At 33.9% G+C, this 144,179-nt stretch overlaps 6 protein-coding genes and 2 long non-coding RNA genes across 16 annotated transcripts; 5 read left to right on the top strand and 3 right to left on the bottom strand.

Annotated features, from left to right (window-relative positions):
- The first annotated feature begins 21,185 nt into the window (after window positions 1-21,185).
- LOC136276380 (300 kDa antigen AG231-like) lies at window positions 21,186-22,391 on the top strand. The gene is made up of 3 exons (XM_066088272.1): window positions 21,186-21,315; window positions 21,413-21,720; window positions 22,347-22,391. The coding sequence occupies exons 1-3, from the start codon at window positions 21,186-21,188 to the stop codon at window positions 22,389-22,391; spliced, it is 483 nt and encodes a 160-aa protein (XP_065944344.1).
- Window positions 22,392-24,304: 1,913 nt separating this feature from the next.
- Window positions 24,305-28,400, bottom strand: LOC117689184 (uncharacterized). Its single transcript, XR_004601486.2, has 5 exons — window positions 27,247-28,400; window positions 26,734-27,129; window positions 25,996-26,210; window positions 25,600-25,901; window positions 24,305-25,489 (listed from the first exon to the last, which is right to left on the bottom strand). It is a non-coding gene; the product is annotated as an uncharacterized lncRNA (long non-coding RNA).
- Window positions 28,401-30,382: 1,982 nt separating this feature from the next.
- LOC105341988 (uncharacterized) lies at window positions 30,383-31,656 on the top strand. Its single transcript, XR_010714868.1, has 3 exons — window positions 30,383-30,643; window positions 31,152-31,255; window positions 31,354-31,656. It is a non-coding gene; the product is annotated as an uncharacterized lncRNA (long non-coding RNA).
- Window positions 31,657-47,738: 16,082 nt separating this feature from the next.
- On the top strand, window positions 47,739-50,437 carry LOC105320842 (uncharacterized). Its single transcript, XM_011418955.4, has 4 exons — window positions 47,739-47,918; window positions 48,660-48,777; window positions 49,680-49,743; window positions 50,097-50,437. Exons 1-4 carry the CDS (start codon window positions 47,871-47,873, stop codon window positions 50,206-50,208), a joined length of 342 nt encoding a protein of 113 aa, XP_011417257.1. The 5' UTR covers window positions 47,739-47,870; the 3' UTR covers window positions 50,209-50,437.
- Window positions 50,438-51,387: 950 nt separating this feature from the next.
- Window positions 51,388-61,057, bottom strand: LOC105320843 (protein O-mannosyl-transferase 2). Its single transcript, XM_011418956.4, has 20 exons — window positions 60,682-61,057; window positions 60,101-60,185; window positions 59,843-59,947; window positions 59,292-59,400; window positions 59,080-59,188; window positions 58,808-58,873; window positions 58,516-58,609; window positions 58,264-58,370; window positions 57,831-57,913; window positions 57,291-57,400; window positions 56,799-56,926; window positions 56,153-56,231; window positions 55,676-55,827; window positions 55,297-55,385; window positions 55,064-55,140; window positions 54,501-54,572; window positions 54,196-54,352; window positions 53,546-53,686; window positions 53,091-53,202; window positions 51,388-52,697 (listed from the first exon to the last, which is right to left on the bottom strand). Exons 1-20 carry the CDS (start codon window positions 60,954-60,956, stop codon window positions 52,592-52,594), a joined length of 2,256 nt encoding a protein of 751 aa, XP_011417258.3. The 5' UTR covers window positions 60,957-61,057; the 3' UTR covers window positions 51,388-52,591.
- A 137-nt stretch (window positions 61,058-61,194) lies between these two features.
- LOC105320844 (maleylacetoacetate isomerase) lies at window positions 61,195-67,025 on the top strand. The gene is made up of 9 exons (XM_011418957.4): window positions 61,195-61,294; window positions 61,535-61,586; window positions 61,885-61,952; window positions 62,597-62,677; window positions 63,022-63,099; window positions 63,787-63,925; window positions 64,045-64,147; window positions 64,444-64,565; window positions 66,791-67,025. The coding sequence occupies exons 1-9, from the start codon at window positions 61,286-61,288 to the stop codon at window positions 66,793-66,795; spliced, it is 657 nt and encodes a 218-aa protein (XP_011417259.3). The 5' UTR covers window positions 61,195-61,285; the 3' UTR covers window positions 66,796-67,025.
- Window positions 67,026-67,553: 528 nt separating this feature from the next.
- Window positions 67,554-96,696, top strand: LOC105320845 (patatin-like phospholipase domain-containing protein 7). 7 transcript variants are annotated; one of them, XM_034469131.2, is made up of 36 exons: window positions 68,487-68,643; window positions 70,099-70,180; window positions 71,061-71,149; window positions 71,701-71,783; window positions 71,947-71,976; window positions 76,200-76,346; window positions 76,881-77,040; window positions 77,463-77,543; window positions 77,678-77,739; window positions 78,327-78,393; window positions 78,788-78,868; window positions 79,439-79,510; window positions 81,415-81,583; window positions 82,450-82,706; window positions 82,862-82,939; window positions 83,391-83,465; window positions 83,773-83,906; window positions 84,143-84,274; window positions 84,673-84,846; window positions 85,156-85,304; window positions 88,023-88,145; window positions 88,263-88,326; window positions 88,423-88,591; window positions 88,916-89,098; window positions 89,196-89,314; window positions 89,635-89,791; window positions 90,159-90,222; window positions 90,440-90,562; window positions 90,855-90,971; window positions 91,233-91,381; window positions 91,651-91,803; window positions 91,986-92,108; window positions 92,420-92,549; window positions 92,921-93,018; window positions 93,740-93,771; window positions 94,948-96,696. In XM_034469131.2, exons 1-35 carry the CDS (start codon window positions 68,545-68,547, stop codon window positions 93,740-93,742), a joined length of 3,996 nt encoding a protein of 1,331 aa, XP_034325022.2. In that variant the 5' UTR covers window positions 68,487-68,544; the 3' UTR covers window positions 93,743-93,771; window positions 94,948-96,696. The 7 variants fall into 7 exon arrangements, with proteins under 7 accessions (XP_065944234.1, XP_034325022.2, XP_034325020.2 ...); XM_034469129.2 differs by lacking the exon at window positions 93,740-93,771 and adding an exon at window positions 93,492-93,523; XM_066088162.1 differs by lacking the exons at window positions 68,487-68,643; window positions 93,740-93,771 and adding an exon at window positions 67,554-67,669.
- Window positions 96,697-97,365: 669 nt separating this feature from the next.
- On the bottom strand, window positions 97,366-134,745 carry LOC105320846 (vitamin D3 receptor A). 3 transcript variants are annotated; one of them, XM_020064308.3, is made up of 11 exons: window positions 134,482-134,745; window positions 130,511-130,650; window positions 121,596-122,156; window positions 119,047-119,191; window positions 112,003-112,118; window positions 109,445-109,592; window positions 107,580-108,025; window positions 106,189-106,312; window positions 103,282-103,557; window positions 103,104-103,184; window positions 97,366-102,252 (listed from the first exon to the last, which is right to left on the bottom strand). In XM_020064308.3, exons 2-11 carry the CDS (start codon window positions 130,511-130,513, stop codon window positions 102,083-102,085), a joined length of 2,070 nt encoding a protein of 689 aa, XP_019919867.3. In that variant the 5' UTR covers window positions 130,514-130,650; window positions 134,482-134,745; the 3' UTR covers window positions 97,366-102,082. The 3 variants fall into 3 exon arrangements, with proteins under 3 accessions (XP_019919867.3, XP_011417264.3, XP_019919868.3); XM_011418962.4 differs by having other exon boundaries at window positions 130,511-130,632; XM_020064309.3 differs by lacking the exon at window positions 130,511-130,650.
- Between the last annotated feature and the right edge of the window lie 9,434 nt (window positions 134,746-144,179).

Below are 144,179 nucleotides of genomic sequence, written 5' to 3'. Positions count from 1 at the left end.
TTTTAGAAAGTAATCAACATTTTTGTATTTAAACTCTTTAAATGAGTACGTGATTGTCATTTCAAATTTGCCAGTTTAAAGTATATGTAAATACTATAAAATATAAGCACAGTAACGCCTTTTTGGACATTATCATTTGGACAATACTGTCCACCGTTTAAATGCCCAGTTAACTCGTACGTTTATTACTTCTTAATAGAGGTCTGAAAAGGTCGTGGGCATTTGCAACGGCTTATTCCCCCAGATTCTTTATCTTTGTCCGATCGACCCGTTTATCATACAGTAGTGTATGATACATCATGGCTGCTTTAAACAAAGAACCTCGTTTTAGAAGAATGGAAGTAAACATGAAGTACTAAGTTTTTTTTTCTCAAATAAGTCTACAAACCCGTAAAATGCCGACCCGGGTTTACCTACAAATTTTACCATATTTCAATTTGAAATCAAAATCGTCAATAAATCCCAAAATACACATTGTTGTCTATCAATATTTACAGTGAATACAAATACACCAGTATGTAACATATCCTGATAATTTCAATGACATTGGTTAATTATTATCGACGTAAATTGAAAAATCTCGATCTGCCGGTTTTTATATTGTCCCGGTCCGTGTTTGCCTACCCATTTTACCAAGACTCGTATGGAATACAGAACCCGAAGTTATAAACTGATTGAAACACGCCTTTCCTTTACTATAATTTTCATAATAACTCAGATTTGAAACATGATAAGCCCATAATGTTTGCAATTTATATTTTCCTTTCCATAAGAATTATTTATGCTAAATTACGTTGAATTTGACTCGGTAGTTCTTGAGAAGATTTTAAAAATGCACCCCCTCTTTTTTTCTACAGTTTCGAGGTTTTCTCCGCTTTGAATAAAGATCGGTTTTTCATTTCTGCAATTTATATTAGCCTCATAAGGATACTTTGTACCAAATATGGTTGAAATTGGCCAAGCGGTTTTAGAGAAGAACTTCAAAATTTAAAAAGTTTACAGACGGACAGACAGACGGGCGACGGACAAAATGTGATCAGAATTGCTCACTTTAGCTTTCAGCTGAGGTGAGCTAAAAACGGAGGAAAACTGGTGAGCTTAGGAGCATTAGTGAATGCAACGATAGAGAAAAAAGAGGCATAATGCAAAAAGGAAACTTAAAAAGGAAAACGAATTACTTACACCCCCATCATCACCAGCAGAGGTTGACGGTCATGAAAGTGGTTCACGAAGGGGAAGGCTGAAGGTCAAGCGAGAGAGAGCAAAAGCATAAGAGAATTTGAAAACTGGAAAGATTGGATATGCAAAGAAGCAGACAAGATGACAGGATAAAGAAAAGAATTTCAAACCCTCCAAGATCAGAATCAGACAGAACATTGAAAGGCCACGATGTTCCTAACAGAGGCAATTACTGTTAAGTAACAGAGTCAAGAAAAAATGAAGAAACAGATAATTTCAAGAATCGTATGTGGGAAAATGATTAGACATACGCTAATGGGACTAAAAATATGCACATTTTTTACAAGCGACTTAGATCAAATGCGCATTACGGAAACAACTTAGTCTTTGCTCAGAAGGAGAGGAAAAATTCGATCTTAGCCAAACGAATTCGTGAAAGAATTCAAAAGGGATGTGAACACAAGACTTATACCAGGAAAAAGTGATACAATTGCAAAGAATAAAGTTAAAATGCCAAAGAGAATTTCAAATGATTGCACAAATCATTTTGAGCTGAATATCAAGGTGCACGCTGTTCATATGCATCATTTTGTAGGTGGAAACCATTTTGGATAATTGATCCAAAGTGTGACCAGAGGGATACCTGCAATTGCAAGCTTCACGCAATAATGTAATACATGATGGGCAAACAGTCAATGAGAGAACTATGTGAGAAGATTTTGTTGCAGTCATGTCACAAAAGAATGCATGTACAGAGAGTGTAAGAAATGTGAGAAAAAGCAGATAGAGTTTGAATGTGAGTATATCAAAGGAAAGCAGGTGTGGGTATACACAAGGAAAAATAGGCACGAGGAAAAAGAAACTGTGAAACCAAATGGAGAGAAAAAGATATTCAGTGTGCAAGTTACTGTGAAAGAAAAGGTGTTCTTTACCTTAGAGAATCTGTTGGATGAAATGAACAAGTTGTTGAGTTCCAAAGTTTGTAGGTATCTTTTTAATAAAAGACATCAGTACGAGCAAGAAAAATCGCTGAAAGATCATTTGTCAATTAAGTTAAACGAACGTCTTGTCCATGTAGACTTCTCAGAAAATTGTGCTTGCAAACTAGAGTCAGAAGTTCAAGGAATGCATTTCGGTGCCTCTAGAAATCAAGTTAGTTTACATCCAGGTATATTGTACAAAAAGAATTGTGGTGAATTCGGAACTTATGTGTCCGGTTTGGTTTGTTTTTTATTGAGTTCATCCAGTGTTTACATGTGCTCGAGGCACTTTTGCCCAACTCATTTTTGATGTACATTTACGCACTACGGAGTAAGTATTTTGTTTAGCATTGTACAAAACATTTAATTACACCCAGATTACCAATTTGCTTTACTGTAATTCTGCTGTCATCCCTTTAGATGTCAGTTCATCTTCGCTAGGTTTATCAAAACATGTGTAAGGCATAATGTAAAACATGGAAATTTAGGAACATTGTTAATTACATGCTATTTAGTCACACTAGCAGAATGTTACAGTTAATATCCTATATGTTCTTACAAGTTTTAACTGTTATTATCAATCTGAGTTATGTATAAGCCCTTAACCTTTCCATGATAAAATTTTCTTCATTTGGCACAGTGTGAAAAATAGATTGGACTTGACAGACATGGTACAATTTTCAATTTTCTGTAACTTGTATTTGTACTTTTGCAGTTTTCACCCTCACTGGAGGAGCAATAAACACTTTACTCAAGTAGAAGTTTTAGTTGTTTAACGGCACAAGAATACTAAACCTTTATCTTTTTGTATGATTTCCGGAAATGCTAGACACGATCCTGGAGCGATTTGTGCGCATTTGTCTCCAATTTTGAGCAAATTGAATGATACTAGCCCAGACATAGACACAGTCCACTTTTTGTCAGATGGCCCTACAACCCAGTACCGGTCAAGGAAGATTTTTTTTCCTTATAAAGGAAGTAATGCACAATACTTGTGACTTTGAAACATTTACCTGGAATTTTTCAGAGGCAGGCCAATGCAAGGGGGCACCTGACGGTTTTGGGGGCTTATAAAGCGCACGGCAGATAAGCTTGTTTCACACAGTAATGATATTGCTGATGCAAACGTGTTTTATCTTGTATTGGGAAAAGGCCGATATTGCTGTGGGTCTTTTAATGATCACAGATGATTCCACTGGGGAAAAAATGGAAAAAATGTCCTCTATTCCATTGAAAGCCATACCGATTTATCAAGTTATCAGTCACCGCTCAACAATGAACCCAAATGAAGTGTAAACCCGACATTTATCCTGTTTCTGCACAAAATCTATGGATTGTTCTTGTTTTAATGCAAGAGATGCTACTTTCATTTTGCCCCCTTTACAATCCATTGCACCAGAGCAAGATGTTTCTCAAGCATGTGTACCAGCAGAAGCTAAAAATCTTAACATACTTTTTGTTAAGGTTTGCCATGTTATGGGATTTATATTTGTACCAATCGAACAACAAATTCCTGTTAATTTACGACTTTGTTTATTTTAAGCTTAAATTTTCGCACAAAATATCGTCACAGATTTCTCTGCAACTATTTATCACAGATGTTTGAAATTTAAACACACTATTAATTACAGTATGCCATATTATTAGTTTCATCTTATAACAAATTCTATGTCAACTTCTTTTTTAATGTCGACGTTGCCAATTTTGTATATCCACATCAGGCGGGGGATCACTAATGGGCATTGGCTCACAGTTATCATACCTCCCGCAAACAAAGTTAAGGGGAGTATATAGGAATCACCTTGTCCATCTGTCCGTCCGTCTGTCTGTGCAATCGTGTCCGGTCCATATCTTTCTTATGGAGAAACATTGGAAGTTCTTACTTCACACAAAGATTGCTTATGACCTAAGGGTGTGTCATGACCTTGACCCAAGGTCATTCGGGCAAGGTCAAGGTCACTGGCAGAAAAAATACAAAATTCGTGTCCGGTCCATATCTTTCTTATGGAGAATTATTGGAAGTTCTAACTTCACACAAAGATTGCTTATGACCTAAGGGTGTGTCATGATCTTGACCCAAGGTCATTTGGGCAAGGTCAAGGTTACTGGCAGAAAAAATAAAAATTCGTGTCCGGTCCATATCTTTCTTATGGAGAGTTATTGGAAGTTTTTACTTCACACAAAGATTGCTTATGACCTACGTGTGTGTCATGACCTTGACCCAAGGTCATTTGGTCAAGGTCAAGGTCACTAGCAGAAAAACTGCAAAATTCGTGTCCGGTCATTATCTTTCTTATGGAGAAGCATTGAATCTTCTTATTTATAGAAAATGGACGGTGAAATTGATTCATCCAAAGAACTATATATGATAAGAGTTAAATTTGGCCCCCATAATTCACCATTTTTTAAAGTGTTTCGGGTACAATAAAATGTTATGTTATAATTTAGAAGAGTTGATATGAAATATATTTTTTACGTATTTGTTTGATTTATTTGCACTCACTTGCAGTATATGACGTCAGAAGTGACGCTATTTCTATAATTCAATCAAAATTAGTCGAAAATTGACATGTTTCTTATCTTTTTACGAATGGGAAATATAGAGCGCATGCTTGAACCAGGACAAATCTTTTGTCACTTATTAGACTTGGCTAGATACATCTCTGATTAAAATATTTTGTTGGTTCAAGCATGCGCTTGAAAACAAGCTTTTTTATGCTAAAATGCAAAAATGGCGGGAAAAGGTTGTCTTTACAATGCCGTATTTCTAAATTGTGGGCACTTGAATCAAAATGAACATTAAGTTTAAACATCACATATATATCTCTACAAAGAAAACAAAGAATTACAGTAAGATAATTATATTCCTTTTAGGGGCCATTTTAGGCCCATACCATATATAGTCCTTTTCTATAATTGGAGAAATACACGTATTATGATTTTTATTTTAGCGGGGGGTATCAATCGTGAGCTTGCTCACAGTACCTCTAGTTTTATAACCTTTGTGAAAATGCTTCATTAAAAACATGTTTAAAATATACGAGTGAATTGTTTCTTTAGAATTAATGTAATTTTGTTATTACTACAAGACTGAAAAATATCAGAACCAATTAATTGCAAATATCTTTTTCTTACTGTCATCCTCTAAAAAATGAGACACATTTTTGCTGTCACTTTAAACAACCAAAGACGACCCTCTTAAGTCATCTGAATGCGTGTTAATTATTCTATGAGCTGACTGTAATTCTCGCCAAGTAGAACTTTTAATGCATTCCTTCTGACTCTAATAACTACACAGTAAATCTGTCCGTCTGTAGGACTCTTTCCCCACCCTGCTATGAGGGGCTCTTGTCTGCACGCTAAACTATTGGGTTAATATAACCCCAATAACCTACAGCTGATGCGTCACTGAATAACTCGAAATTTCTCATTGTTGATAAATCAAGCACCGCTACAGTTCAATGACCTAATGCTTTCTGACCAAAACAAAACTTCCTGATAGCATTTTCTGACATCAATTCTTTGCTATTCCAACTAGCGTTCGTCTCTACACAAAAATATTAAGATTAAGTCATAATCCGGACTACATTTCCAAAAACAGCTTTCATACTTATGATCTGACCCGTCAGACATACAATAAGCCTACCGCTAAACATACTTGAAAGCTTTGATCTGATCAATATATCATTTACTTAAGAAATTGTCGTACTTTTCTGAAAATTCCATTTTAAACCCAACGTTTTAAGACTCATGACATTTCTCATGAGTTAGCAAAAATCAAAACTTTTGTACCTCATCCCTGACATAACAACTGACCAAAGGTCAGAACATTGAATACAAAGTACTTTGCCGATCCTTGATATTCCAGCTAGAGCCCAAATACTGCCCGTGTTCTGCAAATCTAGAATTATGATGGTATGCTGACTTAATTAAGATCAAATGTGAAAACAAAATCACCGATATCAAACATTTCTCTCGCTATATCAGCAGCATCCTCATATCTATGCCTATATTTGTGTACATTAAAAATCACAGGTCTACAGTCTGAGATAACCTTGGCTTTCCTGATCTGTTATAGGCAACGGTAAGCGGATTGGGTACGCTTGGTACTTGCCTCCGAAATGCAATTTTTTTGCCAACAAGTCTCGATTTCTAACAAAACAAATTCTAAATTTTCTAATGAATATCTGTTGTTGTTTAATTCGACAAATTATGGAATTTTTTTAAAAGGAATTTTATATCCATGAGAGGATAACTGTATTCGGAGCGTACGCGCGCTCGCGCAACATATTTTGTTTGTAAATTAGATTATCGATGATACGGTTTTATTTTCATCGGGCACGATGTTTCACTCTGCCAGAATGAGTAGTGAACAACGATGGTAATTGATGCACAAAGTAATGAATAATCCTGGTATCAATGAGTTGATTTAAATGAGGCACTTGGTGTCTTTTTCAATAGAAATCCATTAGAAACATTTAGTATATGAGATTGTAAAGATGATAAATGAATGAGAGAAAAATCTAAAACTGTTTGTTTGGTGTGTTCGTTCTAACACAATTTTACGTTTTTTGTCACCAAACTTCATGTTATTTTCATATATTAATGCTAAATACCAATAGAAATCAGCTTTATTTTTTCTCGAGAGCATTGGGTAGAGGGAAGCACAAGCAGCTGTATGATGTTAAAAATATTTCTTGCGATAATGAGATAATTCGCTGTACTATTATAATTATTATTGTAGTAAAGAAAATTATCATATTTCCAAAATAAATATTAGATGTCAGACATCTGTGCCATGGACCACCATCCACGTGGTGAAATCGTACCCTGGAAAAGTATTTATTGATGATGTAATAAGATGTAATAAGGTACGGGTTCAAGGCTGAGAGGGAAACATAATGTTATTTGGTTATCCTGTGCGCATATGCATAGTATAGTACCTTGTATTATTATTTAAATTGGCAAGAAGTTCTCATTTGATAAATAACAATATATCGGGAATGGGTGCGGGAGATAATTTGAAGTTATAGAAAATGTCCGTACAAGCTATGGGCCTTCTTGTCATTAACCTTACGATATTATTGCTCAGACGACAATTAGCCGTGTGTAAACATATATTTGATATCAACAAGTCCAATTTCTAGACGATTATATATTCTAAGTTGGTATTAATAAATACGGAGAGTATGTGTTTGTAAAACACCGATACCCTTTTTGGTGTCAGAGACATAAAACATTTGTGTTTATGTTATTTACATGTATGTCTCTGTTGGCATTTAATGCCAAGATTAGTCTTACAAAAGTAGACTGGGTTCCAGGATCAATGTCATATTAAAGATTTTAAAAAAATGTTAGGTGATGTCCAAAGAAAATCAAAGCAAAAGCTCTAACCGCTCAAAGTTATAGCAAAATAGACAATATCCATTGCCTACGCGCTGAATACAATTAACCCCATGAGAAATGATATCTTTACTGTAATTATTAACACCTGTTTCAATGAACCTTGATAAACAGCTGTCTAAATGCCCTATGGGCTTACCTTGTTGTAATGCACTCATCCGTGACCGACGTAGATGGTAGTGAATTCGAATAGTTTTGTTCTGAAACTGAATTATTCGAATTTCTTAATGTATTACTGTGGTTTCATTAATATTCAAGGGTATCAATTTTCGTGAATAAAGTGAAAATCACAGTTTCAAGGATACGTAAATTCGTGGCCAATGACCCTATCAATACAAACTGGTAGTAGAAAATGCACTTCAATGAACATTTAAATTCATGGTTAAACTTAAAAACGAAATCCACGAAAATTGGTATTCAACGAACATTGATGAAACCACAGTACATGTACATGTAGCAATACTTATCTATGCTGAATCATTGAGCTTTATTTTGCGCCTTGTTTATTCTTTTTTTTTATCGTCGGGATCGTCAGCGATGGGGTTAGCTTGGTATTCTGCCACTACCTTCCACCCTAAAGGTTTCTGCCTCTCATTCAATTTCAATACCTTCAGCAATTTTTGTCCGAGCGGTGGTTATGTTTTCAACTGTAAGGTTGGCGCTGTCCAACTTGGCGTCTGCTTTCCCTAGCCAAGTGATGACTTGCGCGTGTCCCCGGTACTGCATTCGATTCTTTGACGTTTAAACTTGTAACTTCCAAAAAAGATATCTTCTATTTTCGCTTACTCCGATGACAGAGTTCTTCTGTGCAGTTTCCATAGACGTTTGAAAATTCTTAAAATTGCTGTCTATCAGAATCTTTATGCTGCTTAAAATTTGATTTTGCGACGACTCCTCTGCTTTTATAACTTCAGAACTAATTATTTGCTGAACCTCGAAGCTTGGAACTTAAACCGGCATCTCCGTATTCGTCTATGATTGATGCGTCCTTGTCAGAAGACTAGAATTGATTTCTCGTGCTAATCGAACACCAATCATACACAAGTTCATTCACGGAACCTTAAATACCGCGTAATTCTCTGTTCTCGACCCTATAGCCAAACCCTATTTGTGTTTCGCTGCAAAGGTTTTGCCTTTACGGGCGTACAAGTTACATCGCCGAAGTACTGGGTCGCGTTAAACTATCATATTGTCACACTCATATTTTCACTGTGTACATGTTTTTACATATTTTCATTCAGTTTCATATAAAGCGTTTATTTCAATAATTCAAATGATCAGAAAGAGGATTTTATAACTCTAAATTTTCTAAAAAGATAACTATGTGAAATTGTATAATATAAGTTTTTGTTTTTCATTCTGTCTACATGTAAAATCAATGGTTTGAAAAGTGTGAAATTCCAAACTATTTTTTTTAATGGCCAAGACCCATGTACTAAGCTAATTCTTTTTATTGGAACATTTGGCATTGTTTATTTAGGATAAGTCATTTTGTGTCTTCTTGCACTCATTTTTCTTTGATGTCACTAATTTCTTTGATATCCAATATGTGTGAAGCAATTTACTGTCTAAACACCAGGTGTCATACATAGACTTTTATTTACTCAAGTTGAGACCCTTTAGCAAAAATGTAGTTCCTACTTAGTGTTAATTATCAATACGCGTTAATCGTCTTTTTACTTAAATTTCTCTAAACATACGCAATTTTAAATTCCATTGGTCAGTTTTTCAAGAACTAATTTTTTACGACAGGCGAGAGTTGAGCTATGCGCGTCAATTACTCGATTGCACTCTTCAAATAAATACCTATTTTCAACGCCCACTTTCTGCCTCTTTTTCAAGGTAAGTAAAATTATGTACGAGGGTTGTCCCAAAATAGCGTAGACAAGTGGCGTTGTTCAGTTAATCGAAGACAAAGGAAGATGAAATTTGTGCCACAAATGGTTCAAGATATTTTCATTCAAATAATGTTTTAAAATCAAATATTTTTTGAGATTAAATTAGTGAAATGAAAGCATGTTAAATTAGAAATTCGACATGCGGTGCAATGTCAAAAACAAAAAGTTAAAATCAACATAATGAAATGAAAATTGCGAGGAAAAGTACTTTTTGAATGAAAAAATTCAAATAAAACATACATTGATATTTGATAATAATTCTATTAGTTACTCAGAAAATGTTTTGGCTATAACAAAACTTTTAAATGTTATATAGCGCGTTTTGTGACAAGTTGAAAAGTTAACTAGTAATAAAATGACGATGTCAGCGTTTAAGGCGGCGCAGCAGTAACTGATACAATTTTGTAAAAAACCATAAAATAAATCCTAAGCGGCTATGAAAGTAAAAGAAATTAACAAAATCGATTAGAAATGCGTTTTGTGAATAAGAAGTTAAACAACATTGAATATATTTGTACGTTTTTATATTGTGTAAACTATTTTATTTTATTATCAGTATTTAAATCTAAGTGTTATTATCAGACAACGCAATAGTTTTAGGAATTAATACATTTTTATAAATTATAATATATTTTTTTTTTTCATTATATTATGTTCATTAATTTGTATGCGTTTATGGGTAGCGATACTGTTCTTAAGCTTTTTATGGTCGCACGCATTTGAAAATTCTTTCTTTTATTTCAAGATTTATTTGTATTACTTATCTTCGTAAAGGGAGTTACCTTAAGAGCAACTCGGCACATCTCGGCGCTCGATATACTTTACGGAATTAGCCGAGGTTTGCCGAGTGCGCTCAAAACAATTAAAACTCTTTAATGTAGGGAAATAGGTTTTTTGTTATTCGTTTGATAATCGTTCATGAAGCAAAGATGACGTGCAAAAATCCTTTTCTTAATACTGTGTTAGTGTTTTAATTTGTTTTAACATGAGTTAACTATTATTTCCTGTATGTTTTTGTATAAATATTGAGATCATACAATTTAAGATCGTGCGATCATAGATTTATTAAGACTGACTTAAAGTTACTATTGTAAACAATATACTTTCACTTCCATTTTCACCGACTTCTTACGTAATAATCTGATGTATTTTTCAAGTCTAAAACGTTTATGATCTAATTAGTTACAGTATCAATTTATTTGATAATAGTATTGTTCATTATATAGTTAACCACGGTCTCCTAATTTTATTGATCGGCTTTTTATTTCATATTGATAAACGAGACCGGGTTGTTTTCATTATACATGTTTTTAAGACTTACTCGATTGCGCTCTTTCAATAAACACCTTTACTTACTGCCCACTTTCTGTCTCTTTTTCAAGCTTCACGGATCCAACCTCTTTAGGATTGTCTGACGAAGTAGATATTTGTAGGATAGGGCAAAGATATATATATATATATATATATATATATATATATATATATATATATATATATATATATATATATATATATATATATACTCAAACCGTGCGAGACACAGTCTAGAACACAAAACGGTTGAGACAAATGGCGGAGATCCATTCGATCCCAACCTCTTACAGCCAAGCCAGTGCTCTACAGAGAAACTCCCCAAAGAAAATCTACAAGGAACTACACGGACTTCTTCATTTCCTTGTTGACATACCTTCGACTATCAAAGTAAAGTCATCATGCCTATAACAACAAACCTGCAGTCAAGAAACAGCTCCCTAATTTGCAGGTTAGGCTATAAACCCAACGTACCTCAAAATTATATTAACGATTCGACGCCCACCTCCAAGGAAAGAAGCCAAACGTTAGCAGCCACAGCCACAACTTCTACAGTCAGGGACAGGACATCTTCAAATCTACCACCACCTCAGTTTCCACCCCTCCATCACCCACTGAAATGGACACAGAGCAAGGTGAATCTGATGATATTGGCCGACAAACTGAAACCTTCAATGCAGATCCTTCCAGCACTGAACTCTACATCCCCCCATCACCAGCCCGCTCTACATTGTATGCGACAGCAACCCACACCATTTCTCCAGCTGGGGCTCTTACAACAACTATGCCCACATCTCTACAACCTGTGATGATTACTCTACCAACTCCGGGAAGTCTCCAGCCAACCATCCCTTCATCATCACAGCAGATACCACTTCAACACCACTCACTACAAGAACACCAGACAGCACTCACAGGGCAACATACCTACATCCCACCAGCACCTGCTACATACCAGCCACTTGTACCTGTTCAGGTACCTGTCCAAAGCCAGATTTCAACCCCAACACCACCACCACCACCACGTGCAAACATCAGCCTTGAAAAATATGATGGGAAAACCTCCGCCATCCAATTTTGGACCCAATTCATGACATTCATTTCCATTATGAATGTGCCCCTGGATGCTGCCCATACTTATTTCTCCTTTTAATTAAAAGACACAGCCAAGGACTGGTACTTCCAACTGGCACCTGCGGTATAAAATCCTTAAGTGAACTCAAATCTGCCATCCTAGCCCGCTTTAAACCCCAGGTACCATTAAGCCTGGGGTTGGTCGACATCACCCAACAGTATACAGAATCTGTCGACCAGTATATTTCCAGAATCCGGAAGTTGTCAACAGACTCCATAGTGCCAGATGACTGCCTGACAACCATGATCATGAAAGGGTTGGAGACTGCCATCCGAAACATTGTCATGCCACAGTTCCCTCAAACCATCGATGACCTCCGGACAAAATCGGCTATTGCTGAAATGACAGTTCTGATGAACAACCAAAGCCTCTCAACTGAAACATCAGACAATAGTGTTGTAAACGCCATGTCCGCTGTGTGTGACGTCACCAACCAGTTACAGCAAACCATAGCTGCCATGAGGACAAATCCTCCAAACAATGTGCCTTACCACGAGGATACAGCAGACCACCCCGCACCAGGTTATTCCCGCTATGACTTCAGACAGGCCAACCGATACCGAGGTCCCCCACCACAGCAGTCCCATCCTACATAGTGACAGCAGAGACCCAAACAGTCCTTCCCCCAACAACAACAGCTGCGCGGAGCCCAGACAGTTCCACAACAGTCACCAAGATTCTGCCGAAACTGTGGAAGTCTTGCTTCTCTACATTTAATTGTCCTGCCAGAGGTAATTTTTGTCGAAAATGTGGAAATTATAATCATTTCGAAAACGGTTGCATCAATTCATTTCTTAATAACAGTAATCATTCACATTAGGGATTCGCGCCTGTTCTTGGAGTAATATCTAAGGATAGGCACACGGTAAAATCAAACTCTTCACAATTCAAACATCCCCCTTCAATCAATTTGGCTACAACTCTTGGGCAAAACAAGGTTGAAATTACAGTGAAATCAAGGCGTACAAATGCACAGGTGCAAGTATTACTGTAGCTAGTGCTTCTTTCATTAACAAAACCAGTTTAGCTAGAACTTCTTATTGTACCTGCTACTCACCCTGTCATTAAAAGAGTTGCTGGTGCTAGATTAACTGTTCTTGGTGTACTAACAGTTCCCATTTCTATTGGTGGTTTAAAATTTTCTCACCCTGTACATATCATACAAGATCTACACTACCCTTTCATTCTTGGGCTCGATTTCTTAAACAAAAACAAACATAAAACGAGGATTGACTTTGACTCTCAAGTGCTACTACTTCCTGGCGAGAACAATGATGTCCACAACATTCACCTGCTATCTGCATCCGAGAGAAAAGCCCGAGCATCCTCGACAGTGCTTATTCCAAAACGAAGTGAAATGAACATTCCAATCAACATTTCTCATATAAAAAACTGCACCAATGTACTTCTGGAACCAAACCCATTTTTGATTAAAAATATGCAACTCATCGCAGCTCGACGTTTAGTTCAAGTGGACAAAGGCAAAGCAAACCTTCGTTTAATGAATCCTTCTTATTCAAATGTCCAGATTTACGCTCGTTCAATTCTTGCGTCTGTGATACGAATTGATGAACAAGATGTATTTTCCTTTGAGTCGTCCCAAATTACCTCCACTCATAGTACAAACACTAAGGAACCAGAACTGAACTTTGATTTGTCAACTTCAGATCTTACCCCTAAACAAAAATCAGTGCTTTTGGATTTCCTGCATAAACACAAAGACTCTTTCGCAACTACCCTCAGTGACATTTGCCGAACAGACCGCTACAAACATAGAATTGATACCGTGCCAGAATCTGACTGAGATTGACCGGCAAGTGCAGGAACTTTTACAAAACGACATCATAGATCCTTCAAATTTCGAGTTGCACTCCCCTGTCCTCCTTGTGAGAAAGCCAACTGGTGAATATCGTTTTGTTGTGGACTATCGGAAACCTAATAAGTCCACCATGCCTATGTCATTTCCCTTACCACAACTTGAGGATGTGTTTGACTCACTAGGAGCTGCTTCACCAAAATACTTTTCCTTCCTTGACCTGAAAAGTGGATTCTGGCAAGTCGAAATGGATTTATCTACAAAACACAAAGCTGCCTTCATCACTCAAAGTGGAGTCTATGAATGGAAGAGGATGCCCTTTGGTCTAATGAATGCCCCCATCTCCTTTCAAACCCTTATGACTAGCGTTCTTTGTGGCATCCATTGGAAATTTGTACTTTGCTACATAGATGACATCCTTATTTTCTCCCCAACATTTGAAGTTCACTTGAAACATCTACAAGAAGTTTTTGCCAGATTAAAACATGCCAATCTTAAACTTCAACCAAGCAAGTGCCATTTTGCTTTACAACAATTGAAATTTCTGGGCCACATCATTACACGCGAAGGAGTGGAAGTTGACCCTGCAAAGACTGATTCTATTAGATAGTATCCAACTCCTACAACTCAAAAACAGGTCAGAAGTTTTCTGTGTATGGCAAATTATTATAGAATATTTATTGAAGGTTTCTCCAAGATTGCAGCTCCACTGAATGCACTTTTTGCATCCTGTGATGCCTCTGACACTGCAGTTGGATATACGTTAGGACAAAAGACCAAAGACAACAAGGAAGTTGTTATTGCATATGGTGGCAAATCTCTGACAAAAGAAGAAAAGACATACACAACCACTGAAAAAGAGTTGCTTGCTGCTGTTCGAGGAATTCAAGCCTATCGTCAATACCTGGCCTGCAACAAGTTTACTATCTACACAGACCACAAAGCTCTAATCTGGTTGAAAACAGCAAAACATGCTGGCAGGCTTGAAGTTGGGCCCTGAAGCTTCAGGAGTACAACTTTGACATCATCCACAAGCCTGGAAAGAAAAATTGTGTCGCCGATGCCCTTAGCCGAATTCCCAGTTCATCTGCAGCAACAGGACCAACTGTCTCTACTGTGTCCCTCCAAAATCCATCAGTGCCCTTGCCACTTGAACCCATTCCAATCCTACAGGAAAATGACGTACAGGAAGGCGTCCAAGTTATGTTCTCCTATGATGAACCAGAAACCCTTAATATGGCTATAGAGGATGATGATATACATTAAATATTACAGGATAAGGATACTTTATTCCATTATATCAACATAGATAATAAATATGAAACAATTAAAGCACTAAATCTCACAACTTGAAAAATTCACGTCGGTCACGAGTTTATGGTGTGCAATACTTTGCAGGCACGTAGCATCGCTTATGAAAGGGGAGGGGGGGGCAAACTCATTAAAAACAACTTGACAAGCAAAATAAAAAAACCAGGTTATTTTTAAATATGCATTTTAGGGATTTTGAAAAATCCTGAAAATTCTAATCCGTGGTGGCGGGAATAGGGCATACCTTTACATGCGCGGATCTAGAGGGGGGGGTCGGGGGGGGGGGGTCCCGACCCCCCCTGGAAAATGAAAATTTATTAAATTTACATAGTAAAATTATCGCGAAAATATGCCTCGGACCCCCCCCTGGCAAACACAATTATCCTTCGGACCCCCCCTGGAAAAATTTTCTGGATCCGCGCATGCTTTAACTTCAATTCCACTGTTAATTTTCTTATTTTCAGTCCATTCTTTTACGACCCATAAAGTGGGGGCCAACTCCATGTTCATTCAATTTTTGGAATGTAGATTTAAGAAAAATCTTTGCTGCGCTGAAAAGTTGGAGGGGGCCAGGCCCCCTGCTGCTATGTGCCTGGTTTGTATCCAAATCGAAGGGTTTATATACCACAGTGTGTGTGCCTTTTCACGAGTCCACTACATTTAATTCCGTGTACGAATTAACAATTTTGATAAACGAGTAAATATATTACTTTGTTCTTAGAGCTGAACACCGCTCGTAAATAGGCACCGTCACACAGGTACCTGGTATATAAACCCTTCGATTTCGTTTCACCCGATTGCACACCTGAAACTCGTGGCCGACGTGTTGGATTCCTTTCGTGGTCTTTGGATTCTATGCATTTATTTTCCGTTTGTAAATGATGCAGGAATAGAGGAATCCATTAGTAATTGCTTTAATTTATGATATTTCCAACCCCGAATCTCAAGGAGAGGGCCTGATATTGTGCTGTATTTGGTGGCATTCCGATCTTTGTAAATCCAGTATTTGGCATCTAAGATGGAAATTTCTTTGCACAACCCAGAGGCTGATTTCGTATGCTCGATCTTTCTTTACTTTACAAGACTTGTACCTTGCTTTGAATGCCCGTATTGGTCTGGAGGTTGCGTTGGCTTAGATTGTTACCATTTTTATGTAAATATTTCTATGGTAAGAAGAATCAAAATTGTGAAATTCATAATTCTACCACGGACCACGGGCCGCCACAGGCGGGTCAAATATGCAAATAAGCCAAATTATATTAAAAACTCCTCCTCTCTGCCCCTACACATGTGGGGAAAATAGCTAAATGCATGGATATGGTGTCCTTGAAGGGCTGATTCTCCGAACGCCTACTGCCCAATTATTATTATTCAATTATACTGGGCAATTATGGGGCCTTCTAAAGGGGCACAGGTAGACTTTACCTGTGTTTCCTTGAATGAAAATAATATAACAGTTTGTCATTTTTGTTAAATTTAGAATGTCTTTATAATTAAAATTGTGGCATAAATAAAAAGAAAACATTGAATCAATTTTAATATATTTATTTAATTTATTATAACTACATATAATTTAAAACAATAAAATAATGTTTTAAAATTGCATAACATTTTATATACAATTTTCTTTTTATTTTGACACTTAGCACTGTTTTATAACAAACTCATAAATACATGGTTGTCTTAAACATAAATAACAATTCAAAATGACATAAAGTTTTAAAAAGTATAATTCATACCAGTATATATATACAATATTTACACAGATACTAATATGGACACGGAGTCTGTCTTAATGTACTTTTACTGTCACTATGTCAATGTCCTAAATGAAGAGGTTCCAATGCTGAATCTGCGTAGGTCATAAGGTCGATGATCAAGTCTTGGTATCGCTCCTTCTGGGTCTGCAGTCTCTTCTTGATGTTCGCGTACTTCTTTGTAGGTTGACGAATGGTTCCTCCTGCTTGTTTTTGGATCTGTAGAATTTCTTTGCCGTTCTGGATGTCCTTGAAGATCTTGATGACAGTGTAGATGTTTGGGTGCGCGTGTAGGGCCATCCTCTTCAGCTTCCCGTGCCGTGCTTTTAAGTTGTTACTGGTCCGTGCTCCATTGGTTACGAAGTGATTCCAAATAAGTCTGTCACCATTCACCCACTGTTCTGTCACATAGTCTGTAAAGGTCTCTGTCACTTCCGTCAAGTCGGCTTCATCGCGGTCTTCCAGGGCTTGGAACCACACGTCTTTGATGCTGTCTAGAGGAACTAGGGGTAGGACGGCTGCTCTTCTTATCAGTTTCTTCACATTGTCACCTTCTCTGTAGGGGGTCGGTTAACCTGTGATCTGTGCCTTGCGCCAAAAAGCCTGTGTGAAATGGAACAAACATCCTTTGGTGGTGATCCCGGGGAAAACGTCTCTGATGGAGTTACGAACTGCAGTTTCGAAGTCGGCAAGGGCACTGGTGGGAGAGAACTGCAGGCCGAGGTCGTTCATCTTGTCGGATAGGAGAGTGAAGAGTCAGTCATTATGTGGATGGTGAAGATCTGGTAGAACAGGCTAGGGCAGGTGTAGAAGGTTCCATCGCAAAAGCAGGTCTCGGAGGCAGCAAGGTCTTGAAGGTTGTCTGTTGTCGCAAACGCAAGTATCCTGTTGTTCTGGAAGATGTCATCTTCTAGTAGAAGGAATAATTGTCTCTGTCCATTTCCCCTCCAGTCTGCTGTAGTCTTTGAAAGTGGTGGTGTCTGTTTCCTGCGGGCTCTGTAGAGTGATGACCTGGCGGTGTTGAAAGTCGGCAGCCTTTCGATGAGCTCTCTGCTGGTGTCGTCCCATTCGTTGTCTCGGAGTTGAGTTCTTTGCTGAAAACGGAGGGGATGGGCCTAACTTCATCTGTACATCTTCTGGAGATGGCTGTCATAAATTGTATGGCGACAACTTCAGTGTGGTCCGCTGCATGGGTGTGTTGCTGTCGTCCAAAACTTGTGGGGATGTCTTTCTCTGTTGAGATACTGGCGGAATATCCAGATGTAGCCATCTACCGAATTTCTGAAATTCATGGCCCTTACATCAAGGGTTTAGGCCCTAGGGTGGGGCCAATTACCTATATATGGTAAAAATGTATTAAGTCTTAGAAAATCTTATTCTGTACTTCTGCTCTTAATACCTGTTTTGAATAGATTTATAACTGATCCTCAAAATGATGTCTTACAATTTTATATTAACAAAGGAAATAAACCTTTTCAAAATGAACCTCTTCTTTAAAAAAACCTGAATCGTTAACAATTTAGCAGGTAAACTATTATACGTAAAACATTTAGTAGTTTGCGACCTTTAGAAATTACAACAATTTTTGTTTTACTTGTATTCAGCGAGTTTCCATTGATTTGATTTGAACATATCTTAATTGTACATAAATACAATTGGAATTGAGCACAAGTTTCAGAACTTAGACCGCCCTCTCTCAATAAGGAGATATAATACAATAGAAATGATGTAAACACAACATAAATAAAGGTCAGTGGATCAAATCTACAGTTTACATATATGCAGTTGACATATAAATAATTAAGAATTGTTTACGAATATTTTTAAGATCGGTTAAATCTTTAATAAAATTAAAAACCTTATGTAAATAAATGTTTGTTTAATTGTCACCTATTGCACTATCACCCCAAAGAAAAACGAGTATTGACAATATTGCGGTTTACTGTATGAAAAATTTCATTCTTTATTACATGTGGAAGACTGTAAATTAAATTACATCGAAATAAATAATTGTTCAGTGCACAACTGTGGCGTAGTCTACTATGAATAATATTCAAATATCTATCACCATATGTTAAATTGAAATAGGTTTACCTCTACACGTAAGAACATTTTTATTTTTATCGGAAACCTGTATTTTTTTCTTTCAAACTAGATGATGCCCTTGCGCGGGAATTAACACTTTACACATGATAATATTATAACCATATTTTGTTTCATTTTTGTATATACTTTGTCCACATTTTTCTTAATCTTAATTCTTTAAAATTGAAATAAAAAACAAACTATAATGTTGGATATTTAGAGGAGCGGGCAGTAATGAAAAATCTAAACTGAATGGATAATATACACATGTACATGTACGTGGCCTTTGAAAGCAAATTCCAATTATTAACAATATTGGGAACAAATGCAGATTTACACCATTTTAAACTACATTTTGGTATAGAGTTAGTATGTGCATACTATCTGGTCGATACACGTTTGTCTGGAAAAATATCCACAAAATTAGTAATAGCACCTATAATATAACATTTTCTCTTGCCTCGCCGCGGACATTTTTGACACCTATTTCATTCATGTTTATAAAACAAACATTGTTAATACATGTTTAAACAATTCACTTGATTCCCATTCGTATCTGATCTACAAATTATGTATTATATATTAATTTGGTTTCTCTCGCCTAAAGCTTATAATTATTGTTTACATTTAAAACCCGACATTCGGAAGCCATGTTTAAAATCCCCGGGTGTAAATCATGTGATCGGCCAAAATTACCGCCTAATGCATGTCAACTGAACAGTTTCGGATCAAAATACGATGACTGCTGACCGCGTTAGACAGGTGACCACTCTTTAGAGGGCAATTATATATAGGATTTTTCATCGGGAGGAAATAAAATGACCGCATACGAAAGGTGGCTGCTTAATAGGGGTGGCCGCTTCGGCATTTTTGACTGTACATGTGTTTAAAAAGAAATCGTGAATTGTTGCAGAAGTTTGTTGGATTCCCGGATAATCTATGATTAAGTTGGATGTTGATTTCTCTGAATAGTGCACGACAAGACTTCATCACGAAACAACGTTATGCATACTATCAGAATGCTTATTGCAGAAAAGTTTTTCTCCATTGAAAAAAATGTCCTTTTGGATAGTGTAGGGATCATCACACATAGACTGAGAGCATTTGACTATTCAATGTGTCCTGGTGATGCTGGCAGAAATAGATCTAGGGAGGGTGGTGGTATGTATTATGCAGTAGATCAAAGCAGGTGGTGATATGTGTAGTCAAGTGGCACCATAAATGCCATTGCATTTTGTCATTGTCTTCTTTGTAAATTGAACAGTATGTAATTACATTAAAAATATATAATAGTCGTCACAGCAGTTTATGTTTTGTTTAAAAAATCATTAAGGTTTGAATTTTTAATCCGTGGTTTACATACAAAAATAGAAGACAATCCTTAAAAATGCCTTACTGAAGCATTGTAAAAATTAAAACTACATATACACAGTTCTTAAGGATGTTAGCCACAAAGAAATAATGAATTTATAAAATAGTAATAATAATTCAGTTTTTCTCTGTGTTTCCAGCTCTAGCTCTAGCATATAAAACAAAGCCATTGTCCTTTTTCTTAAATTTCATAAACCTGTGGAGACATTTCATTTGCCAGATCTTGACCTCACAGATATAAAGAAAAATAGATTTATTTGGTTGGTGGCATATTAAATTTTAAGTTAAAAAGCCGTTTCCAAACATTTTATCTTTCTTTCTAACTGTTTATTTAAAGTATTCCAAAATGAACATTTTAAATTGTTTTATTTTATTGCCAACTGAATTTGTAGAGCATATATTTTCATTGCATCTATATTCAATCGAATTCCGTCATCAAGCCATATGTTTTTTTGGGTTTCATTAGACCTCTTAATCTCCAGAATCTTATTTTATCAGGATCAGAATAAAATCTTTGGAGATTGGTGTTAATGTCACAATCCATTAAATTGTATTTTGATGGAAGCATATTCTCACAGATAATTTTTCTAAATAGGTTACCAATGACAATTTTTTTAACCGACTTGATACTTGATATTTTTTTAAATAATTTTTTAACAATTTCTCATATTCCTGACACAACCTCAGCTACTGCACTTGTCATGTTAATAATCATTATCTCCTACTTGTAAGAATACTTTTGTGGGACAGAATTTAGCGGCTTCTTCAAAACATGGACTTTGCATTAATGATTTTGTAGTTGCCCTTTTTTGACTAAAACATTTGAGGATAAAATTGCATGGTAGATTTAGCTTAATTAAGCCTAGTGATAGATTATTCTCAAATTCAGAAATATGATTACTTCCCAGTATTGCAACTCGTTCTGACTTTTCTTGAGATATGGGTGATTGTTTAGTTGTCAAATCATTGGATACAGACAGAGGAACAGTTACTGTTAAAGAAGTGCGTTCAGACAAAGAAACAGTGACTGTTGAGGAAGTAAGAGCAGAAGAAGGGGCAGTGACTGTACGTAGAAGAAGAGCATTCAGATGAAGGGAGAGTGACTGCTGAAGAAGTGCGTTTAGATGAAGACACAGTGACTGCTGAAGAAGTACGTTCTGATGAAGGGACAGTGTTTGCTGAAGAAGTGCGTTCATATGAAGAGACAGTGACTGCTGAAGAAGTGTGTTTAGATGAATGGACGGTGACTGCCGAAGAAGTGCGTTCAGATGAAGGGGTGGTGACAGTTGAAGAAGAGCGTTCAGATGAAGAGACAGTGACTGCTAAAGAAGTGCTTTCAGACGAAGGGATGGTGACTGCTGAAGAAGTGCTTTCAGATGAAGGGATGGTGACAGTTGAAGAAGAGCGTTCAGATGAAGAGACAGTGACTGTTGGAGAAGTGCGTTCAGATGAAGGGACGGTGACAGTTGAAGAAGTAAGAGCAGAGAATTGAATAGGTAAATTGAAGACGAAAGATTGAGTGGTGACAAGCTGGCTAGGGATCACTGTTGATGGTGTAGCAACTGGTGAATATGATGGCTGTGGTGTAGTCACGAAATCTGACCAGAAACCCATCTATGTTATCATTCTGATGCAAAATTCTTGTTAGCTCACTCTGAAAATTCTGAAATATGAAAAAAGTTGGGGTTAACATATTAACCTGAAAGAAAACAGGAGTATTGGCAATGAAGATGGTTGGCTCTTTTGGTAATTCATCAATAGCAAGGCGATGATCTAAATCTGGGACATTCCTGTGTAAAAAATTTAATTGATTAGTGTGTATGATATGCCCTTGAATCTTAACATGGTTGATATCATCTGTAGACCAAGAACAAATGTTAGTTGAAGAAGCATATAGGATAGAAGTGTAAGACATTGAACTACACTGTGATCCAGCAGCTAGATCATTAGTCAATGGATGTTCTCCTTGGTGCATGTCTCCTATGATGACATGATGGCCAGCGTCATTAGCAATTTCATTCAAGATGTGCTTGGCCGAACCCTGCAAACAAGATGAAACAGTTAATTGAGTTGATCTGCTGTAGTTTTCATGGATTTCAGGTGTTAGACCCTGTGAAAAAGAAGAAACATCAGGTGCTGTGTTAACTGTCTGTGCTTCGCAGTTTTCGTGGGTGTCAGGTGTTGGACCATGTGAAAAGGAAGGAACTGTTTGTGCTGTATGTAAGGGTGGACTGCTCTCATGGGTCTCAAATCCATCAGCTGAAATGTAAGGCTTGAGCTGTGAACCATGGCGTTTTATTTGTTTGCCTGTGGATGAGATCATTGTAAATATCTCCGATGCATTGATTTTGGTGATGGTGTATGGACCTAACCATTTCTCCTCCTCCTTGTGCCCTTTTTTTGTTTTCCGTTGCAGGTTCTGCAGAAGAATTTTGTCATGAATCTTGAAGGTGTGTCGAATTACGATATATTATGACTTTTGTCATAATTGGTCTTCTGCTTTTCTTGGGCTTGTTTGATGTTATCCTCTGCTTCCTTGAAAATTTTGTTTCGACATTCATTAGAATAGTGAATGCGATTTTCTGTTATTTCTGAAATGCTAATATCGGTGCAAGGTTCCAGCTGATTTTGAAGCCCCATTCTTGGTGTCCTTAATTCTTTTAAGAAGATTGGTGCATAGCCTGTACAACTTTGAGTGGTCATGTTGATTGCAGAAACTACATTGTCAATATATTTGGGCCATTCACCTTTTTAAGTACACAAGATTCAAGTACTTTTAATTTTTAAAAAGGGTATTACTTTACCCCGAAAATTTCCGTGTATGGATTCATCGTACACTAAAGTCTAAGCACAGTTAACTATGATAGACTTATTTACCTTCATTAATTGTTTTATTTCAGAAAAAGTATAAACAAAAAACCAAATTAAATCAAAAGAATAGTTATTTAATGATATTTTGAGAGCTCACACATTTCAATGTTTACATCCACTATATTTTCAGGGGTTTCACACCTGCCATTTCCTGTGTATAGGTACCGAATTTTAATTGTTGTAAAAACAAGGGGGTCATACGTTGAAGCCTTGAACTTAAACACAGGGGTTCTTCTAGATGGTTTCAAAGTGTCACCATTCTGAACTACACGTGCACCTTGTGTTCTAGGACAATTAAGACACAATCTGCAGATTATCTTATAGGTGTGAATCTCCGGCTGGTAATTGATAGTAAACAATTAAAAAAACTTTGATTTCATTTTTAGATACTATCTTAATATATCTCAGTTTGATACCTTTATTAAATTAATAAAATGACGTAAAATAAAATGCCATAATAAATCTTCGGAAACAAAACTATGCACCCATTGATCTCTTGGTGAATGTACATTATATATGCCGGTGTGATTTATTACATACACCTGGGAAGCGAATGTTCGTGGGATGCTGGATGTGAATAAAGAACATATAGAGGTGTTACACCTGTGGGCCTCTGATCTGGTACCTAAGTTATTGCTTAACAAGTCTACACCTACACAGTTGTTACGGTAAATTGTTATTTTCTAACATTACGGGTTTAGATTTTAAATTTCGTGTGTGTGTGTGTGTGTGTATATATATATATATATATATATATATATATATATATATATATATATATATTATGCCAAAAAAATTATAATACCGACATTTATCAGATTTTAACATAATTCAAAGAATCCATTTTGACAGTACACTTTGCCTACATGATGTTTTTGCTTGACAGGATTCAAATATTTTGGGTTTAAAATCAACTGGAGCCCGTCACATATTCACGCGACAATATTCCCTAGGCATGCGCATAAGCCAGGGAATACGGTCGCTCTTTTCACTATATGTTTTATTGTAGAGCGACCGATTTCACTGAGCGACAGTTTTACACTCTGAAATATGTTTACCGTTTCCTATGTTTATTTCCCAGGTTCTTTGTGATTTGAGATTCTGTTTGGTCTTACTTTTATGTTTATCAATATATTTTTCACCATTGAAACCTTTAAACACACTGTAATGAAAAACACCAGTTTCAACACTCAACAATATTTATTTACGGCTTTATAGAAAAGAGCACAAACAAAATATTGAAAACAATTGTAAATTCCTGCCGAGTATAGAAAAAATGTCACTATCAAAAATCCCTATCAAAAATCTCTATCAAAGCCACCGTACGGGAACGCGAGCCAACCTAGCCGGGGGAAAGGCCTAGGGTTAAATGCAAAATTCCTTTTAATAAAACCTAACCCCTATCTTTCAGTTTAAGGACTGAAAACATTTGACGACGACAAAATGATCAAACTATTTTCCAAACGGGTGCAACCTGTTTAATATCTAATATACCATGTTAGAGAAATGAGGAACTTGCAGCAAATTAATGCTTAACAAGTTTTCCACGAAACTACGAATTTCAAGGCTTTATATAGCTTTATATAGCAAAACATGACAAAAGAAAAATATAACGTTAAATCTAGTGAATAGACTCTAAGGGTTTTACCTTTGACTGTGTTATAATTGAGAAACTTACAGCAAATTAATGCTTAACAAGTCCCCCAAGAAACTACGAATTTTAATGTTCGATATAGCAAACGATGACAATAAAAAAATAAAACGTTAAATCTAGTGAATAGACTATAAGGGTTTGACCTTTGACTGTTTTTTCTGCAATGATCGCTACCTTCATAATCCGCATGAGTCATCAAAGAAAGCATTTTATTATTTATATTTACATCTTTCTTTTGACTAATTAATAAATTGATTAGCAAAAGTAAGTAAAATTCACTAAATTACTGTTATGTACGTTAGTACGTTAGCTAAAAGAAACAGCCAAATTGTTTCCTGAAGGACTTTGAGTCTGACATCATCATGATTATTTCGGCAGTCCGTGATTTTTCTTAGGTCGCAGTAGGTTTCGACCAATCGATAAACAGGGCGTGTCAATTTCACTCCTGCCAGTTTCTTGTCAGTTTCAGCTGCTGTAGATTACGACCAATCGATAAACGGGGCGTGTAGATTTCTGGCTGGCTGTTTCTATACAGCTATGAATTAACAATAGGTTTCCGTAAGAAAAAGAGGAAATAATACAAGGTAGATGTAAATATATCAAAATGACATCGACAAGGCTGGCTGGAATTCTAGATGAACAGATGAATCATCTTTATAAATATCTGTATCATATAACTGGAGAGGTCCGATGAAAAGTGAAGTTTACTAGTTCGTTCCTGAAAAAAATAATTTTTCAAAAATCAGATAAAATTTCTCGCATGATCTTTTTGAAGAATAATAATTATTATAAAAATATTTCAATACTTATGTGAATATGATAATATACCTTTAATTGCGGTGTGGTAGCCAGCCCACGTAGTTTGCTGAAAGCGGGTTCTCTGTGATTTTCTTGAAGAAAGGATTGTCCTAATTAAGATCATACAATTTAGGTAGTGGTCCCGTCGCCATGTCGGTATGCTGAAGACAATCCTTTTTCTGTTGCCTTCCGACAAATTGCCAATCTCAAGTGGAACGCACATCCATGGATTTCAAAGTCTGACAATGTCCTTCGTATCTTGCCAGAAACATGTACCAATCTCATAGTGAACAACTTCGCTGTCAGCTTTGGGTTGTCTTGGCATATGGTACCTGAAAAACAAACCAATATAAATTATTTTATGTCATTGCTAACAATCTAGTATTTTATAAATATACATAATATTAGAAGTTTAGGAAGCCTAACCATAATCCGTCTTCCGTTCTTTGGACGTGAGGATGAATGTCAGATGGACCCGTTTCATGGCGTCGGTGGATTTTATGAATGCATGGAATGTCAGCAGCTATTAGAAAGGGGCCCATACAATTTTAAATGTCCCATCCATATACCATCGTTTCTCTCTTGCCCGGGTTTCCAGTCCATGCAGTGAAACAAATATGAAATGCGGCTTTTGTTTCTTCCTGGTAGAAGTTAACGGGAAATAAACGCACGGTCCATCTAAACTTTCTGATATATTACATTTAATTTTTAGTATAATAACATTAAAGGGACTTTGACACGATTTGACTTTAAATTTTCAAATTTTATTTTTCCATTTTCAATGTTTTTATCAGTATTGCCATTTTTTACATATGTGTTGTATTGGTGTAAGTTGCAATCAAATGTATCTTTTTTAAGTTGATACTAGTATTTAATGAGATATTGAGTTAGTTTAAGTTGTTTTTTGCATGTCATTTTGTCTAAAAAATGGTTATACTCTACATTACATTTTTGTAAACAACTATAAAACTCGAGCTTTGTTTACATAACTTAAATTCTCACGTCTGTATCTCGCTTGTAACTTGATTTTAACATTCAATATTTTGGTCAATCATTTAAAACCATTTTATACATAAAAAATAAAAATAAAAATTTTGATCTCTAATCGTGTCCAAGTTCCTTCAAGTGTGAAATGTTTAATAAATATTTATAATAATTATAAACCTGGAAATCTTCAAGATTGACGGGATGTATTGGTGGTATTTTTTCTCGCGCTCTGTTTGCCCATCGGATGAGTATTTCCACGTCAGGTCTGCTGTGGTCTGGCTTCCTCTGATATCGACTCTGGCCTCTCCTTCCGATGTTGAGTTGATCTCATAAATTGGTAATAATTAATCCGTCTACCATTTTTCGGACTTCAGAATGAACGCCAGTGGGACCTGTTTCATGGCGTCGGTGGATTTTATGAATGCATGGATTGTCAGCAGCTATTAGAAAGGGGCCCGTACAATTCTTAAATGTCCCATCCATATAGCATCGGTTCGCTTTTGCCCGGGTTTCCAGTCCGTACAGTGTAGCAAATATATATGAAATGCAGCGGTCGTCGACTTTTGCTTCTCCCTGGTAAAAGTTATTGGAAATAAACGCATGGTGTATCTAAATTGGTGTTTCATTCCATTTTAGTACAATTAAAATTTTAATAGTGTAAAATATTTAATGATAATTCTATACCGGTACCTATTGGTATCGGTTGACGGGATGTTTTGATCTCATTTTTCTCGAACTCTGTTTGCTCATCGGATGAGTTTTTCCACGTCAGGATTGCTGTGGTCTGGCTTCCTCTGATATCGACTCTGGCCTGTAGCACGTTTTGTACAATGGTGGCGACAGATGTCAAAGCTTCATTTTACTTGCACATACGGCAGCTTCCACGTGTCTGGAAATCGAACTCCTACGATTCGATCTTCTTGAACACAGGTTATATCTTCCGGATCTTGCTCCGATGGATTTTGCAATTTTATCTTTCATCAAATCACAGCTAAAAGGAGTTAGATTTGAGGATTCTGATGAACTTAAATATGCTCCTCGAACCATTATATCTAAATTCGACAGAAAATGGTATTCAGATGTGTTCATGGCTAAGAAGGTGTGAGGAGTGTTTGCAGTGCAAAGGTGATTACGTTGAAAAGTAACAGAAACCAACGCGTTACGTACGACGTAATAAAAACGTCGTGAAACAGCGTCAGACTGGGCCGTGTACAATCAATGTTTTTGTAGTGATAACTACATTTTAAGAATATACATTGCTCTAATTTTTATACACATGCATTATCATAGTCTATATTGAAATATTTCAGTACTTTCCTACATATAGCGTCGTGATTTAGAATGAAATTACATGTGTCCACGAATTGGCCAACCTTCGTATATAGTAATATTTAGAACAGATTGCATTGACATGTTATATATCGCAAATGGTGTTGGATTGGATAACAGGGGAGGCAGTCCTGTGGGGCCCTCCACAGAGCAGCTTCAAAATCCACAACAAACGACTGTAGTTAGATCTGGTCTGGAAGCAAGTGGGCAACTGTCTTCAGAACCTAAAATTTACAATTACCTAAAACAAATCAGTCTGTCTCTTGCTTGAAATGATCGACACAGTACATGAGGGGTATTTGTTTCATATGGGTCCCACTTCTGATGAATGAATTATGGTGAAAAGTTGAAGTCAAAGACGGTTCACGACTCCAAATGTGGCATCCATGAACCAAGTCTTTGTGTTTGCTAGCAGCTCTAACTGATGATCTGAGTACACCAGAAGATGACGATGTCCAGAGGCATCCATATCAATGTGGTTGAAATCTGGTATGTTTTCTTGCATGAGGCTGTTGTCACGCTGAAGTAGAATATAAATAATTTTGTCAAAAAATATTCCACAATAACAAACAATGCTACATAGCAGCAAACAATGATATATACAATGTTAAATCGAATTCAGCTTACCATGGAATCGAAATCTTGGGGGGGTCTTGTGGTCTTAGTTTCTTTTCACACGATTTGTAATTCGTGTCATTTAACCGGCTTTGGTAGACTGACTGGCTAGTGGTGCCTGAATTTCGGTAGCTGCTAACATTGCCTCTACAATTCTTGGAGCTGATTGTGTAAAAATGTTTTGTACCGCATTCTTTTTCACCTGTATGTAGCATAATATTAATAACATGAGGCCAAAATTAAAAATATCTATGTTTCCCCTAACGCGACCGACCCAATGAAATCCCGCCGACTGAATTGTTTTTATTACCATATTGAATAGAGAATTATTTTTATAGAAACCTAATTTAACCCGATCATCAACATGGGCGAAATACCTTGATAACTTCGCCGGAATTTCCTCCGAAAGAGAAGTTGAAGTCACCCTGTATTCTGAGTTCACGATCGTGCAAATTAACCCCAAAGACATTAAAATGATAAACATTTCATTCAAAAGACGTTTCACAGCCCCAGTTAACCACTGTTATGATTAATAATTTGCAATTGTCTTATCTTCTAATGGGTTACAAAATATAACGGTGAAGCAACTTGCCTACTGTGATTTAAAAATAACAACCGATGTTTATTACTTTTAGTGTTCATATAACAATAAGTTGGTGACTTATAATTAGTTAATAGCTTTGCCAACTAAATGCTAAAATAATCACAAAACCATCTGTCTACAGTTATCTTAAAAATTAAAGTGAGGTTGTAATTGGGTAATAGGGTTGGACTAATACCTCCAAAATACACAAAAGTACGGAAGCTGCTTTTATTTGTCATTTAGCTAACACAATTACAAAACATTTTATTTTTAAATTGTATGAATACATCAAATAAATTAAATTTATCAGATTGGATAAGTTTTTAAACCTTTAAGAAGTTGTTTTATTTTTTATAAACTTGCTTTTAAAGATTCTAATCCAATTTTAATTCAGGTTGAATCTGTGTATATTATAATTCCTGTAGAATATGCTGTATCAAATAATCACTGAGAATGATTTCTCAAACTTCTTCCTCATAACTTGTCTGTAAGGGAGAAATAAGTCTATTATCTTATTATCTATATTTATTTTTTTCCCATGTATTATTTTTCACATTTGTGTTAACATTTCTTTGTCTGTACACCTATTTCCTTATCAAAGAAGAATATTCTTAGCTAGTGTATAAACTTTTGTGTAAACTCGATATTGTAGAATCATTAAATATGACTTCACAAACATTTACATGTATTTCATTACCTTAAGTTTATCAAATATTATTGAATGTTTAAACATTATTGTTTTAATATACTTTAAGACATTTTATAAACCAAATTTTGAAAAACTAATTGATACTTTGAAGCATGTACATTACATAAGGCTGTTTAAAATTAATTCTACGTTTAACGTAACCCGCGCGCGTAGGTTTCGGCGAAATCGTCGTTTTGAAAAAACAAACAAATCCGGATTTGAAAAAGTCGTTCCGGTTAGGGTTTTCATTTAGCGACTGAATTCTACATCCTGTATGAGAGAAAAAACATGCTCAAAGACAGCATTGAGGTATTCAGTTTTCACAATACGAAGAACATGAGAGTCTACGCCACTAGCAAAGTAAAAAAAACCAACAATAATGGATCAGACAAACACATGATCGAAGTTGGCAGTAAAAATCTTATTCGAGATTGTTTAATGTCGGTTGTCAAGTCACCATGGTCACAGAGCCTGAACCATGCTGAACCAACTTCCGCCCAAAAAGGCAAAAACGAGGTTTGTTGTATATATTTATTTATAAGTGATCCATCAACAGGTGAAATGACTACCCATCTTGAAAAAGTCGTTCCGGTTAGGGTTTTCATTTAGCGACTGAATTCTACATCCTGTATGAGAGAAAAAACATGCTCAAAGACAGCATTGAGGTATTCAGTTTTCACAATACGAAGAACATGAGAGTCTACGCCACTAGCAAAGTAAAAAAAACCAACAATAATGGATCAGACAAACACATGATCGAAGTTGGCAGTAAAAATCTTATTCGAGATTGTTTAATGTCGGTTGTCAAGTCACCATGGTCACAGAGCCTGAACCATGCTGAACCAACTTCCGCCCAAAAAGGCAAAAACGAGGTTTGTTGTATATATTTATTTATAAGTGATCCATCAACAGGTGAAATGACTACCCATCTTATTTAACAAAAACTCAGAAGGTGTACGGTTAAGTTATTTTTGCATTTTTTTAAGAAGGGGAAAGCTTAAGCAATTTCTTACCACCGCTTTACTGAAAAGATATAAAAAGAGTTTAAAAAATTACACCTTTCTCCATAGACTTCAATATTAGCTCCAAGATGTGATAAATTTTTTCCTTTTTAATTTTTGTTCAATTTCAAAGGTGAATGATCCAATAAAATCATACAAAGATTTCAGTGTTCGAACTACCAATATTTGGTTTTAAATATATAATAATTGTGGATGTATATACCTTGAAGTGAAGCAATGCATTAAGTCAGCATAATATACTGATTTAGATAAGAGTTTTGACACGATAATGACTGCAAATCCCTTCCATTTGAAATGTATCTACATTTTTAATCACATGTTCAGGAATAATAATTCATTCTTTCACAATTTATAATAGGAAGAAACAAACAGGAGGCCCAACTAAAGTGGCAGAACGGAGAGAAGTGGAATACACTTGTAGGGTGGCAGTTATTTCAAGAACCCTGTCTTGAGTTCTTAGAAGTAGGTACAGTGAATCTTACAACACAACTCTGATAAGTTCAATTTTAAAATGTGTCATTGTGAAAATGTATGAAATAATATCATTATTTTGATTGTAGATAATCTGTGAATCACATGTGTTGTGCAACATTTTCCCTGAAAAGAAAAAGTTTTCCTTTTGGTTACTATGTTGATGTAAATCCACTGGATGTACCACTTGGTGTGCTTGCAAGTCACTCCACTTCTCGTCCAGTATACATGATGTACCCACAGAAAGGATATAAACATAAATTACACAAAAGTATATGCTTTGAAAATGCAAAAATTAACATGGACTGAATCTTACCATATGTATTATATGACAGTGATGATGTATTGATAACTGAATGGGTGACTTTCAATAAATACACACCTGTTTGAAATTGTTGTTTGTTTATTTTTTTCCTCCCTCCCTCGTAGGTTTTAAATTTTCATGTTACGTTAAACGTAGAATTAATTTTAAACAGCCTAAAATATGATATTTAAATATAGGTTAACATGTACATCAACTTACAAATGATAATGAATCTACTCGTGCACAACTAATCATTGAATGAAACATGTATAAATTTTAGATAGACAATATCAAATTCTGAATTCGTTACTAATTTTTTTTTACATTCCATTAGTACAAGTATAACAATTTGTTTTACAACTGGTCATATTTTTTTTAGTTTTGTAATTAATTAAAGAATTGATTGATTTTTTTCATTTTTAATTTATAATGTATTTTTCAATTGACAGAAAAAAAATTATTTACCTACCTACCGACCCAACTTCAAAATTAAGGGTCGAGTTAGGGGAAACATAGATATTTTTAATGATGGCCTCATGTATTTACAAATTATACCTCACTGATATTTCAGGTATCACTGGCACTTATTGTTCGCACTCAGGGCACAGATGGAATGCTAATCCGCGAAATCTTTAGTTATTTTGACGCAAAAACCATGACACCAATTGCGAAATTCATCACACTGAATCATAAATGAACCCGTGTCTGGTCCGCAACAGATACAAAACTGAACGTTATCAGCTGATCTATACTAGTTTAGTGCTGTTGATTATGTGAAAAAGTCTGGTGCGATTCCGAAGAACACTAGTATACATCCGGACACCGTCACCTGCATGAGGAATTTTAGTGTATCTCAAAGATGGACGAACTACCAGAAGGATTTACTGTCACCTGTCAATTCCCCAGAAGCACTCCATTGGAGATGTCTGGTAGTGTTGTTGTCACCTATTTAACGCGAAAAATTTCGTGTGAAGGTAAAATGCAACACCAAAATGTTATTTTATGGATCGTTAGTGTATCATTTCTGAAGCAAGATTGCGTTGTTCAAAGAAAGTTATAAGCCCTTAATTTTTTATACGAATTTTTTTTGTATATTTTTACGAAAAAGTACAAAATCTATTTTGGTTGCAAGTAACCTAATGTAGAGTTTAAAATTTGATGTGAATAAATGCATAATATAATTATCTAATAAACCATAATAATACAATACATGTATAATTGTAATTTCAAATTATGTTACCATTGGCCTCAATATCCGGGAAGGTTGCTTCCTTTACTGCATTTTTCGGCTTCATCATCTACTATATCATAAAAAATTGGATATCAATGATTTGTACACGCTACGTTTTTAGTCAAAAACAGAGCTGCACATTAAGGAGACTTGATGGTGAACAAATTAACCATCAGATCTGCCTTAAACTCTCACTCGTGAAAATTATGACCCTAAACTAATACATGTATTGAGAAAAGTTTAAAAAAGTCAAATAATGCTATGCCATATATCATACTGAGAGCTCCTCTTTATAAGAAGGTATCTATAACCTAAAAATGGCCACTACTATCCAGCCCTCTTTACTAAGATGGAGAAACTTGTGTCTATTCTGAACAGAGTACCATACTAGATAACTGAACAATTAGGTTTTTTAAGTCATGAATCAAATAAAAATAACTTGGTTGTAACCAACCATTATAATTTTAAATCATGTTACCATTGGCCTCAATCTCCGGGAAGGTTGCTTCCATTACTCCAGTTTCTTCGGCTTCATCATCAGATTCTACAAAAACAAAAAAATGGATATCAATGATTTGTACACGCTATGCTTTTAGTCAAAAAATGTGCAATATCGATGAGTTGTATGAAAAATCTCAAAATTATAATCAACCAATTCCTCTGAAGGAGCTCATTATAAGAACAAATGCATGAAACTGCAATGTACACTACTTATAAGATCATCCTAAGGAAAACTAAAACTGCTTTATATTATGGTACGGTTTGTGTATCTCATTTAAATTACAAGCTGACCATGACGTAATATATCAATCTTTAAAGCAAACATTGAATCTCTGTTAGGAATTAATTGATATAGGACAAATAACTGAGTTTTTTGTTAGGACCCCCATGGGGATTTTTGCAACCTTCCGGACTTTTCCCATAATCCTCCCTGATTTGATTATTTCTGCCCCATGAGTGTTCTTTAAAATGGCAATTATATCAGACACAGCAATGTTGCTTTGTCCTCAGAAGAAAAAAAATAGGCACAGTTCGTTAAGAATTTATATTTCTATATTTGATTTCTATAGAAAAAAAGTCGATTTTCAACTCCAGCCCTCTCTAATATTTATAACATCTTTCATTTGTGTGTTCGTAACCCTGTTTCAAAACATAGCGGTATATAGACACAATAAAGAGTATGTTACCCTCGTAATCCTTTTTCAGAACATAGCTGTACATAGAAACAGAGTCTGTTACCCTCGTAACCCTTGAAACCTTGTTTCAGAACATAGCTGTATATAGAAACAAGAGTATCTTATCCTCGTAACCATTGTAACCCTGTTTCAGAACATAGCTTATATAAAAACAAGGGTCTGTTACCCTCGTAACCCTGTTTCAGAACATAGATGTGCATAGAAACAAGGGTCTGTCATGTCGTAAATTTTGAATTTACTAGGTGGGTGTAAATACAAAATTTACAACATGACAACTTAGTGATATTGTTATAGATTTTGACTGGCTAGACACAGAATCAGCGATGTTGTATGTTACAATGATCATTGCTTGTTGTGCAATTTTTGCTTGCATCTTTTTATTTTGCAAAATCAGAAAGTTAGCAACTGTTGTTTTACAAAGAGTGGTCTAAAGCCATTTGGAGAAGGGTGGAGTTGTCATGTTGTAAATTTGTATTTACACCCACCCAATAAATTCAAAACTTTTAAAGCTACTTGCATACAATTTTCACTGTTCATTTTTATATCAAGTCATGTATTTTAAACATTGTATTAGTATTAGTACTATATATCAATATTAAAATCATTTTTAACAAGTAGTATACCTTTTCTTTAATAGAATTTGAGCTCGGTATAAAATGATGTTCATTTATATTCTTTAGTACATTCTTACATGTAGGATATCTCTTGCATAATAAATGTGGTTAAATTAACTAGGTAATCTAATAGAAAAACACCTTGTTTGGCATGTCCCCTTTTTCGGTACTGTGTAAATTTAATTTTTTTATTTATCGGAATAGATTTTCTCACTTCTCCCGTTAACGAAACATGACACTAATTGAGTAATCCCACATGTCCATTTCATAACCTTTGATCTCCAAATTTTGCTTCGTATCTGTTTATTTGTGGGATCTTGTTAAACGTTATAGCCGAAGATCATTTAGGTTTCCTTTTCGAAACCCCAGATTATGCAATCAGATTATGCAATTTTTTTTACTTAATCTTTCGTACAAAGACATCGAATTAAGATAAGGTCACATGTTAACGATTCCTGAATTTGATTGGTCGTTTAATCATAAGATTAGAATTAGTTTTTGGTTAATTAGAATTAGCGCCTGGGACCGCATTTCATTCAATTGCGGGTTTCCCAAATATATGTATCAACAACTCTCATTCCGACTTGCGTTCTTCTATCATTCAGTGCACAAAGACACCCTGTCCCTTGCACATTAATCGCTAATTCCCCACTAAGCGAATTCAAAGCTAGAACAAAAGCTATTCCCCAAAGGACAGAAAAACTCGCATCACAACTAACTTCATTAACTTACTAGGTGTGATTATAGATTTGAAATTGTGGTACAATTGATTCAGTATGATACAGGGTACAGTATCTCCTAAAATTGACATCAATCTTGACTTATTGAAAAATTCCTGAAGTAGAGCTAAATTGGCTGGATATGAAATAAATACATTTTTGATATGCTTTTGACAATCTACCAGTTTTTGTGTAAAAACAAGGTTTTCTGACAGTAATGAACACTTACAATGTAAATCATAAATGCAAAATTTACAACCACTTGTGGTTTTTCTTGTAATCTTGGCAATCAATTTTAGACTTTTGACATTGTACACTTATAATTAGATGGAGGTGTATGTTAGTTTAACCATGTCAGACTTCAGAATACTAGGAACAAAGCGAAAGTTGCACAAGTCTTTAGTTTGGTGTTTGTAATTTGAGAAAAGTGCCATCATGCAGTTTGGGACTGTTACAGGTGTTAAAGGGATATTCGAGGAACAAATAATATAAGGTGGGTTTCTGGTGCAATCAGACAGTTGTGCAGTTGAAAACGTTGCATATTTATGATGATAACTAGTGACAGCCAAATAGTCTGGGGTGTCCAGAAGTTGAGATGCATGAGTTGAAGTGCTGTTAATAGGGACAGGCAAGGAAATGACTTTATAAAGTTTTAATGGGTACCTGTGTGAGGAAATTGGAAATTTAATGGTGATAAAAAGAGATGACCCTTGTCTAACATACAGAAAATCAGAAGATTTGTAATATTTCGCTGGATGTTTCTTAATTAAGAAGAACTGAGTATAAGATTTTGATAACTTTCTTTCAATTTGCTGAAGAGTTTTGAGCCAAAACTGTGTCCTGAATCAAAAATGGTGTAAATTTCCTTGAACTAAGCTTTCAATCGCATTTTGCGGAATTGTCAAAGAATTTATGATTGAACTACTTTTATGAACTTGATCTGCAATAACAGTATAAATGTTAGAAAAAGATTTCTGAAATTCAGAAAAAGTGGTATTAAAAAGGTTTGTTAGTCTTGTAATTTGTTGATAGTTGGTTTGAATACCTCTCATCAAATTAGTTGTACGCTGATCCATCACTTTCATACAGGAAGAAATATGGGCTGCATGCTGGTGAAGTGTATTAACCATGTTATTTGAGAATTTGGTGAGTGAGTTGATGTGACTGGCTAGAATATCAACATCATTCATAGTGAAAGTCATATAGTAGTTGAATAAATGACCAGAATCTAACAATAAGCAAGTTAGAGTTCTAAAAAATGTACTTCCTTTTTGTTCCCTTGAGAGTATATACTCTCTGTTAATGTCTCTTAACATATCATCAGAAAACACAAAATCTGGTTCCCAAGTTCTCTCCATTTTCCCATTCAATTCTGAACTCTCTTTGCCCATTTCTGAACCGACCTTTTCTAATACGGTTGAAAACATAAGTCTGATCGGAAACTGGTTTGCGTCTTTGTGTTTGGGGCATGGGTGATTTAGAGCCGAGGGCAAAGCAATTTGTTGAGATTGATCATTACCATGGGAGTCTAAGGGGGTAGCAGGTAGGTTTGGCCGATTGGTATAAATAAGGTCTGCTCGTTGACATCAGGATCATAGTACGGACGGATGTTAGCAGCATTGATTAGAGATTTTAGAGGACGCATATTAGAAACCCTGATGAGCTTGTAAGTGTAATTTGGTCCCTTTTCTGAAATGATGAATGGTCCGTCTGATTTGTCATAGAGTTTTCGAGAAACATCTTTTGGAACTTTATGAATTTTCATCAGAACTTTATCGCCAATTTGAAAATCTGGAATTTTGTTGTTTTTGATCATATCTTGCTTTGTTTCTTTGCTGAAAGTGTTTTTCGTTCTCACTAGACACTTCTTGACTGTCTTTGAGATTTTCTAAAATGTGTTTTAAATATTGTTTGGCATCAGGAGCTAATGATTCTTTTGGAATGACCGATGTGTCAAATGGTAACTGCATATCATCACCAAACATAAGGTAAAAGGGTGCAAATTCTGAAGACTGATTGCAAGGAAATTTTCTGAAAGCCATGATAACACTAGGCAAATATTTGGGCCATTTTTCAGGGTGAGATTCACAAAATGCTCTTAAAGACTGTGCAATGACACTGTTTTGTCTTTCACAAGCAGAGTTAGTTTGTGGATGATAACAAGATGTTTTGTGCCTGGTTATGTCAAATGATTTCACATAGAGCAGAAACTAATTTTGACAGAAAATTTTTACCTCTATCAGAAACAAGAATTCTAGGGCTACCATATATGCAAAAGATTTCTGCATACAAAATACCTGCAATTTCCCTTGAATCCATTGTCTTTAAAGGGAGAGCTTCTGTCCAACGGGTGTGATCATCAACACACAAAAGAATATACTGAAAACCTATATTTATACCCCCCCCCCCCCCCCGCAAACGAAGTTTGGGGGGTATATAGGAATCACCTTGTCTGTCTGTCTGTCTGTCTGTTCAATTCGTGTCCGGTCCATATCTTTCTTATGGAGAAACATTGGAAGTTCTTACTTCACACAAAGATTGCTTATGACCTAAGAGTGTGTCATGATTTTGAACCAAGGTCATTCGGGCAAGGTCAAGAAAAAAAAGAGCAAAATTCGTGTCTGGTCCGTATCTTTCTTATGGAGAAACATTGGAAGTTCTTACTTCACACAAAGATTGCTAATGAACTAAGGGTGTGTCATGACCTAGACTCAAGGTCATTTGGGCAAGGTCAAGGTCACGCAGAAAAATTTCGTGTCCGGTCCGTATCTTTTTAATGGAGAAACATTGGAAGTTCTTACTTCACACAGAGATTGCTTATGAGCTAATGGTGTGTCATGACCTTGACCCAAGGTCATTTGGGCAAGACCAAGGCCACTGGCAGAAAAGTGCAAAATCCATGTTCAGTCCATATCTTTCTAATGGACAAATATTGGAAGTTCCTAATTCACATCAAGATTGCTTATAACCTGAAGGTATGTCATGATCTTGACCCTAGGTCAATTGAGGAAGTTCAAGGTCATTGTTTTAAAAAGAAATCGGGCTCAGTATACCAATAATTCAAAATGTTTATATTAAATGGCTGCTTGACATATGGAATTTGTTAACATAAGGATGCATATGTCCTCGTGCAGTAACAGTTAACTTGAACTAAAATGGAATGTAAAGAATAGAAATTGGTTTGTGTACTCATATTAGCATTAACAGCTTTAAAAAATAGAGCAGTTGTTATTTATAGAAAATGGACGGTGAAATAGATTCAACCAATATTTTCAATAATAGAAAAAATGCATGAGTTATGATTTTTTTCTTAGCGGGGGGTATAAATTGTGAGCTTGCTCACAGTACCTCTAGTTTTTTTGTGATAGGGCCAAGAATATCAACATGCCATCGCTCAAACTTAGTAACAAGGGGCATGTTAGTCATTGGGGGTTTTGCAGAATGATTTGTTGCTCTTAAAAGCTTAAGTGTCCTCCGCCAGCAAGACTGTCATGATAAGACATAAGAGCATCTAATCTGAGTGGGGTAGGCAACGCTACCTTTTTTATAAATGACATTTCCTTTGGAACCTTTTTGCATCCACGTTGGTACCAATGGTAAAGTACTCCATCTACCAGACTAAAATGTTTAGATTCAGAAACAATGACATCATGAAGTTTCTTTTCTTCAGGAAGGGTTTGGTCGTTAAGGTACTTCATGATATCAGGAAAATCTGGACACTCACCTTGTAATTTTGAGAGAGTCTGTGAGTCATCTACTGTTGTTTGAAGCTGTTCAGCATTAAAGGCACTTACCTCATATACAGGTTCTTATTTGTAATACAATGTAACCATTGCCATTTCAGGATTTTCTTGCATGTCTTTATGAGAATCTAATTTGACTTCACATACCTGTGTAGTGTCATTTTCCTCATAATGTCTGCGACTTGGAGCTGATACAATGTTTGACTTACCTGGTCTGTGAATGATTTAAAAATTGTACTCCTGTAGGCAAAGTAACCATCTCTAAAGTCTAGCATTATGTTTTGCTGTCATTAGCCAAACAAGCGATCTGTGGTCGGTCACAACTGTAAATTTGGTATTTGCAAGATAAGTATGATAATGTTCTATACCTTTCAATACTGCGTAGCACTCCTTGTCTGTTGTGGACCATTTTCTTTCCTCATTCGTTAGTGACTTACCTCCATATGCAATCACATGTTCTTTATTGCAGTTATCTGTGATAGAGTATAACCAATTGCATAATCTGAAGCATCACAGGTCAGAATGAAAGGTTTCTCTGTATTGGGGTAAGCAAGGGCGGGAGTAGAAGTTAAAGCTTGCTTGATTGAACTTTGACAAAGTTCAGACCACTCAAATTTTGCATCCTTTTTAAGGAGTGAGGACAAAGGTGAAGCCAATTTTGAATAGTTTGGTATAAATTTCCTATATTAATTTGCCATCCCAAGAAAAAATCTAATGTCCTGTTTAGTTTTTGGAATTGGGTAGTCTTTAACAGCTTGTATTCTCTCTTTGTCAACCACTACACCATCAGCACTAAACATAAAGCCAATATACTTTATTTCATTATTACCAAGGTCACACTTGTCAGGATTGAGCTTGAGGTTTGCATCACGAAGTCTGCTGAAAACCTACTATGTTGTCTCTCCTAATTCTGAAAGATCTTTAGCAAAAATGTCCCTATTGCTTTTTAGAAAATTGGTCAATCGGGTTTTCTGTTTTGAAGTGAGTTTGGAATTTGTCATGTAAAATGAAATGTCATCCTTAGTATTCTCATTTTTAGACGTTTGAATATTTGAAACCAGCATTGAAATTGTTTATTGATTTTGAGTCAATTTCTGAAACAACAGCCAAAACTTTGTTTTGAGGAATTGAAATATCTTTGCCTGTGGGATTGAGAACTTTCAAATACCCCCTTAAGTTTTTGATATGAACTAGGGATTTTGCAGCACTTAATTGTAATGAGGAGAGATTTTTGGATGGTTCTAAAAGCATTATATGATTTGTTTTTCTCCTGCTAACTTCAAGCACACTTTCTGAATTTGATGGAACTTTGAAGAATTTTGAAGCCCTAGCATACGCAGCATTTGTTTCCATTCAGCAGACAATAGGTTTAGCATTGTCACTGTTAATAGACAAGGTTTTAGTAGTAGCAAAATCAACTACAACTTTGTTAGTTTCCATCAAGTGGGTATATCCCTCTAACTATTTTTAGAATCGGTAGGACAACAAAGTAGTGCCTTTAAGCAAAATAGTCCCTATACTTGCAGAGTGTATATACATTTATTGGGACATTTTAAATCAGAATGCTTGACACATGTCAGAAAAGAGGATTTGCAATTTTTAAAACAAGTGTCAAAATTGAATTATCATTTGAAGAAAAGAATTGAAATTGTTTGATGTACACCCTTTCCAAAACTGAGAAATTCCCTACTTTTACTTTCATTTTCAGAGTTTTTCAATACAGACACATTTTGCCGGAAAACGAATCTGACTTCAAACCACGAAATTTTAACAGGAAAGAGACAATTTGATGAGCTTTCATTCAAGAGGTCCCTCGTTGCTGAACGAAAATTAGGGCCGGAGCTATGAACCATAACGTTGACATTACCGCCTATGGAAAATGCATTAGTGGACTATACCCAAGTCCACACCAAGAACGAAGAATAATGAAGATCTTTAATAATATGCACAGGGAGTTCATAGACATGACCTGAGAATGATATTGGTAGAACTAATTTTCTAAGAAAAGAACTAAAGAAGGAAAGAACTAAAGACTTTAAGTTTTTGCCCTGTTAAACCTTTTATAAATAAAAAATCAGGTGATTCTAATTTGGAATTTGAAAAATCTGTTTTGTTAATAATTGACTGGCTGACACGTGAAATGCTTGCCCCCGTATCGATCAAAGCAAATGTTTTTGCTTTGTTAACTGAAATTTGAACAGTATTATTTTCAATTCTCTGTGTAAAATTTACAGAGGCACAATCGCTTTTATCTTGTTCTTTAGTATTTTTTTCTCTGAGATTTACTGGTAGCACTATAATTCTGAAAGTTTTTGCATCTACCAATGTGCCCATTCTTGGAAAAACCTCAAGCAGGCTCGAGTTCCTATTGCTCTAAACCTAAGGCTTTACGTAATAAGTAATTCTTACATACACATTGACGGTGACCCTCTTTGCCGCAAGAGTAACATTTTTTGTTTCTAGCTCTACCATGAGATTTTGAAATACAGGACTCACCACATCCAAGGCACACTCTCTTTTTTTCTCTCCTGCTATCATGTTGATTCACAGGCTGTTGCTGCTTTTGTTGGGGTGGGCGGTGGGGGACTCGGTTGGAGGGGTTCGGTTCCATTGTTGCAACAGGCGTCATCAGCTGTTGCATGGAGGCCATAGAACTACTGACAGATGCTTGGATGGTGGCCGTGACGTCCTCTCCCATCGGGTTGGACATGCTGATATCACGTTCCACCAGCCTTGCTTCCAGACGTAGGTCCGCCATTGTCTTTGGCTCTCGCATGTTGACATGGCCCCGAAGTGCTTGTCGTAGTCCCTTGACAGCCTTTTTAGTTAATTCCGCCTCAGTAATTGTCGGATGCTGTCTGCTGAAATCTAAAAATATGTAAATCTAGGTCTTCATCAATACCTTGTTTGATGTCATCAAGGTCAAGGTCTTCTTCCGTTTTTCCTATATCTAGCAAAGAAAGCTTGTTTAAAATTTGTTAGGGAAGCTCTTGTGGTCAACTGTAGCTGGTAAAACCAGTGCTTGACTGGTTCTGTAAAATAAAAAGGTAGAATATTAAGCGTCTGGTCATTTGTCATCTGGAACAGTTCAATGTATGTAATAAAGTTCATCCACCACTGCACTACTGAAGATACTCCATTGTATGGCGCCAAATGGACAGAGACTTTAAGCGGCATGGCGGTTACTGCTGCAGTTGCTTGTGGGGCAGGTGGGGCTGGTCTTTGTCCTGTGGACATATGCGCCCCTGTTGCTACTGGCTGAGGGCCCTGTTGAAGTTGTTGCCGTTAAAGAACTGGAACCTCCAGCCGTTTGTGAAGATGACATATCATTCTATTCCGACATGGCCCTTGTCTGAACTCCTGTATGGTTATCAGGTCTCATTGAGGTTGAGGTTCCGGTGTACTGGATCTTCCAGTCGTTTGTGAAGATAACATACCATTCTGTTCCGACATGGCCCTCATCTGAACTCCTGCATGGTTATCAGGTCTCATTGAGGTTGAGGTTCCGGTGTCTTGTAGACTCTCCACCAGTAAGTAAATGAAGTTAGTTGTGATGTGAGTTTTTGTTCTTTGGGGAATAGCTTTTGTTCGAGCTTTGAATTCGCTAAGTGGGGAATTAGCGATTGATGTGCAACGGATAGGGTGTCTTTGTGCACTGAATTATAGAAGAACGCAAGTCGGAATTAGAGTTGTCGATACATATGTTTGGGAACCCGCAATAGAATGAAAGATGCGGTCCCAAACGCTAATTCTAATTCCGACTGCTTTATTAAATGATCAATCAAATTCTGGAATCTTTAACATGTGACCTTATCTTAATTCGATGTCTTTGTCCGAAAGGTTAAGTAAAAATTGCATAATCAGAGGTTTCGAAAAGGAATACTACATGGCCCTTGGCAATAACGTTTAACAAGCTCTCACCTTGATATTCCCACAAATAACAGATGAAGATCGAAGGTTATGAAATGGACATATTCTGCCTTGGCTTGCAGATAGTTTAACCAAACACAATAAAGGTGCATCGTTTATTGTATCATAGTGGTAAAAAACTGAAACAAGATACAAAATATGAATTACTCATATATTCTACAAATCATTAACAATGTACATAAAGGCAACAAACACTTATTATGAAATTTGGTTATCAAAAAGTGTAAAGATAAAAAATTCAAATTAAATATGATATCCAAAATATAATGTTTTGACACAAATTGGGTTTCCATAAAAAATGTTACAAACGTAATTTTCTTTTAATATAATAATTATGACAGTAACGGTGTTCCTTACTTTTTAGAGAGAATGGCTCATTTTCTTCATATTGCAAATATAAATATTTCAAACAAAACAGGTACATATGCAATGAATATTCGCGCAAGAAATACATCAAAATGCAGGTTAACTTACAGTGTGTGGCAGCATAGATACTTGAAATGACAAACGTGAGAATGTCCATGTGTGGGTCACACAAGGAGTCAACAGGAAATGGATAAACAGGTAAAATAGCTCTAAATTACAAATGAAGGATAACTCTAGATAATGAAAGGAAGGACAATTATATGATTAAGAGAGATAACTTTTTGAAAACATTGAACTTTAGAAGAACAAGATATACAATAATTTTGACAAACATTACAGGACATGTGGGATTGCCCAATAAGTGTCATCTTTTATTAACGGGAGAAGTGAGAAACTCTATTCCGACAAATAAAAAAACTAAATTTACACAGTACCGAAAAAGGGGGCATGCCAAAGATTGAAGGTGTTCTTCTATTAGATTACCTAGTTAATTTAACCACATTTATTATGCAAGAGATCCTACATGTAAGAATGTACTAAAGAAAATAAATAAAAAACATTTTATACCGAGCTCAAATTCTATAAAAGAAAAGGTATATCACCTGCTATAAATGATTATAATATTGATATATCAGTGGCGTAGCTTAGGGTGGATGAATATGGAAGCACTGTGCCACAGCCACAGCAGGGCAGGGGGTTTGGGGGCCGCCCTGAGGCCCTCAATGGTCCAGGGTAGAAGCTGACGCATTTTCGCAATTAGTATCGATAGGTTTTTTAATTTCTCCTATATACATTTTTCTTTAATTTTAAATATATTTTTGATGCAAAATTCAAGCTTTTTATGCGATATTTTTCTTTAAAAATTATGCAGCGTATATGTAATTTAGTATTGTTAATTTCTTTAGATTTAAGCCAATAAATGTTTTTTTTTCATTTCACGAAACAAAGAAATAAAAAAAAAACATTTGTACATGACAAAATGTATTGTATAACTTTAATTATCTTTATCAAAGAGGAAGCCCAGTATTCGTCTTTTCTTTAATGCAAAAAAGTCAATGACTTTTATGTCTATAGACCACTGTTTGTACGCATACATGTAGTACCGAGAGACTTGAAAGTCTCGTAGAAAGCATGGTTGACCTGATACGAGTTTTCACTCGTCTCATTACACTAAAACTGCGTTTTGAAATTATTCAAATTTGTTACCAATTTTATTTATATTCATTTGTGTTCAATTTATAATATTTTCAGTACGTGCTTCAATGAAAGCTACGCCACTATATATAGAACTAATACTAATAAAATGTTTAAAATACATGACTTGATATAAAAATGTACAGTGAAAATTGTATGCAAGTAGCTTTAAAAGTTTTGAATTTACTGGGTGTGTGTAAATACAAAATTTACAACATGACAGGTCTGTTACCCTCGTAACAATTGTAACCCTGTTTCAGAATATATCTTAGTATAGAAACAAGGATCTGTTAACGTCGTAACCCTTGTAACCCTGTTTCAGACCAGAAATTAGTATAGAGACTGGGTTAGTAAGTATATACAGAATTCCAAGCATGGTTGAAGTTTGAATTAGGAATGGTAATTAAATATATTATGTTTGTCTGGTTTCGTTTGTAACTGGGTTACAGAATTGCTGCACTGGGAAACTTTAAATACTGTATTTTTGCCATATATGATAATCAATTATAGAGCAATAATAACACGAGAAAAATAGCTTAGAACATTAAGATGTTTTGCTTCGAGGAGGGTGCGAATCATCTCGGCGCGAAACAGAATAGGTGCGAACCATCCCGGATTCTGATAAAACAGTATCAAGTAGAAAATAAGAATTTAAATTTGAAATTGTATTTTACGACTAAACCCAGTGGGCATTTGTGCTATCTGCATTTATGCAAAAAATACCAGCTGTTAAACTCCATTTTAATTTCTAAATATTACATACAGAGTCGACAAATTGATTATGGGTACTGTTCACATTACAGAAAACCCGGTTTACTTTCACACTCTTGTTTTTTATTATTAGTAATTATTAGTAATCAGTGGCACAGGGGCTTGGTTGTTGGATAGTGAATTTCCTAATTATTTGTTCCCCAAGAAAAAAATGATTAAAATTGGTAATCTTATGTGTATTTCTGTGTATTGCAATAAATAAATTCACTGAAATCCCCCGTTTCAGTCATGTTAAAAAAGTGTATTCAATGTACATTAAAAAAAGTAAAGGCATCTTGGATTTATAGGGGGTCCTCGTTTCAAGCTATGTTTTAAACAAGTTCTTCCGTTTCTCCAGCGATTTCTGACGAGATCTAGGTTGGAAAATGTTAAAATGACTTATTCCTATCGTCTGACTACATCTGTACGCTGCATAATAAACACATCGTTCCGAAATGTACTAGATACTTGCCAAACTTATCGAAAGCAACGGAAGTTTACTTTTGAGTGACGTAAATTCTCCATATAATCACTGAGATGTTCCGAAAATGTATGATAAATCTAGAGAGAGCAAAAATTCCGCGAAAAGTTATCCTCTTGGTTTATCCAATGCTTTCGGATCTCCTCAGTGATTACATGGAGAGTTTGCATCAACTTCCGTTGCTTTCGATAAGTTTGGCGAGTATCTAGTACATTTTGGAACGATGTGTTTATTATGCAGCGTACAGATGTAGTCAGACGATAGGAATAAGTCATTTTAACATTTTCCAACCTAGATCTCGTCAGAAATCGCTGGAGAAACGGAAGAACTTGTTTAAAACATAGCTTGAAACGAGGACCCCCTATAAATCCAAGATGGCGAGTGTCGTCCCTTTACTTTTTTTAATGTACATTGAATACACTTTTTTAACATGACTGAAACGGGGGATTTCAGTGAATTTATTTATTGCAATACACAGAAATACACATAAGATTACCAATTTTAATCATTTTTTTCTTGGGGAACAAATAATTAGGAAATTCACTATCCAACAACCAAGCCCCTGTGATCAGTGGCGTCTCTGTTTCGCCAGGGACGTATATACAAGGTCTGAATGCCTAATTGTTTCATTATTGCTATGAACATATAGCATGAATATACCATGTACATACAAAAAAAGAAAAGAAGTTTAATAAAGATATTTATATATTATAGCTTAACCCAACCCCCTCCCCGATCCCTTTTTTCCAGCATTCTAATTTACCGGATACCTCTGGTTGACACGTGTTGGCTTTTCTTTTTACATAGGTATCGTATTTGGTATCAGGAGAAAACGTACCCAAGAGAAAACGTACCCAGGAGAAAACGTACCCAATCTCTAGGGTACGTTTTCTCTTGGAGAAAACGTACCCGGGTACGTTTTCTCCAAGAGAAAACGTACCCTATGAAAATCATAATTATACTACTTAATAGTTTTTAATACTTTTAAATACTATTTGCTTAATAAATATACAGAAATGTAAGAGTTTTATAGATATATGAATTTAATACTTTATAATTTTAAAGGGGATGGACATATTAAATAACTTTCAAATGCTACTTTTAATGCATTCTATGAATAATATCTTTATAATAATTGTAGCAACTTTTATTTTAGGACGAAATAATTACCTGTCATAAAGTGTTATCAGTCTACTTCTTCTAATTATCCATTTATCGGTAGCCTTACCAGTTTGAGTTTCTCTATGCGAGATCCCCTGATTTTAATTATAATGATAATTAATTAAATACATGAGTAGTTAATTTATTATTATGTAATATTATGTATTGCTTCCCCGCGCAGGAGGTAGAAATATTCACTTTCCACACATTATACATGTCAGTGGCGTCGGAAGCAAATTGACTGTTCAATGTTACATCTCGTAGTAGTTTCCATATATATGAATCAAACAAATATTTTTAAGCAACAATAAAAACCTATTATTTAACGGTTTCGTTTATGGTGTATTATTTGTCGACTAATTAAACTGCTCAGGCCACGTTCGTGTATGTGTATGTTACAAAATATTGTCTTAATAATTTAAGTACTTGATTAAAAAAATTAATTTTGGATTCTTTTTTTTTTATTGCCTACCCGCGCAGGAGGTAGAAATATTCACTTTCCACATATTATACATGTCAGTGGCGTCGGAAGCAAATTGACTGTTCAATGTTACATGCATTTAAGAACAACAACAACAAATGATACAAATGTTCATTGTATATTTTATTTTGTTTCATTTAAGAATATTTATGAAAACCATTATTTATTATTTTCATAGGGTACGTTTTCTCTTGGAGAAAACGTACCCGGGTACGTTTTCTCCTGGAGAAAACGTACCCTATAAATTGGGTACGTTTTCTCCTGGGTACGTTTTCTCCTGGGTACGTTTTCTCCAGCATTCTCGTATTTTCCTGTTTGTGTTTTCAATGTGAACTGTGACTTACTGTCTCTCTAGTTTCATACGACTTTTACCTTCAAATCGTCAAGCAGTCAAATGTAAACCACACTGATTAGTTGAAGTTTTTTGTTGTTGAAAATGTCGGAGGTTGCGTCCGTTGTCCATGAAGGAGAGAAAAACACAAAGGTTTGTTATTCCAGAGACATGTCTCTTACAACACTGCGGTTACGTAAATAGACATTTTATGAAATGTTTTCTGTATAGTGTAGTAATGTTATTTATGATAAAGCTTTTGGGACGAGCGCAGCATAAGCCAATAACATGATCACATATTCACTATCAGATTCGTTGTAAACAGGCAAAGGAGAGCCCTTCACGCTAACTGCAGTACTGCTCTTTTGCAGGGCAAAATTACACCAGTGACATAACTTCAATTATTTCATTTACGTCATTTAATTATTTACTTACTAAAACTTCAGACAGTATAAAAATTTGCCTTGCAAAAGAGCAGTACTCCAGTTATCATGAAAGAGTCAGTTGGATCAGCTTTTCTATTAATTCATTATGCTTTCGGTCACATGCTCAGGCTAGCCATTGTGGCATCATGTTAGTAGAGCAGATATCACCCAACAATTTTCTTCGAAGTAACAATGTTCCCAACAATAGTTGGTATGGATCTGTCAACAGAAAAGGGAGCAATAGTTTGAATTTTCTCTTCACCCATGTGTTGTCGTTAGAGTTTGCAGTGCTTGCCGGCATCTCTACCGGCAAGCTGCACTCAGTATATCATATGCATGTCTTGGTCAGTTGGTACTAAGAGGATGAACTCATATTGCTTGTATTAGTAATATTTGTTACTGCCAAGCAGCATTAAGTGAATATCATTAATCAAAATACTAATTGAGAAGTTTTGGTGATTTTTTTCAGAGAAAAAGAGTGGTCATCTTTGGAATTGATGCCAACACGATTCCCTATATGAGAGTTTCTTTACGAAATTCCTTAATAGCATTGTTTTCGTCATCAATGGGATATTTTCTTTATACAAGTAAGATAGATAAATAAGTCAAATTACAAATGTTTTTACTATTAACTATACATTTAAAATACCAGTAATAACAGTATGTCCTAAGGCTAACTTTTAAAAGTTGTTTGCTCTTTCACAACTATTAAATGAAAAAGTATACAAGTCCAAATTTTTGTTAACAATTTAAGGTAAGGTTTGCCGCTTGCATTTTTAAGAAGTTATACCAAAGTTACAAACCATTTTGTTCACTTTACTAAAGTCTTCTTTCTCGTGAAATTGAAATGATTTTGCCCGTCCCGTTTCATAACTACAAGAGGTCAAAGTTCATGATTTCCAATTTTCATGTTGATGAAATGTAAACAATTCCGTAAAATATGTATATTTTATATGTCACTATTATGGGGGTTATTTATACTTAAAATGTTCAAAAATAATGTCACTATTTATATCATGATTCACTTTTATTAATTTCTGATGAACTATCTAAAAACAGAATAAAATGCAACAAAAATCTTAAATTTGGACTACTATTATGTAAACGAAAACTTCTTATTTGAAACCTTTTCAAGTCCACCGATTTCAGGAAAAACGTATTGTAAAATTTGTTTAATCTGATGGTTCTAAAACACTATTCAAAACCATATGATGCGGACTTTGTTTTTGTAGAAATTGATATAACGCTTGTGTCCTGGGTTTTTTTTCATTGAAACTGCAAATCCCCGCAAAATAAAAAAAAACCTGAAATCAATTATGACATCATATAAATTTTGATGTCATAGCTAAAATAAAGGGTAGATGGTGTTACATCATGATGAAAATGTGTGAGTTATCTCCCTGTAACCACAAACCTAACCTTAAGTGGTTATTTGCTGTGTTTTTGAATTTTTGTGTTTGAACTTAGCAGAATTTTTTTTTCTTCTCAGGTAACTTGCGAAAAGGAGTATTAGTTGGAAGCATTTCATTTGTGGGCACTTACTTTGGAACGTCGTAAGTCTATCATTAGAATAGATGTTTGAATAAAATCATAACATAGTATCAAACCAACATAAGTACTTAATATGTATTGGAGCAGCCTTACAAAAAAGTTCCGTCTTTTGCATTTAGTTTTTTCCTAGTCACATTGTACATGTTGTAAAATGCTTATTTTTCACATAAAAGATATACCATATAAAGTGGTAATTATCAATGGTACTTCAGTGCCAAAATGAGAATTAATGTAATAGTATTTATTTTCACATAATTCTACAATTGCTTCTGCTAGAAAATGCATACAAAACATGCATCCACACTACTCACCATATTTTGTTCAAAGTTATCAGTTAATTTTTTTTCATTTGCAGATTATATTTGGGTTACAGAGATTATGATCGTTACAGGAAATATGTTCAAAAAATCAAAAATAATGAAGTGTTATATACAGAAGGATCAATTCAGCTGGATGATTCAGACTAACTTTGACATGTAATTCTATTTTAAAACCTTGTTTTTTAATGATGACTATGGATAAAGTGATTTGAAAGTTTGGATGCAGACAACTATAAGGTGTGATGGATTTATTATCATACCAAGTGCACTGGATTATGATTTATATACAGTGAATTAAGACGGTTTATGTATGCATGTATATTCATTGTACATTGTGTGTGAAGAAAAATAAACTTCTTGTATTAAGAAAACTTAAGCTATTTTTTTTCTCTTTTTTCCCCATTACACCTGAGTAAAGTTAATTTTAAATACCCTAATATATTTCTGAAATAGTTTCATCAATAAGATTATAATAATTTTCAGTAACATATGGTACCAAAGAAATTTATATATTTATTGGTAAGTCTTCTATAGCATACTGAAATGGTATGAACCAGTTTTATTCACTGGATATCTACCTGTAATCAAAAGCAATTTGTCTGAACTTCATATAAAATTTATTAAATGTAAAACATCTACACATACAGCTCAGCCATATTAAAATGCATTTTATTTGAATCGGTTATCGAAAAACTCAGCAAGAGGACAAATATATTGCATAATAAATACAAAATGAGTTGTTGACAAAAATAAATGTCTCCATCACATTAGATTATGGTGGTGTGCACTATTCAAAAAACTAATTACAATAACAAAGCTTAAGCCCTCTGTATCAGGCTAAGTAAAAAAAACTATTGTGCATAAGTTGAAGGATTCTGTCAAAATATTTCTCATTAAGATTTCCCAGAAAGTATACAAATAGATGCTTGATGGTGTGAACCATAAGAGAGACTTTGACTAGATATTGGTGGTCTGTCAAAATGTACCTGGTAAATAAGGTAACATAAATTGTTGGCACAAATTCATTGATGTTTTTTAACTCAATATTAAATGGAATGAAAAAAAGCCATCTAGTATATGGTAGTTGAGTATGTAACAATTCAAACCCTTTTTCTTTGGTATAATATTAAAAGATGTCATAGATATGTGCTTGAAATGGTTGAATTATTCATACATCAAAATTTTGCAAACCATCACCAAATATTTCAGTATGTATAAAATAAAGAAATTATTTTTCAAAAACAAGACAATAACTTTTCAACTACATGTACAACCCTGTGAACCAAATTTCATATGCATGGAAAAAAATCTACTGAAATTATTTTACTCGTTTGTAAAAATGTTATGTTACACATGATAGCTAGTTTTACATAGAGCACATTGCATATACAGTACATGTTGCAGGTATTTCATTCAAAATATATTCTTGTCGTCACAAACTATCCAAGGAGACCATGAGATTCTTCCTCATCAATAATGTTCAATAATATGTACAGACCAATATTAAGTACTTGTTAGGGTGAAAATGCACACAATTCTTTATCAAAATAATTTATTATGAGAATCAAAGTTTTAACTTCATTGAAAATAAATTAAATCCAATATGATTTCAAAATATTTCATTTTTCTGAACCTGCCAGAAATCTTTGTTAATTTTACAAAATGCTAACTTCTACAATAAAAATACATTGTTAGAAACTAGCTATACTAAGACTACTCTATAACACAAAATATAAATGTAAAAATATTGAAAAATTTAATCTATTTCATTGAAAATTGTATATGAATATAATTAAATGCAATATTAGTAATATTCAATGACTAAATTATTTCATATTATAGTTTTAAACAGACGAATAGTACAGTCTATGAACTGAGAGAATGTTTGTTACACATCTATTTACATCTAAGGTTTTGAGTAAAAAAGTTTTTGAATTATGATTAATAACTGATGATAGCTTTTACAGTTTAACATCCATTTTAATTTTTGTAAATTATGATTTTCATTGCAGACTGCATATACTTCGAGTAAAGTTAAAAACATCATGGCACAAAGATCAACACTTTTCTAAACCAATTCAATAGCTACCTATTAAGTAATTGTACACGTATATAAATTGCGTATGCATAAAATCCATGTTATATATTTGCAATCTAAAGTATTGCACAGTTTGGATATTGTATAACAAGCTTTTACAACCTTTTAAATTCATTTGCTCGACTGTTTCGATTCTGAACAATAATTTAGTCATATATATACATGTACATTTGTAAATATCACATATTTGAAATGCATTTTTCTGCAAATCAGCTAAAGCATTTGTATAATAAAAACATAAAAACTGAAATTTTCAGAAAAAATAATACATGTATTTTTATCATAGATCTCTAGAATCCACACACTATAAAAACATATTCATAAGATATTAGCACTTACCAATTGTTTTTTTATTATGAAAAAAAATATTTAAGACAATAAAACTTTTTGAAATTTTGCATGGAATGTTGGGAAATTTCAGTACGTCATGAACTATATATCCCAGGACCTCAGCCACTTAAGTCCTGCCCACTTGCTGTCTTCCTCATGTGACACAGGACCATCCATGCCATAGGTCAAAGGTGAAAACAGGTAAAAGCTGCAACAGAAAATACAACAAGACTGGACACAAACTTACATACAGTCATGTATTTGCATACTGTAAATCAGCTTCTAGATCTACAATCAACACTGTATTTTACAAACCATATCAAGAGGTTGTATCAACCATTTTTTTTTTCAATAAAGGCTTTATTCCATTTGGTACATACCACATACATTAGTATCGTTCATTAATGTTGTAATGTATTACATGGTAGTGTTCCCGATAAACCTCAGAAATATTTAATGAAAGATTGGATTGGTCCAATATTTTCTTATCTTTAAAGTTTTCAACAATTATGCAACAAAGTAATAAAATTTTACATTATTCACACTCCTTGAATGACCATCATAAAAGAGTACATGTAATTATGTGGTGTGTATATCCTACCTGAGTATAAGACCAGATGTTATGCTGCCCACTACAGTATGAAACACCATGCTGCCCATGCTGTCAGGGACTAGAGTGATCAGCAGGATCACAGTGTGGTCCAGAATCACACCTACAAATACAGAGACCAGGTCATTGTGTGTAGCACTCAATAAATATTAACCGACAATATTTTGTTTACATGGAATTACAAAACTCCCAAACAATAATTGTACAACATAATTTAATAGCACACTTTGTGGTATCAATTAAATAGTTTGGGGAGCAACATGTTTTTGTAGGGGTTTTTTTGTTTTGTTTTGATTTTTTCAAAACTTCAATGCATTTTAATAAAGGTATCAGATACATGTACTGGGTACATTCCATCAATCATATACTGTCAAGCATATTCTGATCCATTATACAGAATCTACAGCAATAATTTAAAAGTGTACATGTAGAACAAAATGTTTTACCTGTCAACATAGCACTGAACAGAAAGGCGGGGAAGTAATGATGAAAATACAGTACTCTTGTCATTGGCCAGAAGGGGAGATAATGCAGGGCCCAGCCCAGGAGCAGCCACCAACAGGCTGAAAAGATGGTCTCCTTGTGCTCTGTAAATAAAAATAACATAGTAGAATTATTCCATAGTTACTATTTTCAGAAAGCTACATTTTAACACTTGGAATCACATGTAATAATTGATGTTCGCAGACCTTTCCATTGTTTCTTCTTGTATTTTAACTTCTACTGTATACAGGGTTATTTATGCCCCTGTGTAATTTTCACCCTTTTTACACTTGCAAACAGTTCTGCCCCCTCTTGAATTCACCCAGACACAGCTATGTTTCAAGAGAGAAAATTTTAAACATTGGAAATCACCCAGTCTTAAATTCGCATGCTGACAAAGAGGGCAAAAGCGGTAAAATCAAAAGGGGCGAATATTGCTCTGAAAACAGTATATCTTTAATTATCAGACATTTAAAATAAAAATTTGTAGTCAAATTGGGTTTGAAATACCCCGGTAGTGGCCTTAATTGTATTGAACACACATCAAATGCACTCACATAGAGTTCACCTTTTTCATTATTTCCCAACTATTCTCAACATATTAAGCAGTTACCTGTCCAAGCTTTGTTTTCCTTGTGCCCTCTCTTGGCTTTGACTGTATGGGCCAAATAATACACAACAAACAAAACATGAGCCACCAGACAGCCCCAGAATATGATGGGATTCCCCAACAGGTAGATCCTATGGTTGTTCCCAGAGAATATCTGCCCCTGAAAAGATTTTATCAAACCTTAGTTTTGCTGAATTTAAAATACTACATACGCATTTTATTTGTGTGCATCAGTACATTTTACTTTGTAAAAATACAGGAGAGGTATTAATGTTGATGTAATACATTGTTCAGGTATATACACTTACTCTGAAGTCAATAGGCCATTGCCAAGGTCTCGATGTGATCTCCCCTTCTTTGGGCTTTAGGCCACTATTTCCCTGTAAACAAAAATTAAGTTTAATAATTTCATGAACAGCTTTGACACTTAGGAAACTTTACGTTACCTATTAGATACAAAGTAATTATCACAGATCTTGAGTGGATACAGAAAACTTTTCCTGGGGAAAGGGGGGGTTCCAAGTCCTATTTTCTGTAATTTTACTGTTAGAATTTATTTAGATCGGGAACCCCCCCCCCCCCCCAATCTAGATCTGCAAATGCAGATAACAGTTACAGTAACAGTTAAGTGAAAGAAGTGAAAATAAGAAGTGAAGAATAATGATGCCATGAGTCAAACATTTCAAATTGCTGAAGCAGATTTTAATTCTCTGAAAATTGTTGTTTCCTGGAAATATATGATACTATATGATATATAATACCCGGTACTCTTTTTGAAGACAACCAGTTTATATCACATACATGAACATGTATATGACATTATACATGTATATTTGGAAGTGTATATTAACATGTTTCATTGCATTATCACCTGAGTCATAACAGCATGGCTCTCCGTAAACCTCTCCGTAAATGATGGAGAATAAATTTCAAAGCTGGCATTGGGTACTGAAATGAAAGAGCACATTATTAACATGTACATGTAAATACTTGTATGCTTCTTTCATTTGAGGTAAAATTACACTTATTTTTTTTTTTAAATAATTAGACCAAATTTAATCTTTGTCACACAGTCTATGGAGCAAGTACAAGTATGATCCTTACATCTGTTGTCTGTTATTTCCTCCACACTCCACAAGGCCTTTGGTTCTCTCATGTTGGGATTACATGTGGCCTCCAACTGATCCCATCCCCTGAAATACACAAACATTAATATCAAGTATCCAAATGAAATGTTTTACAGAAAATTTTATTTTACAAATATCAAAAGCTTCGAATTATCCAAGAAAATGTTTCTATGGGATTCTTTTGAGGGGGTAATCTTGAACCTTAAAATTATAGGCGAATGTACAACTTAATTCAGTTAAAAATCAACAGAGCTTCACTGTAAGTAATCAACACCATTGCTATGTGAAGAATCGATACTTTTTATGTGTGTAAATTCCTTTTAAACTTTTGACAGATACTGTAAACCTCTTCCTACCATTTGGGAAGTTTCTTGTCGTGAGAGTGCAGAAGACATCTGACGTGGTAGTGAATAAAACGCAGTCGTGACTTAGCTGTCTGGATGACCGTCCCTGGGGGTGACCCCACCACCTCCACCACCCACACATCATTGGCATCTCCTGAACCATTCTGTAAGACAGACATACATGTACATGGACCAGTTCTTGTCAACTCAATAAGTACTCCAGTTAAAACCAGTTTCTAATGTACATATAAACCCAATCAGTATTTCAGTTCATTGATGGATACCCATAAGAAATGATATCATTGAAACTCACTATTTCGTTTGAAATTCATAACTTTAAGGTAAATGAGTTAATTACTACTGGTATACATAGATTGAAAAAAAAAATGGTTCACAATAACTGGGATCATATTTTTTTTTATCATTTTGCATGACATGTTGAGATTCCATCAGTAACTGCTGTTTGGATATAGAGGAATAAGCACTAACCACTCCATATCCAGACACCTGGAATTGTCTCCTGCTGAGTGGCGCAGGCTCATGGTGGCTGTGCAGGTTTCTCCGGGTTCTAACGAATCAATGGAAAATGTTAATAATCGAAATAATTTCTGAAATATTCTGTGAATCAATACATGTTGTACTCTTTAAAAGGCTTCAAAATAAGAGTATCTGTCTTTAGAAAATTTAAATTCAATCAGATATCAGTAACCTTTCAATATCTCTATCACAATATCATGCCGCTATTTCTAGTCATTCAGATATCACAATCTTTTTCTTTGTAGTAAGTCATTAATAAGGCAAGTAGATATTTCAATTTTAATCCTTCAGTGTTTGTACATGTACACATGTGCACATATATCAATCAGATATGACTCTTAATCTCTGTGCTCCATAGACTTCATCATTGATCAGTTTTCATTGCATACACCTATATGTTTCCATTTTGTATTAACATTTGCATGTACCTTAAATAAGATGAGTTTCTTACTCTGTGTGCTTCATTTGACTTGATCATTGATCAATTTTGACTGCATGCACATACAGGTCTAACAGGAGTGACCACTATAGATGTTTTTCTGTTTTAATCCTACACACAGTGTTACTACATGTAGTATGAAAAAGACAAGTCTCTTACTCTCTGTGCTCTAGTCGGACCAGATCTCCTGACACAACCAGTTGAACCGGATCATCCGGCTTTGGTTCCTGATCAGCCAGCTTGATTATCCATTCATTGTTGAAGTCTTTGTGTGCATATGTGGTAATCTGTAATAAATTTTGCCATTTTTTTGTGAAATACAAATTCATGGAGGTGATTAAACTTAAGCTTATTAGTTAAGTTTAAACTTAAAATACTGGTATAACAGTAGGTTTATAATGCTATTTTTAGGTAAGTAACTGAGACTGTATGAGATATCGACAATTGTTGTCTTTGGGAAGGTTGTAACAAGTAAGACTAACTGATTGTGTACATAAGTATACTTTTAGTTTCCAAGGGTTTTCATCTAAGTTTATCAGTAGCTTTGTCAGAAAATGTGCAACGTGCACACAAGTATATTACTGGGATCTAAGGTCAAAAGGGGGATTCAACTTTATACATTCATAGCCTTTGAGTAATATTTTCGTTTACCTGTTGCTGCCTGGGTGGGTGCTCCTCGGGGTACAGGTGCCAGTGAGAGTGGAGGTATCCCCCTCCTGTCCTTCTCTGCTTCAGTGTTATCACACTGCCAAAGGCTACGTCTAAACAGATATATTCACTTGTACAAGAAGAAATGTCCAGCTTAACATTTCATACTGGTAATTTTCTTTATTGTCTATGTGCATTAAAGCTCACTTGATTGTCTACTGACATTTGTTCGATTCAGACAGTGACGGACAAGTTTGTCAGATTACAAAGTGATCTTTTACTTTTACTTTTACTTTATCTACACAGTATGTGTACATGTTTTTTTTATTAATATTTCCATACTTATTATACATGTTCAGGTATAATGTACTGAATGGTTCCTGGAAAAGAAGGAAAATGAAAACAGTTCTGTGAAGTTTTTACATTTATCCCTTCTGGCACAATACATGAGTACAAATGTAGTGCACAAATCATATTATTATCTAGTAACACTGTTCTGCAAAATGGAAAGAGTCCATGTACTTGTATGCTTATAATACTTACTTTCTGGCATACTGACATTGTACAGGCGATTCCCAATCAGCTGTGACTGAAAGGCAGAGCTGTAGAACCCGTCACCATTGCCACTAGAAAGAGAGATTATAAGATTAAAGATTATTGATAAATATTTTTTTTTAATAATAGCATATGAAGTGATAGCTGTTTAAGTTTGTATCTAGAGGTATTTTGGGACATTTTTGAGATACATTTGTCATAGCTAGTAATTTAAAGAGAGAGAGAGTTTGAAGGAAGAACTTAGAGAGCTGATATTTTATACATAACATATACTCTGCACACATGTGTCCAAAATTAAGATTACACTGTACTTACCCTGGTATGATACCTGTTGTACATGTATATAATGGTTAGGTTATAGTACACTAATTGGGTTTTTAATTATGCGATTAATATGGGGACATCCATGTAAACTACTCACCTGTGATTCAGAATCCTGAGATGGACACCAAATATTGCAATATATACGAGTATTGGAAGAATTATAAGACACAGTGCTCGAGCCACAAAATGTTTCACTACCTCCACCTGCAACAAAAAATAGTATCAGTCGTAAGATGTGTATTTAAATTGGACCCAATAATTTATGTTAAAGGAACTTTAATGTAGTTTTAACATAAATTTGTAGACATATATGACTGTATATCTTTAAAAATACAAAGAAGACACTCACCAAGGAAATGGTTTGATTTCCCAATATTTTCCACAAGTCGTTGACAGTTAATATTCCCACGTACAAGATGATGAATAGACCCACAAATTTCACCCTGCAAATAAAGAAGGAGTATATAATTTATCTTTACACTCTGCTTTTGTACAAATTTATACTATTGTTTTTTGTTTTTTTTTAGTTTGTACAAAATTTCAGTAATGATGACTGTCCAGTTAAAGAAAGCATAACTGTACTACAACGAAGTACATGTACTTGTTTGATAAAACAACTGTATTATTATAGAAATACTTACCCAATGGATGATGCAAGAAATAACCCTGTTAATGCCAACCAAATCCACCACTGACTAGAAAATGGTCTGTAAAAATAAAAAAAAATATGAAGAAATGTATAAAATCACTAGTTATTCAACATCTTAGTGAAAATACTTGTCCAGTTTCCTTAAAATGTTGGAGAAAAATTTCAGGATACAATCATAGCTACACATACATGTAAATAATGTGTGCTATTATAGAGTATCGGTACTGAATGCATGATTGACAAAGATGATAGCTTAAAGCTGACCTGTCACGGTACGAGAGAAACTTCAGCTGAGAATAAGTAGACATCATAATGAAGAACATCATAATGGGGTCCAGCAAAATATGTCGAGAAAGGGTTAATGTTCCTACATCTGAAAAAAGCAAAATTCAAAAATTTGAATTGAGGCAATATGGTTTAATAACACTTCAATTGTAGAGTTCAAAAAGATTGTCAAGTAGAGTATAGGCCCATACCTAACAGAATTAAAAGTGCTGCAAAAAGTGATGACATCAGAGACTTGGTGAGCAGCCAGACTGACATGTAAGCCAAAGGAACGACAGCAGCTCCCATCATAGCACAACACTGTAAATAAAACAGAAAGTAAATGTAAGTATTGGCAACATTGGTAGCACACTATACTACACTAATTGTCCTGGTCCAATCAAGGGATTTACCCAAAGCGCATTGTTTGCATCTTTGCTAGCCAAGTGTTTTAGGTCCACTCTGCTCCACACAAGAGGAGAGATGCAGATCAGAAACACTTGACTTGGGAAGATGATTGTTCGAGGCCATATCTATATATGGAAGTTTGAAAACTGAATCATCTATGTACCAATTTAACAAATCAGTTGAAATCACTCACAATAGAGGTAAATTAAAGATTTGACAAACAATAACAATAATTCAAACAAGGCTGATCAGATAGGGACTTAAGAAAAAAAGAAAAACTTCATCAGGTTCAGTCATCATTTAAAGGATGATCTGGATGGAAACATCATTTGAATTACATGTATTAAAAACTTACCACTCTCATTCCAATATAACGAGTTTCACCATATTCATCTCCAGGTTTCGCAAAGGCAAAGCCTCCATCATAACCAGTCAGAATTCCAAATAGCCCAATTAGCATCTACAAGAGATTGAATCCAATACATTGCGTCAACTCTTCTCAATATTGACCTTCCCCATCCATCAATCCCTCCAAGAAAGAAACATTTCTTTATTTTCCTAATCTTTTCTTTTTCTTGTCTGATAGTAAAATGAAAATAAGCATACATATTACCTTGCCCAAAGGTGGATGGACATCAAAGAAAAATTCTCTTTTGATGTACCAACTGCCCATTTTTCCAAAATGTGTTTCATCCCAACTGAAAAGTAGCGAGTACATATGAATATTTTTAAATAACAGAAAAGCAACTTCAAAAGAGACTGAGGCCATTTCTTCAAAATGAAATAGGTTTTGGTACATGTAACTTAAATGCATTTATTTGAATATTGAGAGGATTCCTGTGATTTCCTGGCACATGGTTCACAAGGAAACTAGTTTTTTACAAATCAATCTTACCAGACAAAAGTATATAACCTAAAATGCCAAAGTGATCTATCACAACACAATCACTTTTAAAAAAAGGGGGAACTATCAGTTTGAAACCTTTATCATTTACTGTACAACATTTTGGTACTCTGACAGGTACTACGTATGTACTCATGCTGTTGTTTTTCTTCTTAATTATGTCTGTTTAAACTTAGAATGGTCTATGTGGAATATAGTCAATATACTAGTCCTAGTTTTTAACACCTCCAATTCAAAAGTACATCTCTAAATATTTCTACACTACAATACAGATGATTATAAATGCTTACCAAACATGAGCAGGTTTGTCGATGTTATAAAGCCTTGATATCAATGATAATAAAGTGACTGATATCAACATTGAGTAATAAGTTCTTGTGCTAGCAGTTGTGGATTGGTCAGCCACTAGTTCTTTCACAATTTCGTTACTTTTGGCATTGCTTTTCAGATCCAAATCATCTTTTTCTTCAACATTCGTTCGTTTCTCTCGGCTTTTAACATCTTCTTTCAATTCTTTATATGAATCGATTGTCCCTTTTCCGTGAGATTTCTTTTTGGTAGCCATTTATTCCCTTAAATTACGAAAATCACTAACATGATTTTTAAAGAAAAGTACGCCTGGAGGAAATTCGTGTTATTTATACCGGAAGTGTAAATGGTTTGCTAAGTTGTTCAGAAAACAGGTGTGACTGTAGGGTCTCATTGTTCTTAAAAGTCTATTCGTTTGTTATTCGCATATTTAATACTTTTTCACATTTAAATAATAAATGATACACTACTTTAATACTAGTATATTAACCATTTCTACCTTTTTAATGGTTTTTACTATTACGACAAGTTTCTGCGCGAGTTGTTTAATTTCTACCCGCCTAGTTTCACATTGTCAGAAAAATCATGTCAAAGGTAAGTTCCATCAAATTAATATTATAAATCGTTCTTATGATATAACAGTATTTAATTAAATTCTACAATCTTTTCAACACAGCATTTAGTGATTGTCACAATTGTGTTTCCTCTTGATTGAATGATTTTCAGAAAAAAAATAATGTTATAGGCCTAGATTGAAACAGGAACATAATATTACCGGTTTTTCTGGTTAGTAATACTGAAAGTAGTTTAATAAATCAGTTTTCTTTTTCTCAGCCAGTTTTGTATTCCTACTTTAGAAGCTCTTGCTCATGGAGAGTGAGAATTGGTGAGATATTCTTTAATGTCAATAAACATGAAAAAATTAACTGAATTTTAGTTTCATTTTGATGGAGGCTATGTAAAAACTGTAGATTCCGATAACTTTTTTTTTTATTAAAAACGTGAGCATTGACGTTTTGTTTAAATATCAAATAATGTTTAATTGGGAATCAGTAGATGAATTGAAAAATATTCAGAACAAGTAATTGCAATTTTTTTGTGCCAACATTTGTAATAAAGTCAAAGTAAATACATGTAAATAGTGGGGTTTTTATTTCTATTTCAACTTGCCAATTTTTTTTCAGCTCTCAATATCAAAGGTATTGAATATGAGTATAAGGCAGTTAATTTGATAAAAGACGGAGGGATGCAGGTAAGAAATGCAAAATAAAGGTACAGGTAAATAAATATGAGCAGTGAAAATTTTGTTTATTAATGAGTTCTTCACTATGAAATTTCATACCACATAAGATTGCTAGAAAAAATTCAATTTTACTGTCATTAAGTAATATATATACTTTAACTAATTATCTGCAATTTCTGAATTGAATACCGGTACATGGAATATGGTTTCAATCATTTCTGGTGTATTCTCAAATTTTATCCTCTATTTCCACTTGTACATGCACATATTTTTGACTGAGCACAGGAATCAGATCCCATATACATGTACCTGGTACATTATAAAAGTCATTTTTACAAGAATGTGCAATTCATAAATTCATGTTAATCCATGCTTGTACCAGTACTGTGCACATTTAACATTTACCAGTACAATGTATTAAGATTCTAAAGATGCAGAGGTATAATTGTATCTACCTGTTTTGGTTGTTTGCATGTAAATCCAACTGTATTGTAAATGTCAGTAGATGAGATGCACTGTAAATTTAATTGATATAATATGTACTATACAGAAGTTGTTGTGTATTACTTAGTTAATAATTGATAGGTTTCATAATTCACATAGAAAGCTAGTAGGTTTTATTTACAAGTCCATGAATTAATTTTTTATGCTAGAGAAAAGAGGAGTACACAGCAGTGAACCCAATGCAGATGGTACCTGCCTTTGTTGTTGATGGTGCCACTCTCACTCAGTCTGTAAGTTTGAGAGAGAGAGAGAGAGAGAGAGAGAGAGAGAGAGAGAGAGAGAGAGAGAGAGAATTAATTTTGAGAGAGAGAATAGTTGAAGTTGGAGATAGATTGATGTTATTTTGAAAAATTAAATGCTTTCTTTGTTGGTTTATAATATATGAGCTATAAAGAAAGCAGGCATTTAGCGTTGCAGAAAAATTTACACCTTGCTGATGAATTTAAGTTTTTTAATTTTTCTGCAATTCTAGCTTCCATCTCATCTTTAAGAATCACCCCTAAAAGCATTTTATTCTCTAAATATACACATATATGCTTTAAAAGCCAAAGTTTAATGACTTTCATATTTATAGATACCAATCATGGAATATCTGGAAGAAAGGTACCCATCTCCTGCAATATTGCCCAAGGATTCTCTCCAAAGAGCTAAGGTGAATACATGTGTCACGGGGTGGTTACTCCTTGTACAAAATAAATAAAAGGATGCAGGGTTCAGTTTTCCAATGTACTTTACTTTATTATGATGAATGACAATGATACCGATGAGAAGGTGACCTGAAATGAAAACATTCATACAATTGACACATACATTTTTATAATATTTAGAAATTTAACTTTAAAGATAGAAACAATTAAAGAAAGTTTTTCTCACCAAATTTGCCTTCAGTAGAACTTAAACGTATCAAGATGAAACTAATGACAGTCTCCATTTATTTAAACAGAAAAGTCATAAAACTGTCGCTGTCTGATAGCAAACGAAATAAGTGCTATTGCTCACACTCGCACACTGACCATACACACCCATAAAAACCTGTTTTACCAATTCCAAAGATAGACATATTGTAGCTATTACCATATATGGTGAATCACAACCCAAAATAACACAATCACATGACAGAACTTAAATACCAGTCAAAGATAAGTAAACCATGAATAAGTTAATAATTAAATGTATGGATGAATGAATGAGTAATAAATAGATTTACTAAATATTAATTATATTCAATGGTATACCTGTGACACATTTAAAAAAAACAAAACAAAAAACCCCAGAATACCAGTGGTATATGCTGTAATTGGAATATATTAATTATGTGTTTTTGGTTCTTTCTTCTAAGGTAAGGGAAATTTGTGAAATTATAGCATCTGGAATCCAGCCCATTCAGAACTTGGTTGTCCTCCAGAAGGTTCAAAAATTGTCCAATGAAGAGGAGAAAGCAGAATGGGCTAAGTTCTGGATAAACAAGGGGTTTATAGGTGAGAATTTCTTCTTCAGGAAAAGTCATTAATATCAAGACCATTTAACTTTCACAAAACTTATTTCTCATTTTTTATTAAGAGAGAATGTGTGGTAAATTTATATTCTTTTCTTACAGCTCTTGAAAAATTGCTTGAAAAATGTTCAGGTCAATATTGTGTGGGAGATACTGTTACCATGGCTGATATGTGTCTTGTGCCGCAAGTTGGGAATGCCAAAAGGTAAATGTTAATATATTGTATAGGAATTTAATCCCTCCTACTCAGCCTCTCTCTCTCTCTCTCTCTCTCAGTGTAAACTTGTATATTCTTGTATTCTGCTTATAAAAGTGTTTGTGCAATATCAGAGAAACATACTCGATGGTTCACAAATATAAATAGTGTATAAAATTTTAGATAAAACAAGCTTAATTTTCTTCTTTCCATGTTTAAATATTCTGCTTGTCTTGTACATGTTTATGCTACAGTACAGAATATCTTAGTAGCAGATTCAGTGGTTCCGTACATTCTATACACAGGTTCAAGGTCGATATGAGTCCATTCCCACTGATTTCTAAGATAAATGATGAGTTAGAAAAACTGGAAGAATTCCAGAAAGCAAGCCCATTTAAACAACCAGATTGTCCTGAAGACTTGAAAGGTATGTAACACACAGAAGAACTACTGAAGATAGAATTCAATCTGATTGCATTCTAGAATTGGGTTATTAATGCAATTCTAATCTACCAAAGAAAGAGTGTTAGACTCAAAAATATAAAAAAAATTCAAATACATTTATCTCAAACTCAAAGAGACCAATATCTTTTTTGGGAGTTGATTTTAAATCAACTCTCCTATGCAGTCACGCGGACAAACCGAAAGTGAAACGGTGTTTGGACCTCAGCACAAATCATTGCTCCTGACAAGACTTAGTTCTTGAAAATAATTGATGAATTCGATGTAATGTATGCTTAAGCATTGTTTTTCAAGGAAACTTATTTACAAATAGGCCAAAAAAAAAATTATTCCTGTTTCCTGTCACTTGACCAAAAAAATTAGGGTAGGTAGGTAGGAAACAAATTTTATTTTTAAAAAATATTTTATTTTTAAAAACTTGGAGCATGTGTGTAATAATGAGAGAGATGCATATTCCCAGTGTTCAGTATGTAAATAGATGATTTAAAAGTTTCAAAGGTCTTTGTATTGTTGATGCATGTAATGTATAGAAAACAACAGGCAAAGAAAAAAAAATAGATTAATTTTTTAATTAAAAATAAAAACTAATATTATTTGCAAAATTTAATCTACGTGTATGAATGAATTTATCCTTTTCTGGATAAATATTTTTGTATTGTATTAGCTTAATGTCAATATCAACATGATTAATTAAATCACTCTCTGTACTTCTGAGTATTTGGGGTATTAGTCCAACCCTTTGACCCACTTACTACCGTACGTTATGTAGAGGATCTGTTTAATTCTCAAGATAATATAGAAAGCAGTTTTATGATAATTTTAACATTTATTGCAGTTATTAACTAATAACAGGTTATTGACTAACTGTAAAATCAGGATTTTAAGTAATAAACATTGTTTTTGTAATTTCCAATATACAGTATGTTTGTTGCATCACCCGTATTTATAACCCCTGAAGGTAAGATAGTCGCAAGTTATTCACCACAAGGTATATTTATGCAGTAAAAATGTCTGTAGGTTAATTTTCTATCATTTTTTCGCAAGTGAGGTTAATTTACACGATTATGAACTCAGAAGACTTGGTCATCTTCACTTCTCTTTCTGAGGAAATTCTGGCGAAATTAACGTTACCGATCACCACCATGATCACAAAAAAACTTTTAGGGTCGGAGGGTAAAAGATAGGGTCGGTCGGGCGACAGGAAACAGGAATAATTTTTTTTTTTGGCCATACCTTAAAAATAGTCAGATTTTGAATGGGACGAACAATTTAAATATTTTTTGTAGTCGTATGTATTCCTACGCCAGAGTTCAATATAGTCTCGTTCAACTCGACGCTCGGCTATCTCCGTAAACCCTTGTCGGAGATTTACGGTGTCAGCCGAGCGTTTGCAATTGGTTGAACGAGACTAGAGTTCAATATTGCTTGGATCCATACAATTTTCGAGAAATATTTCTACCACTGATACATAGTTTGATTGAATTAATTTTATCTTTAAATATTATTTAACATGATTCATATGGAGGTTTCTCGACATTCTAGTCGAAAAAGTTCAAAAATTCATATTATAAAAATATGCGTAATTCAAATTAGAAATACGTAAACATGTACTTGTCATGCAAAATAACAGATTATTGATTTTAAAATAAATAAACATCGACAAAATCAACTCCCGCCAGTTCTTCAGTACTTTGATTTGAGATATTGCAATGATTGGATTGTGTAATTTGTGTTGGCTTTAAACTTGCTTAAACTTGATATTTGCCATATCAACTTTCAAGCTATTGAAGGTCAACTGTACATACTGGTGTCATATAATATTTTGAACCCCCTTTTCCTGTGGAAATAGAAAATAGGAGGGGAGTTCAATACATCACGGCCATAATATATTGAACCTGGGATGGGTTCAATAACATGAGAGGGGGGGGGGGGTTCAATTTATCGCAGCAATATTTTGAACCCATGCAGGTTCAATATATCGTGGGGTTCAAAATATTACATGTATATGACACTGGTATTAATTATTTGCTAGCTTTGAGAATGAAATTTTGATTGCAGCATGGATAAGAAATTATCATAATTTCTTAAGTTTCTTATTGATTTTAATTTTGGAATAGCATTATTTCTCTGTTTTATACAATAATTTATTTAATATAATGATATATAATGTATTTTCAATTTTCTTTGTAGCTTGAAGCTTTTCGTGGATGAACAAAACATGTTCGGTTGCATAAAAATGTGTTCAGCAGCTAGACTCTGTAAGGTCTGAAAGGAAGCAAATGACAAATCTGAGAGGACAAGAAAAAAGATCTTAGTATACCAATGCAGCTATTTACAAAATCTGTTTTATTATAAAGACTTCGAGATATGTTTTTTTTTATCTGTATTGTTATTTTGATTTGATAATACAGTTTTTAATACACTAGCAGTTTTTACTCTTCTTCTTTAATTCTTACATTAAAATACATTTTGAACATTGATCATTTATTTCAAATATCCATGCATTAGCTATTGAACATATATAGTGTCTATTTCTTCCAATAGATGAATTTTCAGTGACAAAAAAGTTATTTCCCTTGTTGGGTCAATTTGGGGTCAATTGGTATTATAAAAGGGCATGCAAATCTATGCAATCAAAAATAAATGGACGTGCCTTTATTGATTACCATTCTATTCTCTTGTGCAATGTATCAATATTTTATCATGCAGGGGAGTTGCATAAATCAGACAGTTTTAAAAAAAAGCCTTTAAATTGTTTTATTAAAAAGTGAAAATCATATGTATCCATATACAGTGAGAATTTTTTTTTGGGGGGGGGGGGGGGGTGGGGGCAAAAAATTATCTCGAATCACGGATTATTATCTTGTGCGCTCGACATGATACATTACCGATCAGACCCAACCTAACAGAAAGTAAACCCCAACTAAACCCTGGGTTTACTTTATGGGTTTACTTCGGGTTTACTAGAGTGGACACAGAGAGTAAAGCAGTCAGAAGTATACCCCTGAAAGCAGACGCTAACTGTGTATTCGGAATATACAAAGTGTAGGAATTACGGGCAGGAGGATGGTAAGATAAAATACTAGTCTGCTTCACGCTTCAGTGCATGCAGTTGACTTCAAAAGGAATTTCAAAGTAAACCCCGAGTGGACCCAAATTTTCAAAAAGTAAACCCCAAAAGTAAACCCGGGGTTTAGTTGGGGTTTACTTTGGTGTTAGGTTGGGTCTGATCGGTACTGTATATCTCATGCACTTGACTTATAATCTTGTGCGTGACATATAATTTATTGACTATACAAAAGTTTAATTACATTTAAGATTATCTGAAAAAAAATCTATATACAGTGTACCTAATAAATTGTATATACATGTACCTATATGTATGTCCTAAATGTACCACCGTATCAGTTAACTTTATTTTGAAAAAAATATGCTACACGAAAATCAATTCATGAGAAGGTCGAAAGTGCACCTAGCTGTCATTAATTTAAGTGCGTTAAATATTGTTTTTGTAAATACATGTAGTTTAACTGATACTCATCCCAGATCCTTTTGCATGCATGTGATGATTTTTTTTCGCATGGTTTAGATTATGTAATTTTAAGGATTTTGCTTTGAAATGAATTAAAATTGCATTAATCATTTTAGGAATTATATTCGATTTTGTTGTTTTGCTTTTTGAACTTTTTTTCAGTATAAATAACGTTACATACATGAATTAAAAAAAAAAAGAAGAAGATATAATTTACGGACTAAAGAACTTTAACAAAAATCTCCTTGATTTTTCTTTTTGACATGTCTTTATACATGATGAACTTTCTGTCATTTCCCTGATGCAATTCGGTTCATTCATTTTTCCGCCTTTCGTTTATACGACACATTTTACGTACAGGTTAAATATTGAATTCCAAGTGCGAGTTACTAAAAAATAGTTGAAAACGAAAATGGCGATGGACGAACTGAAGACGAAAATAAAGAATGCGAATCTTAACGATTTAAAGGATCTCTTGTCTGCCAAAATGTCTGAGTTTGAGCTGACAATGGTATTTAAAATTTATTTATATAATTTACTGTAAAGCACATAGAAAGATTTTCAGCTAAGCATACAGGGTTTGTTGACGTTTTCTGTCCTTCAAAACCAAAAACACGGTCGAAACTAATGGAACACCCAGCGCAATGCAGATTTGACATATAGAGTAAAGAATCAATGAATATTTCGCAATTTTTATGATATGAAGCTTGATTTATTGTCATTTTACTTGAGCATAAATATTTTGATTGGATTAGTAGGATTACCTCCCTTATCAACGCTGATAGGTGAAAAGATAAAAAAAAATTAGATTCCTTTACCTGATTATTAAGTTGAATATTATGTTGTGCATGTTTTATTTGTTATGATATAACGGTGAACCGATATAACAGAAAATGTGACTGGATGGCAACCAGTATACACAGGGTCAAATGTCAATTAGAATCAAAATTATACATGTACTCTACGTGTAAACAAGATTTGAGTACTGTTATTGTTTGTCAAGTTTTAAAGAAACTTTCATACGAAAGCTTTTGAAACATTGGCAATTGACAATTGGTTTGGTTTTCCTACATTTTTTTTACATTTCCTGTCAAGTCCTCATTCAAGTAGCTGTAGGTCTGTAGTTCCTGGTCGGAAAAAATTCAGATTGACAACCTGGGAGCTACAGTGACTCCCATTGTAAAAAAAAAACTCCAATTTAATACAGCACTCAAAAATTGTGCTAGATTTGGACTGATTAACCTTATTTATATGCAAAATATGTGAAAAAAAATGCTTCGATTTAATTCTTCATGCAATTTACTACAGATATCTTACTTTACTTGCCTCAGACTTTCTCTGAAACATGCTACTGACCTTGGAAAATCAAGTATGTTAAATTTTCATCAAGATCGAGAGTCGCCATTTATATATGTAAGCACACTGCACCACTCTCTTTACGGGGCTGGTGATGGTGTTTGATAGATTATTAGAGGCAAGTAAAGAGATGATATCAGAAGTAAATTGCATGAAGAATTTAATTAATGGTTCTAATAGTTTTCATAGAAATTTGCGTAAAAATAAGGTTAATCAGTCCAAAACTAGTGCATATTTTTGTGCACAATAAATATGCAATTTTTTGAATGGGTGCATGGCACTCTAGCTCCCAGGTCATTCATCTGAATTTTTTTCAGGAGCTACAGGCCTGCAGCTATCATTCAAGATTTTTTATCTAAGTTCTCCGATAATTGGATGTGTAATTTTTATTCATATACTGTAATACATGTATACAAGGACAAAGTGATGGAAAAGTTAGTATGATTATCCTGTATGTCTCATATTTCTGTAGTTATTAGTCATGTTAGTGTTACATAATGTATCATCTTGCATACATTAGTAGATCTATGTACATTTGAAAATAAACATTTTGAATATACATGTAATAACTAACAATTTTATGATGTGCATATTTATGACCCCTTAACAGAGCATCATGATTGGGATTGGTGTTGCCATAATCACATTTATCATCGTCATGTTCTTTGGAGTTTGGAAGCTTAGGTCAAAGGGTAAGTCAATTTACTTTGTGCATATTTAGAATACATTTAGCGGACAAGGATATTTAATGTACAAGGATGTTATATGTAAAGAAAACTGTATCAGTAGTACATACTGTTCCGTATTGTAACTTCCTATTGTTGTTTTTCCTCTGAATTAACAGTACATTTATTGTACTGTACAGTAGAATGTATGCACATTCCTGTTGAGTTGCCTGTTAAGTTATGTTTGAATCAGTGTGTTCCGGAGAAGAACCATTTCATTAAAACTCATTAAAGCTGAACCTTGACAATATATATATTTACATGTAACTAAGTTTGTTTTAGTTGCCTAATGAGTCCTAAAGGTTCTAAGACCGCGGAACATTAACTGGCAAGATTGGAAATATACAGCGTACGCCAATTTCACTTGTTGCAGTCAAAACATTTGAAATGAGCGGGAACAAATTGACACGGACATCTGAAATGCTGAGGTGGATTGAAAATACATTTCCTATAACTACAGTTTCAATCCAATGTTTTCTCAGACGTCCGTGTCAATTTGTTCCCGCCCATTTCAAATGTTTTGACTGTAACAAGTGAAACTGACGTAAGATGTATATTTCCAATCTTGCCAGTTAATGTTCCGCGGTCTTAAACAAGACCTTGTGGACATTTGATTTGAATTAGGTGGTTAAATCATTATATCATACATGTCTATTGTAGTTGAAAATTTCATGTGTCTTAAACAATTGATTGAAACATTAATTTAAGTACATGTACCAGCATTTGTTTACTTTGATATCAATATATAATTGCTAGTATTTCAAATTTGTTCAGATAGAAGGTGAAGTGATTGATTATGATTTAAAACTTTGTATACAAGCATTCCTTTTTTCTCTCTTGACAAAAGTGTTGCCAAGTCAGACTGGTGGCCCAAGAAAACCTCGATTTAGGAAGAGGGACAAAGTAATGTTTTATGGAAGGAAAATGTTGAGAAAGGTAATTTATCAAAAAAGCAGGATTAATAACAGATCACTGAAAATGGTACACCTGGTGCATACATTATGTAGGCTATGCTTGCATGTACTCAAATATTCTGTAAAAATGTTTTAAACTAAATGTTAGAACATTGGTATACAGTAAAACATGCTTATAACAATGTGCCAGGGATGGGCAAATTTGCTTTGTATAATTGTATTCATTATAGCCGTCAAGTCACAGGAAATGAAAATCACTTTGCCATAAGAGTCAATTCATTATAAGCATGTTTGCTCAAACCGTGTTTTACTGTAAATGGTACTATATGTGATATCATTCCACAACAGTAATTTTGTTTTTGTGCCTCCAAGATTGATTAATTTATGAAGACATGGTGGTTCAAGTTAACTTTTTATTTTATTTCGGGTTGACTTTTGACTGCCTGGAACATAACTTTGGCAATTAATATATCTTTTGAATTTTACAAGCCTAAAGGAAGAAACTTCAAATAAATATGACTCTAAACTGTTAAGACAGTATCCTAATAATTGTCAGTATCCTTATCATTTTAGGTGCAAAGTTTTACAAGAAAATTAGGGCCACCCAATAGAGGAAAGCTAAAGAAAAGGCAAATAGTAATGAAGTTAGCCAAAAAGTAAGTGTGCTTTTGTCTCCTTAGTTCTATACAGTGGTGGATCATGAAAGTCACTATAGATGTCATTGAAAAGGTAGTGATAATAGCCATGAATAAATTAAATGGCCACCATTTAATTGTTGAATGATCAGCATTGCAATTGTTCTGTGTGATATTCCCCTAGCTATTCCGAAATACGACAGAAAACCTTGCGGTATGTATGCCACGTTCTGTGTAGATGTATATAGAAGCTTGTATTTAGGCATATCCTTCTATTTATTTAGAAAAATAAATGAGTAAGTTGTTGTGTGTATTTGAGTGTGTGTGTGTGTGTGTGTGTGTGCGTGTGTGTGCCATATTGCCCACATTGAAAGCTTATTAATTGATTTATTCACTAATCTATAACAATTGACTTTGAAGTTCATTTAATTTACATAAGTGGTAAGTTTTTACTTTTATTAACACTCTCATTTGTTTCTGGTTTCAAGACCCATAGCAGGGTTAGAAAGGAAATACTGGTTGGTAAGAGATAAAATCACTGGGATCGAAATAGAATATACTTGAACATGTTCATATCTTGTTTCCCCAAAGTGACTTTTATCTATATACTTGCACATTGTGGATGAATAAAAAAGAGGGTTTCTTTATGTTATATTTAATGGGTGCATAATTTGAGGAAAAAAAACTAAATGAAAGAAAATTCCGTGTTAGATGTGAAGCAGGGCTACTTTTGGGCATTGTACCAAGAATAACGAAATACTGGTGATTCTGTATTGTGATTTATATATTAAAACGGAATCCTGAAATATACAACAAGAGTATATGTAATTATTAAACCATACAATTTACACATTTAGAGATACATGTATATTTTACATGTACATGTACCTTAATGTTATAGATATATTTACGAATATCATTTACAAAATGTTCTTATAAAAATATCCCATTCTCTTCAAAAGAAGCAGTTAGCATTTAATATGTCAGCCAGTATAAATTTTGCAGAAAAAATTTGATCCCACCAGCAAAGGAAAGGTGGACACAATACTTTAAGACGATCCTCAGGCCTGAAATTAGGATATTACAGTAACTTCTCAACAATATTAAACAACTTCCACTTTGTGAAATATAGCCAAACTTAAGTTAGATATTGTGTAACTCTGTATAGATTTGTTGTATCATTTACAAACTTCTATCTTACTCTGTATTTCATAATGCGTATATAAATACTTTTAAAAAGGGAAGGGTTTTGTGAGGGGTTTTTTGTAGGAGAGGGGGTGTTTATATAAAAATATTTTTAGGAAGGGGAAATTTGATTGGCTCAGTTGTAAAATAGTGGTTATGCACAGTAATGGTAAACAATGTTGTTAGAATTGATAGTTCACCAACAGTGTGCAGGTTCATACAATAATATAATGGTATACATGTATAACATCATCGTTATATGTATACAAAATATTGTATGATACCAATATCTGTGGCTCCACGTTACATTACGTCTTGTTGTATAGTTTCACTTTTTGTCACAAAATTTTTACAGATTTGTTTGCATTTTTCTCTATAGTTTTCCATTACCATATTTTTCGAAAATAAGACCGACCCTGTATATAGGGCGAAGGAGCCTGTTTTTAGCACATATTTAAAAAAAAAAGTTTATATAGGTCGACTTCGAAGAGTTGGTCGAAAAATTACTGCTAGTTTGAATGAATAAATGGTTTAAATCAATAACGTTACCGCAGTTTGCTAAGTTATAATGTGTTGAATTAAATTGTAAAACAACAGGATTGATTCCATACTAAACACCTTCAATACTTGTATAAAGTATAAAAACAGACAACACGAACTGTAAGAAAATAAATAATTGAATATTTGAAATTTAGTGGGCCGAGGGTTAGAAATGGGTCTGCTTATTTCCAAGCCTGATTTGATAAATTAAATTTTAACATATTGAACCAGAAACAAATTGATTTGGCTGTTTAAAAAACTAATGCTTAATATGATATCCATTTATCTAAAGGGCACTGTTTATTTATTTTGTTTTATTTTTTCTTTCCAAATTAAGCTTCCATGTATTGTTTTTCCTCTTGTTCATAGCTACATCTACATCATCTTATATTTAGAAAAAAGAAACCTGTCCAGTTAATTTGAATTCATAATGATTATGTTTGAATTCCTTGATTACCTCAATGTATATAAAATTAGACTTGTAAAACTGCTTTTCTACGATATTCTGTTCAAGATCCAAAAACATCCCATACGGAGTCATCTCGGGGCAATTATAATCCTTCAGTGATGAATAAAGTTAACATAAAAATGCTATCCAATCAGATTCAAGCTTGCTTGGACAAACAAGTCTTAATATAGTTTGAAAGCTTTATCTCTTACAACCATCTATTTTATGCCAAGTTAAGTTTTTCCTGTCAAAATTGCAGTGTAGAATATCCATCCAATCTGCAATTCCTTTCTGAATCATGCAAACAATAACACAAACTTTGAATAGACACATGTACTTCATCATGCCTTTGCTATAACACAAGGTACCTTGGGGATTAAAAATCATTGGTGATAAAGAAACATGTCAATACTATCGGCCAAGATTTTGACAGCAGTGATTTTTATTGGCTTTTTGAAAGGTCGCTCTGAGATGATCCCTTACATAGTGTTAGGTCTTGTATAGCGTATTTGTAGAGGAGGGGTTTTGCAAGTCTAATTATAATTAGAATATTAATTACCTTTGCATGTCAGCGCAAATTCATACACCTGTATGAACAAATGTCAGATGTAAGAATGACCATGTAAAGATGACTTTTGTCTGAGAATGCATATACTGTATTGTTTATGTGAAGTGTATGATTCTTGCACCTGATGATGGTTATCATCTACCTGGTTCTGTCACAGAAACTAGCCTGTATATTTATCGTTTTGTGTTATTTGGGTAACAGTTTTTAACTGTTCATAATTTTCCTGTTGTTTTTATCACATTGCATGCACGTATGATGTCATTACTGGGGACATCAGCCATTCTTTATCACATAGTCCTCTTTTTCTATGCTGTTCAAATCAAGAAATATTTAGCTTTGGATTTCTACATAATATCACTTCTTCTCAAGAATTCTAAATTTATACTTCAAATTGATTAGAAATTGTTCTTGCATTTCATAATCTTGGAGCACCTCTTTTTCACATGATTTACAGGTATTTTTCTCTTTACATTCTCTATTATTATATATACTTTTAAATTTATGATTTTGATTCTTGATTTGTATGATTCCATGGCTCGCCTTGATGAATGGTTTTAGAAAGAATGTCTTTCTAGTCATATACAGTAATAATGATGTACCATGAGTTTTGAAAAATACCTGAAAGTGGCTGAAACTAAGTAACACGATCCAGAATAACCATGGCTTCTATACTTTCAGAATAAGAACTGTTAATTATATATTAATGTAGCAAATGTGGCATTTTGAAAGACCAACTTTTAAAGATAATATGTGCCTGAGAATTCATTAATTTTATCACTGCTTTATAATTCATTTATCAGTGCAAAAGGATTATATAAGAACTAATATATGAATTTTTCATTATTAATAATGAAAAATAAGGAAGATCAGAGCATAATTAGGTTTAAATATATTTCTAATATACTGAAAATCAAGGAACTTACAATTATAAGTGGCACAATTATATTTTTGTATGCTTAGTCTTCTGTGAACTTGGTGAAGATTTTCTTTTTATAGTTATGTGGAATTTTTTTAGATTAACTTCAGCAGACATGATTATGCTTTTTCAGCATTAGGCTGTTTCCACATGTTTCAGCTTTTCATAGAAACAATGAAAATGAACCTGTTGTATGCATGAATATTTACATATTGTAAACATAAAAATATGGTTATCTACTTAATATATTAATGATTAATTCTGAATGATCTGCCTTTTTCAAACAAAAATTTAAGAAATAAACAGGATTTGATTGTGTGACCAGTGAACCAAGTTTATTTCATGGTGAACTTGTAACATGCTGTTTATTTCTTAAATAATGATTTATTCAAGACACAAAACTATGGATTCATTAACTTGCAAATTTTGAAGTAATCCTCACAAACTCCAAATTATCTTAGCATATTGCAGTTACTTCAGAACCAATATATTTTATAATTCTTTATGACCAATATTTAAACACTGTCATAGCCATTCACCAAGGTGGGTTTTGAAATCATCAATATTTTTAAACAAAATTAAATTTTTTTTTATAAAATAACAAATTTAAAATAAACAATGAATTTAAAGATAGTTAAAAACTTTTGGTAACTACGAATATTTCCTTTGCCAAAGAACTTCATCAATTCAGCATCAGAAATAAAGGATTATGAAATGATAGACGATAGGCGTGCAGGTATATGTATAGAGGTTAAGATATACACAGAGTGTGTGTTGTAGGTTGCTCCAATTGAGGCGCGAGTCCTCCCAGCCTCTGCTGAAGGTGAAGGAGCCGCCTCAGTCCTTCCTGGAGCTAGACACATGTGACATCGACGACAGCGAACAACGTCTTCCCTCAGAGGTGCTCTACATGCTCCGAAGCACTCGGTAAGAACTCACTAAATCAATGTTTATCACTTCAGAAAAATTGCCCTTAGAAGGGAATTCATGTGTATTACCGTTAATCAGTTAATTTTATTAAGTGTTGTTAAACTCCATCAAAAAGCTACATATTCTTTTATGAATCATCCATATATTGATTAGTGGGAATAAATTGATCTTAACTTCTGTATACAGGGTTATTTTTGCCCAGTGTAATTTTCGCTCTTCTACACTTGCAAACAGTTTTGCCCCGTATTGAATTTGCTGAGACAAAGTTGTATTTAAAGAGAGATAATATGAGACTTTAAAATTCGCCAAGTCTTAAGTTCGCCCACTTACAACGAAGACGAAAGGGGTGGAAATAAAACGGGGGCGAATATTTTCCTGTATACAGTATTTCTGCACTTCATTTATGTATTTAGTACCCGGTATATATACAACTGTTATTAATGAAAAAAAGTCTAACAGTCATAGATCTCAGATGTACATTGTACATAATCCAACGATGAACATAATCAGAAGTCTTATTTTTAATTTCAGAATTTTTGGACATTTTGAGAAACCACTTTTTTTGAGTCTGGTTAAACATATGGAGTCCAAGATTCTTAAATGTGGAGAATACTTGTTTAGAATAGGAGACCTAGATGACAGTATTTATGTGGTACAAGAGGGCCACATCAACGTCAAAATTTGTGAATCAGTAAGTATGTTATTTCAATGAAAGAATGCTAGCACTATAAAATCAAAATCAAATCAATTGACCAATTAGGGGTCCTCAAGGTCGAGGCAACAGGATGATTGTACATTCATGTAAATAAACAATATGTACATGCAATAAACATCTTAGAGTTGGAAAGAGTTGTACGATTAAAAGGAGACAGACATAAACATCTATACTAATTATTATATACATTTGTCTAACAATGGAGTTATAATGGCTGAAAATCATCCACATGTATACTTTGCATTTAGCATTTATTTACCTGTATGATTCTGATACATATATTAAGTAAGAACCTTTCATGAATTTATTCACTCAACTTTGAAAAGTTTGTCTAAGTCTTTCTTTTGAGACTGCATGTGAACTGTCAAAAATGTATAATGTGAGATTTCATCAATTAGGATGGCACTAATTACCTGGTGAAGGAGGTTTGTCCCGGAGACAGTATTCATAGCTTACTGAGTGTATTGGATGTTCTGACGGTAATTTCTTGCTTATGATTTTAAAATAACTTTTAAAATAGCAAAATGAAAAACAGCACAGGCAATATTAATATTTATGAAGCATATCAAGATACCCATGAATTGAGATTGTAAGCTTGAGAATTGTCTTGCAGGGGCATGCAGCACCATACAAAACAGTATCAGCACAGGCTGCCGAGGATTCCACAGTGCTTAAGTGAGCTCCTCACTCAGAATCTGTAGTGTTATACATTACATTGTTACAGTGAAATCATTGGGTGTGCCAAAATTTACATTATTGTACAGTTGAACTTTGATATCTTAAACACTCGTATCTCGAATATAATGGATATTTCGAAGTAATATATAAATCCTAACCATTTATTTTTTATGCATATACCCTTGATATCTCGAATACTCGGATATCTTAAAGTTTTTCAACAGTCCCATCTCGTTTGAGATAATGATGTTTGACTGTATTACCTTTGCTTAATGTTAGCAATAGCATGGCAAGGTTCTAGTTTACATGATTAAGAATCGGGGGCTCCGTGTCTTGCTTTTTATTCAACTCCTTGTTCAAATTTTGGTAAAGCACTACAGTATACCCAAGGCATATGCAATTCAGGCATTTTAGGAATTATAAATAAAATTAGAAATTAAATTGTGACCATGACCTTTTAAAGGTGAAAGTTAATGAATTGATAATTCCAAGGTCATTCATCAATATTAATTGGTTGCTTTCTAATTATTTTGCCTTAGTCTTGGGCATGGATTAAACATTTTCTCATTAATTTTTTTCTTCAGGTTACCAGCTATCGCTTTCCAGTCAATGTTTGATAGATTTCCAGAGTCGCTTGTTCGCATTGTACAGGTAATTAATATGTCAGCAAAAAAGTTGCCATGAGGTATTACCCTATACATGATGTTTTTAGATCCTTATCAAAATATGGGAGTTTGAAAGGTCCAAATTTGTTTTCTGTGTAGATAACTCCACAATATTTGTGATAGGAATGTGGTTGTATAGGATGCAATATTCATAAGACTTTCATGGTATTTATAACTGAGAGTTCCATGTAAGAAAAAACAAGATCTATAATATCCAATTATTGTATTAAACATGTAATAGTCACTATTTCAATATTTCATGTTTAATGTCGAAACTTTATAATAAATTATTACATATCTGGTACATGAACTTTCAATATTATAACTGTATCTCATATGTCTATCCACTTGGTATTCTATGTTGCTATGGCATATTCCAGATAATTATGATCCGGCTCCAGAGAGTGACCTTCACAGCCTTACACAACTACCTGGGTCTCTCCAGTGAACTCATCAGCTCAGTAAGTACAGTCACACAGGTCTGGCTCAATTAGATCAAGGACTGGACCTTATGTGTAGGTCCCTGGTTCTGCATTAATCTATATGTGTCACTTGATTAATTATAGTGAAGTCTTTGACCAGGCTTAGGATACAGGGGTCATAAAACATTTATACAAGCTCAGGTTTTATCTCTGTCTAATTTCTCCTGTATATTTTTGAAATGACATTGAGATAAAAAGGGGGCTCATCCAAGTTTTCTTGCCCCTGTGCTTGGTCAAAGGCATTGTTGAAATCAACAAGACTCAACATATTTTGTTTATTATAAAATAATCATAAAAAATTGATTTGTACTATGTACTTCTTGCTTATTATCTCTGAGTGTGCTCTCGTTAATGTTTTTGTTGCATTGCATAAAGAAGAAAGCTGTTGAAATTGATGTACAAGTAGATTAATAGTTCTTGTGCGGATATATGTATAAATGATTCAAAATCATATGCAAGTTTTTCTACTTGGATTGTTTCAAGCTATAGCTTAATGTGAGTGCTTTCTCTAAAGAAACAAGATGTAATGTTTGATGTCCCTTTTTCTAGCAACTTATCGAGGAACTTCATGCCATGAGAATGATCGGCCAAGCTAGCGCCAAACGACACAGCATCTGTGTTGTGTGTATCTGTGTTTAACTGATTTATTTCTCTTAGTATTAATTATTCCAATCCTTTGTGTATGCCAATTTCTATCAGTAATTTGTTACTTCAAAAAAGTTCATTTTTTCAAAAGAAGTACAGAAATATTCTTTTCCTAAGATGCCTTTTTTTTTTTTTACACTTTATCACCAAAACTGTTCAGATCTCTCGAGATGAAGAAAAATAGTCTTTTTCTTTTAGAACATTATTAGAAAAGATTTGCTAGTCAGGAATATATTATTATGCTGAATACAGTTGGCATACACAATTTCCTATTTAACCTCCATTAATCTTCACAAGGCTTTTGTGTGACTATTATGATCAGAATGCTGTGAACTGAAATGTAAGAAAAAGGAAAAGTTTACTATGCCTCTTATGAGTAATGAAAAAATAAAAGAGACACATCTGCTCTTGTGAAATTTAATAATAATCAGAAAACATTGGCGGCAGAGGTTGTCCTGGGTAGATCCCATTTACAATACTTTGTAGGCTAGACCCTGCTCCATCTACCTCTACCATGTAATATTTGGTGGTCAGGTGTTTAAATACATGTAGGTGTGGAAATGATTGTGTTTGGAGTTTGTTTACTGTATACAGTGAAATATTTGCTCTCGTTTTATTTTCGCCCCTTTTGCTCTCGTTGTTAGCGGGCAAATTTAAGACTGGGTGAGCTCCAAAGTCTCAAATTATCTCTCTTTTAACACAACTGTGTCTGGGCGAATTCAAGATGTTTGCAAGTGTAGATGGGTGAAAATTGCATGGGGCGAAAATAACCCTGTATACAGAATCTACATGTACATATATATGTCATATACTACTAGTTTAAAGTTTTGTACTTCTAATTTATATGACAGACTTTGACTCTTTAAAAGTGGTACTTTTAGAATTACTTTTCTGCATGCAAGGTTGCAGAGCATATTTTCCAATTCAGTGTTTAATTTTATTTAATATATTTAGAAAGTTATTTGTAGTGAAGTACATAATTATATCAATATACATGAATGATCCTTTAATAATATTCATTTAAATATATGTGTTTTAGTTGGGAAGGAAGCTTATTCAATCAAATTTTTTAAGTGTCACAAAGTTAACCTTCATAATTTTCTCAAGTTAATAAATCTTAGCATGCTATGACATGTATAAATTGAATATAATACATGCACATGTGATGTCAATATATTGTGTGACAATACTACATAAAAATCATATACAAAAATTATTTGATTATAAACTACGTAACAATCATTTGAATGTACATATTTATAAACACACATTACAAGTGCAGTCAAACATGGTAAATAATTTTGAACAATATCGGGAGTCAAGAGTGAAATGTCAAAGTAAGTTTGAAGTCTGAACCACTGTTTATGTATCTTGATATCTCCTATCTTTTTCATATGGAATTTGAGATAAAAAGGATTGACTCGACAGATTAAAATGAATAATTTCTCATCACAGGTTTAAAATTCTTCTTTTCACAAAATTCACTTAATTTGCAAATCATCTTATTTATGTAGACCAGAATATTAGTCTGTTAGATTCACACACTATGAAGTAGAACACGGCCAGAATAACACAATAACTTTTTATTTCTGAATGGATAACCTAAATATGAAAAAAAAATTCATTATTACACACAGTTTGAAGATTTTTTTTCTGCATATTTTTCACTTATAAGTTTGATCAATTAATTGAAGACTTGCTGTGATGTATGTTTTTTTAATCCTTTTTTTTAGAGTAGTTTATTTTTATATTTCAATAAAAATGTTTCATTTCTTTCAAACTGATGTTGACATGAATTTAAATCTGTTGCCTAATCTCAAAGATACTTATTTAGTACACTTTTGTTAATAATTTTCCTATTCGTGATGTTTCCTGTACAGGTGACCCAGAAGGAGATGCGGACACTGTCCGGGAGGTTCCAGTCCAGCCCCCACAAACAGCGCAGCAGTGTGAGGGACAGTAGCTGGCACCGTGACATCAGTGTAGACAGGGAGGAGCCCGGGCAGCGAGGAGCTCAGCTGGGGAGTGAGGGCAAGGATAAACTGGACGGTAAGATTGAGGGTGTCTTACCATTTTTCCAAAATTCTGAAATTTGTATAGGTGACTGATTTTTGCCGATTGTTGATTGCTGGTGAACATGGTGAAATGGAAATAAGGAGTTCAGAATTTTGGTTAAAGCAATATGAGCTGCAATTTTCTTGCTGAAAATTTTTTATACAAACAAGTTATTTTCTACTAAAATGACAAAAAATATCAGTGGTTTTTAATTTCTGTTAGCCTTATTTTTGTGGGAAAAGCCATTAAGAAGCCTTTATTGAAGCAAAATTGAATTAATGTCGTCCTGTACAAAAATTGAACTGCTATATACTCCTTAGAAAAGAAATCATTCTTCTGACAAAAATTAATGATTTGTTCAAATCTTATTTATCATAAAAGTTTAAGTTACATGCAGACTTAGCATACTAGCAGGTTTTTGCAGCAAAATAAAATTCTAAAAAATACAGCTCATATTGCTTTAAGTGGGCTGTGAAAACAACCATTGCACAAGACTCTGAGGTTCTTTGTTTTAAAAATTTTGCTTTCCATTTCTGGCAATGAAACAAGCTGATTATCAAAATTGAATACATTTATATTTTCTTAACAAAAATGAAGTCTGGTAGGGACTTTTTCCAAAGAAAATTGAGCTGGAAACGTTATGTCTGGTAAATTATTGAATTTTCATGGTCTTGTCATTAAAGAGAGGTTTTAGATTTTAGAAATTGTGCAATAACTTTAAGGCAAAATAACCCTATGATAACTCTCACAGAAAGAAATGATTATCATCCTTTCTGAGATATCGTCAAGTTAAAAAGAGATTTCTGTCAAATATTTTGACCACACGATGTATTTCAAATTGTCATTTGTTCTTTGTACAGGAGAGACGCATGATGACACAGATGGAGTGATGACTGATTTTGCGGCTGCTGCACAGAGAGCCAGAATAAACAGTCTGGACCTAGAGACCAGTAAAGCTTCAGATGATCCTGTGAAGGTCATAGGTCATGTGCCAAGGTCACGGATGAAGAAGATGTCTGACACAGGAATGTATGTGTCACAGACGAGTGTGGACACGAGTGAGGAAGAGGCTCTGGAGTGTGCCAGAAAAGATCTTATCAAGCTGTTGAACTTACAGGTCTGTGTTTACAGATACTGAGGATTTTCTCTATTGGAATTCTTAGGAGAACAGTGTTGTATATGCATCTAATGACAGAATTAACCAGTTTAAAGTAATTAGTATTATTTGTTGGTTTGATAAACATTGTAAATGGATAATTCCTTATTTTATAGGATGAATCCCTTCTGGATGGGAGGTTGTCTTTGAGAAAATACAAAGCAGGAACCACAATTCTAAACCAAGGGGACCAGGTCAGGCAATGTTATAGATGTCAGCAGATTTTTGATTTATATCAAAATCATAAGTTTTGATTTATAAAAAGAATTGTTAAGGGGTAAAATTTATGATAAACATGCATGGTTTGAGGCATTAGTTTTTCTTCATGGCTGTTATATTTTTTTTTAAGAAAGACATTGAAATTATTGTCACATTGATAAATTTTCTGGAAATGATAAAATGAGCAAATATTTCCATGTTACTGTACCAACAAGACTTGATTTCTATTTCTCTACATACATGTTGTTAAACCGAAGCTACATGTACCAATCAATGAAATGTGTATTTATTGACACATTTACTCTAACATTGTTTAATTGGTTTTATTTTGTCGCTGAATAGATATTTGTTGTCATTTATAAGATAATGTTTTTTTGGAACAGAGATAAGCCATCTGTTAAGTTCTGTTTTATGTCTCCCCTCCAGGATGCCAGTTTACTGTTTGTGGTGGCAGGAACTCTGAAGCTTCTTCAGCAAGTGGTGGGCAAAGAACAAAAGGAGGTAATTATACTGCACCAATTAAGACTTGACCCTCGACTGCTTCAGTATTCATTTTGTTTTATATGTCGTATCAATGTACTATTAAATGACTATACCAATAGAGCAAAATAGACTCGATATTTTTTATAATAGAAGCCAGCAGTTCTATTTTTCAGTCTCCAAAAAATAAATTATGCCTTTAATACATGTACAAAAAATAAGTAAACAACCAAAATAAGAAGACTTTACAATTGTTTTCAACATATCCTTAAAAAAAAAGAAACGCAGGAATCTTTATTGATATTAATGTGATTTGATTGGTTGACAGGCTCTGCTGTTTAATGCGTACCCTGGGGAATTGGTAGGGGCCTTAGCCGTGCTGACCGGGGAGCCTTCCTTCTTCACCATCAGATGTAAATACGAGTGTAGGCTAGTCTTGATCTCCAAGGAGGACTTCTACAGGTATTCCTTAGTCAGTAAGAAGCACAAACATAAGACATGATAAGTGTGTATTATTGTGTATCAATTCAACTTTTTATCCATTCAAAAAAATGAAATGAAAAACAGGTGAATAGAATTTGACCGCAATTTTAAAACTCAAAAGAAAAACAAAGTATATTTGATGATATTCTATCTTGTGACTGAGGTAGTAATATTTGAAGTGTTAGTGCTGTAAAAAAAGATGTTGACTTTTGCAGCATTATGCAAGCCCAGCCTTCCGTTGTTTTGTCTTGCGCTCACACCTCTGTCGTCAGAATGACCCCGTTTGTTCGACAGATTGACTTTGCTTTGGACTGGATTCTTACTGAAGCCGGGAAAGCTCTATTTAGGTAACTCTAAAAGTGGAAATTAAAGGATTCTACAATTTCTTCTGTGCATGATGCAAATTCATGCAAGGTCACAGTTTACAAATTTTTAAAAAGATGTAAAAGTTATATGTTCTTAGATTGTCTTTAAAATGTGGATTTAAATTAGATTAATTGGTCTGTTTGCTCAAAAAATTAATTTGTAGCTTATGCTTTCATTTTGCTAATAGCTTTGAACGATGAAAAACTTTATTGTGTTTACAACTTTCTAATCTAAAAGGAAATCTCAATTGAAATCAAAACAGTCAATTAAACAGACTAGTCTGTTTTTTTCTCCATCAGTAGAAAAGGGCCCCCTCAAAAATAAAAAATGAGTCTAGTAACGCATTAGTTCACAAAAACATTATTTTTGATTGGACCAGACAAGGAGACCAATCAGACCACATCTACATTGTCCTGACCGGTCGTCTTCGATCAGTCATCACCAAGGAGAATGGCAAGAAGGAGTTGGTGGGGGAGTATGGGCGGGGGGAGCTGGTGGGGATTGTGGAGGTGCTGACCGAGGCCAAGCGCACCACCACCGTCATGGCTGTCAGGTAAAAACAGCAACCTGTAACACCTCTAGTGCACTCTGTGTGCAGGGTAAATATTAATCTTCTTACAGTATTTATTGTTTTCAAAGCAAAATGTCTGGTGCAGGAGAAAAATTAATACATTTTTGGTATTTTTATCAAAAAGGGGTCGTTAGGTTATAGCTTATTTCACAGGACTATATTATTTTACCTACATGTACATGTATTAAATGATTATGATATAAAGTTATGCTGGGGGGGGGGGGGTTAATTTGACTAAAATGTACATCTGAGAGCAATAATTAATATCAAAATGGTTGATTCCTATTACAGAGACACAGAATGTGCCAAATTACCTGCAGAATTGTTGAACCTGATAAAGCGTAAATACCCACAGATTGTAACGCGACTGATCCACTTACTGGGAGAGAGACTCCTTGGACAACTACAGACTAAATCCACCACTTCATTCCCAATAGCAGGTCAGTTCTGGACATCTTTCTAAAAAATTTATCTCTCAGTTGTGCACTTTTTTCAGGTGAACACGTTTTTATGAATTCTTGTATAACCATCTGAAATCTATTGCATGTATATACAGTACAGGCAACGCGGATCCCATGTTTCCCGCGCCCCGTCACGGTATAAACACATCGAGGTGATCGGCCAGGTGAGACAGGTATACCGCGTTCCCATCACGGTAAACTCATCATCTACCTGTCCCGCCACGGTAAAATTATCGATGGAAAAGTATCGTATACAAGCGGGAGTTATCTCCCCGAGTGACAAATAAATTGCGTGTTTCTTTATATTAAATGACGATATTTAACTATATTTTGACAGAGATTATAATCGAAATACTTTGAGTCTTTTTTACTATTTTTTTTTAGTTCATAGCTATTAAATAAATTATTAAAGTATTTAATTTAATACTTGTGCAGCAATTGCAAATAAAATATTTTCGAATCCATTATCATATTTTAAGAAGGTCGTTAAATTAAAAATTATCATTGAAATGATTTAAATTGCCAATAAAATCATAAATGTGTACGCTGAATGATTGTGTTTTCTTAACAATTAATTGGTCCGCCTACATTTGTATTGTTTGTTGCTGAAGTCCATGCGTGTCAACTAATGATTAGCAAGTGATTAAAAATTAGGGCTTCCTATAAAATTACCAACCCGGTATCTTACAAGATCTTCTACGTGAAAAGAACATTTTTTGTGAATTCACGTTTTAGTGAATTTGTGTTGCGTTACTTTAAGTATGGCTACAAATATGTAAACCCGTTTCCCGTTTTCATAACTTTACCCCGCCACCATGACTGTCGAAGTTAACTTTATTTGACTTTAGTCCCAATTGTTTTACACAAAGGTGTGAAACCATCGCACTGACAGGAAACCGCTCTACGCTTGAACGCACAGAATACACAGGAATGAGACAGGTAGATAATCTGTGTAACGATTGACCAAGAAGAATTCTACATATTAAACAATTTTACTAATAGTTATATCAAATAATTGATTCATTTTACTGCGTTCTTTAATCGCTAAACGTGTTTAAGATGTTCCTTCCCGCAAAAAACCTCCTATATAAACTAAACGAGAGATAGAAAAAAAACACAACAAATTTAACTTTCCAAACACAGTACTAGTATATCATGCATCACGAACATTATAAAAAAAACTTAACTGTTAAACATACTTCTTATTTTCTTTATTAAAAATAAAACTAATAGAAAGAAACTTTATCATGAGGGGAACACGTGGTAGAGCTAGCGGGCTGATTTGATTGACAGGTGCAGCACGTGGACTCAAATCTGAAATTGCATGATGGATTCAATCACAGTGTACCATATTCTTTTTATGGATACTTATTTTATGAATATTTAGTATTGGATATCAGTATATTTCACATAAGTGTACGTTAAATTACGCCTAAATGCCTCTCTCTCTCTCTCTCTCTCTCCCTCTCTCTCTCTCTCTCTCTTTCTCTCTCTCTCCAGTAAGGTGTTGTGCGATTAGACGAAGCCGTAAGCGATATAGACTTTTTCTTTTGTCGTGAATAGGTGTGGAAAAACCTCAAGGGCATGTTGTTTTCTACCCTGAGTTTGTTAATCACTACATGTATACACAGAAAATGATCGTGACTTAAACTTTATATGTATACACAGGAAACGCATACTGATATAACACGTTATGATTCCACTGGGACGTATATACGTCCCTGGATTCCATGTGCTTTAACGCAGCACCAACTTTATATATGAATGATAATTTTATTATTGAATGGAAAAATAGATTTATTAGTTGATTCCCGACATTTGTTCATTTCTCAATTTAAAACATACACATGTATTGACAGTTTTCGGTGCTATGCGTGTCAACTTATAAAATGAGAAGATGAAATTGCTCTGCATTCGTACGAGTTAATCTAATGAAAATATTTAGTTTTAAGATTGTTATAAAAACCGGATTATCAACTAATAGAAACAATAACTGAATAAAGCACGTCAAATACAAAGATATGTGTTCTTATTTACACATCACATAATTTAACAGCGTAATACTCATGTTATGTTGTAATTCGAATGTAGTTTCCGATCTCATGAAATTCTATTTCATAAATATGATTTACTAACTTTATAATAATATGGACCACAATTTATTTACAATGCAGCTGTTATGCTTAAATCTGAAGTCGCATGTTTGACGTGGATTTACGCGACCCGCATTGCCTGTAATGTACAGTACAGGTAAAGTAACAACAACAAGCAGCAGCAGGAATAACGGTAAATCACACCGTCGCGGTGTCATCACGGTCGCAATCCATACCGCGATCAAAAACCGCGATGGTGTATCGCGGGAACGATAAAATCACTGTGACGGTAACGCGGGCCAATACGGGATCCGCGTTGCCTGTACTGTACATGTACACACACATATATATATATATATATATATATATATATATATATATATATATATATATATATATATATATATATATATATACACACACACACACACACACACTCACTCTTCTTGAAATGAACCAAAAAAATCCATAAATGTTTTAGAAGGACATCTACATTGGTGAAAGAGGAATTGTAAACTTATGTTTGTTACAATGAAGTCTGTTTATTAAAATGACTGCATTTTATTATGCATTCCTTGTACATGTATTTGCTTCTACAATGTAGATCCTGTTGTTAAAGACCAAACCTCCGTTGGTAACTTAGCTACCGTGGCGGTCCTTCCAATCAGCAGAGATGTCCAGATAACAAGTTTTACACTAGAGTTACAGCATGCTCTACAAGTCATAGGTAAACTACAAAATGGGGAAAAATCATTTTTTTTTCAAAACTCTTACAGTACCCCTCATCTGTTAAAATGTTTCATTATTTATAGTGACGGTATGGTCATGTGTTTTATCTCCCTAGGCTCCACCATGAGACTTACCAGTGACATTGTTAAAGAAAACCTAGGGTCAGCTGCCCTGGACAGGTAAAACTAGTCCACACACTCTAATTTAAAACCTATTTCATGTTTCCAGTTTCAACTTAATATATTGATGTAATTCCATGCGATGGTTGATTGCAGTGTGAATGAGTTTCGGCTGCTGAACTGGCTGGGTCAGCAGGAGGACACCAACAGGATGACCCTGTATCAGTGCGACTACACCCTGACCAAGTGGACCAAGAACTGTATCCGACAGGCAGACTGTATCCTGGTGGTGGGGCTCTTTGAGGGGGACCCAGCTGTCAGTGAGGTACATCCAGGGATAATTAGTAGATAGAAAATTTATCAGGGATGTAGACAGTCATTGATAATTTTGTAACCTTTGATTACATTTTCCTTATAAAATAACTTAAGTTATTTGATAAATTATTGACCTTGAAAAGTGTTCTCAGTAATGTACAGTTACTGTAATTTTCTTTCTAGTTCAAGTATAGGTATGCATAAGTGAAAACTAAGGGCTGTTATGTGTGATTTTGATTGGATTTGTGATGAGGGGAAGTTGTGAAAATAACAATCTTGAATTGCAGACACTGTTGAGATCTATGATATTCATATTGTTATCAATTATGCCTAGATTGAGAAGCAAATGGAAACCATGTCTGTCAGGGCACAGAAAGAATTGATATTACTTCATCGAGAGGATGCCGACACCCCTAAAGGGACTGTGGAGTGGCTGAATGCCAGGGGATGGCTGTCATCTCACCATCACATCAAGTGTCCGAAACGAGTCTTAACAAAAAGGACAGAGGCCAAAATTGTAAGCAGGATAAACCCCTAATGGTTCTATTTTTACTTGAAGTAATTTGGTCACATTTATTAAAAACTTATTGATAATTTGAAATTCTGAATGATAGATTGAGTTGTATAAAAAGCACATGGAAACAAAAGCAGACAGGATGTCGGATTTCTCACGATTGGCTCGCTTCTTGACAGGCACTTCTATCGGAGTTGTACTTGGAGGAGGAGGAGCTAGGTACTGTAAATTCCTAATTAAACGCGAGGAATAAATATCCGCGTAAAATCGCGAGAAGCATCCTTTGCGGATTTAAAAATCTCACCATTATTTTCTTAGAGTTGAAAACTAAAAGAAATAAGGAGAAAAGTTCAGAGTTCGCGATTTTATATTCTCGCGATTTGATACAAACCAGCGGGATCGCGGAATTAAGTTCTCGCGTAATACATGTATAAGGAATTTACAGTATGTAAATTCAGAACTGATTGACACCCATACTCTATAGATCAATTCTTCATGTACATGTACTTGCACATATAGTCTACATTTTTGTTATTCAGGGGCCTATCACATGTTGGTATGCTGAAGGCTTTAGTGGAAGCTGAGATTCCTGTAGATATGGTCGGTGGAACCAGCATTGGAGCATTTATAGGGGCCTTGTATGCGGACAGTGTCAACATGAGCACTTTCGGCCAGAGAGCAAGGGAGTGGTCTATTGTAAGAGAAACTTCCTATGTATTCCACTTTAATAAAAGCCAGGAGGGCATTTTATGATTTATCTCTCTTTTGTGCTTGCAAAATGAAAGAACATAAAGTTTTGGGCCTCTGTATGCCATGCTTAGGTCTTTTATGTACATTTATACATGGTTCTCTTAGATTTTATCTAAAAATCATAATTTTGATCAGGTGTCAGATTTGTTTTTAAAAAATAAGAAACAATAAATGGAACATTATAAGTACAAAGTCAGCATGGTTACTACATGCATCAAATACCAGTAAGAGTATTTGTATGGATTCATTTTCTCTTGTTTCCTAGAGTTGTTTATTTTCTGCACAGAATATTAATTGTTGTTTTCCATTTCAGGGCATGACATCTTTGTGGAAGAAGATTTTAGATATAACATACCCAGTGACTTCAATGTTCACAGGTAGATCACGAAAATATAACATCTTATTTATTTTGAGGCAAAAACATAAGACGTTATTCTCATTTATGAGTACGCACATAACAAGCAATTATATATTGCACAAAAGCCAACAATAAATAAAAGAAATCTGTGTAATGGGAAAACTGTTGATGCATCTCAACATTTGTGGCATAAAGTCATCTTTGAATGTATAGTATGGTTATTGATTGCTTTACAGGAAAGGCTTTTAATGATGGCATAGAGTTTGTGTTTGAGCACAGGCAAATTGAGGACCTCTGGATTCCATACTTCTGCATTACAACAGATATTTCTGACTCCTCAATGAAAGCTCATACACATGGTAAAGCTCCAGCAGCATTAAGTCTTATATCTTATGGAAAAACAATTTTGGTATAAAGTTTGTCATCTGGATAAAAAAACACAAAATTAGATGTTGACTTGTGATTGTCTGCATATGTATGATTTCCCAAAATCATATTTTTTTAAATGAACGATGATATTAAATCAAGCTAAATATTTATCAATAAATTATTAAGGTTTCTTAACTGCGAACTCTTGTCTCAAATTTAGTATCGTGATCCATGGTTGATCAATCTTGTCATTGTAGTTCAGTAGCTTTATTTGTATTGCAGGCAGTCTGTGGCGTTATGTGAGGGCCAGCATGTCCTTGTCTGGTTACCTGCCCCCAATGTGTGACCCAGTTAATGGACACCTGTTGCTGGATGGAGGCTACATCAACAATCTCCCCGGTAACACACCAATACAGCTGTTCATGCAGCATTGATTTGTATTGGATTATGTGCATAACTATTGTATTGATAAGTTATTAACCTGTATAACGAAATAAATTTCATTCAAATTAAGTGAATTTTATCTCCAAAACATGTATATAATTACGTTAACAATTTATGCATGTAAATTATTAGAAATATTAAAAATATTCTTGCTTTAAATCTGGTTTACAAAATAATTTCACATACAATGTGGTAACCAATTGTATGTTATTAAAGCTGATGTGATGAAGGCTAAAGGAGCCCGAAACATCTTTGCTATGGACGTAGGGAGCATTGATGAGACAGATTTGACCAACTATGGGGACCACTTATCTGGGTGGTGGCTACTGTGGAAGAGGTGGAACCCCTGGGCAGCCCAGGTCAAGGTAAATACATGTACCTGTTTATTTCTATATATATGTACTTATTCATATCTGAATGATAATTGTATTGCACTTAGTCTCCACTTCATTCACTTTATGCATATCCTAAACTTTCAATGTATATTTGATAGTTTTTCAGTAAGATAACTTTATTTCTGTACATAATTAATGTCTTTGGTTTGCCAAAAAGACCTTTATGGACCCTTATCCTTTTAAATGTTAAGCGAATGTTTTGTGCATGTAGAGTAAAAGTTGTTGATTTAATTGCCAAGGTACCAGACATGGCAGAGATACAAACCAGACTGGCCTATGTGTCGGGTGTGAGACAGCTAGAAATGGTGAAGAACAGTGACTTCTGTGAATACATCAGACCTCCCATCGATAAATACGGCACCCTTCAATTCGGCAGCTATGATGAAATCTCTGTAAGTTGATAGAATTTCAGAAAGAATGTTGGCATTTTATTCAACCTTGATAAAATTTCAATAAGAGTTTCTGCACAATTAAATAACTTAGGACACCTTTGAAAAAAAATATGTGTCAGATGTTCCGAACCCCTGAAAATCCTGCATCAATCATTGTTGACATCACCGTGGGTTTGTTACAGGAGGTTGGATACAACCACGGGAAGACCTTAATGAACGGCTGGATCAAGGGGGGCCTTATTGATGAATTGTTCAAAGACAAGCACTCCGATCACTTCTCCAAGTGCAACATTCACAAGGTTCAGGTAAGTACATGAGTCACACCAGAGAAAACAGGTTTTTACAAGCTGAAATTTTTGACTTTCTGAGAAATTGAATGATTTTTCATGAGAGAACATAAATAGGCATTATGCCTGCTGTTCAATCCATTTTAATGTATCTATATACTTGAATAAAATACTTCATAAATTAAATTAAATTAAATTAAATTGAATGATTTTTATTTACAGTTATTAACATAGTTACATTTTGAGAAAACTGAAAATATTTTACATAGATTTTAAAGAACATTCAAACGAAATTAAAAACAAATGAATAACTTCTTGTGATTTTACAGACCCACATGCCTGCCATGGCCAAGTTTACAGATCTGGCAGAGCTAGTATCCCAGATTGAAAAACCCAAGCATGGAAAGAAGCCCACTTTCTACACTGAAAATGATGACATCTTTGAAGAGGACTCAGATGGTGAGGGGATCTTTGTATAGTACTGATACTATGGCTTAAAAAACACCAAAATATGTCTTTACTAATGTTCAGGAACTGGAAATTGGTTTTACAAATTTGATGAGCTCTAAATAAATGTAAATAATCTATGATATAGTACAAGAGTTAGTGATTTACATGCTTCTTGTTTGAATATGTATAGCATGAAAAGGCAAGTTATGACCTGCATCTCGCTGACTGTGGAAATATTTTTCATGATGTCAAAGTTTCATGGATTTATGATCCCCCTGGGAGTGATTTTCCGTGTATGCAGTATTGAATTGTGAGAGTATCCATCTGGAACGCATGGCACCCAGTATCATTGAGGAATAATGTTACTTAAAAAATTTCAGATTCTTTTTCTGATGAAGTCTTGTTGGAAGAGGATGAAGAGGAGGAAGAAGTTGATGAAAACATGGAAGATTACAAACCAACCGAGCCTCCCCCACAGGTAAGGCCCATCTTTCAGTTCAATACTATTGGATCATCTAACTGAAAATATTGGTAGTTCTTTTTATGATTGCTTCTCTTAAACAGCAATATCATGCTATATGCTGGTAATTTTTAGCTCACCGTGACAAAGTCAGGGGGAGCTTATGCTATACCCTGACATTGGCATCTAGACCTTGTTAAAGTTTTTGGAGCAGATCTTGTATCTAAGTTATTACTTGTACTATCTTCATAAAACATGTGTGCCACATAATGTAATTGAAAAATATATAATCAAAACATGTAATTATAAAAAATTACAGTCAAGGTTAATGACAAATATAGTTGATGCAATACATAAAAAGTACCATGACCTTTCAAATAAGAGAGATAACTGCAATTTAGAAAAATAATTTCTTATCAAATTTCAATTCAAAAGATAGGCCTATAGAGGTTTGTCAAATAATGATTGTGTACCGGTTCTTTTCAATGCAGAATATTGGAAAATCATAATCAAATTTTAACAGGTATGTGAAGTGTATTCATAAGGGCTATGACTATTTATACATGCAATCCATACAATACAAACATTATAATTGATCCATGTGAAGCAATGATTGTGATACACTAGATATATTACATGTATAACTATTGTAAGTAACATTCCTTGCATTACACATAATTCATCATATGCAATGCTTTTTATAAATATACTAGTAACCATTGCATTAGTACACTTTCAGTGACACTCAGTGGCCAAAACTTCAATCTCTTGGTCAAATTTGTTCCCATTTTTTCTCCCTGTATGATGTAGCAAATTTCCTCTTAATTTCTCAAATCTTGGTCTCTTGAAGTGCTTGTTCTTTCAAGGTAAAATCCAAGTCCTATGATTCTCTCAAACTTTTGATCTCTTGAAGCTTTATCATTCCATGATGTTTGAGGTAACGAGATTCACCTGTTTTTAGAATGTGCTATTCATCTAATTTATCAGACATTGCCTTGAATTGGCATATACAGTAAAACATGCTCATTATAAAGTCCCAGGAATGGGCAATATTACTTCGTTATAAGCGTAATTTGTTATATCTGTCAAGTTTTATAATAGAGTATGTTACAAAGAAACTGGGCGCACAAGATTATGAGTTTGCAGTAATCATCGACACAAATCAATAGTGATTTAAATATCTATAACCTTGAAAGGCTATGTACAGGTTTGAACAAATATAATTGATTACTCAACCTATTTATGTCGAGAGTTGAAGTAAATGACTATTCCGGCTATTAAAAAAACCTCACATGCTTTCTAAAAATGGCATTGAGAGGGTAAATCGATAACTATAAGTTATATTGGAGATGTTAATGCATACATATTTTAATTCAGTTATATCTTATATCTTAATAAACTAGTTATAAGAACAAAAAATTAGTGTTCATAAGGGAGAAATCAATAATGACAAATTAAAATATACTGGTATTCTATAATTCAACATGATGTTATATCAACATACATTTAAAAAAAAAAAAAGTTGAAAAAAAAAAGGAAGAAAAGGAGTCATCAGTAGGATTTGAACCCAAAACACTGCATGTTTGCATGTATTCACTAATTGAGGATGAAACCATTGAACCATGCGTGACTTCACAATTCGTGGTCTAAAGTAGTGTTTTGAAACAAAAATGTCATATCAATGGACTTTGTTTTTATCCTCCAAAAATATTTTGAAAAAGTACATATGTAATTAGTCATCTCTGTGTCATCTCTCCATTTTTTTTTAAGAAGCACCATTTTTAACTACTGTTAACTAACGATCTCTTTACAAGTTAGCTGGAGATAAAATAAATGTATACACATTTCTTTTGATGTCTTAATTATTAGTCATTTGAGTTGTGTGAATTTACCACAAGGCCATTGAAACATGTAATGCATGCACACTTTGTTTTTTATCCTTTTCAGCTCATCAGCTCAATGCGAAAAAGGAGTTCAGGGGGAAAATCAGTTACCTACAGGCTAGACAAGTAGATATTGGATCTTTGAGGAAAATGTGACTGTGATATATATTTTAAAATGATTATTCTGTGATAACAAGTCAAAATCCCAGTGGAAAACCAGGTAGAACTCTCAAAACTTCAAACCAGTCAAATCTAAAGAGAAAGAGAAGTTTCTTTATTGTATGCACAACTTATTATTATTTGATTATTGTTTGCAGTGCTATGTGTGTGTGTTATATTTATCCTTTTATTGTGCCATTTTATCGTACTGTAAATACCAGCTTACAGCCCACTGTGAGTTTATTCATACAATCATATCCAATTATCCAACATGCTCTGCAATTTTCAATGCAATTGTCTTTGTCAGTGTCTCAATGTACCGACTTTATGTTTCTTATATCATTGTAACTTGTATTTAGATGTGTATGATTGAACAATATGCCTTAAAAATCAGGTAACTGTCAAGAATTGGCCAAACACCAGTGTAAATGTACAATACATGCTTATTTTGTTACTGGTTTAAGAGGGTATTTTTATTTTTGGTTTTGTTTTTGGTTTTGTTAGAGAATTTATTTTCAAATACATGTAGTACAAATACATGTACATGTCTTACCCATTGATTAGATATTACAAATTTTGGTAGCTATCACTTCTAAATCTATATTAATATATGTAAAACTGTATATTCTTCCTTTGATTGCCTTGAGTACTCAGTAATATGCCTGAATTTTAGATTTGAGTAATTTTTTTCAAGAGTTTGGATCCACATTTTTCACAATGTCTTATATTGGTATTCATTTGTGTTGATATTTGCTGATAAGTTATTCTGCAGATTTTTTCCCCTGTCTTTGAGAATGCATTTTATCCACCTGGATTTGTATGTTACAGTCTTGATTTGTTTTTAGCCCTTGAACTCTTCTGGTCAAAGTTTGTATGTCATCTAACTGCATGCATGTACAGGTTAGTTCTGGCAAATCTTTTTCAAATTTTGGTTTTTAATTCTTTTCAACCTCAGAGTTAATGTCTGCCTCCTTTGGGCTTAAAAAGGACACAGAAGATGGTAAAAATTTTGAAATATAAAAATAAATGTAGATCATAAAGAAAAAAAAATATTTTAGAAAATAATAATTTAGAATCAAAGTTTATGTTTATGAAATAGTGCTTTTTTGGTATTAGTGATCTAGGCTTAGTCAAAGTGGTTAGGCCTAAGCTTAGGGCATTGTTGTTCAGGTGAGCAATGTGGCCCATGGGACTGTTGAACCTATTTATTTTGGTCATTATATTGTTAATGTGAGCAATGTGGCCCATGGGCTCCTTGTTTGTACTTACCTGTTTTGGTCATTGTTGTTCAGGTGAGCAATGTGATCTATTATCCTTCTGCAACAGTTATTTTTTTTTTCTGTTATTACCTCAGTGCTATGTCAATCACATTAATAACTACATCTGTATTATTTAAGATGGCCCTGTGTTATATGCATTATTCATGTATATGTCTAACAAAAACAATGGTGTATTTATGTTCACAGTATTTATGAGAAATCAGATGAATATACATATTTTAAAAACGAAACCTTTAAGAAATTCCACAGTAAGCGTTTTTTGCTATTGCTATCTTTAAGGACCAAATTATTAAGTTTTTATGATACATTGAAAAATTTACACCTGTTGTAATTGTAAGCAGGTGACAAATGAAATAAATCCTCTGTCAACATTACTTTGTTATATGTTTCTAACCATTGTAAAATTTGTTCATCTCCATTCTGTGCTGATAAATCTAAGGTCACATGTAAGCAGTAATTGTAAGAAAGTGCTCTACCAAAACTATACGCAAACTCTCATACAATATGGTCAAAGGTTATTTCATGTGCTTCAAATTGTTTTAAAAGAAGTTTTTTTGGAACAGTAAAGCATTATATGAAATCCACAATATGATAAGTACAAGAAAGACTAAACGAATTGATCATCCAATGATTCAGAAAATGTATCGCTTAAAAATCATGTATGCTCATTGGGTAGTTTTACCTACATTCTGGACAGACATCAGAAATCTGTTTCATAAATTTGCATCCTTCTTTGTTGCTAATCAAAAACTAATCATAAATTAAGGCATTAAAAAAAAATAGGATTTTTACAGAAGTAATAAAATTTAAAGGATTTAAACATGTAATTATGTCTTAATCTAAATGTTTATTGACAAATAATTGTCATTTTACAGCAAAAATGCAATTATTTAGTGCCAGGTAAAAAAAAAAAAAGCAAATCTTCTGGGGGTTTCCCAACGCAAGCTGTAAAATTGCAAGCATTTCTTGATCATACATAAACTGACAAATTGCTGCTGGCAATATTTGGACACATACTAGTATATATAAAGAAACAAGACAAATTGTTTGAGCAATATACGATTTAATTACCAGTAATAACAAAACAATTAGTGCTTTACAATTTCTGTATCATGGCCACCTTGACCTACAAAACAAACACCACAAACAGGGGTAAGAAAAACACATTGGGCATTCCACTACTTGTCATCACAGCAGGATTTTGCTGCCATCATCAACAACAACCAGCGTTTTTCATTTCAATTTCTTTTTTTTTAAATAAATACTAAATAAAAGCAAAATGATTCAGATGCACTTTTACTGTGAAAAAAAAGACAAAAAAAACAAAATTTAATTGCTCTACCATGGAGCTATGACAATGAATGAGGAAAAATTATAATTAAACCTTTAGGAAGATTTTTGCTCCCTGTGCTGATATCTCGAAAGGACCTTCTACAACGAATGTAACAATACATGGTTTCAAAATTACCAAACCAAGGCATTTAAAAGCATATCGAACCATATAAAGATTTTTTATAAAATGAAATCAGCTTCAAAACTATTCCATATTCATATACATAAAACTCAATGAAAAGATTACATTACAAAACTTTTCTGTAGTAACACACAAATGATACAATTTGTGTTTACTATCATGTATGTACATAAATTATAGGCTACTAGTCGATACAAAAATCACACTGTGTGTAAATATATGGACATGTACTGGACTTGCAAACCATTCACAGTTAAAATATACTTCTCTATAACAATATGGGGGCTATTATGTTTGAATCAAATTCAAATACAAGAGAAAAAAATCTACCATATAATCTATAGCTAATGCTAATTTGAAAGTTTAACAACATTGCATTTTAATTAGTAAAAATTCATGGTTGTACCGGTAATTGAAATAAATGGAGTTGAGAAGTATGCATGAGACTAACCATCAGAGCTACCTATGTTTTGATGCTAGTAATTGTTTAATACATGTATACATATTGATGAAAATAATTTGATAAATAATTATAATAAACACACATTAAATGCATATAACATACAATACCATTTTGCTGTTAAAACATTATCCAATTTGGATGGAAACATGATGTACCAGTATATACATTACAAAGTCTGGATTTCTGAAGATTATACATGTATTACCGATTTTGTGTTGCTTTATTAACATATCCACACTGTGTCATAGCAGTACCGGTAATTTAATTGGTAGGAAAGTGAGAGTGTGAGCATGCCAGTCGGCCACAAGACTAGGAAGCAGATAGACCAATTGGAAAGGCAGCAAAAGAGAGAGAGAGAGAGAGAGAAACGCACACCGGTAGTACAATCATTTATAATATGGTGTTTATATTACAAAACAAAGCATAATGTGTTTTTCATGAAACAAATACAATTATATATGGCAATTAAGAAATGATTGTGTAGAATACATGTTTACATGCAAATATACTTGTTAATAATTAAAAAACCCAAGCAAACAAAACAAAACCTTCATGGCAATAGTTTTTAAACTACAATAAAGGGACACAACCAATTACATGCGATCAAAATTTTAAAATTATAAATTCTCTCTTATTTAATGTGTACCGTAGATTCCTATTTAAACGCAAGGAATAAATTTCTGCATAAAAACATGAGAAGCAAATCTTGCAAATTTTAAATCCTGCTTTAATTTTTCAGGCAGATGTAATCTAAATGAAACCATGATAAAAAATTATGCATTTGCGTTTTCATATTCTCGCAATTTGATGCAAAACGGATGACTCCCAGAATAAAGAAATCCACAGTACCCACAGAAAGCCCTGACTTTGCAGTGATATGATATGATTCCGAGGAATGTTTGGTAGTCAAATAATATTTTGCTTTTTGAAAGACAAGTTTTGTAAAATCTGTATTCCAAAAGGGTTTTTGAGCAGTGGTAGCACCATTCCTAATATGATCATTTAAAAGAAAAAGCTGAATTACTTGAAAAAATTATAATACCAGGTATGTGTACCCAGATATTTATCACTTTCATGTGAGGTAATAATGTGAATATTCTAAATTTGGCTGTTTATTCATTTTAGCCTTTTTGGCAGAAAGCCGCATGCTTCCACTAATCATTAAATGCCATATGTTTTAAAATAGGCACATTCAGAACTATGCCAATTCCAATACACCCTAACTTGTTGAAAAATGATTTTCCACCAAATATCATGCATGTTAAATATATACACATCATACGTTTACGTTTTCATAATGGGAAAAGAATTACCATCAGCATGATATATTGTGAAAGTGCATGACTGTGTAAGATGGATGAAAATGTCAAATGAGTAAGTGTTTTAATCATGTGTACTTAAAAAAATATGCCTGCAAGAAGTGCATGCACATCAGAAGCAAATAAGCTTAATTCCTTTCCTTCAAAGCCACTGTATGAACTGTATGAGTATATAGAAAGTTGTTTATATTAACTGAAAATCTCATTATAAACAGAGATTTGAAAAGCTACTACCATAAGCCAATGTATATTGATGCATAACATTATACTAGCTCTGTTCAAGGAAAAGTAAAATTATCATATCATAATTGTAAAGCGTAAACTATATTCCTACTAAAGTTATCAACTGGTTCTAAAGTGATAAAAGGCAAAAAAATGCACCACTTCACTAATGGACACAAGAAATGTATCCCTGACACAAACAACTTGCAGGCAATCAATACAGTAGTTCACTGATCACAAAACAAACCATCTACCAACTAACAAAAAATGACCTCAAAAACGAACACATTAATATATCTACATGTATATACCCTGTTTTAAAAATCTGAAGTTTTTATTAATTATATCAAATAAAATTAATTTTTTTTCACAATGAAATGAACTTTAAAGGTACCTACACACGAATTTAGAATAAAATTTTAGTTTTTAATTCTTAATTAATGTATCAAATAGTTTGATTGTGCGTTTTGAATGATTGAAAGAAAATGTCAAGATGCAAGCAAGATACAGAGGAAAGAAGTCGTTATTATGTTTATTTAAAGCTCTAGATCAAGTCTTATATCGGTATTTCTTTACAAATAATGAAAAGTAAAGGAATTACCATTTCTTTTACAAACTAACTTGTAATTAAAACAAGATAATCTGATTCAATGTGTTCATATATAATTTTATCAACAACAAAAAGCAACATTGGATTGAAACTTATAATTCATATGTAAACAATAACAAGACTCAAGCTTTGTTTAGGAAACAAAGATTTCTTAACTCTGAAACTCGCTTGTCTCCATATTAGACATTTAAATTTTGCATATAAAACATCCATATAACCATTCTAGACATTTAGAATGTAAAAATAAATTTAGAAAAAATTAAGCTCAAATTGTGTAAAGTCCCTTTAAAGACCAGGGCTGCGTTCAAGATCGTAGCTGCTACAGAGGGCTATGTAGTTGAACGGTAAGCTAGCCTAGCTTCTATGTAGATATTCGTAGCCAAAATATTTTATGCTAAGCATCAAATTCAAGATGGCCACCTTAGTTACCACTTTGTAACAAACATGAAATCTATTTATCTAGTGATATTTTATTCATCCTTAAAGTTATAACGAATTTTAACATGTATATTTCCGCTTGAAATTAACAAATTATGTCGATGTAATTAATATTTAGTTGAATATATTCAACTTCAATTCTGAGACCTAGCAGCTAACCTAGCAGTCCGTTCAATAGACCTAGATATCTATGACCTAGTGGGTAGGCTAGCTGCTATGATCTTGAATGCAGCCTATATGAACAAGATCAAACTTAATGCAACAATCCTTATTTAGGTAGTTCAGGGCTTAAAACCCTATACTGTAAAACACGGTTGTTATGAAGCGCCAGGGACGGGAGATTTTACTTTGTTATAAGCATAACTCATTTATCTGTCAATTTTACAATATGTAATAAAGTCAAGGGGAATGAAAATTGCTTCACTGTCAGCATCAATTCATTATAAGCGTGTTCACTATAACCATGTTTTACTGTACAAGTTTTGTAATGAATACAATTAAGGAGACCGACTTGAGTTTTCATTGCGAATGTTTTTGTACATTCTAGTAAAATACTGTATTTATACCTTTCATGAAATTGGTAAATTTTTTAATATCTGAAGAATATCCACGATTATAGTAAAATGAATAGTCTATGAAAGTAATGCAAATGTTGAGAAAAAGTGGGATCAACTTGTTGTTTCACAAACAAGGTGTGATTCATATGTGTATAGATATCAGGTGACTTAAAAATTTAACATCTATTACTTAGGTTTTCTCTTCGAGAAGATGATGATCTATGTTCCTGTAATTACATTTGTCACAGTGACTTTAATATTAAAAGTGCTAAATTTTGAACATTCATGCATCTGGTAGAGAAAAAAAATAAATTTTCGCATTAATTTTCTCAATAAAGTAAAGTTCGTTGTACACAAGAGATTATTGGAGCAACTTTTAGTAAATGAATCACTATATTAAAATTAGTCACAACAACATTTCACACTATCAGTATCAGGGAGAGCTAATGTACATAACAGATGATGAGTATATACATATATATACTTTTAAAAATATATTCCCTGTACAGGATAGCTAGATGGTACTAAATAAAAGCATTTTAAACAAAAACAAAGGACAACGAATTGATTGCATTGTTAACACTATGATAATGGCTGTTGTGATTGTCAATTTCCTTCAGATGTGTTTTATGAACAGTGTGCAAATAACAAGCAGATTAATACACCACTGTATCAATCTATTTCTGATTAAGGTGGTAAACTTCTCTCATCAGCTGGGAAATTTCCAAGTTCGGATCTGACTGGAATATTTTACTCATGGTGACAAAATGGCGTTGGTTTAGACTCATCAAGTCTCCAATTCGCAGAACCAACATTCCAAAGCGTAGCTCCCAATTGTTATACTTTTCTACAATAGTTAGAAAATATTTTTAATAAACAACTTATTTTTCAATTTAATAGGTAACCTACATATATCAAAATTTTAATATTCTTTAATGAAGCATATATTATGCAGTATGAGCTCAGATGTCAACCCACAGGAACCAATTTAGGAAAATTGCTTGTTAGATATTGTTCAAAATCCAAAGTTGTTTTCTTCGGTAGAGTCTGAACAAAAACAAATCATACAGATCGTCTGGCTAGCTCACTAAGCTGTTAAGTACACTACTTACAGTGATAAAAAGAAAATTAAAAAAAAAAAAAAAAGATATTGAACAGTTTGGGTGGAATTAGTGTTTTCCCTTGGTATTCAATTACCAGTATGAATATGTGGGAAGTGTTAAGTGATGGTACTTGTACAGTCAATCTAAGAATTATTTATTTAACTCTTAAGAAAGTGCTGTAATAGTGAGAATTTATAGTTGGGAAAGGGGGGGGGGGCTGGTTGGTTGGCATTTTTATCACAATAAGCCTTCAATAAAACATTTCTCTAAATTATCTAAAAATAATCCCAGCTGCTACAACTCTATAACACAAAGAAAAATAGCAAAATATTATCTGTATTATTTAATAGTGGAAAATATATCCACATTAATTTTAGAGAAATTATCTATTCAAACTTACAAGATTTGATCCAGACAATGCATTTGGGAAGAATATACAAAGATGATGCCTTATCTTTACGTGGAACTTACAATACTTAACAGGGATGTCAATTTTACTCAGTTAATTGGGTTAGTCGATAAATCAGGGGTTTTAGTCATTTCCCATTGACATTTCTAATATTTAACAAACTTTAACAAACTTTAAAATACTTACTCTCCTCATATGCCTCTAAAAATGACATGACATATTTTTGCGATTCTTCAACTTTTTCCCTATTCTTTAGATTATGAGCATCTGCAAACATTGGAAAAAAAATATTGATAAATAACTTCATGAGGAGAAAACTAGAGACTTATAGGCATTCCAGATCAACAAGAGATTTCCATCTCACCTGGATTGAAAACCAGCAATCCTGTAAGGCAAGTTAATTCTACTTCATCGAAGGCCACTGTCTTGATCAAATCACCTACATACAACAAGTCCTCTTGAATGGTCTTAAGCTCCGGAAAAAATTCTATAATTGTCTTCTCTTCCGTCTTGTTGTAACCAAAGAAAGTGTACTCCTTCGTCTCGGCATTAAAGATGCGAGAAAAGTTTAATACACCCAAAGAATATATGCAGTCCTGAACGAGGGTAATCCGGTCATCTAGTTCAAGGATTTTGAAAACTAAAAAGAAATATATTTTCAAAAATAAATTTGTTAAAAAAAAGTTTTTCGCCATCAGATTATTCAATTTAACACAAGGGGTATCATTGCCGTTGGTTCCCTTTGGATACAGTTAGATAGTATGTTCATTTCTCTTGGTGCTCTGAATTTATGCCCAAAATAACAAAATACATTATGGATTTGTTCAAACTATTTTACTGTAAAATTGGTTAATATATACTCTGGTGGTAAAGTACACATTTTCTATGGTCATGTAGGTATTAAACATGGGAATGCATAATTTACAACATTAGAGATGTTAGTTATTTACCATATGTGTGGAAATATTTGACACTTTTAAGCTTACAGCAAAACTAGTGTAAATTTCCACAACACGTGAATAACCTCTTTTTCGGTATATGACTATGTTTAAAGAATCTACATATTAGGACTTTGTAATTGAATGGCACAAGTCAAAAACAGTTGCAATGGTTATTTTAGATTTTAATAAGAAAACAGAAATATTGCTTTGTTTTTTAATTACATAGTCGTACTTGATGTTACACGAAGTCAAGGCATATATTTTTATTAGCCACAAAGAACTATATGATATGAGTCAAATTTGGCCCCTTATTATTTGCAATTTTTTAAAGTGTTTCAGGTACATTAAATTGTCATATTATCATATCATAGGAAAGAATTACAGTAAATTAATGATGTTCATTTTAGGGGGCCATATTAGGCCCATATCATATACTTAGTACAGTCCTTTTATCAACAATAGTAGAGATCGCATTTGTGACGTCAAACAATCAGTCTTGAAATAGAGAAAAGACATATACTAAAGTATTTGCTTTAAGGTATTTTTTTTTAATTTTTTTTTTTACATTTTTTTTAATTAAAAGTGACATTTTAACATTTTTAATTTTTGGTCTTAAAATAATGTGTAGGCACATGCCTTAATTGCCTAACGGCAGCTACGCCACTGGTAGTAAGCAATCCATGTTTACCAGTAAGTTATTTTTTTAAAAACAATGCTGTTTATTCACTTTTAAAATTGTATTTATTATATTAATGAGAAACTTATCAAATAATCATATTTTTTAGTTGAGCAAATTAATATTGCTTATTAACAACAACAAATCCTCAACCCAACAAAAAAGCAACAAGGCCAAGGGGCCACATCACTCACCTGAGCAACAATAGCCATAACTCTGATCAAATTAGCATAACAGCATCAAAATCAAAATATCTTGACAATTAAGTACAGTAGACATGACAGATCTTGCACAATAAGATAAAAAATCTTCCGGTTCTTATCCAGATATTTTTATGGTAAATATCAAGCCCCTTTTGTAGTTTTTTTTTAGAAGATTTTTCTCTATTCGTATTTAAAGTCCCCCCTTTGTGGCCCCACTTTTCACATGGGAATCATGGTTTGATCAAACTTTAATCTGCACAACCTGTGTTTTCACACGTTTCCCATCTTTTGACTGAATGCTTTTCCTGAAGATTTTTAAAGATTTTTCTCTATATCTTCCTATATAAAAAAAAGACCCCCATTGTGGCCCCATCATACCCTGGTGACCATGATTTGAAAGAATTTGAATCAACACTACCTGAGTATGCTTCCACACAATTTTGAGCTCTTCTGGCCTAATATGTTTTGAGAAGATGATTTTTAAAGATTTTCTCTATATATTCTTATGTAAAACTTGATCATCCAATTGTGATCCAACCCCACCCCTGGGGATCATAATTTAAACAAATATAAATCTATACTACCAGAGTATGCTTCCATACAAATTTGAGCTTTTTTGACCAAATTGTTTTTGAGAAGATGGATTTCAAAGATTTTCTCTACATAATTCTGTGTAAAACTCCTCTCATTGTGGCCCCACCCTTCTCTCTTTCTGACCCAATGGATTTTAAAGATTTTCTCTATATATTCTTATGTGAAACTTGATCCTCCCATTGTGCCCCAACTCTACCCCTGGGGATCATGATTGAAAAAAAACATGAATCTACACTACCTGAGGATGCTTCAACAAAATTTCCACCTTTTCTGGCCCAATTGAATTGAACAAATTGAAATATTGAATATTTTTTGAAATTGAAAAATACCAAAAAATGTTCAATTATTCTAAATCATCTCCCCTTTTAAAAGGATTTGGCCTTTCATTTAAAAAACTTGAATCCCCTTCACCCAATGGTGCTTTCTACCAAGTTAAGTTGAAATTGGCCAAGTTGTTCTAGAGAAGATGATGAAAATGTAAAAAGTTTATGACAATAAAGACAGACAATGGACAAATCTTGATCAAAAAAGCTCACTTGAGCCTTTGGCTCAGGTGAGCTAAAATGAAGTTGATACATCCTTGTCCTTTTTTATTTGGTTTCGAAACGTTAAAAATGATCATGAATGTTTTAGTATAGTTTTTTTTATTAACCAATTTCTAGGTCAGTTTGGATAATTTGGTAAAGCCATTTTCTTTGCCTTCATCTGATTTGGTATGAACAAAACATAATAATGTGCAAATTAGATCAAAGTTTGCTTTGTGGTGCACTGATCACCTTAAATCATCCATTTCATTTGTCAGTGATGCGGACTGAATGAATTCTAATTTCAATGAGGACTACAGAACTGTACATTACCTGGAAACATTTTTAGAGCTGCCACTAATTCTCCTGACTTTAGGTTGAATGCATTTGAGAGGTTCTTCCAGATTAATGTCTTGTTGAAGCCACATCTTTCTAATTCACTGTACCCACAACCTCTCTATTGATTGAAATATAATAATCAAAGTACTGAAGTACTGACAGGAGTTGATTTTCATTTATTTTAAAATCAACTTATCTTGCGTGGCAATTAGTTTCTAGTCTGTATTTAAATTACGCACTTTTTTATAATATGAATTTTAATTAGAATTTTCAGACAAGAAACCCCATATGAATCACGTTGTAATATTTAAAGATAGATTTCAAACTATGTTAGAGTAATCGAAACAATTCTAAAAATTGTATGGATCCAAGCACCATTGATATTGAACTCCAGTCTCATTCAACCAGACGCTCAGCTTTCTCCGTTAATCTCCGAAAAGCAAGAGAGCCTCTCTGTTTGTCGGAGATTTAAGGAGACAGCCGAGCTTTTGGTTGAACGAGACTATATTAAACTCTGGCATAGGAATACATGAGACTACATAAATATCTAAATTGTTCGTATTATATAAAATCTTACTATTTTCAAAGTGTTTATAGATATGTTTCCTTGAAAAACAATGCTTCAGCATACATTACATCAAATTTTTCTATTAAATTCAAGAACTAAGACTTGTCAGCGGTGATGATTTGTGCTTAGGTCCAAACACCGTTTCACTTTCGATTTGCCAGAGTGACTGCATAGGAGAGTTGATTAAAATCAACTCCCAAAAAATGAAACTATAGCTTGAACACATGAAAAGAAAACAAATGGTAATGAGACTGAGACAGACCTAAGAGAAAAGCATTGGCTTAAGAAATTCTTCTGGTAACGTTATCACACAAAACTGATTTCCATTCAAGACAGCAGACCAGAAGCGCTTATTGGCAATTTTGTCTTGTCCGTAATCAAAGGTTTTAATTAATATAACCCTCTGGTAATAAAACTCAATGAACTATTATTCTCTTCAGGTCAGACACAACAGCAAACCATCAGCACTAATCCTGTACTGAGTTAAAGCAGCTTGCCTAAATTTAAACTGGAGCTGTCACAATAACGATTACAATAATTACGGTGCACGGGTGACCTTGACTCTGGACAATGACCCTAGATCAAGGTCTTAACAATATATATAAGGTCACAAGGTTTTACAAAGTATAAGCCTCTGATATTTCTTTAATAAAAATGGACCCGACATAAAAGTGGAATGGATAGATAAATTAAATATTTAACTATAGATTTTCATATCCCATGGCTTTGTCTTTTGTCAATGGTACAAAATAGAATATATGACTCTACTATGTAAGCAGACTTATCTGAACAAAAGCAAGAAATTAGTGTAACTTACTGAGCCGGCTTTTATCAGAGCAAGATTGATTTCATCAATTATCTTTTTTGTGCTTTCATAAATGGCCTTGGCTTGTTTTTCAACTGCAGGCTGAGGAAGAGAGTTGCCATTGTCCAATCTACAAGGTTCTGAGTGATGGCAATTTCTTTCCCCCTCTAGATCAAAATCCATGGGCTCCTGCTTAATTTTAATTGTAACAAGGTCCAGACTAGCTGACTCTCTGGATTGATCCGACTCCGAGTACTCCACTTCATCTGGATCTGCTCCTGACATTTCTAAATCAGCGTTCACACCAGACAAAGAGTTGAAATCAAGACCTGGATTGTTCAAACTCTGAAAGTCTATGTTACTATTGCTAACATTAGATGCAGCTGAACTCTTGGCTTTTTGCAATTCCAGGTTAATGGCATGTTTGACTGAGTTTGGCTGTCGTCCTATTCTGCTGGCTAAAAACAAAAGATTTAAAAATAATGTAAATATTGTATAAATCATAAAGTTTTAAATATAAACATAAATTTTGAGGAAAAGTACTCGTACTATCAACTTAGCATAGGGCAGCAAAGCAATATGCCCTTCCTTCTTCAAAAGGGGGCATAATAAAATATAATGATAAGTCACAAGGGCTATTTAAAATATTTTTAGACCAGTTCATATACCTTTATTTTCTATCACTGTTTTATATACATAAAAAAAATTGATGGTCCTAATTAGCCATTTACTTTTTGGGAGTTGATTTTAATCAACTCTCCTATGCACTTACTCGGGCAAACCGAAAGTAAAACAGTGTTTGGACCTAAGCACAAATCAATACTGCTGACAACACTTAGTTCCTGAAAATAATCGATAAAATTTGATGCAATGTATTCTGAAGCATTGTTTTTCAAGAAAACCTATTTATTAATACCATGAAAATTGTAAGATTTTAAATGGTACAAATAGTTTAGATATTTTTTGAAGTCGTATGCTTGTATTCATACGCTTAACTTCAATGTACTAGTCTCGTTCAACCAGACGCTCGGCTGTCTTCGTTAATATCCGACAAAACAAAGAGTCTCTCTTGATTGTCGGAGATAAACAGAGACAGTCGAGCGTTTGGTTGAACAAAACTTCAGTCTTGCCTGGATCCATATTATTTCTCAGAAAAAGTTTAATTACTGATACTACTTGCCATGCTAATTCACATATCGCTGATTTTTAAAAAAATGATAATCAATAAAATCAACTCCCGTCAGCACTTCAGTACTTTGATTTTAATAAGTACACATGTATTGTATATCATCTGTAGGAATGATTTGTTGATTGATAAACCATGCAATAATGTTTTTAGTCCATTAAAAATCACAATCTTACTGTGACAGACCTTGATTCATGATATGTAAAATATTTACCTATAGTGAAAGGTGGTTTTGATGTTTACTAGAAAGTCCATGTGCATATTTGTGTCCTAAATTTTATGGCTAAAACTGACCCAACTATTAAATGATTTTATTTGTCAAGATGAATTTATAATTACAGATTAACACTGATCTCAGAAAATAATTTGCTCTGAAGAGGTTATTTAAAAAAATTAAGAAAAGAAGTATATTATAAATTAACCTCAACATTAACATAATCGTAAAAAATACATCATCTCAAAATAGATCGTAAAAAAACATGTGGCCATGCAACTAAAAATGGGTCACAGGAATAACAGTCTTCTCATTTGAAAATGCGCAAGTGTTTTGAATGACAGAGATGATGATCAATCAAACATTTGACTCCAGGTGCTGTGTAATTTACTAGCCCCAACAGTCAAGGATTACAAAAATGTTCACTACATCATCTATTAGGTAGGATAAAACAAAGGAGATAAAAAATTGACTTACCTTCTATAGACATTCCAATGTCAAGACACTTTTGGTAGCGACATGCTCTACATAAATTTCTCGTCCCTGTGGTAACTTCACAGTTCTGGGACTTCGAACAGCGATACTGTTTATTTCCTTTCTCCTTGGCTATCCGTCTGAAAAATCCCTGCAAGAGAGGATCCACAAATAAGTGATAATTACACCCATTTTGTATTTGTTCATACAAGACTATAAACTGTATTAATTACTGGATAGATCTTGTTAAAACTGGTTAAAACAGGTTAAAATCAATAAGCAAACTGGAAGATAAGTCCAAATTTGAAGATGGGCAACCTCTTCAGATCATCGGACACAATAATATTATTTTATTGGCACTCACTGTGAATAAATTAGAACAAGTTTGCAAATATAAACAATAATATTATTTATTTAACAAGAAATGTATTGAAAAGATATGTGCCCAAGGTGGAAGTAGAGACTGAAGATGGTGAAAAAAATCAATTTTTTCACTGTATCTGTATAGTGAGAATGAGCAAAGGGCTCCCCAAATATCTTTCCTTGTCATAAGTAGTTTGATCCTTGATTTTTGACCTAAACTTCAAATCAAGGTCAAAAATACCAGTGAACCAGTTTAGTGTATTTCCTTGACCTTGAGCCTGTGACTTCAAATCAAACTTTTTAAGGACAAAGATACCAATGTACCAAGCATGATGCCTGTCAAGCAAAAGACCCTGATCATATTATGCAGACAATTGTCTTCCTTTGTCCAGGGTAGGTTTACCCTTTGCTTTTGACCTAAAAGAAATAGGGGTTACTAACACTGTTTACCATATTGATGTGTGTCAAGCAAAGGGTACATAATCAAAATACTGAGAGGATAACACACCAGCAACCTCTTTTTAGCCAAGTCATCCTTTACATTGATGGGATAGATAACTGCCACAAAAGTTACATGGTCAAAACTAACTTCAATGATATCAACAACTACAAGGGTCAATAAAAAAATACGAAGACTTTTGCCATAGCTATGTTATTTCATGTCATATAACTACTTAATTTTGTATACATAATTAAACAATTGTATTCAACAGTCTGAAATTAAAAAAGTTAATATATTCTTTTATTTCTAAGAACTATTTAGAATCTAATCCTGCAAAAATGAGGTCATGTCTCACAGTCAAACTTAGTGTTTTGTCAAAAATAAACCATATAATGTTGAAAGTAATATTTCCATAAATTGGAAGAAAATTATAGATCAAAAACAGCTGTATTAAATAACATAGGTAATCACAGACTACAAAGCTCACTGAGTCATCATCAGCATTCTTTTAAAATTATGAGGCATTACTTCTTTAAGATCACCTTTATTGTATTAAATGAAAATCTTAGTTAATGATCATTGATATTCATGAATACTGTAGTGTGGTTTGACACATTATCATATACCATATGTAAAAATATTGTTTGATAATCTTATGTTAATTTCATACGGCATTGTAAGATACACTGTTACTCAATACACTTATATAAAATATGATATTGCATCCTATAATACTATACCTTATTGTGTCATATGATATATCATATGAAACAATATAATAGTGTAATATACAATTATATAATATGACATATTTACATATAATATGACATTGTGTCAAGATATGATATTGTATCATACAATATTACACAGTATTGAAGCATGTTATACATTATTGTATTTGATCCCATATAACAATTTCATAACAAAATATTGTATCATAGGACATCACAATATCTAAAGCAATAGATAGTATGTGGTATGATAGAGTATAAAATAATTCTATAAATCATAATATTGTATCATATGATATTGTATTGTATGATATGAAATATCATATATGATAAATAATATGATATTGTATCATATGATACAACATAATTTGATACATTGTATTTAATCATATAATACAATATCATATGATTCAATTTCATGTGATACAATTTCATGTGATAAAATAATATATCATATAATAAAATTTCATATTATTAAACCAAATTGTATCATAATATAATATTATATATTATGCAAAATTGTATCATATGATACAATAATCATATTTTACAATTATATGTCATACAAACATATATTTTATAATATAATATCATATATTAAACCATAATGATACAATATATTATACTATACAATATTATATCAAATGATGTAATATTAGATATTACAATATAATATGATACAATATCACAATATCAAATCATAATATACATAATATCATATTGCATCATATAATTTTTGTTTACAATTTAACATTATAAGATATAATATTGTATCATATAATACAACAGTGTATCATATCATACAATGCTATATTATAGAAATCATGTTAATATATCATTTAACAACAAACACATCTATCAAGCAAGTTTTTGTAAGGTAGGAGTTTGTTTAGCATCCTTGGTAATGGAGATCAGGCTCTGATGATTTAAAGCTAATATAATCAATGTTGTCCTCAACTCCACTCAACATTTGTGTACTAGTATAATATATTTTCTCCTTAAATACCCTTCCAATAGCTACTTACTTTGCATCCTTCACAAGTCAATGCCCCAAAATGGAACCCTGAGGATGGAGCATTGCACACCTGACAAGGAATGTTACTGATCCCTTTTTCTTCTTTTATATGGCCATCCTTCTGACCTATAAACAAAACAAATATCAATTGTGATCATACAATTTCAGTTAGAGTATTTTCATACAGTTGAAGAGAACTGAATATACTGAACAGGTTTTAATGTTTTGCAATACATGTACTGGAGCTAATTAGGTGAAAGACACAGCTTGTTTGATTAAGTATCAGATTCTCAAAGATCACGTTACAGAACCTTAACTAGAGATTTCCTTTTCATCTAAAAGTGACATTGGGGACCATTAGAGGTAGTTATAATATATGGACCAAGCTTAAAACAAGAGGCCCATGGGCCACATCGCTCATCTGAGGAACAATAGGTATGATAAAATCAGCTTAATGGAGTCATAATACAAACTATCTGGACAATGTACAATAATACATGTAGATCCTGTATAAATAAAATCCATTTTCCCCCTGGATATTGTTATGTTTATAATCATTAGTCCCTTTTCTAACAGGATGATTTTATAGTCATATCATATATTGAGTATTGCAGTTCTCAAAAAGATCCTTAACAATAATTTATATATGGGATATAAACCTACAGCAAACTTTAAACCTTCTTGTGAGGCCAAAGAATTGTCCTGGGGCGAAAGTCTTAACAATTATAAAGAATCATCTGGCTGATTAGTTTCTGAGAAGATTTTTATAGATTTACTCTATATATTCCTTTGTTAAACTTTGACCCCCCATAGTGGCCCAAACCTACCCTCCAGGGGTCATGATTTTCACAACTTTGAATCTACACTACCTGAGGATGCTTCCACACAAGTTTCAGCTTTCCAGGCTGATTAGTTTCTGAAAAGAAGATTTTTAAAGATTTACTCTAGATATTCATATGTTAAACTTCAACCCCCAATTGTGGCCCCACCCTACCCCCGGGGGTCATGATTTTCACAACTTTGAATCTACACTACCTGAGGATGCTTCCACACAAGTGTCAGCTTTGCTGGCTAATTAGTTTCTGAGAAGAAGATTTTTAAAGATTTACCCTATATATTCCTATGTAAAACTTCGACCCCCCCCCATTGTGGCCCCACCCTACTCGCGGGGGTCATGATTTTCACAACTTTGAATCTACACTACCTGAGGATGCTTTCACACAAGTGTCAGCTTTGCTGGCTGATTAGTTTCTGAGAAGAAGATTTTTGTAGATTTACTCTTTTATATTCCTACATAAAACTTCGACCTCCCATTGTGGCCCCACCCTACCCCTGGGGGTCATGAATTTCACAACTTTGAATCTACACTTCTTGAGGATGTTTCCACGCAAGTTTCAGCTTTCCTGGCTGATTAGTTTCTGAGGAGAAGATTTTTATAGATTTACTCAATATATTCCTATGTAAAATTTCAACCCCCCCATTGTGGCCCCACCCTACCCCCGGGGGTCATGATTTTCACAACTTTGAATCTACACTACCTGAGGATGCTTCCACACAAGTGTCAGCTTTCCTGGCTGATTAGTTTCTGAAAAGAAGATTTTTAAAGATTTACTCTATATATTCCTATGTAAAACTTCGACCCCCCATTGTGGCCCCAACCTACCCCCGGGGGTCATGAATTTCACAACTTTGAATCTACACTACCTGAGGATGCTTCCACACAAGTTTCAGCTTTCCTGGCATTATGGTTCTTGAGAAGAAGATTTTTGAAAATTTCTCGAAATTTTTCATCAATTTCTAATTATCTCCCCTTGAAAACGCGTGTGACCCTTATTTTCACAACTTTGAATCCCCTTTGCCTAAGGATGATTTGTGCCAAGTTTGGTTGAAATTGGCCCAGTAGTTCTTGAGAAGATGTTGAAAATGTGAAAAGTTTACGGACGGACAGACGGACAGACGGAAGACAGACAAAATGTGATCAGAATAGCTCACTTGAGCTTTCAGCTCAGGTGAGCTAGAAAGGCTGCAAATTTTGAAGGAATCAAGGGAGACAACTAGAATACCATTGAATAGCAAAGACAAACTAGTGCTCTCCCTTTGGTAAAAGTGCCAAGGAACCCCATGCGTAACACGCATGATGGCAGAGCACACAAGCAAACATTTTTTACTTGCTACCTGGTTTTGTTACTTTCATTACTACCAGCCTGTAGTCTCTCTTCTTATATATAGTGGTAGAGGCCGGGGGTCCCAACACTGAAATGCTGCAGACCCCAAGCATATACATGCACATGTACATTACATCCACAACTTTACTCATTGGCATTTTGATAAGAAAAATCTTTAAAAAATCTGTAACTTGCAATTTCAACCGCATTCCTAATCTAGTGTGCTGTTCTAGCTGGTTTTACATAAAGGTAATATGACGTCTGTTTTTATGTCAAAGAACTTGCTAGAAAATTCATGGATGTTTATAACTTGCTGTAGGTATCTATGAGTGTTGCTTATGTATACTGTTGATCATCTTACTTAGAAGAAAAGAGATCGCATTACTGTGATGACACAGATATGATACATACATGTTCACAAATCAGTAAGTAACCAACTGTTATGAATAATTTATTAGTGTGTGTGTATATATATACTGAGAAGAAATAAACATGACACCTAAGAATATCAATACAGGTACACTTCAAAATAACACGATGTGACAATATGACACAACTGCTCTACAAGCGGAAAAGTATTTTTAGTATCCCATGACCAATGAAAATGTAGTGACCTTGTCTTTAAATTGAGTCTAGCAGATTCCTCTCAAGATCTTAGCTACCGACAATGTCTTTTCCTCATAAAGAGAAGTAAACTTGACAGTTGACATCCAGAATAAATTTCTGACCTATCAAGAACAAAAGTTTGTTAATAAATGCGGTTTTACGTTTACCTAAAAAATAGCTCATGCATATACTTTCTCATATACCTAGGCCATGAAAAACCACCAAGGTCAAATATTGACATGGTATAGAATAATAAACAACTAATTTTTTTGGTAAAGAACAAGTTCACTTAAACTTTAGAGAATATGGGCCCTTTTTATATAGAAAATATCAACAAATTGCTTTTTTTCCTAATATTTCAGCACTGATGGATACTTCTGATTTATGTGCATGCTTATAAACTTCACCAAAATTGGCATACATTTTAAACAATTGAGGATTTTTAAATGCCTGTAGATAATCTAAATCTGGAAAAATCAAACCAAACCTATTTGAATTGACTGTGTCTATTTAAATTAGAAGGAGGAGACCTTTAATTTGACACTATTTTTGAAATATACTTTATGCATAATTTTATGTCTGGAAAATATTGAATGAAACTTTGAAGTTGCATATTAACATAGTGATTAAACAAACATTCCTGACCATACAAAGTGGATAAAAAATGATTGAAAATGTGTCAGTGTTTTACAGTGAGCACATTTGACAAACGTCTACCAGGATAGAACCCACATGACTATTCAAAATAATTTAATTTTTCCATACATGGGTTCAACATGCCTGGGTCACGCAGGTAGTAGCTCTCACTTGCTATGGGAAAAACCTTGAAATTTTCATTTTTAGGTACTAGCCAAATGTTGCACAAACTTCTTTTCACAGAAGTTTTCTAAATGTATAATGCATGTACGTCTTTTGTCTTTTCCTCAAGTTTTGTACACAATAAGGCTGACAGTAAACAAAGGCTTTGAAATGAATGCTCATCCTCGATTTACTATACCAAATCACGAATGTCGGCTGACCCCTATATGGCCTACTATAAAACTTGTTGATTCTTATGATCTAAAAATATCAATAGATGATGTGAGATAAAAAATTACGCTTAATTTGAATCTTCATTTTTTACAGAGTCCATAAGTGCACTCATTCTTAAAAATAATAGTGGCAACAAAATTTGTAATTATATACTTGGGATGTATGTGTTATTGATTCCTCTTTCCTAGTCAAGATGGCATTACAGAATTATGCCTATGAATTCTTCTTTTTTTGGCTGACTCAAGTCACCTCATGTCAAGAGATAAGTACATGTACTAGTACTTAATGATTCAGAAGTTTTCATGATGACTCCAAATATCTTTTCTTTTTTTTTTTTTACTTTCTAAATAACTTTCCATTCATGACGATGCCAAACATCATTTTTTTTAAGATTAAGTGACCTATGTGAATTTATTCATATCAATTCAGTTGCTAGACACTATACATGCAAACATAAAGATTTCATCTAGTACAATTATAGCTTTGATGGAAGCAAACTGAGGTCTCATACTACGTACTTAACATGTATGTATTCTATTGTATGAGATCTTACAAATAACCCAGGCACACCACTCAACAGTGTAAAAATGCACTCCACTGTTTCTATGCTTTAAAATCAATAGTGTAACTGTAAGGGATAAATTCTTAATATTTCAAAATGAACCCCAAAGGAAATCAAAAAGAGGCCTATGGGCCACATCGCTCACCTGAACAACAGCTTAACAACTTAGAATCTATACTATCTGAGGATGATTGCATATTAATAATTTTACAAATTTTAGCAATGTAGATCTTGAGAAGAAGATTTTCAAACATTCGCTCTTTATATTTCTATGTTAAACTTTGAACCCCTCCTGGGGCACCAGTATTTGTGCGGGGATTTTAAAATCTACACTATCTGAGGATGCTTGCATATTTAAATTTCACAAATTTTACTTAAGAAGATTTTTAAACATCTTCCCTTTATACTTTTATGTTAAACTTTGAACCCCTCTCTGGGCCCCTGGATTAGTCTGGAGGTCAAGATTTTACCTATTTAGAATCTTTAATCTATATACAAGCTTTGGTGTAAACACTGGCATTTCTGGTGCAGTGGTTCTTGAGGAAAAGATTTTTTAAGACACACACACTTTTTCGACTGTTTTGCAATTATCTCCCTTTAAAAAAGGGTTTTACCCTTTATTTTAACAATCTAAAATCCCCTTCATATTAAAATGCTTTGTACCAAGTTTGGTTAAATTTGCCCCAGTGGTTCTAAAGAAGAAGTAAAAAAATATGAAAAGTTTACAGATGGACAGATGGATGACTGACAATGCATGATCATAAAATCTCACTTGAAACTTTGGTTTAGGTGAGCTTATTATCTAAATAGTTATGCCAGGCATGGTGCATTGTCACCATTCTTATAACCCCTCCCAACCGATTCCTGATACAAATACTCTTTCCCAAAGGATCACAGATAAGATCTAGTTTCCTAAGCAATTTTCTGCAATAATTAAACATTTCATTATTGAATGTCTCATAACCCTCCACAGCTTTATAGATGCTACACATACCAGTTTGGTTTATATTCACTTAATTAATTAAAAATGTTTAAAAAAAACTAATGACTGACACAGAATGAACAAAAGAGTGACTTATCAAATGACCCTTAAAATAATTAATTTGGTACTTTTTTTTTCTTAATTCATTATGTCTGAGGTTAATGGTCTTGTAAAAAGCTCTTTAGAGAGGCCAATGATAAAGTGACAAGGGAATGGGCAATGAACTTTATAAGAACCAGGTTATCAGGCTAGGACATTTAGACTTACTATTGAGTTAAGACTTAGTTTAATCTGTGTCAGCTTAGGACATATAAACTGTGGGTACCGGCCTGCATAGCTCAGTGATATAGCACCTGACGAAAAAATATAGGGGTCCCAAGGTTTGATTCCTGCTTGAGCTTACATTTTAAAATTTTTTTTTATCTATTACTATTCTAACAATAAAGGCTACGAACTTCTACCCTGCCATGATAAAATTCAACAATCTTTCACCCTATAAAGGTGGTATTGGACATCTGTCGATATTAATGTGGATTAAAGTACATTATAATTCAAATGCTTTCACCAGCTTAAAATTTTCTAATTTTACAATATATAACAAAAAAATACTTTTTAAAAATTGTTGGAAAGGTAAAAATTTGAAAATTCTAGCCAAACTCATGACTTACAAATTCGTAGTCAACCCTCTAACCCACTGTGCTACGCTATTTCACCTGAGATTGATATCACAAAACTGCGATGGTGTGGATAGGTGAAAATCTATACCGCGAGGATGCGCGTTTTACCCGAGTTACCTGTGCTAAACCTTGATCAATTTCACACCATGAGAACTCGCAGTAAATACGCAAACCGCGTTGGCTGTAGTGTAAGTGACAATTTTGGGAAAGAAACTATTTATATAATTACACTTGATTTTACTGTTTACTATGATAAATAGTTTAAGTTACAATATGGAGGTGTCCCATATACAATATGGAGGTGTCCCATATACAATATGGAGGTGTCCCATATACCACCTTAAGGAGGTTGGGAGGTCAACAAATTAGCCATTAAATCTGACTTAAATGTTTAGAGATGATTATTTCTAGCTATGAACTATTTCTAAGTAAAGAAAAATTGCATAGGTATTTCAGCTTTGAATTTGAAAAAATTTGAAAAAAAATTTTGAGTTTGAATATTTCATTTATTTTTTATATAGAGCTCATTGCAGAAAAAAAATTACATATACATGTATAAAGCGGGTTATGTATTTTTTCTGAAATGTCGCCACCTTCACATCCAGCATTTAAATCACCAAAGAAAGCATTTTACTGTTTAAACAAGAGAAAAACTGTCAATGTGACAGTTATTTGTACAATGGGGTACCCTATATGCAATGCTCTGCAAGAAAATTTCCTTCAGAAAACCTGGTTAACAAAAAATATGAATTATAAATAAATGATCAACTTTTTACTTTTCAGACTATCAGAATGGCAATGGGCAATCAAGCAAAAGCATTTTTTTCTATCATGATATGGTTGCACCTTTTGCTTTGGAACATGAAAGAAAACAAGTGAAAAAACATTTATAGATATTTGATATGCAAATTAGCATTCCATCAATGAAATCAACAGCCAATCCTTCAGTAATATGATAATCAGCCTACAAAATTTTAGCACACCCCAAAAAAGCAAACTGTCATGCTGTTAATAAAATGATAATACTTACTTGGTATACTCATGTTAAGGGACAAACATTTCTGGAACCTGCAGTACTGACACTGGACTCTGCTCTCCTTTGTGATTTTACAGTTCTTTGCCTTGAGACATGTATATTTAACTTTCTGTTGCCTTGAAGCTCTCATGAAGAATTTCTGAAAAAGTCAATTTCATTTCTGATCATCACAATATTTTTCAACAAAAGAATGATGATTAAATGGACTTCTGGAATTAAAAGAATTTTTCAAGGAAATAAAGTCTTTATAGTTTCTTAATGAAATCATTGCTGGAGATAATAAAATTCAAGGTCTCCTGAGGTTTGAAATCGACAGGTAACTGTTTAATTTTTAAGTGGTCAACTTCGAATTGAAATTAACCAAACAGTGCTTTTACACAGAATTCTCCCAGTTAAAAATTATCTGAAGAACATAAAAGCTATTGATAATGATGATTGCACATTCTGTGGTAATTCCGCTGAAACTATTGAGCATATTTTCACTAGTTGTTCCCATTCATTAGCTATGTGGAATCGGTTTAGTATTCACATATGTAATACTACTTCAGAAAGAATGGGTTTCAATATATCAAATGTTATTTTTGGAGATTGTCCTCTTCTAAACACAAACATGGTTGTGAATTTCCTTATATTATATGGAAAACTATTCATTTTTTACTGTTCTAAACAAAACAAACTTCCATATTTATCTGCTTTATTCTGTTACTTAAAAGTGAAATATGAAATTAAAAAATGTGTATCTTATAAAAATTCTGAAATGAAAATATTTGACAAAAAATGGTCTTTGTGGAGAAATATTTTTCAATAGTAGACTTATATACTTTCTTTTTTGTGTACGCTGGTTGTATCAACTATATTCCTCAAGCTATTTATTCTATATTCCTGTTGAGATTGTATGATTGTGTGTATGAATGTCTAAGTGAAAAATTATAAATTGCAAATAAAAAAAACAAACCAGACAGTGCTCATTTAATTGTCAAGTGCAAATAAGTTTTTAGTGTGCAACTTGTTAATTCAATCTGAGAGGATTTTTTTTCATTTACTGCTACTCAAATTTGTAAACAGAAAAGTGCTCCACAGTTACCGGTAATTGTAAGAGTGTAAGAGGCACGTTTAAGTATAATTTGCTACAGATGCAATGTGACCTTTCATGAATACACTTTACACAGACTGTTAGAATTTTTAGAAGTTGATTTTGAAAACATCTCTTATCATAAAATTACCATTGGGGGGGGGGGGGGGGGTGTTGAGGGTCCTGACTAACTCTATGGTACACTATAAGAAACAAGTATTGTCTATCTAATAATTAAGTATCCATTTCAGTTTATGAAACAGACACCTACTTTTTCTGTGAAATTTGTCTACTACTTCTCAATCTTAATAAAACAACTTTTAAAAGAGGGACCACAAGTTAATGAAAATACTTCAATGCAAAGTCCACTGTTTTATTATCGGGTGACAAATAGAAAATCTTATGAAGCACTAATTTACTGTAATTTAATTAAAGCAAACTAAGGCTATTGGCACAACTTAAACAAATTAAAAATAAGTAGTTAAAGTCATATTTCTAAAGTTGGAATTCAGACCATGTGCTTATAATAAAAACAAGCAATGCCACAAGATGAAATCTATTAGCGTAACATCCTATTGGAAAAGTAGGACATCTCGTCTGCAATATCTACCTATTGTGTAAAAATGATTAGAATGATATGATAGTCAATTCAGTGCCATATATGATCAGGAAATAAAGAACCTTATATATACATAATTATATAGATGTATTTGATATTTAGTATATATACATGTACTATCTTTTATATCTTATCATTTTTTGGGTAATTGCATCTAAACTTATGCCCATTTGCTCTACTCAGGAAATTATTCTTAAAACAGTAGCGTGCATTTATTAAAAACAGGTTTGAAGTTTTATTTGGGCATGTTACGAGACAAATTTGAGTTTTTCTGTACAGATAATCCAAACAAATCGATACAAAAAATTCCCCTTATGAAATTTTAAAATTTTAATGCCTAACAGATATGTATTTAAGTAATATATGTTCTAGCACCAAAAGGCTATTTGCAGCATATTACAATGTATTATCGATAAATAATAATCATCAGGATATGATATGTCATGATTCAAAAGATCATCTAATTTTACAAAAGTGAGAAATGATGGAGATATACAGTGGTATGTGGGGGTTTTTTCAGTAAAAATCAACAGTACTGCATGCAAATAAGTGATAATTAAATATTTTACATAATTGTCATTTTTATGGGATGGTAAATACCAGTACATGTACATATATTTATAAATGGTATTTACCATCGCAATTTTTTCCCTAGCTCCCAAAACTGACTGAAAAAGACTTTCAATGTGATTTACCAAAATCACAATACAAGACCCTTAATTGTTATTTGTCAGGTTGCTGAAAAAGTCTAATAGACTATTTTCTATAGCTAGTGCCATATCATCAAGAAAGATAACTACTGTGAAAGCTAAAATGACAAAGCAATCATACTAACAGGAAAAGTTACAGTACCTTGCAAGCTTCACAAACAAAAGCTCCGCAGTAAAACCCAGCCGCTTTGTCCCCACAGACTTGACAGGGATTGCGGGTTCCGAGGGCCCAGCGTCGCTCCTTCTTCAAAGCCCCTTCGGTGGTCATTGCAGTACTGTCAGGCACTTCCTCGCTACTCTTCGATTCACTTATATTGTCCGTCTCAACCGACAGCAATGTCTTAATGTCTGTGATTAGCGTGTTTGGATTTTCCACTGACTGGGGAGTCGAAGGCCTTATTTCACAATTTCCTTCTGTGATATCGAGTTCACTGACTTCAACCTTCTTGTTGATTCTCTCAATCAGCTGACCAACACTGAGTCCGTAGCGATATCCCAGAGAGGACTTGGATGGCCTTTGCAGGCCCTGAGCTGTCTGGACCACTTTATATGACTCTGTGCGAGAGGCTGGGAAATTGTTCTCAAATTCAGGAACACTCCCCTGGTAAAGATGTGAGAAGTATTTTTTGGGATGCAGAAGAGAGTTTGTATATTCAAAAAACTCCTGTTCTATAGCAAAAGGTTCCATGCTCCTTTCCAGGACCTAAGGAAAAAGAAGTCACCACACATGAATCTCTTATAGCTATTAACAGACATTTAGACTTATTGAGCACATGCATCTTTCTGTATCTGGTTTGACTATAAACCAATAATTGTTCTGAAAAGATCCATCCAAGGTATTCAAAGTCATCAATAGGCTATTCTTTTTCTTGTGAAATACATTGATGATGTAGTATGAGTCATTGTCTTCTTGAATTATTATATTTTTTCAAGGTCTTTGATATGGAAATAATAATTAATTATTTCTATAGACAAAAAAAACCCATGTTATTAAGAAATCATCAAATGCTCAACTACAATACATGTACATTAAATTTGTTTATTTTTTATTCATCAAAAAGAATTATCTGTTTAATCTACAGATAGCAAGAAGTTTTTAAGATCCATCAATGTGAATATGGAATTACTTTCTTTGTGAATAACAAGCACAGCTTCTCTTTAATCATTTGGTTAATGCAAATCATTTCTGTTTCACTTCAATTCATAAAATGTATTGTAGTTCCCCACAAAATGACAAACTGGAAGAATCAAAGTACTGAGTGTACTTGAAGCAGAGTTAAACTGTTATCGAATAAGAAAAACAAGGATTTTTCCACACAATCTATACTACTACCGTATTTTTGGGAAATTAGGTCGATACTTTTTTCCCCTGACATGTGGACCTCGCCCTATTCATCGCTTCGCCCAATTTATGTTTTTTTTTTTTTTGGTTGGAATTTTGCAAAAATTTATGCAACCCTCCAATAAAATCATGAGTGTTTACTATAATACTGCTTGAATTTCTGTGTAAAAATCATATGGATTTTAATCAATACTGTAGTAATTTATCATTTAAACAAAATTAAATGTAAATAGATTTATTTCTTCTTACATTTCTTACTTAGATCACTGACTGAATCATTAAATGCTGTCATGCATTTTGATCGTGTGCTTACGATAAACAGGAAATCACTTTCGCGCGGTTAAAGTAAAATGAGAACCGTACAAAGGGTCATTACGGGGGGAAATATCGTCGGGTAGAAATTAAAAAAAAAACAATTTGTTATCATAATAGAATACATGAACAAGTTTTTTTCTGTATATTCAACATAAAACTTTCGGTGAAATTTAAGCCAGGTGTCTCTGAAATCAGTCTGGGTAGCGCTGACTTTGTTTATACACAGTTGAACTCTCGGCACATGCTACTCATGCCTGCAGGCTTCAATAAGATCAGAGGTTGACTCGTGTGTATATACACAGTAAAAAGTCACACAGAGACACAGGGTGGCATGTGCTACCGTAGTCGTGCCTCCAGGCTAGGTAACTATCCCCCGGTTAACACCAGTTTGTACACATGGCAGGGAAGTAATAAAAAACGATCTTAAATTAAAACTGGCCGTACTGAATTATTTGGTTTGAAAATGTTGACGCAATTTCAGACATTTTCTTACGATGTTTTCAAGAAATACATTTAATTTCCCTTTTGTTTAAAACTGTGAAATAAGATTAAAGGCTACTATATGATAACGTTATTGGTTTAAACCATTTATTCATTAGAACTAGCGCTAATTTTTCGACCAATTCTTCGAAGTCAACCTATTTATACTTTTTTTTATTTTATGGCTAAAAACGGCCTCCTTCGCCCAATAAACCGTATCGACCTAATTTCCCAAAAATACGGTATATTAAAATAATAGACTGGAATTTTTGGGATTTAATACCGAGAAATTGGTACTGTCTTTTGTTTTATATATTTTAAACATCATTGGTATTTGAAGATTACCAATTTGTTTTATTTTTTCTCAATCAAGCTTCACTTAATAATAATCAACGAAAATTCCTAAAAAAAATCCCGAAATCATCTGGATTATTTGGGATTTTACACTCTGCACATGCGATTACATTCACACTAAATTACGGGAGGCTCTTTAGTTTATGTTTCCACAATATCACATTTGCATGGATAAAAAATGATAATACAATTATGTGTAAATTTTCATTGAAAATTTGTGATATAATCTGTTCATCAAAGAAAATACGGGAGATAACTCTAACTCAGTGCATTTAATATGAAAAATCCCAAGAGTTCCGAATGTCAACATTGTGTGTGAATTTGAAGCGAGTAAAAAATGTTTTTGAATTTTTCCCTAATATGAATTAAATTTTTAGATGAAAGGTATTCACAGCCTAAAAATGGTTTGTTATGAATAATTTGACTGTCATTTTCAATGCGGCGCAGCTTCATTAATTTTCTCCAAAATCGTTTTGGAGCAATTCTGCAATTTTTTGCTACATTACGGGTATATGGTAGGTATTTTAATTAAAGATGGTGAAGGCCGGTCCCAAGACACATTTCTATTATTCTAACTAAGCAGATTGTAGTGAAATAAATAGCAATATTGTAGGCTTAAAGCTTGGTTATGTAAATGTCAACAATACGGTGTGTCAATGTATCTGTTTTGTAAATGTCCGATATCATATGCAATGTCAACCCGTGCACGCACGGGTCATAGACTAGTGTGCATGTGTGTGTGTATAAATATATATATATATATATATATATATATATATATATGTGTTGTGCTATAAAATAAAATCATAAATCCATCAATTTTATCCCTAAGTAAAAACCTATCCTTATTTAGTACATGTACTGCCACTATGGCAACAACCATCTTTAATAAACAAGCTAAATATATTGTCATGCATTTTGTTTATTTATCTCTAAAGTGTCTCTATTCATGGAGTGTATAAGATAGTTCTTGTTTTCTAACTCACAGAGACTGTCATATCTTAATATCATGACTTACGTAAAAGCTGGGGATAAAATTTTTCCAATTAAAGTTAAGAATATCGCAAAGTTTCAACAACTTTTGACAGGTAGCAGAAAAACATACAATACAACTAGACACGATCTCGTTGCGAGCAACGAGTGGGTCTTCCGTCTGATTTTTGAATAGATTAGATTAAACTTATCACTTCAAAGATAAAATCGTAGATCTAAGCGAAAAATAGTAAAAAAAAAAAAATTGCGGCAATCGGGGCTTGAACCCGGGTCACCTGGGCCATGTCCACGACTCTATCGACTGAGCTACTCAGACTCTCGCTTCAAAACTTTGACGCTTAATTTCTCGAGAATGCCTGAATTACCTGAAAGCACCTTGTTGCGAGCAACAAGTGGGTCTTTCGTTTGATTTTGAATTGATAGGGTTCAATTTAACTGTTTACATTTGGTATGATTTACTATCATATTAACTTCCTTTTAAACTAATTTTTCAACCTACACTGCGAAATGCAGATTTCCGGAAAACGTCATTTTTAAACTTCAATATCTCTGCAATGCGTTGTCCGATTTTAAAACGGTTTTCAGTTTTGTATTCAGTACAAAAATGTCAACAAAACACATATGCTTTAAAATTCCAAAAATCGAAATATTAGTATCACTTCCGGTGACGACCGGAAATGACGGACGACCTGCTCATATTAAAATTTGATAAGTTTAAAACATATTCTGATGGAAAAAAAATTGTAGATTATTTGGTTTAAAAAAATTTTAAAACACAATTTTCCAAAAATGCTGTTTGAGCGGACCGGAAGTGACGGACGATCGTAGTTTTACCTGATCGGCCCTAGAAATTCAAAAATCTTGAAATTCTTGAAATTCTTGAAACTTTCAATTTTCTATCTTTAATCGTTTTTGCAAAAAAGGGAGGACAAGATCACTTTTTACAAAAAGAAAAACGAATATAACGGCCGACCGGAAGTGACATCATCAACAAAAATGTACAAGATAAAAGACCTTGATATTTTGTATTATTCGTGAAATTTTCATAAAAATCCATTGAAGCATATTTGAGATATTTGAGTTTTAAGAAAAATGTTAAGAAAAAAAAGAATAATAATAGTGAAAAATAGAGAAAAAGAAACCTAACAAAAACAATAGGGTCTTCCGTTGGAAACGGAAGACCCTAAATAGAAGGCTTAAAAGAGTCAGAGGAGTACTCCCTAAGTTGTATGTGAGAATGAGTTCATTTAAACAATAAAAAACTTTCTTTGGTGATTCATGCGGAAAATGAAGGTAAGCCATATTGCAGAAAAAATACACACTGTAAACCAACTTTTATTTGTGGCGACTTTATTTCATGAATAACCTGAGATAAACTTGGTCGGGGCAACTAATTTTCTATATATATCATATATATAAACTTCAAAAATGTTGATGTGAAGCTAACTCAGCTTGAATAAATCGCTCATTGTGAATTTGCCACCACTTATCCGTCATCTAACAACATCCTACACAGGGTTTCTTTAATTAAGTGGCTCTTTTGCTAGTGAAATTACTATAGTGTTATTATAATCAATCTCATTAGAATCGGATCATTGGATCCACTCACGTTGATCGGTACGGTATATTACTTCTTGATTTCTGACATTCAAAAGCATTGGTACGCTTATGTTAACCAATCTAATATACATCAAATATGGACAAATTTTGAGCTGCCATAATCAAAATTGTGTCGATAGCCTTATTACACTTAATAAGATACAGCGTATGTGATATATTGAATCTTCAACGATTCTCTCATTCATTACACCTTACCTAGTTCAAAAATAAAATTCATATACATGTAAATTCTACCACTAAAATATTATTGTTACAATTTATCTAATCATCCATTTTTATCTGCCATATGCCTAATCTGCTATATTTAATTTCTTTAACACAGAAACATATTTATCCGTCTGCAAAAATAAACATGATAAATATATTTGTGAGCAGAAGTTGCTCGCAAATCCTGCTAATAGTATTCACTCACATATCATACTTATCATACTCAAGCAGCCACAGTTAGGAGCGAGCTATGCGGAATTAGGACCATGGATTGAGACAATGCCTAAATTAGTTGCCATGAGCTCCATATTTTCAATGAGGGCTCTCTTGCTCACCAAATCCCTATGCACTTGGTGTGCTTGCTAACTGCAAATCAGTAGCCTAGGGAGAATGATCTTTCCTGAACTTGTCAGTACCATTAAAGCTATGTTCTACGCCTATAACCTGTGTGTCAATAGTGAGAGATGATTTGCTTATCAAATTTATTCCATCATGTAGTTTGTCTTTTAAATTCCTATTATAGGAATTTCATTTTCTTTTTCTTTTTTTAACATTTAATGCATTTCCTTTCATGATCAATAGAGCCTAAAGTCTCCTTCTGGCAAACAACACCTGATCTAAAACACATTTCACTTCATTTTTTTTTTTTTTTTTGGCAGATATCCCTTCCTTTCAATAGCTAAATAAATTGTTCTCAGTTTCTCTGCTTAAGTCAAAGAGTACTGTAAATATTGTAGCCAGTCTGGTTTAGAATGGGGGAGGGAATGAATATGACACATCAATACAATTCATCTTATCTTTCAACGCCTTGACAGTGAATTTTCTACATACCAAATGAAGTTAAGGTAATTCCTCAAAAAAAGATGAAAATGATTAAAGAGAAGTGATGACAACTAGATAAATTAAAAAGAACATTTTAAATCACACAAAGATCACCAGGTGACCTACAATATAAATAAACCAAAGACATTTTTTCACCAAAAAAAGAAATGAATGTTACAAGTAGAATTTTACCTTCTTTATTAACTAGCTTAATAATGCCTAAGCTTTTCTGATAAAAAATTGTTATGCCTGCATCAATATTACCATCATCAAATCTAATATTTTCATGTCAGGACCAATGAGCCAATTTCAACCAAACGGTGTCAGGAGAAAATGTACCCAGGAGAAAACGTACTCTAGACTTAGGGTACATTTTCTCCCATGCTCTCAGAATAAACCTACCCTACTTAAATCATAACCAGAATATGGAATATTTTTAAAAACTATTTAAATACATTAAGATACCGTTATAATCATATGAATTTAATAATATCTTGAATATATCCCTTAATGTAATTCTTATTTGAATGTTTCTTTTTTTTTAATGCTTGGATACAATTTAAGCTTAAAATTTTTAAACTTTATTTTACCTATGTTTAAAAATAACAAGGAACAACAGGTTTTATGTATTAATTGCTTACATAGTTGTTATATTGGTGAAAATTCTTATATATTTTCTGTGTATAATGTCTTGGGTACAGTTCTAATGGATACGTTTTTTCCAGCATTCAACGAAAATTTTAGCATTCTTATGTAAAGGGCTTCAATTTTTACCAAATTAAGTGCCAAATCCTCTTATTGGGAAGTTAATGTTTTAAAAACTTAAAATAAGGTGGATGTTTCAAAATTTTCATTTTAAGAATTAATTCACCAGAAACATTTATACACGTATTAATTGTGTTAATGTAAGTTTGTTCAAATAAATCCATCAAATCTGCTGGGCTTTTTTTTCATGAATCATGCAAACAACACTAACACAATCGATACATGAATCTTGGAATCGATACATGCACTATATTTGCCATGACTTTGTTTACTACTTGAGACACCTCTGGGATTTGGGTTCATTGGTGATAAAGAAACACATGTATGAACTACCAGCCAAGATTTTGACACCAGAGATTTCTTTGGCTATTTGATAGGTCCCTCTGAGATGACCCCATATAGAATGTTGCTAGATTTTGTATTATAGCATATTGTAGAGGAGGGGAATTATATGCAAGTCTAATTTTAATTGGATTGAGATGAAATGCAATGATTTGACTCAGGTGAGCACTATTCTCCATGGACCTTTTATTCATTTTAAAAATCTTTTGATTGATGATTTGAAGACAACATACACTGTACTAGAAAAAAAATATTTTGATGACTAACGATGGAAAACACTTTAATAAATAATTATTAAGCATATCATCGATTACATGAATACTGGTGGAAACAAGCCTTTGAAACAATTTTAAGATAACAAGAGATGTTTGTGAAACACTTATGCCCCCTTCCTTGGAAACATCTGCCAAGAAAATGAATATAAACTGCAAATAATTGGAATTTTTCAAAGTCCAAGGCACATAACTCAGTCAAAAATTGCTTGATCATACCCAAAATCAACCTTGACCTAGATATAATGATGATAAATTTGAATACCAAATTTCATTTCAAAAGGTGCAACCTCTGCAAAGAAAATGAACGGAAACTGCAAGTAATTGGAAATTTTCTACGTCCAAAGGGCATATCTCTGTCGAAAAATGGCTTGATCCTACCCAAAATTGAACTTGACCTAGATATTACATGTATTATGATAAATCTGTATACCAAATTTCATTTCAATATCTGCAACCTCTGCGAAGAAAACGAACGGAAAATTTTGGTGGAGTGAGCGACAGAAAGAGCTAGAGACAAACAGCAGCAAAGCAATATGTCCTCCCTTAGAATTGAAAAAGTCTGAAAAACTTGAACTAAAAATAATGCTGAAAATTTTTTTTAAAAATTGGCTAACTCTGTTGTTGGGATGTGCCATGACCATTTAATGTGTTGGGGGGGGGGGGGTGTTACATTCAAAGGCCGATTTTCAAAAATGGTCTATTGTGTTGGATCTCAATTTGGCCTAAATGTCTGAGAAGATAAATTTCAAGTGGCAGGCTGCAGCTAAGGTGAAAAATTATCCCAACTGGTGCAGCCAACCAGGAAATCAATTTATCAGGAATACGAATGACCTAATTAAATCAAAACTTAGAGGCATAATTATATGTACAATGCTCTTGCATTTTTTTAAAGAAAAAAATACCTGAAAAAATGTAAATCATTTTTAACGCAGTCCAGGTAAAATCCAGAAAAGGTAATAAAGACAACATTAATGTCTATATTATCTCTATACACATTTAAACTCCGACATTTAACATATATATGACACATTTTTGCAACATACTCTATATACTAAAACATGTCTGATGATTAAAATGAATAACACTTTGACTGATCAACATGTCATTCATCATTTGTGTGTATATATAGTTTAAAGCAATATGAGCAGTATTTCAAAGAATTTTATTTACTATTAAAAATGTCCTATCTTTATAATAATTTAACTCATGGTAAACTGGTAACATAATTTAAGCTTTCACTCATAAAGATAAAACAAACTGAGAGATTTTATAAAAAAAAAAAAAATAATAAAAAAAATAAATAATTAAGAAAGAAAGAAAGATTTCTGTAATATAGAATTACATGTATATCAGAAAAAAGTTTAGTCCAGGACAACAATTATAAATACCGTATAACTAAAATAAACTCTTAATAGATCTAGTTGTTCATTCAAATGCAACATAAACAGAATGACCTTGACATGTATAGCTCAAATTTTATCATTCTGCTTGATTTGGCTTTTTCCAGTATTTACTGCCATCTTAAAATTTACATGTACCTACCATGAGATCCTCACAATTCCAAAGTGATGGAATTGATTGAGATTTAATTTCCTGTTTCCGATAATTTCTTTTGTAATTTTTTTTCGAACCTTCATCCGTAACTTGCTCATGAACCTTTGATCCTACAAAAGATCCACGACCTAGAATGATACACAACCCTTAAACCTCTGGTCTCCTGTCACATGTATTTCAATAAACACTATACAGTAAAACACGCTTATAACGAAGTCCCAGGGACGGCAAATTTAACTTCGTTATAAGCGTAATTCGTTATATCCGTCAAGTTTACAACATGAAATAGAGACTTGGGGAATGAAATTCACTTCGCTGTAAGCGTCAATTCATTATAAGCGTGTTCGCTATAACCGTGTTTTACTGTACACAGAAGTTGCAAATATGCTACAAAAAAAAAGATAAAGAAAACTTTAATATGGTGGTATGGTACACTTCCATATTATGACATATTTTTCCTATAGAAATAAAAACTAAAATGAAACACAATTCTTTTAAAAAAAATTCCCAAAATTTTACCTAGAACAGCATAATATAATATGGGTTAACTACAAATCTTTAACATATGAGTTTGATTCCCACCGCGGCTTTTATAACTTTTACCTTTCCAACAACTTTTAAAACATTTTTAGGGGGTCAAATATTGTCAAATTTGAAATTTCTAAACTGGTGAAAGTATTTTGATTAAAATGTACTTTTAATCAAATTAATATTGACAGGTGTCTCATATAATCTTAAAGGTATGTATGGCATATATACTCAGAAACATTAGTTTGAAAATACTTTTTTAGCAACTCGCGCAAAATATAATAATTTACTTTCCATTTTCTTTCTTTTGTATTTCTGACTCGAAAAAAAATACAAATGTTCTGATTAACATGGTTACACGATTCTAGCTTCAATTTATCAACAACAATGAATAATTGAGGTAGTTAGGAGGATGAAATGAGAGCATTTTTTTAAATCTTATTTCAAAAAACAAATAAGACCATAAAAACACTGAGATAAATAATAGATTTTGGTATTTGAATGCATTTGAAAATTTGCTGTTTATCAGGTAGTGTTGTGTAAAGGTGTTAAAAATAGGTCTTGCTCAAATAAACAAGCATTGAACATGTAGACAAATACTGTAGGCAGTAAGTGTTTATCAGAGTCAATTAATACTTTAATTTTGATGTTCTGTACATACCACATAACTGATATGCCATACACACCTTCACCTTCGCTAGCCATGGGTTTACGATCTGCAGCTTTTAGAGGAGCGGAGTAGATCGTAAACCCTTGGCTTGCGAAGATGCACACCTTTAACATTTACAATATTATATTGTCTGCAAGATGTAACAACCACTGTAATAGCAGCATATGATGCAACAGTAAAATTTATGGATCCACTGGGAGACTTCCCCTCAAGCTGAATTAATTTTCTAAAGACATTTCAAGAAAAAAATATAATTGAACAGGGAGTGAACAATTTTTAAGATATTGAACAATACATTATCAAATATTAGAGACAGGTATGGCCTTGGATATTATTGTTAAGTATATTGTTAATATAGGGTAAAATTGGGATGATATCACCAGTGTCTTGTGTTCTAAGTGTAAGAAAGATGGCTTCGGAAGGTAAAATCATTTTCAATGTTTCCTTTTTGACACGTAAAGTCAGAGTTCACTAAGGTAAAAGTGTCCTCAATGACATTACAAATTCTAGATTCTGACGATGGACAAAATGTATATGGAGAGGCTCAGAATAAATAAAAAACATTGTAACAATGCATACATACAGTACGGTATTACGTTTGATATGTAGTTCACTGTGACATCTTTTCTATATAGGAAAGTAGAACAGCTACTAGCACACATAATGCACATAATTTATATTACAATATTCCTGCCTAAAGCAATTTGCATTGGAGAATGATCTATTTTTTTGTGTGTCTCATTTTGAACATATTATTGATTTACACTGTATCAGACAGCCTCAAATATCATGAAATAATTTGATTTTAATTTTTTTAACAACCTGGTGTAATTGTAATGCAAAAGACAGCTGCTTCTCTGAAATGGGGTAAATAAGTTTAAACTTAATTTTTGAAAGTGGATGTGAATTAATTCAGGGCTCCCATGCAGCCTTTCAATTATCAAACTCAGAATGAACCAACCGTAGGATATAATTTTGACAACAGAATTTTTTTTTAAACCTTATTAAGAACATTATAGAGCAGTATTGAACTCCAAGCAATCATACTTCTGTTCAACATAGTAAATATAAATGTAACACAAACTGTCACAAAGTACTGAAATTCACCATGCTTGTTTTACAGTGCTATTCACATGTATGGATTCATTCGATACAACTTTTTCTGGGACAAATAACAATTACAAAATTATAATTTGATATCATTGGAACAAATGAGAATTTAATTTTTCTTTTAAAGTGTCAATTCTAATATTTTTTGATTTTGTTTTGTAAAAATCTAATAGATCTTAAATATATGTATATTTGCATTTTGATTTCCCCCAGGTAATTTTTCCTCTAAAATTAGCTAGGTCACACATACCAAAAATCTTTAATACCTATTTTACTTTGAAATTATGGCCAGAACATATACAAAAGTTGTATCATGATTTACACATTTTACAATCAAAGTAATTCAATATACCGGTAGTAAAACCTAATCCCTATAATCCTTTTCAATTTGTATTTCAATGGACAGTTTATAATATAAAACATGAGTGTCTGTTAATTTTGTCCTAATCCATTAGTATTTGAAAATTAAGTTACTTTAAAAGTATAAAACGTTGCTTTGAGATAGTTCCAGATGTAAAAAAGAAAAGATAAATTATAAAAAAAATCTACTTTTAACTATAAGGAAGGAATTGTTTTTTAATTGCCAAAAAATCACTTTTTTAAGATACAGAGAGCAAATATAAATCAATTTAAAGGAAGTAAAAGCTTAAACCATTTTATTAACCTTTAAGACTCATAGTCTCTGTGATCCCATTCTGGAGCCAAAACGTACTATATATATCTTAAACACATCAAGTTATATATACATTATAATGACATATCTGCAATTCATCAATATATAGGATGCAACTTAAAACACAGGTCTGCATTCAAACAAATTTTTGAGAGAGAGAGTATTATGTATACTACTGTCATATGACCAATTCTCTCCAAGGACCATTCTTGCAGACACATTATATTCTGTCCCAAGATATCCTGGATTCACATTTGGCTTAATTGTTTGATATTTATAAATACCTCAGGGTTCAAACGATTCATAGTTCATTCAAAAGTATGAAAAATTTCTCAGATTTCTCAGTCGAAATGCCCCTGTTAGCTTATCAGGTTTCAATACAATGCCAAAAAAAGTGATGTCTAAAAGAATTTGTATTGCAGCAAGCCCGGATGATAACGTTGAAAAATTGTGCGATGTATTCTGTGTGTATTCCAAATGGAGAAAAGATGTAAACATTCCCCATTATAAATCTCCGTAAGGAATCCGTTTTCGTTTCTGTGAATTTTTCTGAGTGAAAGATGATAATGTGTCAATGAAATTATCTTGAAAAATATCCCTTACAACTATTTCAATTGCACTTCTTTCACAGGTATGTGACACATATTTTTATTAAAAATCGTCCAAATGTGCTGCATAGATATCCTGGGACAGACTATAATAATTGATACATCATTTTATCAACACATAAAATAATATACGAAAGATGACGACTCAAAGCACTGGCGAGAAATGATACTTTGTGAGAATTGGTCGCACATCAGGACAGAGATTTCAAGAATCCCAAAACAAAGTTAATATTCTACTTTCACATTACTGTTAAAGCTTTGACCATTATGAATTCAATTACATACATTGATATTATTTGATACAGGGAGATTATACAGAATGTAAATCAGATGATAAAATTAATATATAGTATACAAGAACAAAACTTACATGTTGTTTACCCTATAGAGTTCCTTGGTGATAATTACGAGTGCAGAAATAATCGGTCCTTGTCACCACTGGCGTCTCAAACATTGAGCGAACTCGACCCAAATAAAAGATTATTCCGTGTCTAATACAGTTAAACTGATGATGTTGAACACCTCACTTGGATTCAAATATAGTTCCTCGTGACCCATATATGTACTTATTGGTTAATTTACGTGTGAATTGTTGTACATACTAGTTTTCGGCAGTTTATCAAAATGACAGCTTGTTACCACCAAAGTCAAGCTAGCACGCACTAACTTCAACGCACTAACTCCGTTCTAAATATGCTTATCGACTAGTTTTTCGATCCCGACGGGAAAATATCCCTCGGTAAATAGGCGCAAGGCGCCTAAACTAGGACTTGTGACAATTAGGTGACCCCGGATTCCTGAGGGTGGGGGTCCTGCCCGGGGGTGACTGGTCTCAGAACCTTCAATAATTATGCCGTTCTTGGCGCCAGGGGGCCCTGAATAATCGTTATAATAACTATATTATCATATTATATAGGGACATAAACAAGGCGCAGGGCGCCTAAACTAGGACTTGTGACAATTAGGTGACCCCGGATTCCTGAGGGTGGGGGTCCTGCCCGGGGGTGACCGGTCTCAGAACCTTCAATAATTATGCCGTTCTTGGCGCCAGGGGGCCCTGAATAATCGTTATAATAACTATATTATCATATTATATAGGGACATAAACAAGGCGCAGGGCGCCTAAACTAGGACTTGTGACAATTAGGTGACCCCGGATTCCTGAGGGTGGGGGTCCTGCCCGGGGGTGACCGGTCTCAGAACCTTCAATAATTATGCCGTTCTTGGCGCCAGGGGGCCCTGAATAATCGTTATAATAACTATATTATCATATTATATAGGGACATAAACAAGGCGCAGGGCGCCTAAACTAGGACTTGTGACAATTAGGTGACCCCGGATTCCTGAGGGTGGGGGTCCTGCCCGGGGGTGACCGGTCTCAGAACCTTCAATAATTATGCCGTTCTTGGCGCCAGGGGGCCCTGAATAATCGTTATAATAACTATATTATCATATTATATAGGGACATAAACAAGGCGCAGGGCGCCTAAACTAGGACTTGTGACAATTAGGTGACCCCGGATTCCTGAGGGTGGGGGTCCTGCCCGGGGGTGACCGGTCTCAGAACCTTCAATAATTATGCCGTTCTTGGCGCCAGGGGGCCCTGAATAATCGTTATAATAACTATATTATCATATTATATAGGGACATAAACAAGGCGCAGGGCGCCTAAACTAGGACTTGTGACAATTAGGTGACCCCGGATTCCTGAGGGTGGGGGTCCTGCCCGGGGGTGACCGGTCTCAGAACCTTCAATAATTATGCCGTTCTTGGCGCCAGGGGGCCCTGAATAATCGTTATAATAACTATATCATCATATTATATAGGGACATAAACAAGGCGCAGGGCGCCTAAACTAGGACTTGTGACAATTAGGTGACCCCGGATTCCTGAGGGTGGGGGTCCTGCCCGGGGGTGACCGGTCTCAGAACCTTCAATAATTATGCCGTTCTTGGCGCCAGGGGGCCCTGAATAATCGTTATAATAACTATATCATCATATTATATAGGGACATAAACAAGGCGCAGGGCGCCTAAACTAGGACTTGTGACAATTAGGTGACCCCGGATTCCTGAGGGTGGGGGTCCTGCCCGGGGGTGACCGGTCTCAGAACCTTCAATAATTATGCCGTTCTTGGCGCCAGGGGGCCCTGAATAATCGTTATAATAACTATATTATCATATTATATAGGGACATAAACAAGGCGCAGGGCGCCTAAACTAGGACTTGTGACAATTAGGTGACCCCGGATTCCTGAGGGTGGGGGTCCTGCCCGGGGGTGACCGGTCTCAGAACCTTCAATAATTATGCCGTTCTTGGCGCCAGGGGGCCCTGAATAATCGTTATAATAACTATATTATCATATTATATAGGGACATAAACAAGGCGCAGGGCGCCTAAACTAGGACTTGTGACAATTAGGTGACCCCGGATTCCTGAGGGTGGGGGTCCTGCCCGGGGGTGACCGGTCTCAGAACCTTCAATAATTATGCCGTTCTTGGCGCCAGGGGGCCCTGAATAATCGTTATAATAACTATATTATCATATTATATAGGGACATAAACAAGGCGCAGGGCGCCTAAACTAGGACTTGTGACAATTAGGTGACCCCGGATTCCTGAGGGTGGGGGTCCTGCCCGGGGGTGACCGGTCTCAGAACCTTCAATAATTATGCCGTTCTTGGCGCCAGGGGGCCCTGAATAATCGTTATAATAACTATATTATCATATTATATAGGGACATAAACAAGGCGCAGGGCGCCTAAACTAGGACTTGTGACAATTAGGTGACCCCGGATTCCTGAGGGTGGGGGTCCTGCCCGGGGGTGACCGGTCTCAGAACCTTCAATAATTATGCCGTTCTTGGCGCCAGGGGGCCCTGAATAATCGTTATAATAACTATATCATCATATTATATAGGGACATAAACAAGGCGCAGGGCGCCTAAACTAGGACTTGTGACAATTAGGTGACCCCGGATTCCTGAGGGTGGGGGTCCTGCCCGGGGGTGACCGGTCTCAGAACCTTCAATAATTATGCCGTTCTTGGCGCCAGGGGGCCCTGAATAATCGTTATAATAACTATATCATCATATTATATAGGGACATAAACAAGGCGCAGGGCGCCTAAACTAGGACTTGTGACAATTAGGTGACCCCGGATTCCTGAGGGTGGGGGTCCTGCCCGGGGGTGACCGGTCTCAGAACCTTCAATAATTATGCCGTTCTTGGCGCCAGGGGGCCCTGAATAATCGTTATAATAACTATATCATCATATTATATAGGGACATAAACAAGGCGCAGGGCGCCTAAACTAGGACTTGTGACAATTAGGTGACCCCGGATTCCTGAGGGTGGGGGTCCTGCCCGGGGGTGACCGGTCTCAGAACCTTCAATAATTATGCCGTTCTTGGCGCCAGGGGGCCCTGAATAATCGTTATAATAACTATATCATCATATTATATAGGGACATAAACAAGGCGCAGGGCGCCTAAACTAGGACTTGTGACAATTAGGTGACCCCGGATTCCTGAGGGTGGGGGTCCTGCCCGGGGGTGACCGGTCTCAGAACCTTCAATAATTATGCCGTTCTTGGCGCCAGGGGGCCCTGAATAATCGTTATAATAACTATATCATCATATTATATAGGGACATAAACAAGGCGCAGGGCGCCTAAACTAGGACTTGTGACAATTAGGTGACCCCGGATTCCTGAGGGTGGGGGTCCTGCCCGGGGGTGACCGGTCTCAGAACCTTCAATAATTATGCCGTTCTTGGCGCCAGGGGGCCCTGAATAATCGTTATAATAACTATATCATCATATTATATAGGGACATAAACAAGGCGCAGGGCGCCTAAACTAGGACTTGTGACAATTAGGTGACCCCGGATTCCTGAGGGTGGGGGTCCTGCCCGGGGGTGACCGGTCTCAGAACCTTCAATAATTATGCCGTTCTTGGCGCCAGGGGGCCCTGAATAATCGTTATAATAACTATATCATCATATTATATAGGGACATAAACAAGGCGCAGGGCGCCTAAACTAGGACTTGTGACAATTAGGTGACCCCGGATTCCTGAGGGTGGGGGTCCTGCCCGGGGGTGACCGGTCTCAGAACCTTCAATAATTATGCCGTTCTTGGCGCCAGGGGGCCCTGAATAATCGTTATAATAACTATATCATCATATTATATAGGGACATAAACAAGGCGCAGGGCGCCTAAACTAGGACTTGTGACAATTAGGTGACCCCGGATTCCTGAGGGTGGGGGTCCTGCCCGGGGGTGACCGGTCTCAGAACCTTCAATAATTATGCCGTTCTTGGCGCCAGGGGGCCCTGAATAATCGTTATAATAACTATATCATTTATAAATACCAGGGTTCACGTCAAAACATGGCTGACGAAAAATAATCCCAGAGTTATTCCATTTACATCGGGTTATTTGCCGATGGCAGGGACTGAATTTTTTATGAGATAAAACTCAACACGTTAGAAGTCTGAGAGTCTGATACATTCTTAGTTTTTAGAAAAAAAAATCAAGATCACTAGAGGACGGTGTGGGGGAGGGGGTGGTAGTGAAAAGGCCCTGACTTGATTTCAAATTTGAAGGTGTGTGTGTTTCTTGCTACCAATGTTTTATTTATACAATGTAATTTTATTTGATAAACTGTTTACGGGAATATTTCAAAAACTTTGTTTTGATTTTACATGCAAATAAAGTTTTAAATATTTGGTAAAATTTTATATTTCATGCACTACAATATTTAATATTGTAGTGCTACCTCCAATCAAACTGTTTTATCCTTAACACTTATGATGTCTGTATATGAGATCATAACTTAAGTTATTTTTCATCTTTATGACAGAATCGTTTGTTAATTAGATGGTCATTTTATTTTTGGAAAGATTGTAAGCGCATATATATTTTCCTTTTGTGTGGTGTGAAATGGCTCGTTATCAAACACTGGTTGTAGGGTCATTCGAGTAGTCAGAAGGATCAATTCCATTCAATTCTTTATGTCTTTAAGCATTACAGCTTATCAGAGCAATACATGTATATATATATATATATATATATATATATATATATATATATATATATATATATATATATATATATATATATATATATATATATATATATATATGTCCAAATAAAATAAAGGACATACAGATTTTGTCAATGCATAAACATGATGACCTTTGCTCATCTCATTCCTCTCATTCACTTACACGCACACGTACACCCTCTCATGCATTAAAAATAAATGGTTAAGGTAAGGTTGTATATTAGAAAATAAAGGAAGACACATTAAAGAACATGTAGAACTGAGGGGGGGGGGGGGGGGGGTGTTATTAGTATACTCACAAAACAGACATCTTTGAATTGCATAACTTTTTTGTGGAGCTGTGTTAAAAATGCTTCCTTTTTTTTTACTAATAAAGAGACGTTAAATGTTAATCAATTTCTGGTATATTTAACTTGTTGTAAGAGCTACAAATTCACAGAAGAAAACAAATTGGCTTGTTGTAATGCATTGCTCTTCTACATGTAAGCTTTCAACAAGTTAAATCATACGGCAATCAGTTGCTTAAAATAGAAATATCCCTTTCAAAGTTTATATAAATTATTACGATTGAATCAGAATCCATTCGTTTATACATACAGTTGCAACTCCATACACCTAGGAAAAGTTCCTTTTTTTCCCCCAAATAATTTGCGTATGAAATACATTTATAAAAAACACGTGAAAAAGAGTTCATGGGAAATATAAAGAACATGTATGCACGTACATAAGTTTATACGTAAATCCGGCAATAACATCCGAGTATAAATCTGCAGGCAAAACTCATCAATGGCACTTAGCGGGATTCAAACCAGGGATGCACTCGGTCTGTTCAAAAGTCAAAACATGACCCACTCGGCCATTGAGAGAGATAACTGACGTTGCAAATTTTCGATATTGTTTCCTTTTGATAAAAATATTAACGAACTATAGCTTATGAAATACACGGAAAACCTGTAACACTTAATTTGTATCTTTAAAAAAAATATTTTTTTCTTTTCCAAATAGGCCCAAATAGGCCCCGTGGCACTGAACGTAGATATTCAAATAGGCCCAAATAGGCCCTGTGGCACATAAGTGGTTAAAATAAAAGAAATTAACAACACGATATATAAAACGTAAGCGCTTTCATTACATATACATATATATATATCCAAAATGTGCAGTCCTTGGTATAGGTAAATATAATTTAAATGAAAGTCGATGAAAACACGTTTTCAATCACTCTTTAACCACTTCTGTGCCACAGGGCCGATTTTGGGCCGATCACACAGTTGTCCAGAGTGCCACGGGGCCGATTTTAGGCCGATTTTAACTTTACACTTTTTCCATATGATTTATTAAATATACGTCAATAAATATAAAAGCATCGTATGTTATTATGAACAATAAAGTATCCAATTGTAATTTATTGACATATTAATTTATTATTTTGATTTTTAAAAGAGATTTATTGCGCTAGAATTAACGGATTTCTTGATACATAGTTACACAAACTAAGATCTTTTTATCTGCCATCAAAATTTGCATAATTATTATATCAATTGTTGAAATAAAAGTTAATGTGTTTTTTTTTATTGCTAAACATTACACTAAAACAGCATATGTTCATGTGCATTAATTTTATTAATTCATCGTAATTAACATATTGTTGCATAATTTTGTTCCGATTGTTTGTTTCTCAATAACTTCAAAAATTCAAGCAACAGATAATATTATTGCCCTAAATTATTTTTAAAATGTTTACGCAATGCATGCATGTATATTATTTTCGAAACATATAATTCTTAAAAATAATATCAACATTGAAAAGAATGACATAAATGACTTCCATAACGCGGTATTTTGTTATAACGTCATTTTACGTAAATGACGTCATAATAACACGTGCGTTCTGCCTTGCGCCGTACAAGATGGCTGGAGTGTGGTTCCGTGTATTGCCGCCTGAACCGGTGCAAAATAAGCCATTCACTGGGAACCCAGGGCCAAAGAACATGCCGGCGAGAAATGCATCTCCGTTGGAATATTTTCTTTTATTCTTCAACCTAAACCTAATACGAGAAGCTGTGCGTCAAACTGATAGGTATCGTATCCCATAATTTTTATAAATGATTTGGTATTGCATGATGTAAGACTGTACAGGCCATATACTTCGTGTACAAAATTGTATAGGGCGTATACTTTGTGTGCATAATTTCGTGTATACATTGGACCATATATAACCGATGATACATTGTGTATACTTAGTGTAAACGGTCTATACGCTTTGTACATTGGGTATACGTCGTGCAAACGGCCTGTACAGGGCGTATACTTTGTGTGCACCATTTTGTGTATACATTGGACCATATATAACCGATGATACATTGTGTATACTTGATGTACAAGGCCTGTACGCTTGGTACGTTGGGCATACGCCCTGTATAGGACGTATACTTCGTGCAAAACATTTGGTGTATACATTGGACCATATATAACCGATGATACATTGTGTATACTTGGTGTAAACGGTCTATTCGCTTTGTACATTGTGTATACTTGGTGTAAATGGTCTATACGCTTTGTACATTGTGTATACTTGGTGTAAACGGTCTATACGCTTTGTACATTGTGTATACTTGGTGTAAATGGTCTATACGCTTTGTACATTAAGTATACGTCCTGTACAGGGCGTATGCCTAATGTACCAAGCGTATAGGTCGTGTACACCAAGTATACACAATGTATCATCGGTTATATATGTACACATTGTGTATACTTGGTGGAAATGGTCTATACGCTTTGTACATTGTGTACACTTGGTGTAAACGGTCTATACGCTTTGTACATTGTACTATTTTTTAAAGGACTACTTTGCTGTCCTACCGATTCTAAATATAGCCAGAGGGATAAACTCAATTTTAACCGCAAAAATATTCCACGGGTAATTCATACCCTGCATTTTTATACATAGACCGGTTTCAGTGAATATTTTACTTTTTAATGCTTACAATGATTCAAGGTTATAATAAGTCAAGTGCTCTCTCTCTCTCTCTCTCTCTCTCTCTCTCTCTCTCTCTCTCTCTCTCTCTCTCTCTCTCTCTCTCTCTCTCTCTTATTAAGGTTTCCGATCCACAATAGCCCATGTTCAATGAATCGGGATGTATGGCAAAGTATTAATACAAGAAAACATTGGATAAAAGCATCAAGGACTACAATAATAGTATTTCAGACAAGCTTAAGGAACTCCATAAAGGGAAACCTAAAGAATACTGGGATATTTTAAATAGTACCAATAAGAAAGACAAAACTAGTGTAAATATTGATTTAATGTATGAGTTTATGAAAAAAACAAACGAAGGCACAGTTGAAGACCAAGAGATAGATATAAACATAAACTTAGATAATGATACACTTCTTAATCAGTCTATAACTTGTGAAGAAATTAGGAATGCTGTAAAAAAATTAAAAAACAATAAAGCGCCTGGCGGTGACCATGTTATATCAACGAATATATTAAGACAACTATGGAAATATTCTTACCCTTATATGTAAACTTTTTCAATTTGGTTTTTGATAGTGGCCTAGTCCCAGACGACTGGCTATTAAGAATAATTAAGCCAATTTACAAAGGCAAGGGCGACAGGAGTCAACCTGAAAATTATAGACCTATTACATTACTCAGTTGTTTAGGAAAACTTTTTACTAGTATAATATGTGACCGTTTAAACACCTTTGCTAACGAAATACACTTAATCAATGAAGCGCAAACAGGTTTTAGAAAGGGTTATTGTACATCAGATAATATATTTGTTATTGATTTTCTTTGTAAAAATGCACTAAACGATAAGAAGAAACTATTCTGTGCTTTCATTGATTTTAAGAAAGCTTTTGATACAGTTTGGCGAGATGGACTATGGACGAAAGTTCTTAAAAGTGGGATAGATGGAAAATGTTTGAGATTTATTATTAACATGTACAAGGGTATTAAATCAAAGGTAAAAATTGGTCAACATTTATCAGATTTTTTTACGTGTAACATAGGTGTAAGACAAGGAGAAAATTTGTCACCATATTTATTTTCTCTTTTTATTAACGATTTGGAAGATTATATATTAAGAAACCAGATAGAGGGTTTTACTTGTCCTTCTCTTCAAATACAGGATGATTTATTTGCTATGTTGAAACTCTGTCTACTTTTTTATGCCGGTTACACTGTCTTGATATCGGAATCTGCGCCTGATTTACAAAAGGCATTAGATGTGTTTGCAAATTATTGTGATATATGGAAACTTAATGTCAATATAGCCAAAACAAAGATCCTCATTTTTTCAAAAGGTGTAATGTCAAAGCGAACATTTTTGTATAAAGGAGTAACTATTGAAAACGTTAAATCATTTTGCTATTTGGGTATTGTTTTATCAAGAAGTGGAAAATTTAATAATGCTAAAAAGCATTTAGTAGAACAAGCGTCAAAGGCATTATATGGTGTTTTACGTAAAATACGTTATTTTAGCCTACCAATTAATTGTCAGTTAGACCTATTTGACAAGGTCATTAACCCAATTTTACTTTACTCGTGCGAAGTGTGGGGTTACGAAATTTTAGATATTATTGAAAAGGTACATTTAAAATACCTGAAATTTATTCTTAATCTTAAATCTAGAACTCCAAATTGTATGGTGTATGGAGAAACTGGAAGGTATCCATTGTCACTCTTTGTTAAAATTAAAATGATAATGTACTGGGCAAAAGTTTTGACAGCCCACGATTGTAAACTCACTAATGTAATCTATTGTTATTCTTATAGATGTTACAAAAATGGATCTTTTATACATCCATGGATAAAATGTATACATGATATACTCAACTCGTGCGGGTTGTCATATATATATATGGGAAAATCAAACAATATGTAGTTATAACTGGCTTAAGTCAATAGTTAAAGAAATATTACAAAATCAAGTTGTACAAGATTGGAGAAGTATAGTAGATAACTCACCAAAATGTATTAATTATAGAATT

This window comes from Magallana gigas, chromosome 6 (genome assembly GCF_963853765.1).
Source record: "Magallana gigas chromosome 6, xbMagGiga1.1, whole genome shotgun sequence".
In the NCBI taxonomy this organism is placed as follows: domain Eukaryota; kingdom Metazoa; phylum Mollusca; class Bivalvia; order Ostreida; family Ostreidae; genus Magallana; species Magallana gigas.
Note: the sequence above shows the minus strand (reverse complement) of the source record. Positions and strands in the feature narration are given on the sequence as shown.

Bases quoted from the DNA above. Each gene is read 5' to 3' on its own strand.
- LOC136276380 (XM_066088272.1), top strand. From the start codon at position 21,186: ATGGGTGATTGTTTAGTTGTCAAATCATTGGATACAGACAGAGGAACA. The intron at 21,316-21,412 runs GTAGAAGAAGAG...GTTCTGATGAAG, and splicing joins AGAAGGGGCAGTGACTGTAC to GGACAGTGTTTGCTGAAGAA. The intron at 21,721-22,346 runs GTAAGAGCAGAG...CATGGATTTCAG, and splicing joins GGACGGTGACAGTTGAAGAA to GTGTTAGACCCTGTGAAAAA.
- LOC105320842 (XM_011418955.4), top strand. From the start codon at position 47,871: ATGTCGGAGGTTGCGTCCGTTGTCCATGAAGGAGAGAAAAACACAAAG. The intron at 47,919-48,659 runs GTTTGTTATTCC...GATTTTTTTCAG, and splicing joins AAGGAGAGAAAAACACAAAG to AGAAAAAGAGTGGTCATCTT. The intron at 48,778-49,679 runs GTAAGATAGATA...TTTTCTTCTCAG, and splicing joins GGGATATTTTCTTTATACAA to GTAACTTGCGAAAAGGAGTA.
- LOC105320843 (XM_011418956.4), bottom strand. From the start codon at position 60,956: ATGGCTACCAAAAAGAAATCTCACGGAAAAGGGACAATCGATTCATAT. The intron at 53,203-53,545 runs GTAAAACATTTT...CTGTATTTGTAG, and splicing joins GTTCAGTGCTATGTTGACAG to GTGTGATTCTGGACCACACT. The intron at 52,698-53,090 runs GTAGGATATACA...TTTCTGTTGCAG, and splicing joins ACATCTGGTCTTATACTCAG to CTTTTACCTGTTTTCACCTT.
- LOC105320844 (XM_011418957.4), top strand. The intron at 61,953-62,596 runs GTAAGAAATGCA...TTTTTATGCTAG, and splicing joins TAAAAGACGGAGGGATGCAG to AGAAAAGAGGAGTACACAGC. The intron at 64,148-64,443 runs GTAAATGTTAAT...TTCTATACACAG, and splicing joins CAAGTTGGGAATGCCAAAAG to GTTCAAGGTCGATATGAGTC.
- LOC105320845 (XM_011418958.4), top strand. From the start codon at position 68,545: ATGGCGATGGACGAACTGAAGACGAAAATAAAGAATGCGAATCTTAAC. The intron at 88,592-88,915 runs GTACATCCAGGG...AATTATGCCTAG, and splicing joins GGGACCCAGCTGTCAGTGAG to ATTGAGAAGCAAATGGAAAC. The intron at 90,563-90,854 runs GTAAAGCTCCAG...TTTGTATTGCAG, and splicing joins AATGAAAGCTCATACACATG to GCAGTCTGTGGCGTTATGTG.
- LOC105320846 (XM_020064308.3), bottom strand. The intron at 108,026-109,444 runs GTAAGTCAATTT...TTTTGTTTTTAG, and splicing joins CATTGGAATGTCTATAGAAG to CCAGCAGAATAGGACGACAG. The intron at 106,313-107,579 runs GTAAGTTACACT...TTCAATCAATAG, and splicing joins CTCTGATAAAAGCCGGCTCA to AGAGGTTGTGGGTACAGTGA.